This window comes from Fragaria vesca, linkage group LG1, assembly GCF_000184155.1.
Source record: "Fragaria vesca subsp. vesca linkage group LG1, FraVesHawaii_1.0, whole genome shotgun sequence".
Lineage (NCBI taxonomy): Eukaryota > Viridiplantae > Streptophyta > Magnoliopsida > Rosales > Rosaceae > Fragaria > Fragaria vesca.
This window is the reverse complement of record NC_020491.1, coordinates 3,318,203-3,455,657: the sequence shown is the minus strand read 5'-3', so window position 1 is coordinate 3,455,657 and position 137,455 is coordinate 3,318,203. Positions and strand designations below refer to the sequence as shown.

The 137,455-nt window shown below is 38.4% G+C and overlaps 22 protein-coding genes, 1 non-coding gene and 1 pseudogene across 25 annotated transcripts; 11 read left to right on the top strand and 13 right to left on the bottom strand.

The window, feature by feature from the left end:
• Positions 1-924: 924 nt before the first annotated feature.
• Positions 925-3,218, bottom strand: LOC101302497 ((-)-germacrene D synthase-like). Its single transcript, XM_004288770.1, has 7 exons — positions 3,090-3,218; positions 2,704-2,980; positions 2,237-2,612; positions 1,897-2,115; positions 1,655-1,793; positions 1,308-1,556; positions 925-1,218 (listed from the first exon to the last, which is right to left on the bottom strand). Exons 1-7 carry the CDS (start codon positions 3,216-3,218, stop codon positions 925-927), a joined length of 1,683 nt encoding a protein of 560 aa, XP_004288818.1.
• Positions 3,219-5,084: 1,866 nt separating this feature from the next.
• On the bottom strand, positions 5,085-8,141 carry LOC101312665 (serine-threonine kinase receptor-associated protein-like). Its single transcript, XM_004287327.1, has 7 exons — positions 7,651-8,141; positions 6,991-7,126; positions 6,816-6,897; positions 6,189-6,364; positions 5,934-6,071; positions 5,718-5,857; positions 5,085-5,585 (listed from the first exon to the last, which is right to left on the bottom strand). Exons 1-7 carry the CDS (start codon positions 7,766-7,768, stop codon positions 5,302-5,304), a joined length of 1,074 nt encoding a protein of 357 aa, XP_004287375.1. The 5' UTR covers positions 7,769-8,141; the 3' UTR covers positions 5,085-5,301.
• Positions 8,142-9,255: 1,114 nt separating this feature from the next.
• On the top strand, positions 9,256-12,794 carry LOC101312376 (26S protease regulatory subunit 8 homolog A-like). Its single transcript, XM_004287326.1, has 8 exons — positions 9,256-9,561; positions 10,003-10,100; positions 10,200-10,424; positions 11,104-11,166; positions 11,258-11,421; positions 11,869-12,025; positions 12,116-12,325; positions 12,427-12,794. Exons 1-8 carry the CDS (start codon positions 9,360-9,362, stop codon positions 12,565-12,567), a joined length of 1,260 nt encoding a protein of 419 aa, XP_004287374.1. The 5' UTR covers positions 9,256-9,359; the 3' UTR covers positions 12,568-12,794.
• Positions 12,795-13,319: 525 nt separating this feature from the next.
• On the top strand, positions 13,320-14,308 carry LOC101312083 (EG45-like domain containing protein-like). Its single transcript, XM_004287325.1, has 3 exons — positions 13,320-13,523; positions 13,609-13,909; positions 14,006-14,308. Exons 1-3 carry the CDS (start codon positions 13,397-13,399, stop codon positions 14,010-14,012), a joined length of 435 nt encoding a protein of 144 aa, XP_004287373.1. The 5' UTR covers positions 13,320-13,396; the 3' UTR covers positions 14,013-14,308.
• Positions 14,309-15,979: 1,671 nt separating this feature from the next.
• LOC101311791 (E3 ubiquitin-protein ligase MARCH1-like) lies at positions 15,980-19,149 on the top strand. The gene is made up of 7 exons (XM_004287324.1): positions 15,980-16,086; positions 16,228-16,448; positions 16,761-16,846; positions 16,962-17,108; positions 17,226-17,349; positions 17,976-18,262; positions 18,386-19,149. The coding sequence occupies exons 2-7, from the start codon at positions 16,238-16,240 to the stop codon at positions 18,476-18,478; spliced, it is 948 nt and encodes a 315-aa protein (XP_004287372.1). The 5' UTR covers positions 15,980-16,086; positions 16,228-16,237; the 3' UTR covers positions 18,479-19,149.
• Positions 18,898-25,017, bottom strand: LOC101311506 (potassium channel AKT1-like). The gene is made up of 11 exons (XM_004287323.1): positions 24,586-25,017; positions 23,240-23,605; positions 23,099-23,156; positions 22,686-23,003; positions 22,355-22,600; positions 22,142-22,240; positions 21,994-22,026; positions 21,708-21,893; positions 21,423-21,620; positions 21,246-21,321; positions 18,898-20,099 (listed from the first exon to the last, which is right to left on the bottom strand). The coding sequence occupies exons 1-11, from the start codon at positions 24,753-24,755 to the stop codon at positions 19,168-19,170; spliced, it is 2,682 nt and encodes an 893-aa protein (XP_004287371.1). The 5' UTR covers positions 24,756-25,017; the 3' UTR covers positions 18,898-19,167.
• Positions 25,018-36,845: 11,828 nt separating this feature from the next.
• LOC101311024 lies at positions 36,846-38,700 on the bottom strand. Of its 2 annotated transcripts, XM_004287322.1 has the most exons (4): positions 38,539-38,700; positions 38,362-38,447; positions 38,178-38,268; positions 36,846-37,140 (listed from the first exon to the last, which is right to left on the bottom strand). In XM_004287322.1, exons 1-4 carry the CDS (start codon positions 38,574-38,576, stop codon positions 37,122-37,124), a joined length of 234 nt encoding a protein of 77 aa, XP_004287370.1. In that variant the 5' UTR covers positions 38,577-38,700; the 3' UTR covers positions 36,846-37,121. The 2 variants fall into 2 exon arrangements, with proteins under 2 accessions (XP_004287370.1, XP_004287369.1); XM_004287321.1 differs by having other exon boundaries at positions 36,957-38,268; positions 38,539-38,578.
• Positions 38,701-39,802: 1,102 nt separating this feature from the next.
• On the top strand, positions 39,803-42,015 carry LOC101310732 (GTP-binding nuclear protein Ran-3-like). The gene is made up of 8 exons (XM_004287320.1): positions 39,803-39,938; positions 40,069-40,138; positions 40,361-40,417; positions 40,524-40,641; positions 40,974-41,063; positions 41,164-41,343; positions 41,427-41,504; positions 41,683-42,015. Exons 1-8 carry the CDS (start codon positions 39,936-39,938, stop codon positions 41,753-41,755), a joined length of 669 nt encoding a protein of 222 aa, XP_004287368.1. The 5' UTR covers positions 39,803-39,935; the 3' UTR covers positions 41,756-42,015.
• Positions 42,016-54,094: 12,079 nt separating this feature from the next.
• LOC101310444 (cytochrome P450 734A1-like) lies at positions 54,095-57,084 on the top strand. Its single transcript, XM_004287319.1, has 5 exons — positions 54,095-54,376; positions 55,322-55,545; positions 55,636-55,880; positions 55,971-56,361; positions 56,540-57,084. Exons 1-5 carry the CDS (start codon positions 54,100-54,102, stop codon positions 56,993-56,995), a joined length of 1,593 nt encoding a protein of 530 aa, XP_004287367.1. The 5' UTR covers positions 54,095-54,099; the 3' UTR covers positions 56,996-57,084.
• A 6,561-nt stretch (positions 57,085-63,645) lies between these two features.
• LOC101310150 lies at positions 63,646-66,207 on the bottom strand. Its single transcript, XM_004287318.1, has 3 exons — positions 66,080-66,207; positions 64,875-65,320; positions 63,646-64,603 (listed from the first exon to the last, which is right to left on the bottom strand). The coding sequence occupies exons 2-3, from the start codon at positions 65,271-65,273 to the stop codon at positions 63,842-63,844; spliced, it is 1,161 nt and encodes a 386-aa protein (XP_004287366.1). The 5' UTR covers positions 65,274-65,320; positions 66,080-66,207; the 3' UTR covers positions 63,646-63,841.
• Positions 66,208-69,709: 3,502 nt separating this feature from the next.
• LOC101309863 (protein arginine N-methyltransferase PRMT10-like) lies at positions 69,710-73,132 on the bottom strand. Its single transcript, XM_004287317.1, has 7 exons — positions 72,857-73,132; positions 72,431-72,623; positions 72,236-72,341; positions 71,315-71,504; positions 70,774-70,959; positions 70,600-70,683; positions 69,710-70,183 (listed from the first exon to the last, which is right to left on the bottom strand). Exons 1-7 carry the CDS (start codon positions 73,061-73,063, stop codon positions 70,007-70,009), a joined length of 1,143 nt encoding a protein of 380 aa, XP_004287365.1. The 5' UTR covers positions 73,064-73,132; the 3' UTR covers positions 69,710-70,006.
• Positions 73,133-76,857: 3,725 nt separating this feature from the next.
• LOC101309575 (probable receptor-like protein kinase At5g20050-like) lies at positions 76,858-78,498 on the top strand. Its single transcript, XM_004287316.1, has one exon. The coding sequence runs from the start codon at positions 76,925-76,927 to the stop codon at positions 78,305-78,307; it is 1,383 nt and encodes a 460-aa protein (XP_004287364.1). The 5' UTR covers positions 76,858-76,924; the 3' UTR covers positions 78,308-78,498.
• A 621-nt stretch (positions 78,499-79,119) lies between these two features.
• Positions 79,120-82,789, top strand: LOC101309283 (acyl-protein thioesterase 2-like). The gene is made up of 10 exons (XM_004287315.1): positions 79,120-79,218; positions 80,303-80,408; positions 80,674-80,788; positions 80,981-81,017; positions 81,087-81,156; positions 81,349-81,453; positions 81,676-81,826; positions 81,911-81,993; positions 82,137-82,230; positions 82,313-82,789. Exons 2-10 carry the CDS (start codon positions 80,378-80,380, stop codon positions 82,398-82,400), a joined length of 774 nt encoding a protein of 257 aa, XP_004287363.1. The 5' UTR covers positions 79,120-79,218; positions 80,303-80,377; the 3' UTR covers positions 82,401-82,789.
• A 270-nt stretch (positions 82,790-83,059) lies between these two features.
• Positions 83,060-85,464, bottom strand: LOC101308791 (deSI-like protein At4g17486-like). 2 transcript variants are annotated; one of them, XM_004287313.1, is made up of 4 exons: positions 85,163-85,464; positions 84,136-84,423; positions 83,687-83,767; positions 83,060-83,532 (listed from the first exon to the last, which is right to left on the bottom strand). In XM_004287313.1, the coding sequence occupies exons 1-4, from the start codon at positions 85,314-85,316 to the stop codon at positions 83,378-83,380; spliced, it is 678 nt and encodes a 225-aa protein (XP_004287361.1). In that variant the 5' UTR covers positions 85,317-85,464; the 3' UTR covers positions 83,060-83,377. The 2 variants fall into 2 exon arrangements, with proteins under 2 accessions (XP_004287361.1, XP_004287362.1); XM_004287314.1 differs by lacking the exon at positions 83,687-83,767.
• A 196-nt stretch (positions 85,465-85,660) lies between these two features.
• On the bottom strand, positions 85,661-88,300 carry LOC101308494. The gene is made up of 2 exons (XM_004287312.1): positions 88,092-88,300; positions 85,661-87,160 (listed from the first exon to the last, which is right to left on the bottom strand). Exon 2 carries the CDS (start codon positions 87,103-87,105, stop codon positions 86,056-86,058), a length of 1,050 nt encoding a protein of 349 aa, XP_004287360.1. The 5' UTR covers positions 87,106-87,160; positions 88,092-88,300; the 3' UTR covers positions 85,661-86,055.
• A 4,187-nt stretch (positions 88,301-92,487) lies between these two features.
• On the bottom strand, positions 92,488-96,937 carry LOC101302206. Its single transcript, XM_004288769.1, has 8 exons — positions 94,904-96,937; positions 94,671-94,769; positions 94,420-94,569; positions 94,045-94,208; positions 93,166-93,313; positions 92,925-93,053; positions 92,732-92,819; positions 92,488-92,654 (listed from the first exon to the last, which is right to left on the bottom strand). The coding sequence occupies exons 1-8, from the start codon at positions 96,935-96,937 to the stop codon at positions 92,488-92,490; spliced, it is 2,979 nt and encodes a 992-aa protein (XP_004288817.1).
• A 1,565-nt stretch (positions 96,938-98,502) lies between these two features.
• On the bottom strand, positions 98,503-99,261 carry LOC101301910. Its single transcript, XM_004288768.1, has one exon. It carries the CDS (start codon positions 99,259-99,261, stop codon positions 98,503-98,505), a length of 759 nt encoding a protein of 252 aa, XP_004288816.1.
• Positions 99,262-101,660: 2,399 nt separating this feature from the next.
• On the bottom strand, positions 101,661-102,719 carry LOC101308207. The gene is made up of 3 exons (XM_004287311.1): positions 102,565-102,719; positions 102,319-102,467; positions 101,661-102,173 (listed from the first exon to the last, which is right to left on the bottom strand). Exons 1-3 carry the CDS (start codon positions 102,688-102,690, stop codon positions 102,131-102,133), a joined length of 318 nt encoding a protein of 105 aa, XP_004287359.1. The 5' UTR covers positions 102,691-102,719; the 3' UTR covers positions 101,661-102,130.
• A 1,025-nt stretch (positions 102,720-103,744) lies between these two features.
• Positions 103,745-106,812, top strand: LOC101301618 (receptor-like serine/threonine-protein kinase SD1-8-like). The gene is made up of 6 exons (XM_004288767.1): positions 103,745-104,711; positions 104,812-105,029; positions 105,214-105,421; positions 105,507-105,744; positions 105,860-106,010; positions 106,105-106,812. The coding sequence occupies exons 1-6, from the start codon at positions 103,745-103,747 to the stop codon at positions 106,402-106,404; spliced, it is 2,082 nt and encodes a 693-aa protein (XP_004288815.1). The 3' UTR covers positions 106,405-106,812.
• A 3,876-nt stretch (positions 106,813-110,688) lies between these two features.
• On the top strand, positions 110,689-112,479 carry LOC101307917 (protein kinase PINOID 2-like). Its single transcript, XM_004287310.1, has 2 exons — positions 110,689-111,284; positions 111,537-112,479. Exons 1-2 carry the CDS (start codon positions 110,689-110,691, stop codon positions 112,477-112,479), a joined length of 1,539 nt encoding a protein of 512 aa, XP_004287358.1.
• A 3,049-nt stretch (positions 112,480-115,528) lies between these two features.
• LOC101307618 (early nodulin-93-like) lies at positions 115,529-116,825 on the top strand. Its single transcript, XM_004287309.1, has 4 exons — positions 115,529-115,720; positions 116,202-116,263; positions 116,378-116,453; positions 116,559-116,825. Exons 1-4 carry the CDS (start codon positions 115,636-115,638, stop codon positions 116,651-116,653), a joined length of 318 nt encoding a protein of 105 aa, XP_004287357.1. The 5' UTR covers positions 115,529-115,635; the 3' UTR covers positions 116,654-116,825.
• Positions 116,826-130,600: 13,775 nt separating this feature from the next.
• LOC101307330 lies at positions 130,601-132,241 on the bottom strand. The gene is made up of 2 exons (XM_004287308.1): positions 131,852-132,241; positions 130,601-131,458 (listed from the first exon to the last, which is right to left on the bottom strand). The coding sequence occupies exons 1-2, from the start codon at positions 132,201-132,203 to the stop codon at positions 130,881-130,883; spliced, it is 930 nt and encodes a 309-aa protein (XP_004287356.1). The 5' UTR covers positions 132,204-132,241; the 3' UTR covers positions 130,601-130,880.
• Positions 132,242-132,906: 665 nt separating this feature from the next.
• Positions 132,907-134,047, bottom strand: LOC101301333 (annotated as a pseudogene).
• A 1,827-nt stretch (positions 134,048-135,874) lies between these two features.
• On the top strand, positions 135,875-137,118 carry LOC101307041. Its single transcript, XR_183670.1, has 2 exons — positions 135,875-136,181; positions 136,727-137,118. It is a non-coding gene; the product is annotated as an uncharacterized LOC101307041 (transcript).
• The last annotated feature ends 337 nt before the right edge of the window (positions 137,119-137,455 follow it).

Genomic DNA, 137,455 nt, shown 5'->3' with positions numbered 1-137,455 from the left:
CAAATAGCAAGACAAGTGATCAAATTCTTTTTTAAGAGACTAACATGGCCTTGATTTAAATGGTTTTGATGAGATTTGAGTTGTTTATTTCATTGACATGTGGTACAGTCTCTCCAGTCATTTTGAGAATCTTAATTTTAGATTCTAACAAGTCTGTTTTTCCTACGGATATCAGTAGATGAAATTTGTATAGGAAAGGTAAACAAAAGTAAACACAATTTCGAATGAACTCTTTATGAACCAGTGACCGAAGTAATCGAATTATTGAATCACAGCAGGGCGCGGCTGGATCTATTGTCTAGTTTATTTACTAAGATCCATATCCATATCTATTCTCACTTGTTAAGTTCTTATTCAAAACCAATTACTACATATCCTAGTATGCTTTGGTGGTCCATAAGCTCTTATGCTTACACGGAATCTCTTATTCTATTTTTCCATTTCCAAATGAACTTAATCAAGACCAACTCAGAAAAAGTACATGCTGACAACAATAAGTCCACACATGAAAAATAACTTGAGTTTTGCAGGTGGACAACGGAGGATTTCAGCGTGGACAAGCTCGAGTTCGTATTGTTCTGTCAAAGTCAAAGGTTCGTATTCAAAGAAAATGTGTTGAGATATGAATCCCACATCGGGAATATGGGACCTTGCCTGTGAATTTATAAGGGTTTAGGCCACTCCACCCATGGCCAATTGGTTTTGGATGTGAACCCCAGACTACTTTATCAAAATGACTTTGAATTTCTTTTCCGTTATTAGATGAACTATCAAAGTTGCAACTGAAAAAATAAGACCCACATATTAGATCCCAACGTACAAAGGTTGGGATTACAAGGATTGCTTTTGACATTACACTCCTGCAACTCCAATACTAAGTTCAAACATCTTGTAAGAACTAAAACAAAGGTTCCCAGTTTTCACTTATACAGTCACAGGATCTACCAGTAGAGATGCTACAAAATCTTTGAGTATGGTTCCAGCATGAGTGTAGCCATCTTCAGACTTGTACAGTACATCTATCACGCGTGTGAGATTCAGAACTCGCATCAAGAGAGGCATGTTGACAGAGGTAGGGTGGAGGCACTCTTCATTTATGTCCTTCCATGCATCACTCACTTGTTTTCGAAATTCGATTATGGTTTCTTCTTCTGTCGCACCGTATTGTATCATGTAGCATTCCACGGCCGAAGCAACATGTCCTCTCTTTTGCTCAAACTGTATAGCCATGCCAAGAACATTAAGGTCAGAATTAGCTAAGGAAGTGTTTTAAGATATATAATTTCTACTGCAGCAAATTCAAGTACCTTGTGGGATACAATGTCATCCATGAGTCTGCAAACTACTGCTGAAGCCTTTACCATCTTAGGGTCACTGAAGATCCACTCGAAAGAGTCTTTAGTAACAATATCTCCCATTCCAACAAAGGATGTGGTTGCTAGCATTGAGTAGGCTGAAGTGACGAGGGCTACTTCCATGTATTCGTCCATTGTTGGTGTGTAGTTGTTGTGGAACCATTTGGCTTCAGCATGGTATGCCCTAACTTGTCTCTTCATCTATGACATATATGCAGCAAATCAACTGTTACTTAACCTTCAACGACCTTTGGAATCACAATACTAAACGCAAAATTGAGGCTTAATTAACTAATTACCGCTTCTTTTGCATAATCGATACGGTATGATTTTCCCTCGCTTGCAAGCCCCTGTTCTGCTTCAGCATAAACATCTAAGAGTGCCTCGTAACAGAATTTCATATACTCCGGCAGTACATCCATGGCTGAGATGTCCCATCTGCAAATAAGAAGACGAACGGCGATGGTAAGTGGTGAAGCTTAAGTCCGGAATAAATTGAGAATATAATATAAGGGAAGAAAAATATATATCAATTTCAAACCTCTCAATTGCTCTAGTAAAGAGATCTAGTTCTTCAAGAGTGCCATACACATCGTAAATGTCATCAATAATGGATGTCATGGCAATAACTTTGGTAAGGGTTCTCCTAGCAAAGTAATACTTGGGTTCAAAGTAGACACCCAAAATCCAGAAGTAGCACTCAATCACTCTGTCTCTTGCAAAAGGAAGCTTGCTAGCAAAGTCCAACTTCTTCCACCACCTGATGAATCACATAATTAGTGATGATCACACATATTTATCTAATTAATTGGAGAAAAAATGTAACGTTAATTTTCATGTCTGGTGCCTATCTAATGTGTGTGGTAACAGATAGTATCAACCTTGCAATATCACTTAGTTCTTTCTGATGCACTTGTTGGAGCAGGTTGAAATCCAGCTTTGCAAATCTCAGCAAAACATGGTTACGTGATCCATGCAGTTCCTGGTGAAGAGACATGTAGTGCCTCGCTTCTAGCCTCGGTAAGCCCTTCCGAAGTGGCTGATTCAAGGCATGCCTTACTTGTTTCGAAAGCGGGGGGCTCAAACGATTTGCTGCCGACTGTAGATGTGTGGTTGTGAAGGCTAGTGCTTCTTCTAGAAAATCCTCTCCTCGCACCCTAAGATGTGTGGCTTCGTACAAGCTTTGGAGTCCTGCTACATCGTGGTGAAGCGATTCGTCGAATTTCCCATCACAATCTTTGAACTTGTTGAACATATCTGCTTAATTATTCATATGCCAATGCATCAAAATTAGCCTTATTTAAAACAAAATAAAATGAATGAATAGGATTGTCGAGATCTCAATTACCACAAGAAACATTATAACCATGCTGCCTTAGCAAGCGAAAACGAAGAGCACAAGTGTGCAAGTCATCATCATCATAGGTGCCATTAAGGTTTTCGTGAATTTGCTGCATAGTTTGGTCAATCTCGTATTCGAAGTGGTAAGACACGCCTAAGCGTTGAATGTCATCAATCAACTCCAGTTTTCCCAAACCAGTTTCAACCGGCGGAGCCATCAGCATCCTCTTCACTTCTTCCTTCAGTTGTTGGATTACTTGTTGCTTACCTTGCATGTTAGTTTCCTACATACAAGCCAGTTAAAGAAACAAATTAATACATACATCGATAAGGCTCAGACATGCAGATAACAAAATGTAACAGATGTATGCTAAATGTCGAGGATGTACAAACCATAGTGTTGTTATAAGACAGAAACCGATCTCCCCAAATACTGGGATGGTATTTAGCCGAACGTCGAGTATCGGCATTATTCAGGGTTTGAGGGGATTGGGAAGCTAAAATGACGGAGGTGAGAGACATAGTTCAATGTGGCTAAATTATATGAGAGGTTTGATTAAGTGGCTGGGTAGTAGTATGAGTTGAAATGCTTCCGTTTCTTTGGTATTTATAGTAAAATGTCTACAAGAGCTCAATAAGCCAGACCAAGAAAGGTACAAGTACTAGCGACCGCCACATGCATATATGTGTCATGAAAATCGAGTCGTCAAATAGTTCAATGAATCCATCGACTATTTGATATTCATCTCCTACAGTAAATCGATATGACATGAATCTTGTTTTATGTGCGAGCGTGAGAAACATTTTAATTTCTCAAAACGATGTAAACAAGTCAAGTCTCCTGAATTGGTGAGGAAATGGGCGAAAGATGCAAATTAAACGTGTTCAGTAGTGACTGATAATCTGACCCAATTGGAAACACGATGTATTCCACAGTGGCTTTGCTGTTATCAGGTAGCTATATCAATTATTGTAGTGCAGTACTAGCTATGGCTAACAACCTTAAAATGCATTTGCATGTATATGGCATGAAAATTGAGAATGAAGCCGATCCATCCATCTTCTAGTACGAGTCTCATGTCAGTGTTGTTATTGACCTGAACCACCACATGACAATGTTGATCGTAAAATTGTTACTTGTGAATGTTTGGTTTACAAAGAGAGCCATATACATTCTAATGAATTTAAACTGAGCTCCAATGATTAATATAGTATTAGTTTAGAATAAGTGCACCTCAGCAAATGGCCTAAATGACTTGAAGCGGAAAGGCAGTTTAAGAACCTTTTGCCCAGAAAATTGGTTGCAGCGACCTCACAATCTCCATAGTATAGCTTTCAAAAACAGCTAATTATCTCTTCAAAATACAAATATATAAAAATTAAAACAGCTACACATTCATAGAGTTAGAGTCATCGAAGTCATGGTTGTAGAAAATTAAGCTTTATATGAAATGATGAACTTGACAGCACAAGCTAACATTAGCTCCCTTCGATTAAAATTTTTGGTTTCGCCTTATGATGGTATCCAAAGTAGAAGGCAGGGTATGAAAGAGGGAAGTGGTCATGCCGAAACAGTTCCACACAAGTCACAAGTCACAACATGTAGGTGACAATATCCCAATGCGAAGCTCATTTTGTGGGTATATATACGTGATTGTAGTGTGTGATATCACAAAGCTAGTGGCTATGGACATAAATTTCTTCTTCCATGTTTCCCAGTTTGGTGGGATGTAAACGATTTTATTTTTAAGATAATTGGTAATTGAGGTATTAGAAGATACTAAAAAACCACTTGTGACATTGTAATAGTTCAAGGCCGTCACTAACTAATTATTAGGGGTCAGTAACCGAGTTACGATGACCGAAATCCGGCGACTGGGAAATATATGAGTTATTGGGGATCAGTAATCAAGTTACTGGGGTTAGTAACCAAGTTACCGGTGACCGGAGAAATTCCGATGACAGGAGTCTGGTGGCCAGTTGCCAAAGTCTGAGGTTCCGGTGAAGTCTTTTCTCTCAATGCATGTTTAAGCGGTGGAAGTAATATAGTCTCAAAATAATATAATTTGTTAAAATAGTCTAATAGACTTTAATAAAAATTTGACTATTTAAGCATAAAAAGGTTTCAAATAGGCTCATAAAACATATTGTCGTTGGAATAGTACTAAATTGACATTTGCCCAACTTTGACAATGAATGATTAAAATTAGTACTAAATTGACATTTGCCCAACTTTAAATTATGAACACATAGGATTGTCACAAATGAGACTACAATCCTAATTTCAAGCATGGCATTCTGCTCTTCCTTTGTCAGCTAGTTAGGAATTAAGGATTGATTTTTAGGCTATGTTGATATGTTATGATCCATATTCTTAGAAGGAAATATAAACCAGAAGAAGCTGAAAAGTTCCATTTATAAGGTAGTCTGAACAAGCAGTAACAAGAACATAGTCTATATATCTCGACAATGCAGAAGTGAAAGTTGTACAAAAAATTTGTTTCCATCTGTCTATGTAACCCAAGTAGTACTTTAACCAGGAATAGATCTGAACTTGTGCCGGGCAACGGCTAATACACTCTCTGGACAGACACTCTGAACAAAGTCACACATTCACCGATGCTGTGGCTGCTGACGGTGCCTCTTCCTTCTCTTTGGACTTGCCCTCGTCGGAGATTTGGAAGCCCTCAATCTTTCGAGAGACCTCTTCCACGGGTGGCTTCACCTTTCCGATAGCTCCATTTGCTGCCTGCGCCTCACTTTCTTCATTAGTCAAAGGGCCTGTCTGCCATATTCGGATGGTGCCGTCTTCGGACCCAGAGGCGTAGGACTCTCCTCCTGGAGAAAATCGAACGCAGTGCACTGGACCGTGGTGACCCTTGTTGCAGGCTGCATCAAGATACAATAGCTTGAGTAAAGATTCAGCATTGGAAATACAGCATAAAATCCAAGGACATTAACACACAACATCCACCCCAAAGAAGATTCAATAAGAAAAGTATTTTGTTATAGTTTACTTACCGATCTCATCACCAGTATGGAAATCGAAAACATGAACCCACATGTCTTCTCCACCAGCAATGAACTTATTCCCAAACTTGGGTTCCAGGGACACTGATTCTACTGTGCAAGGCATGTTGTAGCTCTTCACCAACCCAAAGCTGAAAGCAAGTAAAAGGCATAAGCTAACTGAGCAGAAACTCTGAAAAATACTGAACATTCTAACTCATAACTTACTAATTTGCATCCCAGAACTTGACTGTAGACCCATCAGCAGTGGTGATGTATCGACCATCTTGACTGACTTCAGAGCTTGTTACAGATGACTTGGTATCAAGTGTTTGAACTATTTTCCCAGTTCTTACATCCCACAATCTGCACATTCACCAATCAGTCAATCACTACCCGTCACTTTATAGTACGAAATATGTGCAACTTAATATAGAACAATTGAGTCCTCATAACATCAATTATTTTCATATAAATGTATACCTGACACCGCCCATATCAGTGCAAGAACTTAATATGGTCTGATCACTGTGGAGCCATGCAGCAGTTCTAACTGAACCAGGGGATTTGTCCACTTCTCTTGGAGGGGCATCTGGTCTGTTCAAGTCGTATATACGGATAACTTTCTCTACTCCTCCAGTTAACAAAAGGTGTGTATCCTATTACCAAATCAAGAGAATAGAATTATGATACAAGAAAATAAGAAAAGGCATGGCATATAGGAGAACTCCAGCATAAAATCTCATATACTGTTGAAATTAAAACCTGCACCAACTATGATGGATTCAAAATATTATCATGAACTTTAGTGGCTGATGTGTAACAAACAACTAAGCCCCAAAGAAATATTCAAAGTCTACCACTATATTAGAATCCCTCTTAATATAGCACATAAACCACTAGGAAATCATTTTCAAATTAGAGGTAGGCAGATAGCTACTCCAAATGAATTTAACACAGTCGATTACACATAATATTCAACATTATCACATTTAGCATGACATTTCAAGCAGATAACACTACAGAAAATGGAAAGAGCACAGTTTGTATGATTACTCTGTAAGTTTATTTCACTTCTACAGAGCTGTTAGGTCAAGAACAGGAGCTTACCTCTGAAAACGCACATGCTCGAACAATGTGCTTATGTTCAAAAGAGTGTAGAACATCTCCTGTTAACGCATCCCAAACTTTACTGCATGCAAAAATAACATACTTAAGAAACAGAATTAAGGTTTTCATTTTCAACTCGCAGAGAAATCTGGGAAATCAAAAGATAAATCCATACGCAGAGAAATCTGCGGAAGCGGTGGCAGCCCTTAGGGCATTAGTATCCAAACAGCAGCTCCAGACTGCACCCTTATGTCCTTCGAAGGTTCCAATCCAATCTCCAGTCTCACCATTTCTCAGCATGGGACTAGAATCTAACAACACAAGCATCAAAAACTTCTATATCAGTTCGCTATCTAAATAACTTACACAGATTAAAGAAGATTTCCAATCGCAACCCATTAAAGAGCAACAACACAACAATGATCTTAACACCTCATATACTCAATACACCTTATTCGTCAATATCCCAAAATCACTACTGTTGAGTACACTGATAGTGCAATAAATGTTCAACTTCTAGTAGCTCTAAGGTTTCTAAACGTGACATGAAACCACTGATCCAAAACATTTCCTTTCAGCTGGACTATATATCCTAAGAACATATCCCATTGCAAGTTTACTTAATCTACCATAACTTACTATCACAAAGACTAGTCAAAACATCCCTCCATTACGATTTCAAACCAATCTACATAAGTTATCACGAAACAAAACCCCAATCATACACATATACATATACGCAGCATTGTACAGAGTAAAATAGAACCACCCAAAGCATGTAATTCAATCCAAACACACGAAAAAAGATCGAATCTTTCGATATCGGAACACATACCCTTGCTGGCACTGATGAGGAAGAAGCCATCGGGAGTGACCGGACTGTAAAACAGATCCACCACCGGCCGGGAATGGCCGTGGCAAACCAGAGGCACAGCCACCTTCTTCTTCTCCATATCTAATCGAAAGCCCAAAAACAAAAACTAAAAAAAGATGCTTTCTTTTTCGTGATCTGTACTTATGAGATTGAAACCCTAACCCTAATTGTGTTAGATTGCCCTAAAAATCAAAGCTTTTGTTCTTCTCAATTTGGGGATTTTTTTATGCGGAGATAGAAAAATTTGGCGGTATTTGGAAACAGGTGGGAAGACGAAATATCAATAAGGAGTTTGAAACACAAATCCACACCTCCTAACCCTCAAAACAACAATGGTGGAATCAAAATCTAATAGTGAGGAGAAATTACAGAGAGAGAGGAGAAAACCTAATTTGGAAATCTAAAAGAAAAATGTTAAAAAGAGGAACAGACTCACACAGAGGGCTAGGCGCAAAGACCATGTTTGGCAATGCTCTCAATTATATAGGCTCCACTCTTGGGCCTTCCTTCTATTGAACAATGGGCTTTCTTAGGTAGTCCAATGCAGCCCAAACTCCTTCAGTTCAGGTCTCTTAAATTGTCTACTTGTTCATACTATTATTGTGAAGCATGTAAAAAGAATGAAACTTATGCCGACAGTCGAAATGATTCAAAGAGAAGTGATACATGTTATTCTATAATGAAATGAGCAACGATTCTTTAATGAAATCTGTAAGAGTGTTGTTCACCAATCGACACACTAGAAAATGTGTATGATTCACATATTAAAGCTATATGCAATTTAAAAGCTGTGAACATTGAGAATAATAATGAAACTTAGTCGAAATCTAAGATGAGACACATGAAACTATCACCTTAAACCTCGTCAACTAGTAATCTCCCTCGTCTCTTGAGTGTCACTAATTTGAAATAGAAAAATACTTGTGGACTAGTATGTACGTGTACATCCGGATTCTCTGTTATTTACATACTTTCGACAATGTAAATCATAATTTTAACAGTTCGAAAGTTGGATTAACCAATAAAGATTATCTCTGTGAAAAATTAATGTAAACAAAATTCGTTTGCTCACCCGATTGTATTAAACAAATGAATACTTATGGTGAAAGTTAACAGCCTCATGATTAGCCGTCAATTTATTTGATTCATTCGGCTAAGCAAACGATTTTTTTTACACTGATATTTTACAGAGATGATATTTATTAGTTAATCAAATTTTTGAACACTTAAGATTATGATTTACATTACCAAAAGTGTGTAAATAACAGAGAGTCCGGACACGCACGTATATACTAGTCCGGACACAAGTATTTTCCTTTGAAATATTATCATTTTTATTGTCCCCCCAATAACTAATCTCACAACAAGGATTCCATGTTTGCAACTTCCTTAAGAAAATAGCAATTCAATTTAAACAAAAGAACAGAAATCCTAAAATTTGCAGTAATTCCTAATATGTGCCCATTATCCTCTAATCCATCTCCTACCCTTACAAAGCTAACTTAACCAAAAAGAAACCCTCCCCCATAAATAAAACACACCTCCCCTCACCTTTGTTTTCCAACTCAAAACGACACACACGACATCTCTCTTCTCTCAAACTCCTCACACCCCCAAATCGCCAATCTCACAAATTCCGATTCCAAAGTTTAGGGCTTTGCTTGATCACGATGGCTGCAGTCGCCGCCGAGACCAAGCCCATCGATGCCGTGCCGGAGGAGACCTGCTCGTCCAAGCTCGCCGCCTCCAAACTCGGCGATGGGCTCCGGCCGTACTACCTCCAACACATTCACGAGCTCCAGCTCCAGGTCCGCCAGAAGACCCACAATCTCAATCGACTCGAGGCTCAGCGTAACGAGCTCAATTCCAGAGGTGAGGCTCTAATTCCAATTGGGAATTCAATTTTTCGAATCCCTAACCCTAGTAACTGGTTATTGGTTATAGGAATTTCAATTGGACTGGTTAGGGTTTGTTCCGATTGGTACTGGGTTCTCAATTTAGGGTAATTTTAGGTTTAGTTTGGTTTGGGTTTAGGGCTAGCTGATATAGTTTGATGGGGTTCTTAGCAATTGTTGATTGAATGTGAAAAGGTGCTGGCTTCTGCTTTCTGTTGGGATAAAATTAGGGCAAATATTTGATTTCGGGGTAAAGTGTAAATCTTGGTGAACAAGATGAGTAAACAAGTGCACTAGAATTATTCTAGAAGATGTTGTACCTTTTGGGATCTTTGGTTATATAGATTTTGCTTAATTTGGTATGTTAGTGTGTTACTTAACTGAGTTATTGGATTGATTGTTTATGTGTTTTGAACAGTGAGAATGCTCAGGGAAGAACTGCAGCTTCTTCAGGAGCCTGGGTCCTATGTCGGTGAGGTTGTCAACGTCATGGGAAAGAACAAGGTTTTGGTTAAGGTAAGTGGCTGTGTGTTTTAACAAACAGTGAAATAGTTAACATTCTGTCTGCAAGTCGATAACAACATCTGACAAATTTTTGACCTGCTTTGTTTTCAGGTTCATCCGGAAGGGAAATATGTGGTTGATATCGATAAGAACATTGATATTACAAAGATCACACCATCTACACGTGTGGCTCTCCGCAATGACAGCTATGTTCTTCATTTAGTACTGCCAAGCAAAGTTGATCCTCTTGTCAATCTGATGAAAGTGGAGAAGGTTCCAGATTCTACATATGATATGATTGGTGGTCTGGATCAGCAGATTAAAGAAATCAAAGAGGTTTTCTTCTGCACATTCTTACTCTTGAATTTAGATTCTTTGCACGATACTTGTGTCTATTTTAGTTTGCGTTTTTGTTGTATTACTTTTGTACTGTTATGCCACCTGGCTTTCATTTCCGGTTATCTACCTGTATAGGTCTCATGGTATAAGCTAAACTCATATATCTAATTACTTGTCATGTCTTCATTCTTACAAAAATTGTCTGGATGAATATAAAAGATCAGATTAAACATAACTTGCAGGCATACCCTTTTCAGTTTTGCCTTTATCTTTCTTATTCTTCTCCCCCCTCTTTTCATTTAATCCACAATCCCATATGCATCAATATCTTGACAGCATCTCTCTTCCAGAGTTCAACTTTGACTTATTTTCTTTTCTTTGAACTGCATTTTGGTTTATATGTTATTAGAAGGATTAAGTTGTTTTCATATTCCAACTGTTACTTATCTTCTTATAGATGTTACATTACTTAGATAACTAAGAGCTCTTCTAGTAGGTGATAAGATTGTATCCTTCTTGAGGAAGAAGATTCACTGGTCAACGTCAGTCCGTGTTTCAAATTTGGCTTGAATTTAGATTCTCTGCTAGCTGTATTTGTCGAGTGTGGCTTGTCTCTATGTGATAATACTCAGGACATTCTTCAACTTGTCTAAATGATATATGTTCATTTTTGCAGGTCATTGAACTTCCAATTAAACATCCTGAATTGTTCGAAAGTCTTGGAATAGCTCAGCCAAAGGTATAATTACGTTTTCAATTTATTGGTTTTTTTTTATTATTTGCTTACCCGTAGTCACTAATCCTATGGCACTCTTTGTTTGATTCAACAGGGAGTCCTGCTTTATGGTCCCCCCGGCACTGGAAAAACCTTGTTGGCTAGGGCTGTGGCTCATCATACCGACTGTACTTTCATCAGGGTCTCTGGTTCAGAGTTGGTTCAGAAATACATTGGGGAAGGTTCCCGAATGGTTAGAGAACTTTTCGTCATGGCCAGGTTTGTGTTGATCTATTGTTAATCATCCTACTCTTCCATATGTTTGCATTGTTGGCATGTGAATAATGCTGCTTGGTTTCTGAATTCTGTTTGCTTTTTAAATGAACTACAGTAGATCCTAGAGTTTTATAATGGGGCTCTAATTTGTTGAATAAGCTTTCTATTGCAATTTGTATTGTATAGTACTCCTAGTATGATCAATCTATGCTGATCTGGATAGAATTAGGGATGTTTCTCTACGTCTATGTCCGTTGCTGCCCCACAAAGAAGAATCAAGAATGGCCATTTACTCAGACCCATTCTAAAATAAATATAACAACCTTTCTTTAAGATGATTTGTGGATAGGATCTTTAATCAATTAATAATTTGCTGCTCTTCAGCCCTTAACATTCTTCACATTATATCATCTACCGTTTTCTCACTTTTTTACTTCTACATTCATACAGGGAACATGCTCCATCTATCATCTTTATGGATGAAATCGATAGTATTGGATCTGCTCGTATGGAATCTGGCAGTGGCAATGGTGACAGTGAGGTGCAGCGGACTATGCTTGAGCTTCTTAATCAACTGGATGGATTTGAGGCCTCAAACAAAATCAAGGTACACGATGCATCATGTGGCTTTCGAAAATTATGACATTCACCTTTCTAAATTTTATCCTTCATTCTAACCACCACCATTATATCTCAGGTTTTGATGGCTACAAATCGTATTGATATTTTGGATCAAGCCCTGCTGAGGCCAGGACGCATAGACAGGAAAATTGAATTTCCCAACCCTAACGAAGAGTCTCGTTGGGACATCCTGAAAATCCATTCAAGAAGAATGAATTTAATGCGTGGAATAGACCTGAAGAAGATTGCCGAGAAAATGAATGGCGCATCTGGTGCTGAGTTGAAGGTAATGTTGTGTTTTCTTCTTACTGGGGGAGTCATTAGGAAGTTGGTATTTTGTCTGGACATATAAGATCTAACCATGTTATCTTGTTTTCCTTCTCGCAGGCTGTATGTACTGAAGCAGGAATGTTTGCACTGAGGGAGAGGAGAGTGCATGTAACCCAAGAAGACTTTGAGATGGCAGTTGCCAAGGTTATGAAGAAGGAGACTGAGAAGAACATGTCCCTGCGCAAGCTGTGGAAGTGAGATGTTCTTACGCGGACGCTTATTACTGCTTTACTCTGCGTTTTTTAACTGTTGTAAACGCACCAAAGCTCCTTTGTTTGTTTGGGATCCTTTTGGTACAAATTTCAGTGTTTAGACTTGTGTATGTCTACACCATATTAAGCTTCAAATTCACTTTCCTCCTCTGGTGAACTTCTGGATACCGCAATCATTGGAAAATGTCAAATGTGATCTGGTTAGTTGGATCATGAATGGAGAAGGCATTGAATTATGAACTGCAAAAGTCATATTTATTCGGTGGAGGATCATTGAATTTTGCAGTTTATATTGTAATTATATAACTGTGACCCTCATAGGAAGCAAAGCATGACGTAGCTATACTCCAATCCCCTCACCGAATTAGATCATCTTATCTAGATCTTCAGACCTTTCCTGCTTAAGTAATGGTTATCAATTCATTGATTAGATCATCTGATCTAGATTTTCAGACCTTTCTTGCTTAGGTAACGGATACCAACTCGTTTATGTAACAATTAGTCTATTGTGAGTCGAACATTACAATAGTCTACTCGTTTATGTAACAATTAGTCTATTATGAGTCGAATATTACAGTAGTCTACGACACACCAGAAACAAAAAGTAAACGTGTTAGATGAGTTCTAGATAGAGTTCATACCATGTGGCTTACGTTTAACTGCCGAACCCGCGTTATGAGTTGGCCTAGCCGTCAATTCTAGATAAAAATGATACCCAATTTTCGTTGACTTGGAATAATATAGAATACAAAAATCTCCTTGCATCCCAGAGCTTATCTTCCAAATCTCAAACACCCTTTTCTGCAGAGAAAAAGATGATCACAACTCATCCACAATATCTGCCTTACCTTTCATTACTCCTCGTGCTCTTATTTCCACAGCTTTTCCAAACATCAAACGCCGACGTTGGCACTGCTGCTCAGTATGCTCCCCCATATTTACGTAAGTTACATCTTTACCCATCTTCATGTGAACCATTTATGTTCTTATGGACATTACCCTTATCACAAATATTGTTCCCTTTTAGCCACCGACTGTTATGGAAGCGACTCGTCACAGTTTCCGTCAAGTAACTTGTTTGCGGCGGCCGGAGATGGAATATGGGACAACGGAGCGTCATGTGGGAGGCAGTACTTGGTGAGATGCATTAGCGCAGCTCAAACGGGGACGTGTGTTCCGGACAAGACCATTCAGATCAGGATTGTGGAGTATGCTGCCAGCGTTACTTCACAGCCTTCTGCGGCCGGCACCACCATGGTGTTGTCGCAGACGGCTTTCGCTGCTATTGCCAACTCATCGGCTACTTCCGTCAACATTGAGTTCCAACAGTAAGCTAATTTAATTGATTGATCACCTCACCTTCATTGAGTTTCACCTAATATGATCAAATATTCGATTTTTTCATATATATGTATTGTATGCAGGGTGTGATTTATTGGGTTTGGACTGTGTATCATATATTCATCAACAGAAGACAGCTAGCTGGAGCCGATCCATGGCGCGCGGTGAAAATGTGTTAGTTTTTTTTCTTGTCAATGTAATATGTAATTACACATTCTAGAAATGCTTTTGGAATTGGCACTTGTACGTTTATTAATCTACAGATAGAGAATTTTTATCTTCAACGAAGAAGCAGATTATGTCATTTTCATATTTTCGTGTATACAAATAGATGCGTGCACTCTAGTTGTATGATATATACTTTTCATAGGCCTTCACGAACTGAAGTTACCTGGATACTGCCTCAGCCTCCTTGGAAGCTTCTGGTCAACTTATGTTTGGTAATCATATATAGAATTCAAACTCATGAAACGTTGATGTTCAAACTCTTTAATATTAACAAATAATTCAAATTCGATATTAATTTGCGTAATATATCATAATCGAGTTGGTTGAGAGATTATTATTCTTTAGTATGATGATCAGCACATGGTTGAGATTATATATTCATCTTGGAAAATATATAGGAAGGTTATAGAGCTCGAGCTTTTTCATGAGCTTATTTCCAGGATTTGAAATGAGGCACGAATTAATATCCAATAATGTCTGTGTCAATGTCGACGTCCATGCTGTTGCAGTAGAGAAATCAATCATGTCTGGAATTGAACTGGGAACGTAGAAATTATAGGCATGCATGGGTCCGTTGAAAGTGAGTAGTAGGAAGCAGTCATAAAGGCCAAAGACTCAGGCCATGACTTTAGACTTTAGAGGCATTCCATATAGCAAAGGGACCAGAGTCACCCCAGACTAGTATATATGGTCCGCCGTATTCAACACGTCCTTGCCCTGCTTCAATTTGTGCTTGTGAATACTGGAACCATCTGAGGATTTCTGTAATGCTAGAGGGCAGCTGCAGATGTGTAATTGAAATAGAACTAGGAGAAGGGCATGCATGAGTAGATGGCAGAGACATATGCCAGGAATCATTTCATCAAATGCTAAATTCTCAATCTGTAATGAATAAAAAAGCAGATACAAAACACTGTTTTAGCGTTATTTTGAATCATATTGAGCTCAATATATATGCTACCCTATATTGGAAAACATGTCAAAACTTGAAAACCACACCCTCCTGGCCTCCTGGGCCGTGAACACTGAACACTACTTCTGTCAGTTCTGTGGCAAGGAGTGCATCCCCAAATTCGTTTATTATAGTACCAAGCACTGCGGTTTGCTTTTCTCGCTCTTTGGATCCACAGAAAGCGTCCAATGAAGTAAGGCTTCGATATGAGAGTGCACCAACTCTTTGAAACAAGCTTACATTGACAAGCAGCTTCAGCGCTCGGCAGTCGACAAAGGATTTCAACTAACAATTCTTTTGGGATATCACCACCTTTCATTGAATCCAACGAACCTTTTCTGTATATTATTATCGTTTAATTAAGCTTGCAATCAACTCAAGAAATCTCCCTCGACAAGCTTCTCTTCTCAAAAATTTCAAAAAGAATATATATAAATAGGATATAGAATATAGAAAAGGACATAGAATCATAAGTAAATCATAAAGAATAAATTGTAGGATATAGATTCAGATAAGATTTACGATACAAATTCAGGTAGACTAATTATGACTCGAGTAAGAAACTAAATTAAGAATGTAATTCATGAATGTGACCGATCTAAATTAAGAATGCTCAAGATCACGATTAGAGAAATCATTAATTAGTGACGTGTTATAAACGACGTGGCATACTGAGCTGGTTTGGCCATAGCTATGAGAAACTTCGTTTTATGGATTGGAGGCCATTCTGAGCTTAAGACGTCGTTTTCCTGACTCGAGTAGGAGTTTTGGCGGGATACCAGGAGACCGAGTTGGGTCGAGAGGCCCAACATCCTCCAACAATAAGGCCCATCCTACTTGCCCAATATAGTAAAATATGCCAATGATTAACAAAGGCGCGGACGGCACGTCGTATAGGAAGTATCGCTCTTTTCTCAATCTTCGTCTTCCTCAATTCTCCTGTCTCCGATTTTCTCCATTCATCGTTTCTCTGCACAACTCCAGGTACTACTTTTTTTAATTTCTGAAATTAAAACAAAAATCAAGTTTAATTGATCATTCAATTTTCAAATTCAATTTTGTTCTGTGAGAAATTTCTGTATAATTTGAAGGTTTTTGATCGGTGATTTTGGGGGTTTATTTTAGGGTTTGATCAATGAATCGGGAAGTGCAGCTGGAACCAGTAGTAGTAGGGGAACGGGAACCGAATGATCCTAGTGACTTGGACCCTCTGCTACAGAGCAGCCACGACGACGACGACGAGTCGTCGGCTCCGGCGAGCTCCAGTGAGATTAGAAATGAAGACATTGAGAATGGCTCCTCTGTTGCTTGTTGTCGCATTTGCCTCGAAAGCGATTCCGATGCAGGTTGAATTTTTCGGGTTTTAAAGATGTGGCATTTTGGTCTGATCATGCTGTTATTGTGTTTGTTTTGTTGGTGAAACATTACATCGTGTTGTATCCGAAGATATAAGGGCAGAAATGAGTGTGATTCTGGTTATGTTTTATATGTTTGTTGGATATAAGATTCTTTGTAGGTATTAAGTTTAGCTGAATTCAGGGTTGAATAGAAGTTTCATGTATACTGTGGTTAATGGTTATGTGTATCTCTAGCACTCGTTGCTTCGTAGGCAGATGCAAAGGTTTTATTGCTTACTTTCGACCTTTGTAATTTTACAGGTGATGAGTTGATATCGCCGTGCTTGTGCAAAGGCACCCAGCAGTTTGTGCACATATCCTGTCTTGATCACTGGCGCTCGGTTAAGGTAAATAACCTTTCTCTTTAGAGTATGTCATTTTGTGACTCTTTTGTCACTGGCAATTCAATGTTGTAATTGCCTGAACTTAATTCCCCCGGAACTTCGCCTTTTCTCTTTCTAGGAAGGATTTGCTTTCTCGCACTGCACCACTTGCAAAGCCCAATTTCATCTTCGAGTTGAATCGTATGAGGACAACACTTGGCGTAAAATGAAATTCAGAATTTTTGTGGCAAGGGATGTTATACTTGTATTTGTGGCTGTACAAACAGTAAGTGATAGTCTTTTGCATTATGTTACATGAAATGGTTTATACTGGATTGTATCAATCTATTACTTCCATATACTGTCAAGATTCTTACGATAAGCATTCTTCTTTACTTTCCAGGTAATTGCCGCAATTGGTGGCTTTGCATATCTGATGGACAAAGATGGTGGCTTCAGGAATTCGTTCAGTGATGGTTGGGATCGTATCTTGTCAAAGCACCCTATACCATTTTACTATTGCATAGGTAAACTCTTACACCTAAAAACTGTTGTTTAAAAATAATGTGGTGTAGTTTTCCTTGCTTCATTGAAATGTGTCAATAATGTGGAGCTCACAAGTCTCTAGTATCTAATTAACCAATCAGGGTTGAGTTGTTTATGTTCTAAATGCTTATTTATCAGAAATAATCATATTAAAGGAAATTGTTATACTTCATATTCTGCATCATAAGTGGCAGACTGGTAGATCTTGAGGGGAAGTAGGGGTTTCTGACAAGAAACAATCATGATATTAGTTTCTTTCCATACGCATACAACAACCCCTGTGTTTGAAGTAATATTTTGGATATTGCTGAGTACTATTAACAATAACTGTGTTCTCAAGACCTTAATGTCCATGATTCTTTGTGCTACTGCCACCTAATGCTTATGGCAAACCCTCTCATGCACAAGCACTTCTCTTCCTTTTGCATTTCATCCTTATTAATACTCGAATCTGTGGAAGCTAATTGTCAGCTGTATTACTCATCAGCAGTGTCAAGGTTCTGTTTCTAGTAGTTTTGTATGAGAAGGGTTATGATTTTGCATTTGTTCTTAATCTCTTGCAGCTATTGACTTGTACTGAATTGCTGCTTTATGCACTTGTTACCAGGTGTCATTGCCTTTTTTGTGCTGCTTGGATTTTTTGGGCTTATAGTACACTGTTCATCTTTCAATAGCAATGACCCACGGATGGCTGGCTGCCAGAACTGTTGTTATGGATGGGGAATATTGGATTGTTTCCCTGCGTCTATGGAGGCATGCTTTGCCCTGGTTATTGTTTTTGTTGTCATCTTTGCTATTCTTGGCATAGCTTATGGTTTCCTGGCTGCTACTATGGCTATTCAGAGAATCTGGCAGAGACATTACCATATCCTGACCAAAAAGGAACTCACAAAGGTTAGTTGCACACAGTGATTAGTTTTCCATGAACTTAGAAGTATATTCTTATAATCTGAAAACTATTTTGGATAATGTATCATTCAGAAAACGAAGAGTTCTTATAATTTCAACGTTTTGCAGGAGTACGTAGTGGAGGATCTTCATGGTTGTTATACCCCACCAAAGTTGGATCCTGAACATGAAGAGCGTCTGAAAATGCTCAAGTTACTGTAGTGATAGACGAGGAGTTTCAAATTGCCTTTCGAGTGTTTAATGTATCAGAATTTGACATCCCTGATGTATACTTATGCTTGGTAAGAGTAACATTATAAAGGAACATCTCTCCAAAAAAAAAAAACATTATAAAGGAGCATACAAGGGAAAGGATAGTCTCACTTGTATTCATTAAAATGTCATCCTGCTCTAGGAAACTGACCAACAGTGGTCATAAATGACGTTTTTGGGAGAGAAGTGTCCTATAGTAACCGCAAGGCTGTAAATTGTGTTGGTCTCGTCAAAATCTGGAAAATGATATTCAAGCCTCAAACTAGTTGTACAATTTTGAGGCGTAGCTCGTTCTACTGCTTTAATTTTTACATAGTTGTACATTATAGTGTATCATCTGAAATGTAATTTCGTAGCAGGAACAAAGTTGGAGATATTTACACTTTACACAACTTCAGTTGAGCAGTGTTGCCAAGCCCGTGGCAATGGTACATTTGGGCTGACCATGACACCTCTAAAACAACCGTCGTGGAATATGTTGTCGGTAAAGAGTTCAGATTAGTACAACGACTTTACTGGGGTGATTGTCGCCAAGAAGTTTTCTCTTGGGACAAAACTACGTACATTTGCTGTAAGAATGGTTTTTGCACATCCAAGCGTAGGAAGAGAGATTCAAATATGGACTTCCTATGCATGTACTACACATCTTTTTTAGTTGGAGTATCTTCTCCATTACATTCTTGAGGTTCTGATTCATCTTGGCCACTGACAAAAATAAGATGATCACCGTCTCTAATCACCTCTATATCGTCGATTTCAGCTCCTCCATCTTTGCACAGAACTTTAGCCGGAGTGAGACCAAATTTCTTGGCACCAACCTCCAGTAACTCCTCAAAACTGTCAGGAAGTAATACAAGTTTCCCTGAAACTTCACCCTTTTCAGGGCAACTAATTGTCACTCTAGCAGGGTTAGGATTATTCCCAGTACCCTTAGGAGTGGTTTCGGTGGTTTTCCTGACAGAGAAGAACAAATCCTTCTCCCCTGTGTGTGCAGCTGACATCATCCCGAAAAGTGAGTTATGAAAGTTGTTAGTCCTACGCCTTGGGCGGCTTCGACCCAATGATCCCCCATCTGGTACTATAAATGAGCCTTCCTGGGAGGCAGGATGGATGTTTGGCTCACTTGTAAATCTCCCAAGGAAGCGAATTCCAGTCTTTTGCTCAGTAGGAATGCTTATAACAGATTGATCTTTGGTCTCTTTTCTCGATTGAAAAAGGCTTTTTATCTCTTCATGTCCTTGCTGGTCAGCTAGAGTTCTTGCAGTCCAGCCATGGAGGTCTGGCTTGTCGATATCAGCCCCCTTTTCCACAAGGAATTTCACAATTTCAATGTTGTCTTCGGACACTGCGACATGGAGAGCCGTGGTTCCATTGCCTCTAGGAGTTGTGACATCACCTCCATGTCGAACTATTTCTTTGAGCAAGTCCAACCTGTTTTCCTCAGTAGCAATGCAAGCGAAATGACCAACATCCCCAGCATTCAAAGTTGCACCATTGTCTACGAGCAATTTCGCAATCGTTTCATGATCCTTCTGTATCGCCTCCCACAGTGGTACATTTCCCTCCGAGTCTGTAAATCATAGAACACAGTTAAGTTCTTTGTTCAATCTCCAGCAAGTGGAAACATTACATGTTCATCAGTTCATGTTAGCATTGCAATCGATTTCATGTGGTCAACATAGATAAGCAACTCTTTCAACAACAGAAGGCATTATGCATCGACTTATTTCACCCTAAACAATACGAATTAACAACTTATAAGTCGGCAGTGTAGGAAAATCATGTCACAAAGCTTAGTTCTTACACAAAGATCTATTTGCACAACCACGAGATTGAATCACAATCAAGAAGTAACATGAAAGCTTTCCCTATGAAGATGTATCTTTCATCCTTGCAATCTTGCTTGCATGTTGTGATAAAATATAGAGGACGGGGGATTCCATCTTAAGATAATACTAAATAAACTGGGATGAGATAACCATGCCAGATCCCCAGGAGACTCAAACAGGCTTTATATTACTAACCAAGCAAGAAGTGAGGCACAGATGCATGCCTCCCGCGCACTCATGTGTATTAAAAGGCATGAAGAAGCTGTTTTTGGATCATGTTATCAAGTCAACTGGTTTTTCTAACATATATGATGATGACGACTATGATCTAGTATACTATAATAAAATTAACATAATGAAGCAAATAATTGAGTGATATAGTTGGTAGTCTGATTAGGAAAGTCAACACTCAACAGACATGATATGCTAACTTACTCTTAAGGGAAAGAAAAACTAGAGTCATGTATGAGAAGGGAACAAAATCAGGTAATCAAGTTAGGCCAATTCCCAATGGTCAACACTTGGGACTTGGATCCCACACACAATAAGAAAATGCACTAAAAGAAATGTATGAATAATCACAGCTGCAAGCCTGCAACATGACTAAGAAAAACTGAATCTGTTCTGGAATTTCATACCAATGAAATAGTTTTAAATTATGTATCTTATTGGACTCTTAAAAAAAAAAACCATGCAACTGATGCAAGCAACATCCCAAGTCCACAAACTGGACTAGTTCACTACAAGGCAAAGTTCTCTAAATTGATAACATCTCTTGTGTTTAATATATGAATTTATTAAACCAAATGCATATAATATGATCAACCTTCTTACTGATGAAGTCAATAATGATGGTTTAACTTAACTATAATAGCCCTTGGTCTTACCTCTACTGTTAGGAAGTGCTCCATAGTCCAATAGTAGAAGCACACAGTTCTCACTTCCTTGGGATGCAGCTATATGCTGGTTTTACACAGTAAATGTGAAAGCTAATGTTAGAAAATCATATTCAGAATATTGCGTAGTAAGAAAAAGTAAAATCAGTAGCAGAAGATTTCACATACCAGAGCTGTTCTTCCATTGTTGTCGGATTCATTCGGATCCAAACCCCGTCTCAACAACTGATGCAACAGCAAGTCATCTCCTCTCATTGCTGCAAAGCATAGACTGAGAGGTAGATCCAATCTACCACGAGCTAGCATGTTCTCAGTCTCCAACAAAACTCCCTCCATATATGGATCCTTGGACGTCTCTTTCAAACGCTGCCCCATTGAGAAAGTGTAGCATGTCAAAATCCTTTCAAAATATAAACCAAGGAAATTTTAAGAGGTTATATCATGTTAACAAACCTCGAGGAGGTTATTCATTATTATAGTTCCATCTCCAACATTAGCTTGCACTATGCTTAAAAATTTGGTTCTGTTGAGCCGGAGTAGCTGACTCAATCTTTTGGTCCTTACTGTAAAGAGCTGTGGCCTATAACAAAGTACCCCAATTTCACCAATGAGATCACCAGTTTTTGCCTCACCAATGACCTGCAATTAGTTAAAATAGAAAGTCAGACTCCTCACCATCAAGGAAGCCAAATCTATTAAAAGGTAGAAACATGTTCATCATGATCAGATTGGAGTTTACCTGTTCAGCTCCATTCTTGAGTACCACTAAATCCTGTTAAGAAATTCAAACAATAAGTACATTATTCAGAAAGTAAACTATAATAGAATGAGCAGGAAAGCGAATAATGCCTGTGAAATTGAAAGGAAAACAAAAGATCAATTATTACCGCAGCACCAGTTACAAGTATGTAGAAATCTGTAGGTGCTTCATTCTGCAATATTATGTCTTCTTTGGGAGGAAAGTACTCGGCTTTCATCTCTGAGACCTTTGGATTGAGAAGGGAAAAAAGAAGAATCAGCTGAACATCTAACAGAACATATTAAAAAGTTCACTGTAAGACGGGCATTCAATGGAAATTTGTAGAACGGTTTGAACTTACCAACTGAAAAAGCAAGTCATTTGAAACCCCACGAAACAAGTACACCTTATCGACAAGAGAGTAAAACAGATAATGTGAGATACTTGAGCGGATGGCTTTAGGAAGTGAATCAAGAGTCTCTTGTTGCTGGAGTCCCTCTGCATCTGTCCTGAACTTCAGACACAAATGAGCAAGCATTTGATCCTGCAGGCGAACAGGCAGTTGGTTCCTCTGTGCAAAACTGGAGGCAGCTTGTATGGTATCCCTCTGTGAAAAAATGATGAACTGTGAGTTCACATTTTGTTTATTTTCTTCTACCAAATCTAAAAAGAAAGCAATTGAGTTTACTAACAAATTTTCGTGTTCGACTAGTCCCATGGACAACCAAGTTGGTCATATTTCCAATCAAGTATGATGTCAATCCAAGGTTGAAAAGCATGTAGAATATGTCAAAGATCATCTCCCTTGTATTGACAGGATGCAAATCTCCATAGCCAACTGTTGTGAGTGTAGTGATAGACCAATAAACTGAAGTCACGTATCGAATCCATATACTTTGATGAAGAAAGTCTTCCATTGATTTTCCAATCCAGGTGTTACTGGGGTCGCGGTAACGCGCTGCAAGAAGGTAATAGAAGCATCCAGCACTGTGAACCGCAAAAAGGGTGACCTACAGAAAGATCATCCGAATCCCATTAAGATGGCACTGCATAAGAATTGCAATTTCTTCAGTATAACAACCCCAAAACCATCAGAATTACTTACACAAATAAGCTTTGCACAACGAACCCAAAAGTAGTTATAGTTCCTATCTTTCTCCAATCTGTTAAAACAGAATCATGCACAATTAGTACACAGGAAATATGCACTTTCCAATCCGCAGATACATTTAAGAAAACCCTGTACCTGGAAAATAGAGCACTAACTCTTCTAAGACGCCAAAGCCGGAGCATGTTGAAAAAGCCATAAGACCTGAAAGGTTTAGGGGAGATCTTCCTAGCAAGTTCAGAAGGAATTGTGGAAATGACATCAAAGATCAACCAAGTACTTGCGTACTTCCAAGCAATCTGCTTTTGATCGTCAACAAGTAGATATGTAGCCTTATCCAGGTAAGCCACAAAGAATGTAAGAACAATATCTATAGCAAAGAAGCCATTGACAATGTTGTCAATAATGGCGAGGGGTCCTTGTGGTTTCTTAAGAAAGCCAAATTCGAAGGGGGAGACCCAAGCAGTGTAGATGACCAGAACAACAAGAAATGTCTCCCAAATCCTGCAAGAAACAATTCAATCTGAGCCGATTTTAGCAATAAGAGACTTCCATTTTACTCACAGAACATAGGTACAGGTGTTAACTAATGCAGAATTCAAATCATCATGTCATGGTTCGCTGACAAGCCGAAACGAAACTTGACTTCGTTTCCTTTTGCATCTAATTCAGAATTTGCCAAGAAATCAACAAATGAAACCGAGCTGATTGCTTTCCATTCAAGTCAAAAAGAGTGATTTGAGGCCTCCACCTCTGACTTGAAAAACCCTTTTCTTTTATTTCGAAGCCAAACAAGAAATCAGAATGTCATATAAGTGCCAAATTCGATATGTCAGTTTCAGTTTGGAATAGCAGTCACAGACCTGGAATCTCATATGAAAAGCAAACCCTGAATCCAAAGAAATGCAAGAATGAAACTTTTGACCCCTAGAATTTTACAGTGAAATGCTTTTTATTAAGCACCACGTACGTTTATCACAGAGCATTAACACGTACACCTTTAAAGAAAAATAAATTAAAATCTGCAAAAGGCAAAAGCAGAAACAAATGAATCCTTTTGAATTTTGATCACTGAAAAAGGCAACCCTCAAGATTCAACGTCGTCTTTCCTCGCCGGAAAACGATAACAATGGAAGAAGAATCAACAAGAACGCAGAGTAACAAAGAGACTGTAACTCCAACAAAACGAAAAGAAGAAGACAAATATGACCACAGAAAAACGAAACACCAGTTGTAACGCTTTCAGTATAACCACGAAAGCATGCAAAACGGTCACCGAGTTTTCAATGCCGTTCTTCTCCGAAAACACAAACCCAGAAGAAGAGGAAACCATTAAAAATTAATCCCAGTAAACTAGTGTAGTCAAACCAATTATGCAGCCAACCTTGAAATATATTACTACATAGAAAAATACTTAATAACAAACCAAATATAAATGGATTCCTTTCTCGACGTAAGTGTTCGGATTGAAAACAAAGGCGTACCTGTAACGCCGGTCGTACGGCGAGACTATAAACCGGCCGAGCTTGACTCTCCGGTTACTAGACCTAGCGCCGAGAGAGGGCAGTATTCCGGTGGAGAGGCTGTAGTGGCTGCCGTCTCTAGACAAGTCCAGCTGTTCTTGGCCGCACATTGAAACACCACTGAACGCCATTGCAAACTTGGTTTTTGTCTCTTGGGATTGTTGTTTCTAGCTAGCCTTTGAGTTTAGAGAAACAAGAGAGGGCTAGCTGTGCCTCCACTGGGGTTTAAAGCCCCCAGAGATCGCTATAAATACGTATCAAAAAAAAGAGATCGCTATAAATAAGGTGCTTGGTCTCTCCTAGAGAGTCCTTGAAATATTTTAATTTTGCTATATATATAATAATACGGGGGATCTTATAGTTTGGTTCGGGCTCGGCTATACGTCTGAGCTCGGTGCCAACATAGACATGGCTTTTTACGGTTGGTTTCGATATCGGACCCGGGTGTCTAATACTCTAATATATAGAGGTCTTTTGCTGGTGTTTTTACTGTTTTGACCCTATGATTTAGAGTTTTGTGAACTTTTGTCTGCATCGCCGAATGCCCTTGGCCGTCCAATAAACAATTGAGAGTTGAAAGTCGGGGTGGCAAAGGAGGTAATTGTGTGAGTGTAGGATGGAGGTGACGTAAGGTTTGCATGATTAATGAGGCTTTCTATGGGCTAAGGTTGTTGTAACGGAGGACGGGGGTGACATAACCATTTTAGGGCCAAAAGGAAGTTTCGTGTCGTAAGACTAGTAGACTACTTAAGAGTTTTTGGTGAGTCGTAATCTGTTGGTTAGCTAGCTTAACAGATATTATGAGTTCAAATATCACTTAATATATATAAGAGGGGTGAATTGAGGGATTTAATAAAAGAAAAAACATGTGTAGATGCATTTGTAGCTTTGTTATCGACAATTGTTTTGCATGTTCGATAGAAAATGCGACAATGTTTAATGCAAATTTTAAATGAATTGTAACTTTATTTTCTACGCTCATATGTACGTAGAGTTTATAATTTCTATCGAATTTGCACGAAATGATGAAAGTGCTGTGAAACCATATGATAAATGTAAGATACAAAAGTTTATCACTACATTCACCTTTTACGTTTTTGATTGAAAAAAAAAAATACACCAACTATGGTTTTGTGACTTTGTCAATAACTACTAGTGAAAAGGCCTATGGACGCAGAACAAATGGGCAAGATTACAAAGTTTGCTCTTGGGGTTTGGCTGTTATACACATTTGTATGACATACATCAAGCTGTGAGTTGTCCGATCATTTAGCAATTTAAAATTCAAGACGATCATACGGCTCACGGCTTGATATATGTTATACACACATGTATAGTAGAAAAGTTGTCGGTGAGCCGTGGCTTGGTTGGTTAAGATGTTAAATTGACAACTTTGAGGTCATGGGTTCAAATCTCACTGATATATGTAAGGTGTGTGAGTTATTAATAAAAAGTTTTAAAAAAAATAGTATAGTAGAAAAGTACTTCCTCTTGTATTTTTTTTTCCATTATTTTTCTAAACTCTTGTTTAGGAAAGAGATCCATGTCTGCTCTACATTGAAGTCTGAAATCCATTGCTTTCAGTCTTTCACTACATAGAAAGGGAACCAAACATGCATACCCGCTGCGATTAAAAAATTTACCAAGATGAAATGTTAGAATATATAAGAGAAAACAAAAAAAATGCAAGAACAAACCAACGCACCTGCATGTAGAGACATGTCTACAAAGGCCAAGCAACTGCTAGAGAGAGCGATGGGTTAAACGTCTCAATGCTATAGTCACATATTGGAAATTTCAAGAAACTAGCTATATACGGGAAGACAATTGTGTATATATAACTTTATTTATGTCAAATTATCAATTACTTGAATGAGTTGAATCCATGAGGTGAAACAGTTAAGTTTAAAACTAGGAGAAAGAACAGTCGTGACTCGTGACTATACATTTGGGAAAACATGCCTGCGACTCCATTTACGACTGCTCTAAGAACAATATAGAGAAGTATAATTTCGTTGATGAGTAGGATAATTAACTTGGGATATATGCAATATAACAGAGTGCTGTCCTCGTCCAAGCAAAGTACAATATGATGAACTTATGCATCTATATATAATTCAGATTTTTTTTTTATAATATATATAATTGTGAATAGATGAGTCAAAATCGACTGTCAAAAGTATCTCAGAAAATAATGCAAAGAATTATTTTTTAATAGAAAAAAAAATATTCATTCTGTGTTTTGCTAGGGTTTCCAAAGCTATCGATGTAATTGAACGGAAATGACAAGAATGATCGAGTTGGAGAAATAGTACTGCTCGCCCATCCGAGCAATAGTACTTCGGTATTATCTATCAGACTTGGTTTAGTCATTTGGTTCAATACACTGGAATGAATTGGTGTTTTGTGTATGTGATTATCCTAGATTCTAAAAACAGTGAAGTTAGATATGTCTCTACCAAAAACCTCTGGAATCTTCAAACTTCTTGTACTTGCATGAAAATAACTTCGGATTATTTATCTATCAAAGAATGCAGATCATCATTTTAATGTGGTGCAAAGGTTCAAATTCAACAATTATATATTATATAAGAACTTATCCATCCATAATAAGATCTAGCTTATTATAAGAATCGAACGACTCAAGTAGAGATTTATATAACTAATTAATAAACCAAATTGTCGTGGACAATTATGCTAGATTTAGTTTAATAATCTCCATTATCAGCCAAAATACTCGTCATCTCATGTGGAGGCCATGGAAGTTTGTCGTCTGCGTGCATCGATCACTTTCAGATTTTCAATCGATTTGATTAAAATTGATTAATTTCGTCAACTTTGATACAGATATATGTAATCGACTTTTTAACATATCTCAAGTTGTAATTATGCATTTCTCCATATTGTTTAGCAATGCCAGTATGTATATTCATCGATGACATATTGGCATACCAATGTTGAGATATTAATCTCACATCGGGAATATAGGACCTTATATGTGGGTTTATAAGGGTTTGGGTCTCTTTATCCATTGTCAATTGGTTTTGGATATGAATCTCAGACTACTTTATCAAAGCAGGTTACCCATTCCATGTGTGAAGCCTAATGGTCACACACACTCCACGTCACCCAAATGGTGTCCATGTGTTAGGCTTGAAATTTCACCACATGTGAGGGGGCGTGTTGAGATATCAATCCAAATATGTGGGTTTATAAGGGTTTGGGTCACTCCACCCATTACCAATTTGTTTTGGATGTGAACTCCAGACTATTTTACCATAATATTAGAGTGGGTTACTCATGTCCACGTGTGAATGTGTAACGGCCAGAGGAATTTTTTAGTGCTCCCGAATGACCATGTGGCAGTCTAACGTGGTCCTCAATTCCATTTAAATTTTGACATGTAAATTTTCATGATGAAAAACAATTTTCGTGATTTTGTCAAAGACCATTTTGAGTTTCTTGTTAATATTTTAAATTCTAACCCCTAAACCCTAAATCCTAAACCCTATACCCTTAACCATAACCCCTAACCCCTAACCCCTAAACCCTAGGCCGAACTCATAAAAAACCCAAGACGATCATTTCACAAAATATAGAAAACCTTAGTTTATATTTTAGTTGTAATAAATCCACGTGTCAAATTTAAATTTTGACATGTAAATTTTCATGATGAAAAACAATTTTCGTGATTTTTTCAAAGACCATTTTGGGTTTCTTGTTGATATTTTAAACCCTAAATCCTAAACCCTATACCCTAAACCCTAACCCCTAAACCCTAGGCCGAACTCATAAAAAACCCAAGACGATCATTTCACAAAATATAGAAAACCTTAGTTTATATTTTAGTTGTAATAAATCCACGTGTCAAAAATTAATTGGCAATGGAGGACCACGTTAGATTGTCACGTGGTCCTTCGGGAGCATTGAAAAATTTCTCGGAACGGACACACCAACTCCACGTCACCCCAAATGTTGTCCACGTGTTAGACTTGAAAATTCACCACACATGCAGAGGCGTGTTGAGACTACTTTTTCAAGCAGGCCATCAAATGCTTAATAAAATTAAATCAAAGTCGTCCAGATGTGCTAACTAAATAAAATTATCCACATACAGACTATATTTTCACTTGTTTGTTCTTAAAATTATAGAAGTGGTTGAGTTTCCTGTTCTGGTAAGAAGGATATCTATCTATATTGAGTAAGAATCAACGTAGAAAGTGTAGCAGGCAGATCCAGATTGTTGTTCTTAATTCTTAGATCTCTGCCGCCATATCGATTTCTCTAGCTAAAATAAGGGTCGTGATCGGTGACGAAGAAGAACATGACCATTTATGGAACATGCATGGGTGCATCGTATGCCTCCACTTCTCTCCAGGTAAGTCCAACGCACGCATGCACGCACGAAATAGAATTAGAATGGTTGACTAGCTAGTTGTTGATGATGAACCCTTGCTAGCTAGTTGTTGGTTATTTGGTTAGGCGATCGATCTGTAGTGATGGAGCACTACAAGTTGAAGCAGACAATTGATTAATTTCTTCTTTTGTTAATATTGTTTTCAATTAATTAAAACGAGAAAAGCAAAATACTTATATATTTGACTCGGCTAATTTTGTTATGGAAATGATTCTTTGTGTTCTGTAATTCTGTTACAAAAATAGAAATTATTCTTACTATATCCTTAGTTCTTGATTCCTATTTACTTACTCATCCAATGAGGATATCAGCAGAAAATTAAAGTAGAAAAGTTTTCTCTACCATAATACGAACATACATATAATTTGTCAATTCGTAATTGGATTATCAAAATGACGAGAAATTATTATAAAACATAAAAAGATGAAAAACAGGAAATAACATGCCCAAATCGATGTGGTACGTAGAAGACTCAATATTTACCGGTACTCAAAGCATGTGTTACATGATTAGTATTAGGGTACACAGGTTTCACGTACTAATCATTTTCCCTATGATGTTAGCTTTGCTAGATCCAAGTCTCCAGCAGTCCAGCTCCAACATCTTCATCAACCAACCATAAAAGCAATATTATTTGAGTACTCGTTGATTCAACTTTTCTCTTTAAATCTTTTATTTTGCACTTTGATACTTTTGAAGGCACATATAAGTAAAGTTTAAAGTATAAACCTAGCGTTGCAAAACTAATACAACATTCTCTAACACCGTTGCCTGTGCGACACGTCTGGTACCTTGTGATTTCCTGTCGATCATCACAGTGTGCGAAAGAAACAAATCTTTTTGTTTTTTGTTTTTTAAATCTTTTCAAGTGATCGAAGGAAGTCATTGACATAGCTATGACTCTGATAAGAAAGTAAACAAGAAACTCATTGATTAACGATGAACGAAGTGAAAAGCACTACCGCCAGCCATTGGGATTGGACATCGGAATTGAACATACACCATTGAAAATCAAGAGGTGGTAGATGGGTGTGGTAGGTCGAAATTTAATTGTGAAAATCATGAATATAATGGTGCTTCCATGAAGTTGTTGATGATTACCAAAAAGATTAACGGGGTTCCCATTTTTGACCAGCACAGAAATAAATTAAAGTGATCGATTGTCATGTTTTGTCTCAATTGTGATCAAGAAAAGGCAAATCGACTCCTGCCCTACCATTTCTTAGGGAAGTATATTGAATCGGTGAGATACTATATATGTTCCAAAGATTCAATACATGTATTATACGTATAATTAAGTACGTGGTTTTATGCAAATCAATCGTCTCCAATTAATGGAATACGTGCTTTACTTGTTCAAGTATTAACAACAAAAGATTTAGGTTTGATTCTCCTAACTTATTTCTGAACTTCTAGATTAGGGTTAAAGAAACTAGCTAAATGTTGAACTTAATCGATAGCTTAGAAGCATTTTTCTGAACTTCTAGCTAGCTTTAGGTGTTCGAAATTGTTCCAAAATGTTATATTACATCATCCATGACAGCATATCGATTTCATGGTAGAAGATAGTTGTATCTGTTAGATCAATGTGGACAAAGCAGGCAGAAAAGGAAAGGGAAGCAAAATTTAACAAGGGTACGTTTTTAGATTCTCTTTTGGAATTGATAGATAAAGCCAGAAGCTAGGGCAAAATTTAAGTTTGATAATTGAGTCGAAAGAACACAAAGAGGTATCTACCCTGGTCCCAGTTTGATCGATCTCATGGGTCCGCGGTTCGCTTTGAACAAGTTTCAAAGGGTTTTGGTTGTCTTTCCGTGAAGGAGTCTAAACCCAGTACCGCAGTTTTGCTTTGCATCTCTGTACGCACACGGGTTTTAACTGGACCAGTCTTTTCTGGACAACCACTGTTTAATTATTTGAAGGTTCGCATATATGCATTATTTCCATGCTAGGGTTTCAAACTTGATTGGTATCTCTTGAGGAAAAATGGACTGCAATATAGACCGTTCTTATTTTAACGTGTGTGCGGGCAGTAGTACGTCCTGTAATTACATCTGTCAATCTGTCATTGAAGAAATTATGATCAGGGTAGATGATTTCTTTCTTGAAGCCTATTCTTTCTTCCCCAATAGAAAAGGTTGTGTTTTATATTAAAAAGCATTATGATTAATTAGTCAATCGTCTTATTTTTGTGTATGTTAAAGTAGAGAGTTAGAAATGTTTGTGTATGTATATGTATTATATACGCAGGGGAGGCATGCAGGTTCTGCAGCAGGATCTGCTGCAGGGATATGACCGTAAGGGCACTGTGCACTATGCATGCATGAGTACTAAAATTCAAAGAGAGCGAGCGCGCAGTGCTAGGTTAATTGTCTATAGCTAGGTAGGAACAACCGATCATGCATATAGTTATGTCTAGCTAGCTAGCTAGATTCGAATGAATTTCAATTATGAGAAGCGGCCGACCATGTTTATTGCATTGCGTAGATTCATGCCTTGTAAATTTTAAAGTCAGTTAGGTACTAGAGGGCGGTAGAGGCCCCTTCCCCCATCATAAGTTAGGCTTTATAAGTTTAAAAACTATGATGGCACAGAAAAGCTAGCTCTTCATGAACATGAATCATAATTGGTCTGCTTTGTTTCCCCGAGTCTGGAGGTTAATTAGGTTACACAAACCAATCCCGGCTGCTAAAGATACGGTCGCCGGCGATGACTACAGCTTCTCTATAACCCCTTTTGTGTTTACTGTTGGGTAAATTAGATTAGTGTTAAAGTCTGACTTGTAAGCTAAATTACAACATAAGCTTGGTCAGTGACGGAGAATTGGGTCGGTGGTTGAGTTGCTGAAAGTGAAAGGGGATAGGCCTAGACATTTGGAAGAAGCAAAACCCAGTCAGCTCATGGAGCCCTGTAGAGGTCCTAGAAATGGCGACTAACAACTAGAGGAAAAGGAGTGACATGCCGATTTGGGACCTAACTTTGGACCCTTTGCAAAGCTCCAATAGAGGGCATCAATGATTAAATGTCTCCCACCACCTTAATAATTCATATTCATATTCATAAAGATCTGAGAAGCATTATTGGAGATGGGGGAGATTCTGGGTTACTATATTAGCCAAGCCCTTCTGTTAGGTTTATAGGAAAAGACTTTTCTACTATGCTATATATAGCATACATTAAGATTAAGCCGTGAGTTGTCCAATCGTCTTGAATTTTAAATTGTTAAACGATCGGACGACTCACGATTTGATGTATGCCATATAAATATATATAGCAACCGAACCCTATATGAAATGGACCCGAAAAATTAACAAAAGCTTTGCTGCAGAAGATTAATGTCTTTAATTCCAACTTGAGGAGGGAGTCGTATCAGTTGTCACTGTAGGAATTCTTCAACGTCTTAAATTTCTCTGCATGTGGGATTGTGGTCTCGAAATTTTGGAGAGCGGACCACACAAGTTGCATGCAGTGAGATAAGTTTAGGTTAGCTTCTTCAATTAACCAACATGCATGTAACCACTGCAACTCATGATCATCACCGTCACACTGATGCTTCAGTTAGTTGTGCTGTGCATGACTTTCGACTGCTTGGCTGATAGCTTGGGTTCGTATATAGCAATTCTTCTATTCATGCATGTGGTACATTCGTTTTGGATTTGGATGACATGAGACATATATATACATGTCTAGCCAACCTTGATATTTTGTGATGAACTACTGGAAACTATGATGGAGCAACAACTGCTTGATAGACACAAAGTTGGTCGAAAGAGAAGATTTAGTGACTTGCGGAGTTCATCAAAAACCTGAACAGGGATACAATTAGTTAACACTTTCTGTCAAGATTTCGAAGTTGTACGTGATTCCAAAACAAGCAAGTGATGCCTTTAGCATTGATGTTCAAGCTTTAACTTAACTGTCACATTATTGCACTAATTCTCTGTACGAGTTACGCACAATTTGCCTCAGGGTTTCTATTCTCACCATGAACAACTTCGATCTTCTTCTCGCAACTGGATTAGCTTTCCTTTTTCATCGAGGTACGTACAACTTCATTCAGCTTGATATAACAGAACGATGGGAAAGCTCTTCCCTAATACATACTGACTTACCATTCATCATTCCGAAGTCTGGATTAAGAGATGCAAAGATAAATGGCCAATAACATACAAGGATCACTTAAAGAAACAAGGTGAGTAGTAGTCCGGATATATAGAGCTATATAGTATCAAATAAGGCCTACAATATATATATCTGATCTATATCGTATGATCCATGAAGGGCCCAAATAGTCCTCTAGGGCCGAATTTCTACACATTTCTAGTGATATTGGTGGCCTAGGAAATTAATGGAAGGACACCTGTTTTTGGGCCTCATTCTATTCTATGCAGGCCTAGCTATTTGGGTCGCCCCTTGCATCTTGTGGCCTTCTAATGAAATCCCCATCCAGACAAGTCAAGTCTCGGCGGACATCCCACATTGCACTAGAGTTGAAAACAAAGCAACGTTGTTCTCAGCTTCCAAGTTGAGCGGCTGAGGGACTTGTGGCAATGACTCATTTAGCATCGGTCAAAATTGAAAAGTTCGATCCCTAGCTACCACCTCGACAGTGATCGAGAAGTAACTTTGTATTATCTGCCGGATTCATTTTGAGGTTTTACAGCTCCAAAACGAACACGAAGAGAGATATTTGAATTTTGAACCAGAGAACAAAAAAACGTGCGCGCATGTCGTATTCACCAACAGAAAATCCAAGGGCCAAGGATGTTCTGAATCTTCAGACTTTTGAATAGACTGATCTGAACGTGTACATACCGTCCGACTTTCTGCAGTTTTAGGACGGAGACAAACGGACGAATGAAGGACAGGGACGACATAGAGCATCTGGGGAATCTTCGCTCTTATGTATCGACGATGCTACTGTTTTGTACCAATTTTGAATCATACTTTGGCCTCTTTCCTCCAAACTTGGAAAGGTCAGTCGGGGGAAAACGTCAAGAGAACGAGACCAAGGTTTCGGGGAAGCTCCAATTTTTCGGTTTTCATGATCGTCCACGACAACTTATTCAATATGGCATCTGCATCTGCATGGGATATTTTCATCTCTTGCTGTCTTAGCTGGGTTGAGAAATGTATTTACCGGCGGTTGTTATGCCGCTTGAGAATAGTTTGACGACGTACTCCATCATATTCAATGATAGCATGGTACATGCGTCGGAGAAAATTTGTAGATTATACTTCAACTTGTAAAACTAATTTCATATTGTTCAAGTAGCTAGTGATTCAATGGCATATACTCGGATATACTAAGCCCTGCATGAATTACATATATACTCGAGTCCATGGAAGACTGGTTCATATAATAATCGAGAGGATTGATGATACTATGCACACGCTATTTTATTTATCACACATCATCTATTTTTCTGTTACCATAATTTAATTTAATTTAATTTATAAACTACCCATTTGAAGAATAAGACTGACCCTAGAACGAAAAATTCTTGTATACATAACGGTACAAGTACACGGTTTATTCATAGCTGTTTATATCCACATAGGTAAGGGCATCTCCAACAATGGTTGTCATACTCAAACCCATACCCATATTTTGAGTTACCCAAACCCATTACTATTCAAACTCATATTTCATCTCCAACCATTATATCAAAACCCATACTCATACCCAAATTTTTTTCATTCAAATTATTTAATTTTCGGCCTATTTTTTCTGGACCTGATGATTTGAATGATCATTCAATCTGGGCCGAGCGTTTTTGGACCTTTGGAGGGTCAGAAGCGAGCTCACGTGGTTCAACCGCAGGTGTGCATCTCCCGCTCACGCGTGATTGGCGCGTCTCGCGCTCCCGCGCGCTCCTCGCCTGCCCGTTTTTCTGTCTTTAGCGCGCGTTCTCCACAGACCAAGCTCACCGCGTGTAGCTCCTGCCGCTACCCAGTCTTTCACGTGCACCTGCTGCCTTTTGTTGCCATCTGGGTCCCGCGTCTACAGTTTTGGGTTTCCTCCTTGCAACTCGACCCATTTTGGGTCGTCTGTGTAGTAGGAACCCATAATTGAGTATGAGTTTTAATTGTTGGAGATGAATTTTTATGGGTTTTAAGTATGAATTTAGGTATGGCAACCATTTTTAGAGATGCCCTAAGTGAAACTACACACCGTGTACATAATATTGAAGACTCCGTGATCACAGAGGCCAACAGTAAAAGAAAAAAGTAAAAAAAGTGAAAAGGAGGCTATTACGGTCCATTCACTATCCCGTAGGCATCTAAGACCAAATCTAAACGGAGACCGGATTAGCCGGTAGGAATGTTCATTCAAAACTCAAAAAGCCAAAGTGGGCCCCTGCTCACACGTGCCCGGAGTTATTTATTGTACGAACACGAACACTGTCGGTCCTTATCCACTTTTCCCACACTTCCCCTTTAAATTCGCAACCTGCAAACTGGCACATTACTCCAACCCCAACGCAAACGTTCATTTGAAGAAGCTCTCTCTCTCTCTCTCTCATCTCTTTCTCTCTCTAAAAATGGCCACCAATCTCATCCACTTCCGTCCATCCCTCACCGCCCCGTGCGCCGCCGCCAACCGCAAGCCCGACCCGGCCCGCACCTCCAAGTGGTGGAGCCCCCTCTTCGGCTGGTCCGCTGAACCGGACTACATTGACTCCACCAACTCCAAATCCACCGAGCCGGCCGAGGCCGGACCGGAGTCCAAGCCGCCGCCGCAGCGATCCCGGTTCGCGCCGGGCTGCTTCACGGAGGAGAAGGCCAAGCAGCTCCGGCTCAAGACCATCGAGACGGAGACGTTTCACGACGCCATGTACCACTCCTCCATCGCCAACAGACTCGCCTCCGATTTCAAGAACCGGTCCGATCTCTGAGCCGGCCGCGTCAATAACGCCTGGATAATTAGGATCGGATCGAAGGGAGCCCCAGATCATCTATTTTTTCATTTTTTTTTATTAAAGTAGATTTAAAGGGGTTGAACTTGTGTAAGATGGTGATGGCATTAATTTTATGTTATGCTTTCATTTTCCCTTTGTTTATTGAGTTAATTGCGTGATTAAGCTGATTAAGTATGTAATTATTGATTTGTATACACTATATATCTCTATGCTTTGCATCAATATTGGATCTGACGATGAATGATGTGACCTAATTAGTTATATTAATCTCTAATCCAGTGAGCGACCTATGCAAGCTTTAGGAGTTTGGGGTTTTAGTCGAATTTCCAGAGCTAGGGTTTATCAGAGGTTAGGATTTGATGTGGGGATCGATGGAAGGACAAGTGGCAAGTGGGATACAGAATATTTGGATCTTGGTTGAGATACTGAATCGTAGAAAGAATCCGATATCGGAATATGCCTACGTGATTCACAACTATTTTGTGGAATGCATATAGCTCATGAAATGTCCATGACTCGAATCGTAGAAAGAATCCGATATCGGAATATGCCTATGTGCATCACAACTATTTTGTGGAATGCATGTAGCTCATGAAATGTCCATGACTTGATGATGGCGACATCTTGTGACAACCAACCCTAGCCAGATATTTGGCATTGGAAGGACTTAGAATCAGAGGCAAAATCTCACTTGAAGCAAGAGTGTTCCAACAGATTTTCGGTAGAACAAACTCTTGCTAGACATCCGCATCAATTAGACTGCTATCAGTTATAAAAGGGGTTAACTGTCCAAATAGTAATAGTATGCTAAGGTTTGGCAAGGCAGACTGCAAGTCCTCTACAGTATATCAACATACATAACTAAGATCACCAAAGAGATTAACAAAACAATTTCGATCGTGTTCTTATTGTAATCAGTAAAACAGTGTTGAAAACTTGTTGAGAGCTAGTGAAAAGGAAAAGAAATGGACTAGTAAATACTTAATAATAACTGGATATAATCTAGGAATCATCCAGAGACAATATCAAAATTGTATTAGTATACTCTGGGAGCCATTGAAGCATTGAGCTGCAAAGAATCCGCAAAACAATTCAAAGTTGTTGAAGAGATGTACGCTACCTCATATCTCAACTATGTGTGCAAATTTTACTTGCTCTCAATTAAAAAGATCCGTCCTGCAAAAAGTCTGTTAAGGATCAACAACAGAATACAAAGAAAAAAAAAGACGAGACATAGAGTTGCAAAAAGTTAATAACAGTGGAAGATTCTTGAGAAGAAATTTACATGAACATAACTCTGATACCGTATTACTTTGAATGAAAACTTTTGCTTAAACATGGTTAAATCAAAGGATTAATTCAGAATAACTACTGAATGCTAATTCTCCCTAGGAACCACAAGAGGATGCAGTGAAGAACTCTAACTTGCAAGCAGAAAAGAAAAAATGAGGTACTCTACTATCTATGAAATCTCATATCCAGTACCATATTACCAATATAAATTTGAGCTTGTGATTCAAACAAATTATCTAAAACAAATTCCCCTAAGTCCTAACATCTTATTCCTCCAATGAAACATCAACAGACGAAACCCGATAAATAATGAACAACTGAGACAAAATAAAGAAAGCGGATGAAAACATCACCCAACTATACAAAGAGTTGTATTTATCTTCCCTGTCTGCTCTCAGCCACCATAAACTGCCTGTGCATGTCTACATACACTCTTAAAGATCAATCCTCCCTTTCCCTATGAAGTATGAACTACTACCGGAACTTCCAACGCTCATTAGTAAGACAGAAACCAGATGAGCACATATACACAACGAGCGTCAACTACAGAAAGAAACATGCTTTATCACGCTCTTTTCCACTCAGACATCGTCAACTCTCTGTGCTAACATTTACGCACACTCTTAAACATCTGAAACAAAGCAGTTGTACCTCTCCCTGAGTTCAGTTACACTTCTTATTCTACAGCCTCTCATTGCAAATGCATCCCCTAACAATCCAAATTCGCTAAGTCAAAATACTAAAATAAATAAACATTTAGTATGTACTAATCATTTCCAACTTCTAACATCCTCAACCATTCAAATGCAAAGATCAATACTTGGCGCATTCTTAATCAAGCATAGCAATTTCTTAGCAGAATGTCACCAAGTATAACATTATAACAATCACAATAATTCGATATCTCAACAAAAGGATACACCAAATAAGTGCCATGAGCAAATGCCCCAGCCAACACAGCAATAAACAGACGGTCCCTTAGAACCGGTTGTTTCCGCAGCGTGATCCGAACTGACCAAGAAAACACAAAAACCAAGATGTCAAACACGAACAACATCACAGACTGAACCACAAAAAAAGCCGAGCAGAATTGGCGAAACTTACTGAGGGGAAGCACGGGGGCGTAGATGAGAGGAATCAGGAACTTAATTTGATCGGACTTATTTCTCTTCCTTATTGCCTCAGGCTGCCTTCCAAATACATTCATGCATGCAACAAATCGATTATTGAGATGAAAACAGAACATAGAGATAATTTATGGGTGGGTTTTGAAGGGCTTACTGATTAGAAGGGTCGGAAGAGGAGGGCCAGGTGGCCATGACTTGAGATCTGTGGCAATTGGTTCAGGTTCTTCGCCTTAAAAACCAGAATCGGGTCGTCTGTGGTCTCTCTATTTCCGGGTTTATGCGCCCATTGTTTTTCTCTTCTCTCATAATCAAGTGTAGATACGCCTCTGGGATACGTCCGGATACGTGGTACGATTTTGTAATATACCCGGATACGCGGGGACAAAGAGGACTTTTGACTTTAAGAAACTCCTAAATATATATTTAAAAAAAAAAAAAATAATGGGATTGAACCCAAAGTATTTTTGACACGATTGATTGTTGAATTCCAGAGTTTTATTGATGAGTTTACGCTTGTAAACTCTTCATCGTTTCTAGGGTTTAACGCTTGATAACCTCCTGTATTTTTTGATGCGTTAGTTCTTTCTGTAGCAAGTCTTCGGAATCACCAAAACAAATTCATTCTGATGGTTTCATCTTATTATGTAATCACGATTTTGAGAGGGTTTTGAAATACCGTGTATCAGACTATCATAGCAATCTGAACTGGCTATAGCAAGAGAAAAAATTTATAAATTTATATTAATATTGTTAAGGAGTAATCGAAACTCCTTAACATAAACATTATTATATTTATACATATTAGTTAAAAACAATTTACACTTGCTAGATACATGTGTGTGTGGAATGAGTTAATCTATAAAAGAGACAATCTCAACAACATACAAAAAAGAAACAATAACTTTCATGTATTTGCCAGTAACTTGGTAGCTTCGTGAAGTGCTTGAAAACCTGAAGAGGTATGGACACCACAGACCCAAACGTGGTTCTGCCATTGGCCATAATCGAGTATCAAGTGTCAAGAGGGCAGCGCATCAGCTACAATCGAAAATCAAGAGTAGCTACAGTACTCTCATTTTCTATCAGTTTTTCAAAACTCGAAATCTAAATCTTCACTATACACGCATTGATAGTAAAAATCCAAAACATAATACCTCTTATCCGGTTTGATTCATCAAATCTAATCGACATAGAATTTATACTCAATCTTTTTCCTATTTTCTCAAATTTAGAAAAATATCTTTGCACTTATAGAACACAAATAAATCAAAACCGTAAACAAAAGCTTTGTTATTAGAGATCCAAACTTTCAAAATTCAAAAAGGGGAGAAAATATCTCTCTACACCCCCTTTTACACTCACCCCACACCTCAACGGTGGTTTCTAGAACCCAGCGTTAAAACTACGCAAATCATATGGGCGAGATAGTCGCGTCGATTTAAAGCCACGCGCTCCCAGCCTTATATAAGTAGTCCCCTCCGCCTCCCTCTACCTACCTCTAAACCCCAAATCGCCGTCTCTATTTCTCACTTCGCCGCCGCTTCACCGATCATGGTACCTCTCTCTCACTCTCTCTCTCTCTCTTCTCGATCATGCCTTAGGGTTTTAGCTCTGGATCGTCTTTGTTTGTGCTTTTGTTTTTGGGAATTAGGGTTTAGTGTTGATTTCGATTTTGATGTTGTAGGCTTTGCCAAACCAACAGACTGTGGATTATCCGAGCTTCAAGCTCGTCATCGTCGGCGACGGAGGCACCGGTAAATTTTTGATCTTCTAATTTTGTTACCGCTCTCGTTTTTCTGTAAATTTTAGATCTTTTGGAGTTTCGTTCCGATAGGATTGAAGTAGGTTTGATCGATTTGATCTAATTTGTTACTGCTCACGTTTTTCTGTAAATTTTGGCTTGATTTTATCAGTGTTTATTTTTACTGTAAGCGGATGAGTTTTGGATTAGGCTGATTGGTGTGAGCATTGCGCAGGAAAAACTACTTTCGTGAAGAGGCATCTTACCGGAGAGTTTGAGAAGAAATATGAACGTAAGAGTCGCGTTCTGAATTTTGAAATTGGTCAATTTGTCAATTTGTCTCCGTTGCTTGGATTTTGGGTTTTATGTTGATGGTTTTTTGTTTATTTTGGAAACAGCAACTATTGGTGTGGAGGTTCATCCTCTAGACTTCTTCACAAACTGTGGGAAGATCCGGTTTTACTGCTGGGATACTGCTGGGCAAGAGAAATTCGGTGGCCTTCGAGATGGTTACTAGTAAGTGGTCTCTACCAATATGTTGATTGTTGATATCTGATTTAGAAGCATGCAATTGACTTTGAGTATGGTTGTTGTCTAGAATCTTTTTATGATTTGGGTGGGAGAATGTAATGTATTCATATGAAAACAAGAAAGTAAATCATTAGGGAAGATGTGTTCACGTTGCTTTCTCATCTTCTTTGAACAGAACATAGGTTCATTACCAGTGCTTGTCTCTGTGGTATCTGGCTATGCGTCTTTAGTTGTCATGATTTGGTTTTATCGATTGTTTGTAATAACTAATAAGGGTTGTCTTTCTAAATTTTTTTATTTATTTTTTTATTTTGCAGCATCCATGGGCAATGTGCAATCATTATGTTCGACGTCACTGCAAGGTTGACATACAAGAATGTTCCTACATGGCATCGTGATCTTTGCCGGTGAGTTGAATGAATCTAGAGATTGAAATCTGTTCTTGTTTTTGTTGTCTTGTTTACCCACCTGCTGACAAATTGTTACATTTGTCTCTTAAAATATCAGGGTTTGTGAGAACATTCCCATTGTCCTCTGCGGGAACAAGGTTGATGTGAAGAACAGGCAGGTTAAAGCTAAGCAGGTGACCTTCCATAGGAAGAAGAACTTGCAGTACTATGAGATATCTGCAAAGAGCAACTACAATTTCGAGAAACCTTTCCTCTACCTGGCCAGGAAGCTTGCAGGGTAATTAACTATAGACTCATTTTGTTTTAATGATGTACAAGCTTGGACACTCATAATTAATATTATTATTGCCTTCATTTCAGTGATGCCAATCTTCATTTCGTCGAGTCTCCAGCTCTTGCTCCCCCAGAAGTCCAGATTGACATGGCTACTCAACTACAGTAAGGCCCTATTCATTCATGAACTTGCTATGTGATTTTCTCCTACGTTTAGATGTTTTGAGGCTAAGTTAGTTATATGATCATTACCAAAAAAAGTTAAGTTATATATGGACAGTAGAATGAAAATTTGGCATAGAAGTAAATCATCTCACTTTGGTGTTTGTTGATATTATTTCAGGCATGAGGCTGAGCTTAATGCAGCAGCTGCCCAACCTCTTCCCGATGATGATGATGATGCATTTGACAACTAGAGTCCTTGTTAGGAAGTCTTTGCTTCATTCAATCTCCATTGTTTCTTTTCGCGATCCTTTTGGAAATTTCTGCCATATAAGCAGGATTTGGATTTACTTCTCTTATGTATTGAATACAGTGCATCGTTTTAGTTAAGATGTTACTTCGGCTAATGTTATTTATCGTTTGTGAAATTTTGTTACTGGTTTTATCTTTTGAGTGCTCTCTATGTCCTGTTCAAATTTGCTGCATCCCAAATGAGCAGTTCTAAGATTGCTTGGTTGCACAGCTTCAATCTCTTTGCCTCATTTGCTGTCTGGGTTTGCGCTTGGCTTTCTTCAATTTAGTTGTCGGCGTGAATCCGTCATAGATAAGAGGCTTTTATGAGCAATACGCACTGGGCCTTTAATGGATTTTGAATATTGCAGTAGTTGCGCTGTGCTAATGGGCTTGTGGGATTGGGGTCTTCCCGAGCAAGGAATAACCAACTTAGATATAGAAGTATAGAACAGTGTTGCTGGAGGTGAGCTGAACCCCAGTGCAACATCATAACTGGTTACAATGTCGACGGTGACTATGGTAATCCGAAGATTGTTCTGCTCCATTGTAGAAATAGAACAGTGTTTCTAGAGGTGAGGGTTAACCCGCTGCGACGTCACAGCAATTTCGATATTGACCATGATGAATGAAGATTGCATCTGCTCCATTGTGGAAATAAAACAGTATTGGCGGAGGTGAGCCTTAACTCGCGGCAATATGGCAGATGATTAGTGTCGGTGCGGAGTATGATAAGACGGAGACTGTGTCTGCGAAGGTTGATTGCTTAATGACCCGACTGAGATGAGGAACATGATTGTCTGAGCTTAGTTGATGATTGATGTTGATTTTCCTAGTACACTGTTTTGAACTTTTGATGTCGCAATAACAAGTGCATTTGCTATGGTGGTAGTAGTACTTTCAGGTCTGTCCTCATGTCACAAGTTAGTTAGGACTTAGGACTCGAAAGAGGTTTTGTGTTTTGGTTTGTTTGTGTAGCAGTGCTGCAGTGATGTGTTTTTGTGTTTGTGCTATTTGTAAACCAGGAACAAGAAAACATCAGTTAACTGTCTCAGACAGTACATAATCATGAGAACCATAACATGTGAAGTCCACATGGCCAAACGCCAAAGAGATACATACATGTTCTCTGGTTTTCTTGAGAAATTCTTCTGGTAAAGGGTAGAAATATCAATGTAAAATTTAAACTCTTCACATTGCATTAAACATTGTACTTACGGTGTCACAATAATTTACTGAAGACTCACTTCATTTTCACCTTTTTAGTTGAAATTGAGACTTCTATCAATACTTTGTTAGTGAACTGCCTTGTCACCAAACCTAATGATCCGATCCTCTTGGTTTTGGGGAGCACCGAGCACAAAGGCACAAAAGGCACAGAGGCAAGGACCCAAAGAAAAAGCCACTTGGCGCAAGCAAGCATAGTGAATAGTACGCGTGCTTGTGCTTCATTGAAACGACAATAGTGGCTTCCCGGTCTCACCCTAGTGTGTTTTCCCAATTGCAGGAGGACTAGTCCTTTTCCATGTCTCTTCCAAGCAACTACTCGAAACAGAACTGACCCTCTTATATGGGGATTCCACTGGGTAATACTGGGACATCTACATCATTCCAACCGGGACTCGCTATAGAACAGTGGAAGGGGGGCATGCATGTGAATTGTGAAAGCTGTTAGTCTTAGCCTAACTTTGCCACCATGTCTCTCTTGTCCATCATGACCTCGACACTGTCCAAAACTTCAGGGGGGCTCTATATCCCTATCTATTATCAAGTTCCACAAGGTCCTCAAAGATATTGAAGCTCAGTAGATAACACATATATTCCTAAACGACTAAGTAAAGAAGCGGGGGTGGCCCTTTGGAGTTGGTAAATCGTCGATTTTGAAATGAAGGTGGCTTTCGTTGTCGGTAGGTGGTCGGATTGTTTGGCTTCATAAGATATGTGATATCAATGTGTCTGGCTTTAGGCAATGTGGGCTATCAGAAGCAGCACTAGTAGCACAAGCAGGTCCACAAGGAATGTGATATCGGTTCCAAAGCTAAGTAGAAGCTGCCGCTGCTGCAAACTGCATAAAGCCCTCTTCCTCTCATGAGTCATATCTTTTCGAAAAGTCTGTTTCCATTGCTATTATCCATGAATGGGCTCTCCTAGCAATCACTTCTCTGTCTTGCTTTCTCTTGGTGAAATGGCTCCATCCGGACTTTCTTTTTCTGTTTTATATATTGCTTGCTATATTGTATATAATCTATCATTGCCCTCTTCAATTTTTATTTATGTCTAGTACCCCGCAAAAAAAAAACTCACCCCATTTGTACATTTTTTTGACAGAGTTGATAAACTTTAGTAATCGGCATTGGAAAAGTGAAATACTGTGTACGTATATGCATTTACCTACCTGTCTATGTTAGTCCTGGCTAGGTGATATGTTTGAGTGCAATAGTGAATGAGGATTGCGACTCATCGTCACTTGGCCCATCATATGAGTAGATATGAAATTCAAATAGATGAAGGGAGGGAGGGAGCATAAGTATTTAACTGCCAAAGCTAGCTAGGCCTCATCTGCTTCAATACTCATGTATATATGCTTCCATGGTAGGGCAAGGAGGGGCATGAATGATGATGATCACAGATCACACTTGGAGGGAGAGGAAGGAATTCATATCATTCATTTGTAGCATTAGTCAGGCTAAGGCCAAGGGTGGCCTGCACTCGAAGTAACCACACAGTATATAACAGTACTTCATTTTCATGTAAACTTGGATCAGAGCAGGACATGTTCTGCAATGCCAGCTTGTGCTTACGCGTAACGGGACTGGCATGAATAGGAGAGGGTACCAAGCAACTGTCACTGTCTATATGTATATGCATATATATAATTCTAGCTCCTCCTTCCTCGTCTTCATCTTCGTCTTCGTCTTCATCTTCATCCTCATCCTCCTCCTCCTACTGTTCTGTTATAATATAGCCAGACCTGAATCAATGCCAACACTGATGATCACAGTGGCTTATTTCACCTCCCCTACCCCTCTGTCTTTGCTTAAATTAATTGGGACTGATCAATAATGATCCGATGGCATTCTGGATTTCCAATTTTCCACATATATATGCTTTAACATTTCTTTCAATTTCAAGTCACTCTTAGACACTTAGAAAGGCCAATGACTTTTGGTCTTCATTAAATATTGTTTGCTTAGATAGCTGTTGAGATTAAGTTACCCTTTTTCTAAGATGAGGAGGCCATTTTCCGAAAGGCCAATTTGGGATTGCATGCCATTATTATTTCACATTTGTGTTCACAATTTTGGACACCATTCCCAAATTTGAATTGTAAGCTGAACATTATGTAACTAGGCTATTATTGTAACATTTTCCTTAATATTTTACGGGTATGTGAGGGAGCCTTGAAGCTAACTTAAATATAATATCTAGCTAGATGTGTTCATGAATATTACCTTTGAAGAATTTCAAAAGCGTGGTGATGATATTTCCATATCTTTGGAATGACTTGCCCTTGCTGTGGTAATTATGAGTAGCAATGGTCTCTATTCTTGTGAGAATCCTGCAAAAGCTGGTGATGGATAAACTTATATTTGTGATTCCCCTTTTACTTATTACTTTCACTTCTGGTTTTCTTCATAACAAATTCTACGGATGATTTTCACTTGATCGATCATCACAAGAAGGATTAACTAGTAAAGTGATCCAATTATATGAATTGAAAGGAATAGTCTAAGCTAATATTCTAGGGTTTGTGTCACATGATTGACAGTAAACATTCCTCCAACATATTCCTAATCTGTACTCGGTGAAAACTAACATTTCTTTGTGCCATGCAACAACATGTGCCTCGATCTCACTCCCTCTCTTTTGAATATCCAAACCAAGAAAAGTAGAATTATATTGTCTAGAGAGGAGATAATTAACTAAGCAGTGAACTAATCAAAGGGTGGCAATCAAGGGTTTGTGAGGCTTACAAATTAGAAGACATGGTTGTTGGGAAGAGACATCGACGGACAAAGATGGTTTTATAGAGACAAAACATATATATGACATTTTTCTTGATGGAACTGTGGCGCTTTGTGCTTCCAATTGTTACTTGTTGTTGTTATGCATGGAAATCAATAAACTTATATACAAGCTAGTTCATCTCATTGGCGATGAGAATCGATCGAAGGAAATTAAAAGAGAGAAAAGTCTCTCGGGAAGGTAGAAAGAAATTAAAAGGTATTGAGATGGACATCACAGATAGCAGCAGCAACAGTACTCTAGGGTTTGTAAGTGATCGATAAAGTGGGGAAAAAACTGACCCTTGAATCACGAGGGTTCGATAAGAGTATGTGTAGTACGGACCTGAGACCTCTCTACTTGCCTGTGATTCTGTGATTCTTTACTGCCAGAGGTTGTTATCTCTTCGATCGATCATACTCGAAGTTGAAGACAAAACCTCACCTGCCATTGCCCAGTTTGCTTTGTTATATGCAGTGATGCATGAGATCGATTCGATCGATGTGGTTTTCCAACACTGCCCTTGTCGGCTTCGTTAGGCTTAGGGTTTCCATTACTACGTTCTTTTCCTGGTGAAAAACCATGTCTTAGGCTCTTAGCTCTTCATTATCTGTATTAAGCCCTAGCTAGTTAGGTGTGATATTGTTGTTTCTAACACTCTTATCAGACAAACTTCAAATCAATGACTATCTGATTTGAACCAAGACAAACAAAATCCAAACATTGCATGTTGTTTGGGTAGAGTAGCTAAAGACCTAGAGTGGTAGATCGATGCGTCTTTGTCCATCCTTTTCGAATAATTCATCAACAGTATTAACCCTAAGATGGATCAAATTTAGATTTATTAATGATTAATTACTCTTTATTTGCTTCATAAGACGATGCATGCATCTTTATATATTTGTCACAAATATCGATAATTAGATCACAACAAAACCAAATCAATATCTCGTTGTACCAGACGCACGAAACTAAAAACCCATAAAGTATTAATGATTAGTTAGTTACTCTTTGTTTGCTTCATAGGACGATGCATGCATCTTTATGTATTTGCCACAAATGTCGATAATTAGATCACAACAAAACCATATTAATATCTCGTTGTACCAGACGCACAAAACTAAAAACCCATAAAGTATTAATGATTAATTACTCTTTGTTTGCTTCATAGGACGATGCATGCATCTTTATGTATTTGCCACAAATGTCGATAATTAGATCACAACAAAATCAGATTAATATCTCGTTCTACCATACGCACGAAACTAAAAACCCATAAAGACTGTACGTTGGTCTCAAACTTGTGAGGTATGGAAGTCGAACTCTAGATCTGAGAGTTTCATTCTACGCTGCTCGACTAAATTCACCACACCATGTAGTTATCTAACTTTTAGTTAATCTCTCCTTTTCCTGATGTTCATTTTCGGTGACATAATAAGGAAATTCGGGACCTGATTAGCAAAAAGAAGTGTCATGAAGGGTGATATGGTAATTTTGAGCGATGCTGAAGCTGCCAAAAGCTTGAGTTGATGTAACGAAATGGCTTCCGTATGCGGACAAAGTTTAAGAGGAAGTCAATGATTGGCCGACACGTGGCGGGAAAAGTATTTGACATGGATGGTGATGCAGCTGGCGCCTTGGAGGCTCTCTCTCAGTCCAGACCCGTCACACCGTTGATTGCGTGGACGAAAACACGTTATTCATAGATCATGTGACGCAATATATCTTTTTGAAATTAGAATTTGTCAAAAAAATTATAAAGCTCCCATTTCAAGCTTCTAATCATGGCAACTGGGGTTTTATGCAAATTTACTCTAGGACTTTGTTTTTTTTTTGAACGGGTTTGAAACTCAGCCTAGCTGGAAGGCTCATCTCTATGCCCAGTTTCATTTATTATAATAATATTAAATTTTTACGACAGAGAGGACATAGTACCTAAACCCACGAAAAGATAGCAAAAATATCAAGGGAAAAGAAACAAATAAGAGAACATGGGGTAATAGTTTTAGTTCTTAATAAGTCAATTCGTTACACATTGGAAGATTTTATAATTTGTTGTCATTATGAATGCGTGGCAATATGCATGAACTTGACATATGGTTTAGTAGTCGCTTTAATAGATGTCAGGGTTAGCATTGCATTAATTCTTTGACAATGGAATATGAGCAAAACTACATTCAAATTCTGATATAGAAAGTACGAAATATGATTTTATGTGTTTAATTATAAACTTCGATTTGTACACATATTCCTGTTTTCTTTCGGTTATTCTTAACCTCATTATTACAACAAAAGAAAGTCAGAAAAACTAAAAAAATATTGATTTACATCATTTTCCCAACAAGTCAATTCAAAGAGCGGAAATTCTCTAACCAACTCATATAAAGTGATGAGAACTCAACATAATTAATTTTGCTCTTTTACAAAACTATAAGGACGGAAAGCAAGAAAAGGATTGATGAATTACATCATTTTCCCTACAAATCAACTTAAAGAGAACAAAATATCCTAACAAACTCATTCAAAGTGATCTAATGAACTCACCATAAATCACGAATAGTGCTATTTTGCAAAAGAGTTTGCAAAAAGCATGCGTATGCGCATGCCTCTTTAATTTGATCGTGATCAAAAACAAGTCCACTTTGATTGATTAGACCATCTTTCTATCTAAACTAACCCGAAGTGCGCGTTATCAAATCAAATATTGTGATTACCCTTTGGCATAATTACTTGGATGAAAAACTCGAAAGATCACCAAGTCTTTCTCATTCAAATCGGATTCGGATTTGGCATGAGTACCTATGGATACTCCAATTAAGCTTCTCATAATTGAGGTCAAAACCTCAAATTGTTTTAAGTTAATAACCAACTTATTCAAGATGTAATGTCCATATGTGGAATGACATGTGTATTATTAGCAGCATATCATTATCCTTGTTTGTAGGATGAATATAGGGGAGCGGTGACTTATGATTATAAGATAAAAGATTATAAGATATGGTGGGGGTGGGATTTGTAATCTAATCATATGTGCAAGATCCCATCTTTTGCTCTTTGTAACTTGTCTTTACCAACTAAATCTTTTTTATCACCTTCTTCTAAAGGCTCTTCTTATCTATCTTGTAGCTAGGAGAAAGGAGGGGGAAAAAATAAAACAATTAGTGATTGCATAGCTTCAATTATTGTCAATTATTTACATGGCATGCACTTGCTCCAAAGTTTACCAATAAATCTAGTTCAATCATTTATATGCAGTGATATACTGCATGAGATAGAATTTAGAGAGAACGGAATGTCCAAACTTATAATTCAATTATGGAATTGTCTATTTGTTTTTTCTTTCAAGAATTATTATTAGTAAGTTTGGAGCTATTTGAGCCCTTTTTTTTACGTTTAATCACATTTTCTTCATGATATGTGTAAAATTAAAAGAATGTTTTTCAATTATAATAATTCAAATCCTAATACCATTTGGTTTAGCGACATAGTCTCCTCTTAGTAAGTGGGATGTTGTGAGTTCGACTTACAAAGTTATAATATTTGAAATGAACAATTAAAAATAAGTCGCCAATATCATTTTTGCTCCTCAATTAGAAAACATGCATGTTCTGAGTTTTCATTTCAAGTATATGTGAAGAAAATAGTTACTGAACACTTGTAATAAGTTTTCATTCCGGTTTCAGTTGTTGTAGAGGTTCCGGTTTTAATTTCATTTTCTTCTAGAAAAATGCTGGTAATTTGCATTAAGGAACCACAAACTCGATAGAACTCAGAACAGAAAAAGAAAAGCCACGAACTAGTAGATAAACTTTGTTCTCACATTGTGAAATATGCATATACATCCATCTTTCATGAAGTGACAGCACAAAGCTATAAACATAATGGGACACAACCATATTGATTGATCTCTGCTTCTTCTGGTTTTTCTGCTGGGTACCATTCAGATTTCAGATCCTTATATAGGTTGGAAAATAAGAAAAGAAAAATGCATTTAATAAACAAGTTTTGCAAGCAAAGGTACCTCACCAGTTAGCTGCAGCCTTTCCTTGTTGGATTATTACTTTGTTCATTTTCGAAAACTCCAGGCCTCGTTTAAGTGATTGCTTATTCTGCTTTGTCCTTTTGGGATTTTGATTGTGCAGTGTGAAAATTATGGTTGCAAGTATACCTATAGCTTCTGATCGATTCTGTATTTGCCCTACTACTTTTTAAAGTTTGATTTGTATGATTGTATCACCTCTCTGCATATCTAACTAAAGTTAGACAGTGAACATGCCTTCAAGGACAAGTTCAGATCTTTCTTGAAAGCTTCAATTCGATGCTCTTGCTTAAGAATTTCGATTCTCTCACACAGGCTGACACACACTTACTCTTCTATATAAGCCTTTTGATTAAACTTGATGTACAATGATTGACGGCTCTTATTAACTCCCTAGTCGATTCTTAGCTCCAATTAATACTGCTTGTTTAGTTGTGTTATATTGTTAACTAAACGTACTCTCCAAACATACAAAAACGTTCTTTAACATTCACTTTCATATTTAATTTAGCTTTACAAACGGAAATATCGTTCATTTCTTCATTTATATACATGACAAGTCTGAACTCTTAACTGATCATTTTAAAAATAAAAATAAAACTCTTAATTGATTATCATGATCGACTTGTACAAAACAACACAAGTATCGTGTGTGCTCTTGCCCCTTCTATAGTGTATACAATGTTTATAGACATTCATATCGATCACTTAACGCATATGTGTCCATTTTAGCGTATTCTTCAGGAGATCGTCATTATACGTATATTATAATACCACAAACACATGTATTGCGCTTGCCCTTGTCTCCTCACCTCATATGATCTTTTAAGACATTCGCACTAGTTCATATATAACTACATAACTCAACATTACATTCAAGAAATTTTTATAGTCTCCTCACCTCATATAATCTTTTAAGGCACTCACACTAGTTCATATACAACTACATAACTCGACATCACATTCAAGAAATTTTTATAGATCGCCAATTCAATACTTAATACAGCATTTTCAAACTGCATAAGTTATCGTAAACTATGTGTCATTTTGTCTTTATTCAGTATATGTATTGCATATATATGGGTAGACACAACGTTCCTACACAATGAATTAACTTTGTATTTTTTTGTGGTGATGGTCAGATTGATTAGAGGTTAATGTGAACGGTTACTTTGTCGAATTTTGGGGCATGAAGAATTGAAGATGATGAACTTGGTGGCCAGCATGCAGGTATATACTCGAACTCGATCATCCATGGATGTCGAAGTGTTACAGTTGAGTTTGCGTTTTAAATCCGTAGGGACCCTTTGAAGGGCACATGGGCCAACATGTCTTGGGTTTATTAGGACAGGATTAGGAGAGGATGCCTTTGCGTGGGTACCCCATTGTTTGGGTCAACTAGAGCATATTTCCCCACCCAAACCACACAAAAGAAACCCTAAAATAGACAGCCTTGTTTCCATGTGCTCAAATTTAAGAGCAACATTCCAAAACCAAAACCTTCTTTGTGTTGTGCTCCCTTTCTCCTCTCATCTCTCTCTTTCTCTCTCTCCTTCTCCTTGAGTTCCTAACACTCCCAAATCATCTTCCTGGGAACAAGGAAGAAGTTAGGAAAGGAACTGTACCACTTCAATTTCTATGAACATTAATCCCTACATATATCCTTCCCCCTTCAAGGAACCACCATGGTTAATTATTTACAAGTAGCTATCTACCCTTGCTTGATCCATCATTCCATCAATATATATTTGAGTCATGTTGATTTATCTATATCGATCGGTCATATTCTAGTGATTAGCACACATGTATTTGCGGTGGTTTGTGTTATTCTTTATGATTTAACTTTGTTATCGATAATATTTAGGGATGTCCAGACTTTCATGTTTGTTAATTGTAACGTATGAGGACCACTCATATTTTTAAGTTTGTAAGTTGTAACGTATGAAAATATACATATATATTATACATTATATTAATGGTGACTAAAAGTTTTCTATTTATAATACGATAATTTCCCGTGCGCGTCAGGTTGGAAGCTATAAATATAGGTGTTGAATCGGTTACCATTAATTATTCTAATGTCGAAAGATGAATTATAAATTGACTTAGTTATCAATATTAGTTAAGATACCTCAAATTATAATGTTTGTAACGTATGTATATGTGCGTTCATATTCAGTTATTATCGTCTAAAAGTCTTCTCTTTATAATACTACAACTGCATGTTTGTTACAAGTCTTCTCTTTATAATACTACGACTGCATGTTTGTTAGAAAGGATTGTCTAACCCATGCTTAAATTCTATAGGAGTCCAGCACTCCTTAAGTTGAGCTTATTCTAGAGTAAGCTTAACCCATGTTTGGTGGAAGCAATCAAAATAGCACCACCAACTCTAACCTGCAACCACGTAAAAGAACCCATAAATCTCTAGCCTTTAGTTGCAAAACAGAACCCAGAAACACACAAATTTGACATCACAAAAATCTCAAACCTAAAAATTCAGTGTTCAGAAACCCAGAAATTTAATAACCCAAAAAAATTCGAACTCAGATTCGAATCGTAAAAATCATCCCTTAATACCTGAACTGGATTTCAGTAACACAAAATCATTCATACCTTAGCTACTATGTGGTGAGGTGATCGAAAGCCCTTTTTTCATGGAACCCAAAGGGATTTGAGAGTTGCCGACTTCGAATTTCAAAACATAGAGCTAAAATTCGCCTGTGAAATTTTCGTATTCCTTGTCTCTGTTCTCGAAGACTCCTTATGATTTCATGCATCAGAATCGGCTCGTCGGAGGAGATCTATTAACTGTAGGGAGGCGAGAGAAAGAATTGACACAAGCGAAAAGAACAGCGATGGGGCTAGCTTCCACAAACCCATCAATTTTGAGGCCGCTATGGAAGACGGTGTGCGGGGATCTCAGGGACTCCATAACCTCGTTAAAGTGAATCCTTGTTGTCGCCGAACACGGGTTTGGACTCTTTATAATACCCAGTCTTGTCCGCTCCCCTTTAATTCGGAGTAACAAACCTGCTGCAAGTTCTTTAATTAGTGTAATATGAGAAGCTAAGTTATAAACTATAGACATTGGTGTCGAATTGCTCCATCACTCATTATTTCAATTTCAATGTCAAAAGATGAATTATGGGTTTAAGGAACATGGGTTATTAGCATTGTATATAAATTATGGAGTTGACTCAATATTTATTTATTTATTTATTCTAAATTATGTCCATAATACAAACATGTGGTGTTTATTGAGATAATTAATAAAAGCAATAATGTAAGTGAACATCCAACATTTCTTTCCATGTCTCCATAAGGTTTATTGATTTGGGCAAATTAAGACTTGGTAATGACACGTACGTTATGCACATATATAGTTAGATATATAGTTTCATTATCAAACTAGAATGTTATACATCAATATAGTGTAATGGGTTGAATACAATGTTACTATGTATAGTGAATTGCCAAATGCAATAAGGTAAACCATGTTAATTACTTTCCATTATGAAGCTTTTCCATTAATAAGTTATAATTAACTTTCTAGAGTTCCAACTTCCAAATAACAACCTAGGGAGGTTTAAAATTGAAACTAATGCTCCCTCTAATAGTTGTTAGAAGAAATGCACACAAGTATTCCATTTAACTTGGGGTAGCAAGAGTCATCCTAGTTATGGGTAAAGCTTATATTTTAACTAGTCCATATATTAGATTTTGATTAGCTTATGTCAATATAAAATGATAATCGAAATTCTCATAAAGCTGGGAACATTCTTACATTAGAATGTTCATCACCATGCCCACTACATTATTCAACAAAAAAAATTTGGTTTTTCGAAAAAGAAAAGGCTATGATATTTTCAATAAAATCAGAAAATAAATAATTTTGAAAATGTAGTTGTGGGATATAATAATACTAAGAAGAAAAGAAAAGGGTAACATTGTCATCAAAGAATTAACAGAAATGTCATTAACAAAATCCTCCTCTCCCTTCTCAATCGTTGACCCTTTAGAATTCCAATGGCGGCCCCTACGCCGTTGGCCTTGCTTTGCTTCTCTCCTTCTCTCTCTCCCTCCTAAAAATTAAAAACCCACCTCCTCTTCTCTCTCTCTCTTACTCTCTTCCTAGTATTAAAACCAAGACACACTTCAAGTAACAGACGCAAGACTCAGGAGAGCTAGGAAGAGATAGAGAGAGAGAGAGAGAGAGAGAGAGAGAGAGAGAGAGAGAGAGAGAGGGTAGTGATCATCAACATGGAGCTATTGTCCTGGCTCAAGTTTGTGTCTTTGTGTTTCATTCTTGGAGTGTTTGGTCTGAGGATTCTGGTGCTGCTTTGGTGGAGGCCCAGAAGAATTGAGGAACATTTTGCAAGGCAAGGGATCAGAGGACCTCCTTATCAGTTCTTCATTGGAAATGTCAAAGAGCTTGTGGGGATGATGATCAAGGCCTCTGCTCATACCATGCCTTCTTCCTGTCACAATATTCTCCCCAGAGTCCTCCCTTTTTACCATCACTGGAAAAAAATATATGGTAATTATCCTCCCTCCCTCTCTCTCTCTCTGATCACATGGTTTTCATTGTTTTATAACCTGAACAAAGCAGAAGAAGAAACCAAGTTTTCACAACTGGGTTTTCGATTTCTTGGTTTGGGTATTGCATTCATGTGTCTGTTAAGCCTTCTTCTTCTTCTCTCTTTGGTTTCTGTGTTTGAGAAAAAGAAGAACTGCAGAAAGATAGAGTCTTGAAGTTGAATGATTAAAGTGGTAGTGATGGGTATGGTAGCTAGCTTGTAGCTGCTATGCATGATTGTTCCTTTAGCTTGGTTTGAGATGGTGATCAGAATTTGAGGCTTTTTAGAAAAGGCTCATTTTTAGTTTTGGGTACTTCTTCTTCAGCCTTTTTCAGGCTGCTTTTTCTGAGCTTTTTGGATGGTTGATGTTGAAGTTCAGATTTTGTTCTTTTCCACAGCTAGCTATCTGTTTTTCTTCCCTCTTCTCTCTCCTTCTCTCTNNCTCTNTNCNTCNCNCTCTCTCTCTCTCTCTCTCTCTCTCTCTCTCTCTCTCTCTCTCTCTCTCTCCTTCGTTGTTAGTACTACTACTACTNTTCTTCTAANAAGAAGTGTACGTACTACTTATTAACTAATTAAGTTTAGTTTGTTGTTTGTTACTTTAATTTTTGTTTTGGTGGAGTAGTAGTCTTCTTATTTCTTTNTTGTTTNTATTGTCGTCCTCTTTCGTTTGTTTCATTTGGGGCCTGGACGTCCCTAATGTAAGCTTGTATGTATGTTATTCTGTTTGGTTATTGTCTTATATGTNNTNTNTNNAGTTGTCTTCTTCCTTCTTCTACTTTCTTTGTTTTTGTCTCTCTCTCTCTCTCTCTCTCTCTCTTCCCCCATTGTAGGGTCTACACTATCCATTCCATGCTTATAACTAACTAATTGTACAATTAGCTAATCATAAATCTTGTTTAAAACAGGTGCATCATTTCTTGTGTGGTTCGGACCAACAGTTCGTCTCACCGTCTCCGACCCCGATCTCATCCGAGAAGTGTTCACTTCTAAGTCGGAATGCTATGAGAAAAATGAGGCTCACCCTCTTGTGAAGCAACTCGAAGGCGACGGCCTCTTGAGCCTCAAAGGTGAGAAGTGGGCTCACCACAGAAAGATCATCACCCCTACATTTCATATGGAGAATCTCAAGGTATGTAACTCTCATGAAGTTCATCTCTTTATTAATTGTGACATGTAATAATTCCAATCTCATTAATTTTGATGATCAATGATTTTTCAGTTACTCATACCTGTCATGGCAACGAGTATGGTGGACATGATGGACAAATGGTCAGCAATGTCGTCCGACTCTGGTGAGGTTGAGATTGAAGTTTCCGAATCGTTCCAAACCCTAACCGAAGACATTATTACCCGAACTGCATTTGGTACCAGCTACGAAGACGGCAAAGCCATTTTCCGGCTACAAGCTGAGCAAGTGCTCTTCGTTGCCGAGGCCTTTCAAAAAGTCTTCATCCCCGGTCATAGGTAAGTTACCTTACACGAAAATAAAAATAAAAATTACCGTCTGTCATGTTATGTCGTTAAACGTTACTAACAATTTAATTCGTTTTTTAGATTTCTACCCACTAGACGGAACATAAACTCGTGGAAATTGGACAAAGAAATCCGGAAAAAGCTCATGGAGCTGATCGATTTGAGGAGGGAGAATTCGATGAAGAACGTGAACGGAAAATGTTCCAAGGATTTACTAGGGCTTATGATTCAGGCCTCGGATTCTGCTTCATCCTCATCGTCCGACATTGACCCCATTACTGTGAACGACATTGTGGAAGAGTGCAAGGCCTTCTTCTTTGCTGGCAGCCAAACCACATCCAATTTGCTGACGTGGACGACGGTTCTCTTGGCAATGCACCCACAGTGGCAGCTGCAGGCACGTGCCGAGGTGCTCAGGGTGTGTGGATCACGTGACATACCCACCAAAGACGATGTCGTAAAGCTCAAGACGGTAAGCAAACATTAGGACAAAAATCATGTCTTGTCTCTTTACCCCCATGTTTGTTTCCTCATAACAAAAAACAAACTGCCACCTTTTTTGCTTCATCATCTTACCTGTGTCTTAAGCACGTAAGGGTATTTTAGGCATTCCACAATTGTTAAGTGACATTGGAAATTATTGTCTGCAGCTCAATATGATCCTCAATGAGTCCCTGAGGTTGTACCCGCCCACGGTTGCGACGATCCGACGGTCGAGGACGGATGTGGAGCTCGGGGGATACAAGATCCCCCGTGGGACCGAGCTTTTGATCCCAATTTTGGCCGTTCATCATGATCAAGCCTTATGGGGAAATGACGTGAATGAGTTCAACCCGGCCAGGTTCGCGGACGGGGTGGCTCGGGCCGCCAAGCATCCGGTGGCGTTCATTCCTTTCGGGCTCGGCAACCGCACGTGCATTGGGCAAAATCTAGCGCTCTTGCAGGCGAAACTAGCCCTGGCCATCATGCTTCAACGGTTCTCGTTTAAGATGTCTCCCACTTATCAACACGCACCAACGGTCCTGATGATGCTTTACCCTCAATATGGTGCACCCGTCATCTTTCAACGTCTCCCCCAAGATCAAGGAAAAGATCAAGCGTCTTGATCTGGCTCTACTCCTATGCATACCAATCCTTTGTGTGTGAGTGCGGGTATAGGATCCCAAAGTAATTGACTGAAATACCCATTTGGTCGATTTACTCAATTTGGTTTTTTTATTTTCTTCAGTCTTTTTTTTTCTTTTTATGCTGGGTTTTCATACAACTATAGGAGCTAAAGAGGCATATATCTTAAGAGTAATATGTTGAATTCCCTTTAACCTAGCGTTACTGACCCCCTCATGAACATGACCATGGTTTTTTACCAAAGGAAAGGTATTAACCTTGGCATGTAAGCTTTCTTTTCTCAGTCTAGGAATTAGTAAATTGCTAACAAGTAGAGGTAGCTAGCTTCTTCTTCTATCCTTTCTCTCGTTTGTATGTAATGTATATTCTGTTCTGTTGCTACAAAGTTTTGTACCATCAGTTTCTATCAATGAATCTTTAATTTAATTGGTTGCATCAATGGTTTCTAATTTTGCTAATAAATTCCGAACCAAAACGATTAAAATAGAAAGGCCGAGATTCAAAACATGAATCGACTAGTTTATTATATCATTTCTTACGCATGATCAATTCTGATTTTTGAAGATGGAAGTGTTTAGTTGATTAGAAACCAAGTTGTTGGAACCCAAGAAAGAAAATGTTGCAATGTTGGTGACATAAACTAGTGCGTACATCAACATTTGCTTATTTTATGGCTCACACTCTAGCTCACTCTATAGCAGCTGTCTATATATCTACAATATACGCTCTTATACATGGCTGCAAGTTAAAGATTCAAAACCCAATGTATAAAACTCTAATGTATATAGGTTTCTAATACCATTTAGGGCAACAACTATATATAATGATCTTGATGCATACAATTTAAACCATTGTTCTCTCACATTGCAACAAGTTTTGGTAATTTTCAACACATAATAACTAGGGGTGCTCAAAATCCTTCGCTACCCTAGGTTATATATTTTAAGAATGAATGTATTCTTGGTTAGATTAGATTATGGTATTGTTAGTAGAAGCAATAGTATACTAAAGCAAGGAGGAGTGACACATGCTGTACCCAAGGCATGAAATGTTGTGTTAACTAAGAATTTAAGCAAAGGTGAATGTGAATCCAGCATGCAAACACACTTTTTTGATACATTCTTCTTTTCTGGGTTTTAGGGCTTTTTGAGTTTTGAGATTGTTAGTTTAATTTGTAAGATTTGTTTGTGTTGAGAAATGTAATGGTAACAACCTTTCTTTCTTTTTGTATTGCTTTTTGGGATCTCCTCATGCTCTTGGAAGGTAGCTAAGTTTTTGGGGTTTTTGATGGTCCCCAAAGTAGCATGTGGGTTTGGAGCTTTGGAGCTACAAATCAAATCTCCCCTATTCTATTTCAATTTCTATTTTGGTGTATTTTAGCTTTTGTTAAAGCCTTAAAGGAATCAAGAGCATGCCAAGAAGCATGTGATCTCATTACTCATCCCTAATTTCCTTATCTACATGGTTCATAACCTTCAATTCGACATCTACTTAGCTCATAAATGAAACAACTTATTTAACGACTTAAATACAAAAGATCAGTGATCATTTTCATAATATAAATGCAACAAGAATGAGATAATAGATAGTTATATACAACAAGTGATAAGATAACAAATATAAAATCAACATATTAGTCTTTCTCGCACTCGCTTTCCATAAGGGGCATGGTGTAGAATATGTATGAGGGCATTAATGGTGATTATAACCTGATTATTCTTCCTTATCACGAAGCATGATTAATTATCTAGAACAAAGTGCTAGCTAGCTAGCTCTACAAGGACCATAACCATTATCATGTATTGCGCATTCCTTAATCTTGGGTGAAGTGTTCTTTGCTTTGCTTTACTTTCTATCTGAAAATCTGAATAGAAGAGAGTGAGAGATGGGGCATGAGGAAGAGCTAGAATTGCCTTTACGATACTCCAATCACATAAAACTATGAATATAATGTTTTCACGTACCCATGATTCTCCTCCCCCATTGTTTAATCTGCAACACTTCCCCTCATATATAGTAATCCATGTCCTAATCTTGGCCCTTATATTTCTAATTTACAAAGCATGCTTCTAACATTAACATCTAGGCAATGTCTCCCTCATCGAGATAGATGACAAACCCAGCCTCTCCAATGGATCCATCTCAAAAGGTCAAGCTAGCTAGCAGCTCCATGGTTTTGAAAATATATACAAGACAACAATGCAGAAAAACTTGGAGTAAAGTTGAGGTTATTTTGAACCTCGTTTTCTTTTTGTGCAAGTAGCTAGCCGTTTGAACCCTAAGAACTGCAAGCAGATTATATATATCTGTCAGGAGCAAGAAAAATTGACCTGTCTCAGGAATTGAAATGGGTTTTTTGTCCCCTGCCCTCTTCACCCAGATTAAGAAATATGAGTTTTATAGATCCCTAGAAAATGGTTTAAGATGGAGCTAGGGTTGTGGCAGAGTCATATATATATTCTATTTTTTCCCTAATATAATGAATCAAAACTAGCTAGCTAGCTGAGTTTATATTAATGTAAATCCCCCCACCAATGTCTCCCAAATTTGCAGCCATGCCAAAGCAATTGAGCTGGCTCATGTAATGTCTGCCCTTGATTAATGCAACGCTGTCGGTCTGTCATAGACCAACGGCCTCCTATGCCCTTCTGTAATTCTCTTCTGCATTATATGATTGGCCATTGCTAGCTCTTTCTTTATGTTCTACATATCATCCATATCTCACTGTTTTGCCCTATCTTTACCTACCATTTGATTACTGAGATTGCTCAGAAGTCTCTGTTAGTTGTATTGGAAATATGACAGATATGTAACAAATCCATTTTTAATAGAGCATGATGAACCATGAATTTCCCCTCCTGCTGATGCATCAAATTTTTCAGTGCGACAGTGAAATCATGTGACAATGTTGATGTGTAATCCGCGATCAATAATTAACACACTTGACATGTTTAACGATTACATGGTTGTTTTATGATCACTCTCTAGGGTCATCATATTACAAGACTAGGAAAGAATCGATCCCAAACAAACGAAAAGTCGAAAACTAGTTGATTGAACTCTCACCCCAATCGTTTAGAATACAGCAAACACATGTTTACTAGAGAATGGCACGAAGTAAGATCACAACACCAGAAAATGGGAAATGAAAACAATAAATGGTGTAGTACAGCTTAGGTATAGGGGAAGGGGAGCTCATAAATATATATAGAAATGACAACAACTTGATAGTTTTTTCGAATGCCATGTTATGTGTCGATATTGGGGATATTAGTACAGATGAGGACCAAAATGTATCTGTCAAACCAAAATTGTGAAAGAAGCTAGCTCATAGTAATAGCTCTGCATCTGTATCATCATATAGTGATAGTAGCCACACCTAAAACATTGTTGAGGAGAGGAGGTGGGAGTGGTACTGGTACTACTCCTATAGGTTAAGGTCCCTGAGGACCATCAAGGAGGATTAGCCCAAACAAGACCTGGACATCTCTGTCTATATCTTTCTCTCTCTTTCTTTGAGTGTCTGAGTGTTTAGAGGAGGAGCACAATCACATGGGAATCCCAATCATGGAGGAGAAGAGAGTGAGACAATAGCAGGGAGGATCTGGTGGGAGCCAAATAAATGCAGCACCACCCCCACACATTTTTTTGCTGATCCAAAAGAGCCTTTCTTGCTAGAAATTTAAGAAAGGATGACACCTTGGAACCCTGTTGCTCATTCCAGTGACAACAACACCTGTGTGATTGCCTCTTTGCTTCTCTTGAAGATTCTGATGGAGAAGATGAGCCAAAACTATATTCAGGACGCGTCTGTGAACTTGAAGAGTGCCATGTGGTTATCTGTATAGTCAAACACGTTTTAGTAATTAAGATAGTGGTTATACCAAGCATATATAACTTGTGAATCATGCTACAAGATATGTACCTGTAATTGTTAGAAATAGAGATTGACTTAGTCCAAAAAAAAAAAGAAAAAAGGAAAACAAATGCCCTGGTGCAGCTTCTAAGAAAAACTAAAATAAAAAGTGACAGAAAAGATACTAAGAATCCCTAGGCAGATATGCATAAGATGGATTTCTGGACAAGTTTTCTTCCAGGTCATACCAGTACCATGAAGATGAGACTCATTATGAATCTAAGAAAGTGGGTTTTCAATCCAATATTGCATAGATGAAAGCCCAAGAATCTTATATTCCGCACTGTACCAGAAATATATATAAAGCCCAAAAGATGGTAATTTCACTTGCAAGCATTCTTCTTGCTGGTTTAAATTGTCAGACAAGGTTCCAGACTTCCAGCTTTCAATTGAAGTTTAAAGCTCCATCTGTCAAAATGCATACCAACTTAAGACGCTTACAGTTGGTTTCAATAGCAATTAAGCTGTAGTATCAGAGAGGAGAAAGAATATCTGTCTGAAATTCCACTGGATTATTCTGTTGCATTCTCTGAAATCTTCTCTAGTACGAAAAACAAGAAAATCCGGCTTCAGAATTCTACTGGATTATCCAAAGAATGTCAAGGAGGAATGCATATGTGAACAAACAAAATATTAGCTGAATTATTTGAGTTGCCAAAGCAATAAGATTTTGCTGATGCAGTTCAATGAACTATGCTCATGATCCTGAAATAGTTGCATCAGATTGAACAAACTAGTGAGTAACGAGTAGAGCTGATACCAGTTCCGCAATCCTCCAATCTTGCCAAAGTAAACAAAAGCCTTGTTACAGACTTACAGGTGGGTGACTAACATCATTCACAGCTTTATGCTTGGTTTCATGAGGATTGACCAAAAAGAACAATTCTGCAGCAGAAACCGTAAAATCTGAAACTCAGGGCTGTGTAACTCAAGATTTGAAGCCACAACAGACAGAAGGGATATGTATACAGCTTGGGATGGAGGAATGGAAAGACTTTCTGAGATCATTCAAGCCAAAAGGAATATGCACAAGAAGTAAAATTTTCATTTGTCCATCAGTCCATGTAGCTCAGGCTCAATAACAATATTATCTTGAGGTTTATTCCCATACCAATTTACCATCCGCAACACTTTTATTCAATACTCTGCTCAGTGGTTCAAATGAATAACTATATAAATATACAATCTCCAAAGCTTATTGCAGCAGATGAGAGGGACCAAAGGAGCAAGCAATGCAACATAACCAGGCAGATAAGTTTAAAAGGAAACGTATAATGAATGGGCAGTAGGAAATTCAGTGGTCTATACAGTCCGGACATGAAATCTTCTTACTACTGAAACTTGGATAGTTCGCAATTTGGCTAGTGATTATTTTGACAGCAAATTACATATTCTTGCTGATCACTGTAAGATGCAACCTGTATGCTATCAAGTGAGTTACCATGCAATGAAAGTAACACATTTTCCAACTCTGCAGTTATGGTCAATTGATTATACATCTCCCAACAAGAATGTTTAGAGCTAACAATCTGAACCATGTCCAAGTTGCTCATGTAAGCATCATAGAGGCATGTGTGCAGATGTGCATGCATAAAAATGTGTAGATTATATTTATTGCATCTTTTGCAGAAGTTAAATGTAAAAGTCTGAGTTCCAAATTTCAGAGTCACCAACGAGTATGTTGCATCGTAGGTAGGCCTATGAGCAAGTAGAGATGATTGAGTCTTTCCTTTATCTCAAAATCTGATTGAAGTACTGACTCTAAGTCTTAAGTTGAAAATAACGAAAAAATCAAGTTTTTCATACTATACATTTGTGAAGTCTATCAGCAGAAGAACTTAATCCAAGGTAAGGTTTCTTGCTACTGCTCTTCATTTTAGACATGGTTTCGTATTGACTGAATCAAGATATTGCCCTTGTATGCAGTTACAGTATCCAGGCTATATAAGAAAGGCACCAAAAATAAAAGGGAAGGGTGAACCATAAAATGAAAAGCAATATGAAACGCAAACTGTGTTCACAAGATGAATTTCTAACAGAATGAGATTAAAACAGAAACCAGCAAGTCAAATCTATATACATGAATGAGCTGAAGCAGAGGTTTGAAATAAAACCTTTCAGGCATCCACATCTCAGGTCATCCCGTGTCAGCCAGAAGATTTTTGTCTTACAACCTTCAGCAAAACAGACATCTAAGGCTCACAGGTTGCCTGAAATGGAAGAATGCAGAACCAAGTGCAATACAGCATCATAAGCCATCCTGTAACTGAGAGAAAGCTGGCAATCCCCAACATCAACTTTGGAGACTTGAAAGTAAGGGGACAAACCTCCTACTTTGGCCCTGGAAAACGCAGGGGAAGCATAAATAATTGTCCACAAATGAAATGGCATACTTCCAAGTGATGGGAGACAATCAAGTCATGTACTCATATGAACTATGGAACATATATATCATGACAAGAACATCTAAGAGAACGCTGCAAGCTTTACAAATAAAACAGAGGACCAAAAATAAAATAAACATAGGCAAATCAAACTCACAAGTTGATTATTTGCAGGAAATCAGCCATAGTATCTTAAGAAGTTACATATATATAGGCAACTTCCTATAGTAAACATATAATTAATCTCATAATCATGATATTGCTATTAGTACAACCCGAAAGGACAAACAGAAGAGAATGATTGATACTCAAAGATGTCTTTGATAAGATGCGTACTTAAAAAGGTTTGTACTACATAGAGTTTAAACTTTGATCTGAACCACTATGTGTTTTAACTAAATACAAAAGGATATGAAAACAACTCGTCTTGTTTCTTACAGTGCAGCCAGGTCATTATGAAAATCATTCATCAGATTCTACACCTAGAAGGAAGAAAAGAATCACAAGACATAATTCTAGTTTTCCTGTCATCTAATATGAATGTTGTTATCTGCAGAAATTAAGTTTCTAAGCTCCATTAAATGTTCATCATTCGATATATGAAGCGAAAGACGAAGATTTGTCACCAATTCTTCTTGTTCCCAGCTTAAAGGTCCTGATGCATGCAATGCCTCTATCGTGCAACGGTAGGCTTGCAGCTCTAACCTATGGATCTCAGCTGCCAATTCTTTCTTTGTGGGAAGGACAGAGTTTCCTTCCTCATATCCCAAGTGACAAACAGATTCAGCATCACAAAACTGGTCTTTGAAATCTCCAGTAGAACCAGAAGAAACATGATGAGGTGACTTATAGGGATCATTGCTACCGATGCTACAACTACCTACTGAGCACGTAACAGTATCAACATCATCTGACTTCAAGTTAACAGAAAACAAACACCCAGCATTACCACTCGGTTTCCTCTTTACTAAATCAACCTCAGACAATACAGTTGTTCTGTTGTTCAGAGAAGCACATATTTCTTTTCCACCCAGCATCCGACTTGGCAAAGCAACATCTACATGTTCAGCTAACCTAGATAAGTTGCTAGCAATGACTCTTTGACACCTGCCTTCTCTCTCAACTGCTCGAAACTTCTCAGTAGCTCCACCATATGATTCATCTTGCAAGTGTGATGATCCTCTCTTCAGATTCTGAGAGGATGCAGTGTGGGACTTCTTGAAACTGACTTTCTGAGCTTTTAGACTCAAGATTGCACCTTGCTTTCCATTATCATATTGACTTGAACCCTGAGTGCCAGAAAGTGAAGAAGACATTAGCACATGAAAGCAACCTAGACAACAACTTGTGAAAAGTGTATTCCATAGCCATTATAACAGATTAAAAAGTAAAGTAAAAATTCAAAGTGAAACGCCTAAATATTAGATTCAAATAAAGAATAGATATTGGATGAAACATTGATATCACAAGAACATCTTCAACACTACTAAGTATTTTGCTCACAAAGCTGCACTATGTAACATGAAGAAACTGTGAAGCAAACAGTTCAGAAGATATTACCTTTCCAACCACAACCCATTTGTCATCTTGCCAGAACTGTCTAACTCGAACTTCCAGTTTCCCAACCTTATATTCCCGGCAGGATCCAACTATCCTGACCAAAAAGTACTTGTTTCCTAAAACCTCAGAAATGGTTGCCATTTTCCATGAGAAATTGTCAAAAACCTCCACAATATCACCAGGAACCCAACTCTCTGTAACTTCCACTGGAGGAGGGCAAGGCCTGATTGCTGTTCTGTGTACCCTCTCCACAACAGTCTCATCATTAGCAACCTCTACTCCATATCTAACAGTATACTTGTGGCCGTCACGGCAGATGATCTTGGCACACCACCAAGATCCTGAAGGCACCTCCTTTTTCCTCAGGACTTCCACATTGCTCCCTTTTTTGAATCTCATGATGCTAATTATACAACCGCCACAATTCTCGATCACAAATCCTGCTCCTGAACAAGAGAACAAACTTAATACACAAGGCAAAAGTCACAAAACAAGAGTCTCAGTTTTGAAATGAGATGATAACACTCTTAAAATCTCACAAGGAACAGTACAGAGGATCCAAGGTGATCAAATGATTAATCTAACAATAAAAAGGAACATCCACATTTTGGGGAACATTACAAACAAATTAACACTCACATCTATGTCTTATCTGGGAATCATTTAAAGTTCCAATTTTTATCCACCAAACACTACATAAAATCTAAAACCTTGAAGAATTCCATTACTTTTAAAATCAGAAATAATTTGAAAAGGATCAGAAATCTAAATCAAGCTGCCAAAACATATGCTCTGCTTGGCTGCTGACAAAATGCAAGAAGATAAAAAGCATCATACTTACAATTCCTAAGTTTCTCATTGATTATGACCTCAAAAAACTCAAATTAGCACTCAACTGAGCTCAAGACAACTCCATGGTTTAGTTTCATCCACCAAATTTCATCTACCAAACAAGCCAAATAAACAAAAACCCAATCTTTTTCTTCTTGTTTCCACCGTTTTCTCAGCAAATAAGGAGTTGGTTCATAGAAAACAGATTGACCCAATAAGAAAAATCAAAGCTTTTCTGCAAATTTGTAATCTTCATGAAGAAGAAGAAATGAACTGAATAATTAAGATGGAAGGAATCAAAGCACGGATATTGATCATGTGTTGTAAATGCAGAGAGAGATACAAAGAAACGTAAAACAAAGAGTTAAACTGACCTTAATGTCAATTCAGAGAGAGATTGGCTATCAGAAATGAAGTTTGAAGTCCGTGATGATGATTCTTCTTCTTCTTCTTGTGTTTGTTTTAGTTTTTTTGGTTTTTTGATAATAATTATTAATTGTGTGAGTATTTAAAAGGTCCAAATATTTAGCTTAATATGCAACGAATATGGCATGATTTCCAATCTTCCTTGCCAAGTTGCCTCTACCCAAGAATAGCTTGGTGAGGTGGGCCTTAACTGTAACATCTTATGGTAAATCATGGGTGCAACCGCCACAACCCCTCTTTCTTCTCTGTTTCGTTTGCTACACAAAAAAGAGATTTATTGTTTTAGTACTTTGGATTATGTAGCTTGTGCTTTTTCATTTGATAATGCAAGTTAAAAAGGGAACTATGCGTGAATCATAGAGCGTACTATCCTCTCACCTCTTATTAAAGATAATACAAAATCAAAGTAAATAAGATAAACCGTTTTGAGCACGAGTTATCAATTTTCACAAAAACTTTTTTGTTTCAAGTTATATTTGTATATATCTTGCATATTCAAGAGCTAATTGGTATTCGGATGTCTTGTGATCTCTTGTGCAATTGCATTGTCTTGTATAGCAAGTTAAGATGTGGAACACTAATGACTTATCGAGTAATCCGGTAAAAGTTTGAAGCTTGGGGTTGGTTTGTAGAAATCTCATGGCTTTCACCAAAAACCAGAAACAAGACAGTAAATTCGTTTGGAATGTTTTTCATAGAAAAGGTTCATGCTCGGGGAGCCAGAAGAATCGGTTACCCTACTAAAAAAGATGATAAGGTAGTGAGGCAGTGTAATAAGTTGGTCATGCATTTCTTCTTTCAAATGAAAGCTATTCAAAGTTTCAAATGAGTGAACGATATTGTTTTGGGTAGTTTTTCTTAAAAAAGAAGAACAAGATTCCAAGCACAAGTCTCACAACAAATATTTGAGTATCCTCCTAACCTCAACCTACTTAAAAAAATAATTAAAAAATAAATAAAAAACCTAAACCATGTCTACACATTTTTGGCCATCCCTCCAAGGTCAAAAAACTGCATGAGTTGCAGTTGGTCCTTATTCATCAAATTCATCTCAAATTTTTGTTCTTTAAAATTGGGAATTACATAACATAGGTTCCTAATATATTGGAATTCTTTGTCAAGTGTGGAAAATCTATCTTTGTACACGTGAGTTTTTGTATTCTGAAGACCAGTTAATTAGCAAGACCTTCTAATAATCTCCCATATGGTCAAGTTGTCATACTTTGAATTCGACTAATTACTACTAGTGATTTTGATTTTGACTCATGAACTCTGAACATGTCAACACGCACATTGCAATAAGAAATGAGATAGAGATTAGAAAGAGATAATTAAACTAACGAGATCGATGATAGCCGAATTATCTTCAGCAAACTAAGTAGCTAGTTGTCATTTAAATTCATCATAGATAACAAATTGTAGTCCTTTTCCCGATCCCTATCGCCAGAACCACATCTTGTTGGGCAATTTATGTAAGATATTAGGATAGCCACCATGAAAAAGGTCACACCCCTTCTTATACATATCTTAACAAAGTTCTGGATTATCTTAGTATTTCACAATGAGATATGATTCTGGTGTAAAGTGTCTTATGTATGATCACTTTATCATATTCTTTTGGATGACATGATGAAACTAGTTAGGTACATACGTATGTGATATGCATATATAAGATGTTATCTTCGTAGTCACGTTAATTTGTAAAACAATCTTATGATGTTAGTTGGCTGCCTTCATTTTGATTCATATATATATATATAAGAGGCAGCAATAGCATAGCTAACCACGAAGAATTATTAGAAACCCTAAAGTACGTTAGCATGCAACAACTCCAACCCGATCTGTCTTTATCTATCTTGCCCTCCAATTAATCAATCGTTCATCATTATGTCGATTAAGGTAATCGAATATTAAACGTAGAAGATGTGTATACTCTTGGATTAGTACTATACGTACGTTTCCTCTGAAATACATGTATAATATATATGTATACGTAAATGTATAACATCCCTTGCTGGATCATTGGCTTCTTGCTTTGATACAAGTACGTTGAAATGTCTTCGTGATATACATATTGATGTGTTTGCTTGGAAGCAAAAGACAGCAGCATCACGATTTTGAAAGCTGTTATTGGAACAATATTGCTTACTAAATATGTCATCTTTGTATTGCTGTCATGCTTGTCTTTGTTTACTTAGAGATGATAAAGAGAGGACCGCCCGAACTTTATTCTGTTTTGCATAGCCAGCAAGCATTTCTTGCTATTGCCTCGCAAAGTATAAAGGTCGAAGAAGAAACCAATAACGAATTAGTTAAACAAGACTGGCATGGTGCACGCATGCATTTGTTGCTTGTGGAGGTGTGGAATCATATATTGAAATGTGAAACTGGTTGATGGATTATACGATATAGTTTGGCATGCTTACTCCATATGTTAGGCCTCGACCGAACCCAAAAAAAGAAGAAGAAAAAATAGAGAAGAGGGCTCACTGACTTGCTGGATTAACTTGCCAATTGCATGACATATTGCCTATTGAGACACAATGTTTTCTTGAAATTCTCATAAAGCAAAAACTGGAAAACATAGCAACTTAGCAGATCAATACATCTCAGAGAGAAAGGAAAAGAAAGCAAGAGAATATAGGAAAATTGCTAAGTTTACGTACGTATAAATATTTGCATCTATATATGCTTATAACTTAGCTGGATGAGAGAAGATCCAAAGTGTAAAACCACAGAGGAACAAAAGAAGGGGAATTAGGTGAATGACATTCTCTCCTGAAGGATTGTGATGATGCAGACAATTTTCCTTTTTGGTGACGTGATCTGAATTTGTATCAGGCAAGTCATCAAGGAAGGCAACTGCCGTGTTATTCAGAAGCGGAGAGCCTAGAGACGAGGATGCAGGCGAAAAGTTCACCAGAAACTCCTCGGAGGCTCGCGTAGTGCTTGATGATCGATGCATTCTTGCCTTCTTGGTGCTTAGTGGCTTACAGGGTACAGAGAGGTATGCTGGGGAGAACTAAAGGCAAGAGGCCGTGTTCTATCAGATCTTATAGTAGGGGAAAAGGTAAACTGATACTATATGTACAATGGAGCTTTGCCAACATTGTTAGGAAGCCTGGAAATCAAGGATTACAGCTTTGCTTGCAGAGCCAAAAATGCATTTGAGTGCCTTGAATTTGGCCTATGGTTGAAAATAAAATACCAAATTCTAAGGTTCCCATGGTCTTACAAAGATGTCAACCCAGTTTTGAAGCAGCTTCCAGTGTGATCAAAGGTATGCACGTCATTATCACCATGTGCATTTGATGCCAAGAAGTCATATATTTACAAGATTGAGCTATATTTTAGTAGAAGAATCAAGTTTCGAAGAGCAGATAATACTACGAGGCTGTCATGTGTAATATGCTCGTCTGCCAGAATTTGTGTCAAAAGCCATTGATCTAAGGTTGAAATTCAAAATGACCATAGTCACCAATCACTACTTAGAAGCCAGAAGTAGAATTTAGTTGAGCACCAATGAGACAGATTTGATCACCGTGAAAAAAGAACTTGCTCAGCAGTTGCATAATTTGACCAACAGTCAACTGAAGCTGACAGGTAATGTTGAATGATCATTTTAGCAAGCAATTCTCAATATGTTTAAAGATACATTTTGGAAGAGGACATTGTAAAGACAAGTCTTTAGGAAGCTGACATAACTTATCTAATAAATAACAAAATTTAAAACACACGAAGATCCGAGTTTATCAGAATCGCTGCAAACCTGGAAAATTCCCACAAAACTTTTACAGATAGCTTGCAAGTCTGATTCCTTCGGACAATCCAGACTTCCTGCATATGCTGGTGGGAATGAACCTGCTTGCCTCTAGTCACTCTATGAAATATCTATTTCTGAAAGGTGGGAGTAGCTGTCCAGAGTACTGTTTAATCTCGCTGCTAAACTCAACCTCCATCAAACGATGATTTTCCTTGTTGCGCTTCATTGAGAAAGAACCATTCAGATTGTCCCCTTCAGTCACACGGATTGGAGGGTTCAAGAGGAAAACCTGTTCAACAAAACAAGGGCTAAGCACACAAGTACTAAAGAGTATAGCAGAATATATTCATGCACATGCTCCAAGTAATTTTTCATGCTTTTGCTCAACATTTGGTTGCTGAAACTGTTGTATGTTTTGACCAAAGAAAAGAAACAAATAAAGTCTGCTATGTATAAAATGAAGGGAACATATATCATCACACACAACATTGCACTTATACGAACAAGTTATGAAGTGTGAAGTACTTATTTTTTGTCCACTGGCCTATCAACTTTCAGTCCCAAATATAAGCAATTGACTGCAGTGATAAAGAGTTGGCCATAATGTTGAGATTTCTTTTGATTTCTGCAAAAAATATTTCCCGACTGCAGTGATTTCTTGACAAGAAATTAAACTATCGAGAAAAGGTTTTGAGAATAACAAACCTGTTGGCCCCAGTGCGTTCCATTATCTACACTAGGAGCAGTGGTCAACTCAACTTCATTCTGGGCCGGAACCTCCTTGCGTCCCTGGTACACCAGAACATGTTATAGTAAGCATACAAATGTTCAGCAACCCTGGCATTCAAGAAGATAAAGGTGTAGTGAAGATTAACTTACTCGAAAATGAACATCAAACCATCCTGCAAACCCACATAGCCTTGTGTTGGGAAGAGTCACTGTAGATGAAAAGTTTGATCTTACTTCAAGGATGTCACTTACAGAGGCAGTTAAACAATCAATCTCTCTTAGTATTGCAGCTGTCCCTATAACTTGGTTGGGATGAAGGTTGTTCCACAATGACGTCTACAAAAATTCAACAGAGTCAATTTAAGATGCTAACACTACGAACAAGCATGCTTTACATCCATATGTAAGTAAATGGAATGATGAACATTAATCGTTTTCCCTTGCTCTATAATGAATAAGTAATGTGCAGAATAATCATGACTGAACAGGGTTTCAGGTATTTTTTTTTTCCTTTAGTTAAAGACCAATGTGCATCTTTGAATCAAACATTTTAAGGGGCAGAATTTGGAAGGTCAAAGATATGAAGTTTTGCGACAATTTTTTTGTCCTTTAGTAATTTAAAATAAAAGTTGCATAATAGTGCACATCATAAGATAAAATTTTATCCACAAACTTATCAACACTCAATCACCTGAAGATAGTATTTCTTTTGCTCTTCAGAGAATGGTTTCGTTAGAGCACCCATATCAACACCATAATAAGATTGTGTTTCATCTGTGAACCGATACCACTCTTCCATCGATGACTCGTAATCATTTTGTTTTTGATCACCTAAGCCAGACCTAATAGGTGCCACCCACATCCGAGCATGACTAGGATACCTGAAAAACCAGAATTCAATTCCAAATTACATCGTAGAATCATCAGGAAAGTGTACAAATATTGCTCAATCAATTTATTAAATCAGAGGCAACAAGCTTGAGATAAATTTCCCATCATAGTTCAATTCCACTTCCAGATTACAGGACAGGTGAAAACAGAGATGAGGAATTTGGTCAAAACAGGAAACTCTATTGTTTAAAAGGACAAGCAAAAGATGCGAGCTTTACTGTAAATTATATCATATGACCTGTGGTGTTGCTTATTGGCCGCAGTTAACAACTGCTAAGCAGATGTGAGTGATCCTTTTTAGTAGAAAGATTTGAGTGTGTAATTCCGGACAAACAGAATCCCTTCGCAATACCACATATTAGCTAAACCCAAGAAACAACTACAGAAGTGTCCTTCCAGAACACTGTTTTGCTTGGGGGTGAAATTGGCACCCCCCTTCTCACTATTTTTCATGTGGTTTCAGCACACATGTGCAAGAAAATAGGACAAAAGGGGGAGTGGTTTGCAAGAAACTATGGGTGTTCTTACAAAGTTACTACAGTTGACAATGAGAGAAGTGTGGGCTATCTAACATCGCAGATAAAACACTCTCCCTTGCAAAAGAACCAACCATACACTGTACATTCATACAATTGAAGTTTCAATCTAAAAAACCAGAGGGAAATTGGCATTTGACAAAACCAACCAAAACTTTCAACATGAAAAGCAAGGGAACACTTACATGACTCCAGTTGGCTTCAACCATTGGTCACGGGCACATATCACAGAGTCAAACATCGACTCACGCAGTAGGAAATACCCCATCCACTCCGAAATTATCACATCAACTGCACACCAGTACATAATTCACATTAAAATGACACCAACAAAAATATAAACTCCAAAACTTAACTCAGAAAACCTCATATGTGCAAACCTTTCTCTGGAAGTTGAACATCCTCCATAGAGCCCTGAATCACCTCAACCACATCTTGCACATTATTCGCTTTCACAAGCTCGCGCGCATGTTCAGCCATGTTGGTGGCTTCCACCGCATACACCTTCCTCGCACCAGCTTGCGCAGACCAAATTGCGAGAATGCCACTCCCGGTTCCCACATCCAACACAACCTTCACCACATTTTAACCACATTAACCCCAAAAACTTCACACTCCCAACAAAACAATCATCCACCAAAACAAAAAACTTTAACTTTCACAGTAAAGTTCATTCCTTTCAAACTTGTTAACATGAAATTCAACCCCAAAGTCCATGCTTTCAACAAACCCAACAAGTTACTATCAAGTCAATGCTTACTGGGTAAAAAGATTGAAGCTTTAAGCAGTAAAGTTGAGAGCTTTACCTTGCCATTGAAGTGGTGCTTGTTCTTGAAGACGGCGTGGTAGTAAGCGTCCATGCGGACACGATCGGAGAGCATCTCCTTCTGGTGGTAGAGGAAGGCGTAGGTGCAGAAGTAATTGGCAAAGTCGACGCCTTTATCCACCGAAGCGCGGCCATTGCTGGTGGCGCCGGTGTGGTCTGAAACGACGCCGTTTGTGTAGCTCCCCATGTAAGAGAGTTGGGTCTAGTGTGGTTAAGAGGGGTCAATGCTGTGAAAGACAGAACACGAAAATGAGAGAGAGGAGGGTTTTGGGGGTTTAGGGCAACGTAGTAGATGATCTTATGTAGTCGGGTCCATGGTGTGTCCTGCCTCTCTTACTCTGTATTTAAACCATGTGGGTCCAACAATCTTTGCTAAAGCATGGTTATTTAAACCATGTCGACGCTTTTGTCCACCGAAGCGCGGCCAGGGATTAACTTCTTCTATGTTCTAACAAAACAAAACCAAAAACTTCTTCTATGTTCTAACTCAGGACTACGGGCTAGTTTAGTATTATTGTGACTTAAAAGAAAAATTTAATCTGCTGTATTGCGAAAATAATTAGTTGTGAATTAAAACGGTTTTGTGTTTGGTAAATATTAGTTCTAAAACTACTGTAAAGTCAAAATATATTAATTTCTAGTGTTTTATGACAGTTGCTTCTAAAAGTAACATTCAGATTGCTTCTAAAAGTTGCTACCAGTGACCAGTAATTTAAAAAAAAAACTGTTTTTCTTTGATTTACCAAACACTATAAGATCTAAAAGTTCGGATAGAAGCTGATTTTTTTAAAAACGAAACTATACCAAACGGGACCTTACGATACGGCGCCTAAGGCCTAGGCAAGCCCGCAGACTGCTGGGCCTTTGAGCACAATTATAAAAAAAAAGACCCAACTGCGCCAACCAGACGAAAGCAGAAACAAAGGCCCAATAGGCAAGCCCGCAAACTGCCCCCGAAGCCCAACCCAGCAACAATTGACCTAATTAGAATCCAGTTCGGAATAAAGTCCGAACAGCATTTGGTTTAGGACTTCAGGCACCAGCATTTGGTAACTATAAATAGATAAAAGTCCGAAGACAGAACCAACATCATCTCCATATCTCATCTCCCAAACCCACAAAGGAAAACGAATCTATGTCCCCTATCGTCAGACCCAGAATTCTGGTTCGTCATTGCTGCGCTCTACAGAGGCACAAGAGGCACAGGAGTGATGGATGCATCATGATGAAGAAGAAGAAGAAGCAGAAGCAGAAGAAGAAGAAAATCAGATTATGGGAGATGGTGAAGCAGACAACGGAGAAGTTGGAGTTGGAGGAACAAGAGGCTAATAAGACCCTCTACTTATGTTTCCATGAAGAACACAAGGATGAAAGCTTCAGTTTTGTTGTTCGCACCATCACTTTATCCGATCTCTTCGATCGTGAAAAAGAAGAAGAAGAAGAAGTGCAATTAGGGCAAGTGGCTTATAAGAACGTTCCGGATTTGATCGGTTGCGGTGTTTTCCGCTCCCAAATCGTTATCGCCGGCGGCTTGGACCCCAGCTTGGCTACCGGCTATGCGTGGGTACGTTCTGAACTTTGGAATAGGAATGTTTATAGCTTTGGGGTTGATGACAATAGAATCAGGAAGATGGATGCGAGTTTACAGAAAGGGAAATATGAGCCTATGATGATGGAGTTAGATGGGAAACTGTACGCTCTATCCTATAGATTGGTGGCTGATCCTCCCTCGTTTGAGGTGTTTGACCCTGAAATAGGCAAATGGGAAGGTTTGCCGCAACCTCCATTTTTCCAACCTCTCTCTCCATATTACACACATGCTGACTTCTCTTATGTAACTTCCGGCACCAAGATGTTTGTGTCCCAAGAACGATGTCCGGTGTTCTGCTTTGACGTGGCTCACCCGGACAGAGAATGGAGACTAGTCCCTACTATGTGCAGCGGCGGCCCTTTTCCCTTTTCTGGCCCAGCTTTAGTCCTGGACCTGCCGGAGCAAAATGACATCAACAACAAGAAGCTCATTTTCGGTTATAAGTTTGAGTTTATGTTATTTGCTTGGAGGATAATCAAGAATCCCTGACACAAATTGGAAATGTGAAGCTGCCAATGTCAATGTTGCCTTACGAATTTAGTGCCCCAGGACTGTGTGATCTTGTCCACATTGGAGGTCAGAAGGGCTACCTTGTTCTCACCCGCTATAACCCTCCTTCCGATGTAACACCTAAATGTAAGCCGGGGACTCATAAGACGCTGGGGATGGCCATACCATTTCAATATGAAGTTGATATCACCAAGGTGGACAGGGACAAGAAGAATTGTTTTACTATCCAATGCATTACTCCTCGCATCTTCCATACCAACCCATCCACTTTTCCTCAACCTTCAACTGTTGGTTGCTTTCTTCTGTAACAAGGTTGCTGCATTGCTCATAGCACACTATTTTATTGCACATGTTACAATTCAAATAACTTTTAACATAAAAAAAAAACAATTTAAATAATTTTCATTATGTTACCAAACATCAAAATCAAACAGTTATAGAGAAATTCCCCCCTCTCTTTTTCTTCTTGAGTCTAGAAGAGTATTGGTTTGTTTGGCTATTGTGAAGTGAATGGGTTGTACGCCCCGCAATTCATCATCCATTTTCTAACTCTAATTGATTCATCAACACAAGTAGATCATGAGATAGTTTCTGATTTGTTCAGATATATGTCATGTGGTATATATATCAATGTATGTGAGGATTGTGAGCAATGAATCAACAATACTTAGGAACTTGATATTTGTAAGAAACATTGATTATTATTTTTGGGTAATCAAACATTGATTTGATGATGCAGCTATTGATGAATCATGATATGTATACGTGTATACTTGATGAGAAATCAGATCACCTTCATTTTCCTAGTATTGATGGTGTTTTTTGTCATGGTATCAGCTTTTTCTCCCGGCTTCGCTTTCCCATTCTCACTCTTGACTATTGTATTCTTCCCCCTCATCCAACGAATGGAATTTAGCCGTTACAAGATGCTATAACATATTAGTACCTGCAAGTTCATCTAATTTGTTTGTAACACCAAGCCTTAACCCCACTTGATTTTCTATTATGGACAGACTGACCCTAAGGTTTTATCATTTTGATACGAATCTAAACCTTTGGAATGTTGCACATTGTTGTGTTTCTGATAGTGATAATATGATACTAATCCTCTTACTAATCACGCGTTAATTCGGGTCAGGGTTGCAATGACTGTTCTCTCCCCTTATCATAAACTAATTTAGTGCTGTTGGTTTCTTCGATTCACCTCTATGATCCGTGAACCTCAAAACTATTATTCATATGCAGATTAATTCCAGGACTCGGTCCTGCAGTCTTGTTACTATGGAAACTAGTCCTGTTAGTATTATATGATTCAGTCAGTGTTGAAATGAATATTTCAATGAAACTCTGTCTGTCTTGAGAGCACCATTAAGGTCAAATTAAGCAATGATTGTGGTACTTTATTACCAAGTGTTGTCTTAGATCACTTGCTGGTTTAATTTCATTAGTTTAAAGAAATTGAATGAGTCAAGAATTTAAATTATGATCACTAATATGCATGTCTACATAGTCAATGACCAGGTCAGATGTGAATATGGCTATTTGATTTCACAGAAGGGTTTCTTATTTTCTGCAAAATATTTCCAAACGATTGGCATTAGATATAAAAATGAAAGTCAGACAAGTAATTAGGTAAATTTCTTGTTGGTTTCTTTGGCTCCATTTTGATTCATTAGTAGAAAACACACTGACCCACATAATTCAATCTTTTTCAACTCTTGGCTGATCTGTAGATGGAAACACTTCTACCCTTTGATTAAATAATACAAAGCATGTTTGACCCTAGCCATTTTTATTTTTTTCAAAAAGTAGACCATATTGAAGGATGCTATTAAATTTTGAAGAAGAGAAACATGTTGAAGGAGAGAAGAAGTTTCAGTACTCTCTCTCTCTCTCTCTCTCTCTGTCAATCTCTCTTAACCTGAAACCAGAATATGCAACTTTGATATGATGGAGGACAAGAAAGCCAACATAATAGCTGCTTCATCAGTGATCATCCTCATCATCTTCATCATCGTTGCTCGCGTGTCTCTCAAGCTTTCTAGTACTTTCTATCTCATTTGTGGTGCAGGAGTTGCTGTGATCATTGCTGTGTTTGTATGGCTCCTAATCCGACATCACTACAATTACAGGCGAAAACAGATGGAATCTCAGTACAAAACCGAAGGCCGTGAGCTGAGGATAGAGTACAGCTTTCTAAGAAAAGTAGCTGGAGTTCCTACAAAGTTTAGGTACAATGAGCTAGAGGAAGCTACAGACAACTTCAGGGCATTGCTTGGCCAAGGGGCTTCTGCTAAAGTGTTCAAAGGGATTCTCAGTGATGGCACTCCTGTTGCAGTGAAAAGGCTTGATGTGGAGGAGCGCGGCGATAGGGAATTCAAGTCAGAAGTGTCTGCAATAGCTAGTCTACAACATGTGAATCTTGTGAGGCTTGTTGGATATTGCTGTGTTAATCCTGCAGGACCTCGGTTCCTTGTGTATGACTTCATCTCAAATGGGTCATTGGATGGTTGGATTTTTAATAAAAAGGTAAGGCCTAATTACCGAGGAGGGTGCTTGTCTTGGGATTTAAGGTGCAGAGTTGCTATTGATGTTGCCAAGGCACTTTCTTATCTGCATCATGATTGCAGGAAAAGGGTTTTGCACCTTGATGTTAAGCCGGAAAATATTCTCTTGGATGAGAATTTCCGAGCAATTGTGGCGGATTTTGGTTTATCAAAACTAATGGGAAGAGATGAGAGTAATGTCATGACAACAATAAGGGGCACTAGAGGGTACTTAGCTCCTGAATGGCTTTTGGAGCATGGAATTTCAGAGAAATCGGATACTTATAGCTATGGAATGGTGCTTCTTGAGATGATTGGAGGCAGAAGAAATGTGAGCTTTATCGAAAAGGGTACTCATAACAGGTCTCGTAAGAAATGGCAATACTTCCCCAAAACTGTGAATGAGAAAATGAGAGAAGGTAAGCTCATGGAGATTGTTGATCAGAGACTATTAGATGGTGGAGGCATTGATGAAAGGGAATTGAAAAGGCTTGTTCATGTAGCCATTTGGTGCATACAAGAGCGGGCTAGTCTTAGGCCTTCAATGTCTCATGTGGTTGAAATGCTTGAAACGGGTTTAGATGTGGAGCAGCCTCCAGATACCCAAATGACCATTGTAGATTTCTTGACACTTGATGAAGAAGAATCACAGTCACAAATCAATGGTCATCACAGGCCAGACATTGTTGCCGCCTTGGCAGCTCAGCAAGTAGATAGCAATAATGAAAACTTATCCTCAGCACACTCATATGCAACTGCAATGTCTGATATAACACCAAGATAGTTCAACTCCATTATGGCCTTCTTGCTCAAAGATCTGTTCTTTTAGGCACATACCAATTTTTTTCCTCCTTTGGTAAATTTCTGCAGCTTGTAACATATATCAGATTTTTTCCTGTATGCCCAGAAATTGATGTTCTATCTCTGAATTAAATGTATGATCATAGAATATGATTAGTCTTAGGCTTTGCTTCTAAAAACTGTTTCTGCAAAACCTTAATTGCCCATTCCTCACCCCATTGAATCTTTCACAACTACTTTTTGTGCATCCTAGCAATCACTCAAAGACAGACTTTGATCAAGTGGATCAGACTTTCATCAAGTTGATCATTAATTCATTTTGGACATTTGAAAGAGATCTCCATTTCAAAAGTACAAGTTTTACCATTTCCCAACTTCTAGATTTTTCAGGTACCTACTAGGTAGAATCACAACAAGAACAGTTACCCTGTCACTGTTGAGTGTTTTACCAACTAACTATTTCTAGAAATCATCATCCACCAAGCAAAAAATATAGTAATGTCTAGAAATTGGAGGAGATTACAAGGGTACTTCAGTCAAATTATATGATAAGGTCAAGAACTTGGGGACCACCCTTAATATAGAGAACCTATGTCCCTCAACTTCTCATCTCCAGTCTATGTGCACTGATACATGACACGTGGCATATATCTATAGTGTCATCAAGGATCAGTGGAGTAGAATCCATCAAAGATCATGATCCAACGGTTAAAGTTTCTCTTCAATTTTTTTTTTGGACGAATGGTTTCTCTTCATTTGAATACTATAAGAACAAGAAACGACATCAAATAAAACGAAAAACAAAAATTTGGGGGAAGCAGAGAGAAAACAGAGTGAGAGAGAACGAAGAGAAGAGAGCAGGGTTGAAAGATCAGCCCACCAAAGCTAACTGAGGTCTGTAACAATGGTGCAAAACCCTAAAACCCAGATTTTCAGTTGTTGTCTCTGCTCAATTTCATTTTGGTTTATCATATTATCAGTTGTACCCATGTTTCAAAGATACTATCTGTATGATTCTACACTTTCATATTGGTTTGCTCTGTGTTAAATTTTGAAGCTTTAGTTTATGAGTATTGGGTGCTCAAGTGTTACCATTTTTGGTTTATAGCTTCAATTATGAAGCTTTATGTTTCAGATGGTATCAAGGTAGAACCTTTATGATTTTGGTTTCTCTATTTTGACATTTCTAGTTCTGGTTTCTGGGTTAAGGAGGTGTTGTGAACAATGTTAAACACTTCAATCGTAGCTGGGATCTCAAATTGGTAGTTCAATGTAAGACATGGGCCTCATTTTAGGTGATCAAATGATTGACATGAGTCATTGAAGCACCATTTGGCACATATGACATTTGGAAAACTAAATTCCCAGCTTTGGAAACAGTTACATGATGTTGTTTGTATTAGCACTTTGGTATTAGATTATGGTTATTTTAGTTCAGTGGAGAGGAAGATGCCAAAGATTAGGCTTAAACTCTTTAAGGTATTCTAGGAATATGGCCTCACTGTTTTTCCAAATCCTTGTGTTATAAGTTAGGACTGTTTGTTTGAGCTATCCACAAGTTAAGTTCCTTTTGTCTTTGTGCTGTTAATGTCAAGATTTTTCTAAGCTGTAGGGTTAGTTCCAACATGTTAACTGTAATTTACATGTTTGAACCTTGTGGTTTTGAAGTTAAAAAGCTAAAGCAACTGTAGATGTTAGAAAAAAAAAATCAGATTCTGATTGGTTTTTCAGTGACTAACAAACGAACTTTTACTAATGTGGTTGCTATTCTGTGTAAGTCCTAATAATGAATAGATATATCATAACCAGAAGTGTTAACATGTATTTATGTGGCCACCTACATAGCCTTCCCGTGGTTCCTAGATCATCTAGGCTGTTAGGCTTATAGGTGTGGTTAAGGTGATACATTAGAATACTGATTTAGCTATAAACGGGAATTAGCTGATACTCTGAAATTGCTGGTGTTTTGTCATTGCAGGTTCTGTGCTCCTTCATCTTTACATTTTCTGTAGTAGGAGTGTGGTTGGTGCTATTTTCCCAGAGGGTGCCTAATATGAGCTTTACGTCTCCATCTGTCGGTTCTGGTTAGTCTGTTTCTCATTCTTAATGTTAATTTGGTTAACTGGTTTGGTGAAGTGGTCTCAATAATGGGTTTCCCACTGAAAATGAGCATAACTTTCATTGCCTTGTTAAGAATAGTGTAGCTTGCCTTTCTAGTTATCAATCTGTATAGGTGTTCTATGTTGGTATTTAGCAGGTTTGGTGAATTATTTGATTAGAAATGACATTCTATTGGTTCTCTTTATTATCCATCCTTTTCTTATTTACTAGATTGTAACTTGTTTTCAGGTGGTAGAACTGTTAGAAGGGCATTTGAGTTTGGAAGAACCTATGTAGTCCGACCTAAAGGCAAACACCAGGCCACTGTAGTTTGGCTACATGGCCTTGGTGACAATGGCTCAAGGTGGTTCTTGTCCCCACTGCTTTTGTAACCTATTTCGAAGAAAGTTGACATTATTCAATTCATGCAGTTTTTTATTTCATTGACTTTCTCTGATTGTATTTTTTTATTTCATACTAGATTTATTAATTTTTCGTTCATATAACTTTAATGCTTGGATTTTTGTTTTAAGCTCAACTCTTTTTTGTTTTGCAGCTGGTCCCAGCTCTTGGAGTCCCTCCCTCTTCCAAATGTAAGAAGGAATACATCTACACTATTGGTAGTTGAATGTTCTCATGCTAACTAAAATATTGTGATGCAGATTAAATGGATATGTCCAACCGCTCCTACTCAACCAATTTCAGTTTTTGGTGGTTTTCCTTCCACTGCTTGTAAGATTCATATTTCCTTATACTCGTATGTAGCCTTATGTATTAATCTTGGAATGGCATCTTGTTTGAAGACAAATCATTGTAACATTACCACCACTCATTAGTGACGCAAAAAGAAAAATTTTCAGTTGAAATTAAGTGAATCTTCATTACTTCACAAGTACCCTGAATCGCTTGTCTGATATGAAACAGGGTTTGATGTTGGAGAACTTTCAGAAGATGCTCCAGATGATATAGAGGGCTTGGATGCTTCAGCAGCACATGTAGCTAATTTGCTGTCAACAGAACCAGATAACAGTAGGTGTCCTCTTGCTGGATTTCATTTATAGTCTGTTTGAGCTTTTATGTTGTGAACATCTAGAGAAGCCTTGGACATTTCAGATCCTTGAGATCTTTCGGTTGTCTTATAAAGATAACTTTAGATGAATATTCCCCACCTTATGCTTTTGAACTATTTGGTATAGCTTTACATTCAGTGAATCACAATATTATATTAAATCAAGTTTCTTTCTGGTGCAGTTAAGCTTGGGGTTGGAGGTTTTAGTATGGGTGCAGCTACAGCTCTATACTCAGCCACATGCTTTGCTATAAAGAAATACGGGGATGGTACTCCATACCCGTCCAATCTGAGTGCAGTTGTTGGACTCAGTGGATGGCTTCCATGTTCCAAGTTTGGCTTCTCACACTACTACTCATCTCAGTTTAACCCCTCTATCTTCTTTTGCAGTCAGTTACAAGTCCTCTTCCTTTTCAGGACCTTGAGTAAGAAGTTTGAAGAAGCAAGTGAAGCTGCAAGGCGTGCTGCCTCCTTTCCACTTTTGTTATGCCATGGAAAAGGTGTTTTGCATCTCTCATGTATATATATATCATGAGTCTTATTTGTTTCACCAATACCAGTTTAGTTGTTTGTCCACGTTCACAGTGCTCTTCCAATATGCACACCACAACATTTGATTGATATCAAGTATGATGTGCTGCAGGTGATGATGTGGTACCGTATAAGTTCGGTGAGAAATCTTCACAAGCTCTGAGTTCAACTGGATTTCAGGAAGTAACGTTCAAATCATACAATGGGTATGTGGTCTGAGATTTTGTTGAAAAGCTGTTAACTTTGGTTCTATCAAGGAGCTATAGATTGTTCTGTTCTAAATTGCAGGCTTGGTCATTACACAATTCCTGAAGAGATGGATGAGGTTTGTACTTGGCTAAGTTCAAAGTTGGGGCTTGAAGGAACTTCTTCATAGTTTGCTTCCATGAAAAATCTCAAACAACATCAAGAGGCCAAAACTGAAGGGAAGATGTAAGAAACATGAATTATTTGTGGTTTGGTAGCAGAGTTATGACCTATATGTCCTTTAAGGCTTGTTATTGTTTGGCTGTGGATAAAATCCATATTCGTATGTAATAAGATATTCATTATTTGGATCATAAGACATATCGTTTGAACATAGCCGGTAAGTGCTTTCTTTTCCTTGCTGAAATTTCAAATGACAGAAAGAGTATGCGGGTAGCAGGATATTAGTTCTTGGTAAACCAAATCTAAACTGAAGATTTAGTATTTTCAATTTTGGTTCCATTTTGAGTGGAGTTGAGACTCCATATGTATCAGAGCTTCATAGTCGTTAAGTTTCTCACTTTGTCTATGGCTGATTCAGCTGAAACTCAACTACCATGCGATCTGTGTAAGGGATTCACTGATTCTCATTCTTTGGTCTATTGCTTTCCTGTTTCACCCTTCACTTCTTTCTTCTGGGTTCAGTGCATTTTATTAAGGGCGCCTGGGGCCAACGGGGAGGCAATCACTTTATTTGTAGAAGTAAGAAAATGAAAAGCAAGCAAAAATAAAGTTGCAGAAAACGAAATTCAGATTGAAAACAGAGGGAGATATTTCACTAGCCAAAACAACTCCCCTTCAAGCTTCAAAGCTTTCACATCCACAAATCATGAAGTACAACAAACTACCTTCTAGTTCAGATTCCATAGTTCCAAAAAGTAGTTGAAAACTTAAAATGGTACAAAAAAGAATTCAAAAATAAAGCAAATCGGATGAACGCTTGTGCATACAAACAATCAATACAATTCAGGCAGCTTTGATTCTGCAAACACGAGATTCCTCATAAGCCATCCAGGTTAGGAAGACATGGAGAAGAATGACGGGCCTAACAACCCTATGCAGGATTGATACTTTCCTCTTTTCCGATAAAAATTGTGGTTTTATATTTCACGTATGGGCTTCTTTAACAAAAGTCACGTCCCCGCATCCAGACATTGGTGATACTGCAGCCAAGGGTGACAGCAGACGTCTTTCTTGATCGTCATCAACCTCTGTTGACACGCGAGGCGTAGTGATTGTCAAAGATTCAGTACCATCTTCTTCTGAACACAACCAGATAAAATAAATAAATAAATAAAAAAGCAACACAAAATGTTAGGGACTAGAGACACTCCAAATGTTAATGTTGAAGCAACTACAGACACTCCAATCTTATCAAATAAAGTTAGGACACTGATATTGAGTTGAAAATACCACCTGACTCATGGTGGTATTCAGGAGTCTGTTTAACAGTAGTCACTTGAAGGCTTTCTGGAAGAAGACAGCTGCACAAAGAACCTAAAATTCCAACCAAAACATGGACATAACAGAAACTTCAGTATTGATTCAAGCAAGGGAAGCACACGTGTGAGTGCTAGTGTCTATGAAAATGACCAATCCCCAAAATATGAAATGAAATAAAGGCAAATCAAACCATTGAAATCAAAACTCTCATGCATGATATCATTTGCACATTTAAATATCATTCAGTACACCAAAAATGGGTGAATTTCTTTCCAGCAAAGATGTATTACTAAATGCTTTGGATTTAAGACCATTGTTCTGAACAACTAGAACATTGCAGTAATCAAACATATTCTCCAAATAACACATCCAACGCATGAATAAATCGAGTACCAGAAGTCCATAGTATAAATTCTCTTTACCTAGTCGAGCAAGCCGATTCACCCATCCAGGAATTCGTCTTTCTGTCAACCTACATGCTATGTCATCTGTAAAATGGTTGCAATTCTTGGAAATGAGGTGATAGGTATCCCCATGATACTCCGCAGCGACATTCTCAATAAATGTCCGAAATTCAGTGGGAGACATGTTTATACGACCAAGTGAAATAGAGCATCGGTAAATGAAACCCGGGCAGGCCTTTGGTTCCACTTCAAAAACTCCACTAACTGGGAAGTCATGAGCTCCAAAACCATACTCTTTACCATGAACTGTTCACAAGGAAAAAGACATTATGGTTAAAGAGTATCTATCACAGAGAATGAAAGGCTACTGATCAGTCAATTTAATTTTTAAACAGAGGATTCTAGCTTCTCTTTGATTTGTAAGACCTGCTCCCATAATAACATATTTCCAGACAACACACTAACTTATGTGTTTGCACCTTTTAGAAATCCAAACACGAAAAACTGATTCATCTATCACTAAATCAAAACCTATATCTTCTTGTACAATCCCACACTCACCCACAAACGCATATCCATTACATTAAACCCAACAATTCTTTCATCAAACATACCCTAAACATAAAAGTGCGACAAAGTTTCCCCACTCAACACTATCCCTAACCACAATGACCTCAAATTTAACTTCCTGCTGAAACAAAAGATAGCAATAGTAGGCTACTACAGATTTAAGCTAGCAAACAATGCAAATTCCGAAATCACAACACAACAAAAGCATGTTTCTTCAAGCACAGCATACATTTCATTATAAACCAGATCAATATTACAAAAGATCAAGAGTCCCAAATCCAAGAAAACACGTTGGATCATTCCAAGTACCAATCTTGAAAACCTACATACCCCAAAACAAATTCACATTCATCACAACTACGAAAACCCAGAAAACCCAATAACCAGAAACCAACACAGAACCAAACCCAGATCACCAAAACAATGAAGAACCAAGAAACATTAAAAAAGATGAGATTTTGAGCCAAGAACAGACCTTCAATACCGGAGTGGAATATTCCAAGACCGAACCAAACTGAGTAATTGTTCATAGGGGTGAGGTCGTAGACGTTCAAGACCACCGGAGTGTCGTACCTCCTGTCGTTCCGATCAATCCCACCGCCCGAACTAGAGGTGCTCTCGGCCCCCATTTTCCTCCACAAATCTATTCGAAATTGCAAAACAGCCCCAGATTCCTAATTTGTTGTCATTACCGGTCCATCGAGGGCCTTTGAGTTCAGAGACAGGAACAGAACAGAGATAGATCGGTCTCTGGGAAAAGAGGAAAAGGTTGAAAAGGTTTGGGACTTTTGAGGAATTTAATTTTAATGATTAATTGAGAGACAGAATGGAGAAAACATGACCAACATTAATTAAACTCTTGGCTGTCATTTAAAGCTTTTGCTCACGTGCTTCTATTTTCTTTTGTTTTTTTTTTACCCTGTAGATGATTAAAGGTAAATGGATAAATGGACCTGGTAATAACAGCTTGTTTAAACAGTAATCAAACTATGAATTAAGTGTTTACTTTTATCATTATAAAGAGAGAAAAAGAACAGACTTTGCAAAGCAAATATATAATTTAAGTTTGATTTTCAGAAAATTACATTTCTTTCACTCTCTGGATAATATTCTCATCAGCAACACTGATCCACACTTCTAGCAAGGAAGGAGCAGATTCCAGGCCAGAAACAGACCATCTTCCATATGATTTCCTTTCAAGTAATCCACCTGAGTCCAAGAGCATCGGCACTTAACCACGCACATTGCTTTAATCAGAATTTCAATCATCAGCAAGCAACTGACAGCTGCTGATTACAGAACTTTAGCAAACTTACTTTCCAAACCATAAATGAAAAACAATTTCGCCGCCTCTACATTCATCTGCAATCAGGGCTGGTTGTTGTCCGGTGTTGTCCGTCGCCTTTGCCGGAGACGTGCGCTCTGCCTCCTAGTAGGGGCCGAGCCACCATCTGAGGAGTCATTGTCCGCTTCCCTTGAAGAAGAAGCAGCTTCACTCTCATAGCTTTCTCCCCAAAGTCTGGTAGCTCTCCTTCTCATACTAATTTGTGCTCTAGTTCTAGTGGTAGGAGACCAACTGCTGCTCCGCGAGCTGGACCCAGATGTAGGTCGATAAATTCTAACTAGAAAGAATACAGTTAGCCATCCTCCTCCATCATGTTCAACTGCCAAGCTACTGTCATCACCCCTATCCTCTCCAGTTGAAGATTGGAGTGTGCTGAGCAGATCACCAATGTCCCTCTGCCGCTCCAAACTCCTCCAGGCACGTTGTCGCTCTGGGTCTGCCTCTGATGGGCGTGTTTGCGGGTGCTCCAGCCTTGCATGCTTCCTGAGATCTGTATAGGTTCCACTAAAACTACAAGTCTCACAAGAACAGTTTCTCAATTTTGCATTCATGAAGCAACGAGCAGGCTCCACAATTATCCAATCTTTTACCTCCCCACGGCAGAGTGGGCACACAAGCTTGGGCTGTTCCTGGTGTTCACAAGATATGGGAATCATGGGTGGGGGCTCTTCCTCGGTTATATCAGTCTGCACATCAGTAATTATTGATTCAGAAGTTTCAAATGGAGGCAACAGATTATCTGAAAGCAGAGTTTCTTCTTGTGGCAGTATCTCTGGTGGATCCTCTTCTGAGAATGACTTGCAGAACTGATCTAGACAGTTTGAATGGCGGTAGCTTGTGTCACACATGTAAGGGCGGCATCCCCTCTCAAAAGATGAACATATGAGGAGAACTGCATTGTGTGGATGTTCCAAACAAACTGGGCACCTAGCTTCTTCCCACTCTTTCACATTTTCTTCAGTTTCTGAAGGAATTTTGAGTGAGGGACGCTTTGTATGACTGGAGCTGCATGGATAAGGAGATGCTCTGTACCTCTCACGAGACACAGAACGGTCCCTTCTTTCCTTAGGCATTTTGAGCTATCAGAGATAATGCACCCTCTTGCCAGACGATAGTGGCAGGTTGAAACTAAAAAAGACCAAATCATAACATCAGCAATACAGATAACAATCTGCTTAACACAGATTACAGACACCACTTGAAGTGCATACTGAGCATGAGCAACAAGAATATCCATTACACGTAAACAAGGAGAGTCAAAACAATAACAAAATAGGGGATAAAATGTATCCAAGGCCCTAGAAATAAACAAAAAACCACACATATTTGACAATTAGTAGTTTAACAATAAAGAAGTTCCACAATGCATAAAAGGATAAAGACTGAAAACGTTTATTTCACAATGAATTGGTTGATATTCCAAAGAGCATTCACATCCAAGCCTTTGCATACTTTCTATGAAGCAACAAATCAAACCAAGCCTCAAGAGCACTTCTACATTCAAGAACCAACACAAAGGAAAACCTCAAATATAAAGTACAGTGATTCAATGCATCTCTTCCATTTGACACCCAGAAAACCAAACCACCTGTAATGCAGTTCCCAGCTCTTCCTTTTTCGATCGAGGAAATCACACAATTTCACAACAAAAAGGACTGAAACTAGACAAATTTTCATCAAACCTCACAAGTTCATTACACACAGGACCTCAATTCGATACTCAACAATTAGTCACAGCTCAAACACAAATGGTAAGAAAAACTACCCAATAATCCTCAACAAGTCAATAAACAAACAAACCCTTATCACCCAAACCACAAACAATGAAGCAAAATCAAACCTTTATTCTCATTTTCCACAATCCACCACCACACAAACCAAACCCAAATTCACCAAAAACCAAAACTAACAGAAAACCCAAAACGCTGAAACCCCCAATTTCATCCCAAAACCCAAAACTTGAAACAAAACCCACAAAAACCAATCCCAGAAGTACTCGAATCGAGACAATACCCAGATCCAGGAACAATCGGAGGTCAGAATCAGGTGAGAGAATTACCGGATTAGAAAAGTTTCAAACTTTCGGAGGAACCCTAAGCTTGAATCATCATCGGATTGAATTAGGGATTTTGACTCGGCGACGACTCTAGAAAAAAGCGCTTTAGAAACAAGCAGCCGCTGGGGATTACTGGTTTCAGCTGGAGAAGGCAGCTGGTTTTTCTCTTTCTTTGTTCTAGGGTAACTGATTGAGAGCTAAGCAGCTACCCCAAAGAGAAAAACAAAAGAAAAAATTAGTGGAAGGATGGAGGGCTATATATATAATATAATATAATCATTAATATTCATGCCATGTCTGACTCGAACATCGTGGTCGGTCTTAGGGTGCCGACGTGGACCACTCATCTTCCATCTCTTTTGTATTTATTTATTTACTTTTTGTTTTTGAAATTTGAATAATTATGGGAAATTTTGAGATTTTGTAAAGGATGTGATTACATTGGGATAAGATAATTGATTACCAAATCTAAATGTAAATTTAAATTTTGAATCAATGATATTACTAGAAAAATGGATTTGATAAATGATTTTTTTGACTGGTGTTGCTACAACCAGGAGAAATAGGAACTATGTTGTTCCTTAGTTGTTTGTTTTACTTGCTCTTTTTTTTTTTGGGTTTAGAGCATCTTCAACAAAAGAGATAAATCCTTAACAGTAGCCCAACAGTTACTTTTGAAAACCCGCTGAGCTCTCTTAAGAATGAGCCAAATCCACTGAGCTAGTTGTCAAATTTGCCACAAAGTGGGAGAAGAGTCATTTAATAAAAAATTGTTTCTTCCATTTGCTTGAAACCCTTCTCTCTCGTCGCTCTCCCTTCCCATATTGAAACCCAGAATAAGAACATCATCTGCATCTTTTTTTTGGTCGTCTTCCTTCTTCCTACTTTAGTTGTTCTTCATCAGCATGGAATTTTTAGTTATTCAAGTCATCCTCTGATGCAGTGAATAGAGTTGGATCTTGCTAATTCATCGCCAAATGAAAAATTTATTACCGGATATTGAATCTTAAAATTGGAGGTTCGATTGTGTGGTGATTTTACTGGGGTGGGTGGGTTTTTTTCGATAGCCTGGGGTGGGTGGGTGGGTTTTTGTAGGAAGAAGAAGAAGAAGATCAGTGGGTAGAACTGTAGAAGAAAGGCTTAAACAACCACAAAAGGGGAGAATCAGAAGATAGAGGAAGAAGATAAAGTGAGATTTTTTACAATACAAAATATTATGGGAAAAAAAAAACATAAATCTCTATCTTAAATTTGACTTGTTCATTGAAGTAAAAGTGGTCAAAATTCAAAATGGACACATGAGTGTTTAAAATTATCAAATTTTGAATTTAACACAAGTATTTTGACTCCTTTATTAGAGTTGCTCTTAATGCCTTTTTTGAAGAGAACATATTTAGTGCATGACGTGTATCTTCATATACATACATGGATGGTCAGGATTAGAGGTGGTAAACGGGGTACTAAGCACCGGCACGGCACGTTTAAAAGCGGCCCGGCACGGCCCAAGCCCGTTAACGGTTTGGGCCGGCCCAAACACGTTATTCTAATGGGTCGGGCTGGGCCTAGAAAAATGAGTCCATGGCCTGGCCCGGCCCGAGCACGATAATTTGAGGCCCACGGCCCGGCCCGTTATAAAATATAATTTTTTCCATTTTTAATATTAAAATAACATATTTATAAATAATAAACTTAGTTTTGAATATGAACGATATACTTATATACTAATAATTATTTATTTAAGTATGAATTAAATTCCCTTAAACTCATAAGAAGTTTTTGCCTAAAAATTTATTAATTGTGAACAATAAGCATTTAAAATTTATTAATTGTGAACAATAAGCATTTATCACTTATTTCTTTAGTTTGTTAACAAAGAAAAAAATGATCGATAGATTGTGTGAATTAGTTTTGGTTTCTAATCGTATCATGTATAATTAAAAGTTGAGATTATGAGAGTAGAAGCAATGGTATAGGACATTCACCTCGACCATTTCGGCACAAAACGGGCCCGACACGGCCTGTTCATGGGCCCGGGGCGAGCACGGCCCACCACGTTATGGGCTTGGGCCGTGGGTCGGGCTGGGCCTTACATTTAAGTAAATGGATCTGCCTAAGCCCGAGCCCGTTAAGAAGTGGCCCGTCGTGGGCCGGCCCAAGCATGGCCCGAAACCTGACCCGGCCTGTTTGCCACCTCTAGTCAGGATTAAAGAAAATAATATAAAAACATGGTAGTCAAACATATGAATTGTTATAAATGGTTAAGATTGTGTAGTGTAAATACATGTCGTGCATACAAGAATTTTCATTTTTTAAAAATAAAATTATAAAACAACAGGGCCGAGATTTCGTTTGAGCCCAACTCTTTTGCATCAAAAACTAGTGGTACCAATCCAAATCCAATAATAATTAAGACCTCTCATCCAATTGCTAATATGAGGAACAACACTATATAAACGCCTCAAACTCAAATCTCAAGCCATCATCGTACTTGGAGAGCAAACAGAGAAACCACCATGTCGTTAAACCCAGAAAGCTCAAGCGGGTTGAAGCTGAAGGACGAATATGCTGATAAGTCTCTATTCATCTGTAGCTTTGAATCTTACGAAAAGTCAATCCCTACTGCGAGGTATTGACCTCAGGATTTTTCTTATGTTGTTCGTTCCATCAATCTTCCCCTTCTGCTGTCGTCGCCGGATAAATTCGAATTAAGACAAGTGGCGAATCTGGTCGACAATGATCTCCCATATGAAGGGGGTTGCGGTGTTTTGGGCAAGATTGTTTTCGTCAGCGGTTTGAAACCCAATCCCAATCCGGAAGGTTTGGGACCGTTCGGCCCTGATCCCAGCACACATGCTTATGCCTTGATGAGGTATTTGACCCCAACAGGGTACTTGGTCACGTCTGCCAAAATATCCTAATCCTGGCTCCCATCACTCTTATGCCATAGCCGGAACCAAGTTGTTTATGTCTACCCTAGTGCCAGAGACCGAAGAATACTACTACCGTTAATTACTACCTTAAACAGGACCCTTCTATTCGCTGCTTTGACCTTGCGGCGCCTGACGCAGAATGGAGGAGAGTCCCCAGTATGTGCCAAGGCGGCCCTTTCCCGTTTACAGGCCAAGCTCTAGTGGTGGACTTGCCGCGGCCAGAACACAGTAACAAAAAGTTGCTCTTTTCATATAAAGATGTAAATGATTGGGTGTTGCCAAATATCTACTAGTTCATCTTATGTCCTAGGATGAAAACCAGGAAGATATCATTGAAATAATGGAGATGAAACTGCCGGCTGCTGCACTCCCTGAACAACCAGGTGACTGTCATTTATTCCATCTAGGGGGAAACAATGTCTGCCTTGTCACCACCGGTATGAGAGAACCTCAAAAAAAGTATGAAGCAGATCACCGTGGGATGATTTTTACTGTACAAGGTGCTGCCATAGCATTTCAATTCGAATTCGATATCTCCAAGGTGGACAAGGACAGGAAGAATTGTCTCACTGTCCAATTCCAGCCTCCTCGCATTTTCGAATATCATCTACGTCCGGACTCTACCTTTCCGCCCCACACACTTGGTTGCTTTGTGCTCTAATCAATTTAACTTAATCGTTTGTGTTATGCTTATCTTCTGCACTCTTCTATTCTGTGTGCCACTTTAATTTGTAATGCTACCTCTTATCCAGACTTGATGATTTTTCATCCATCACTTGCATTCATTTTGTTGCGATGTTTCCTATGCCATAAGGGAATAATGTAATTTGCATTGTGCTTTCTTCTGTACTGGCGGTTCGAAAAATCATAGCAGGATTGACGTATAAGAACTGATTGGTGGCAAACGTTAATAAGCCAGCCTTTCTTTAGGGCCACAATCACAAAGAACAAGGAAAGCTAAGAGAGAGGACCATCACATTACAGCAAGGAAATCTTGTGATAATTCCATGTCCATCAAGTCTAGGCCATTTCTCAAATGCCTCTTTGAGACAATCAAATTTTCCTACCAGAACTCAGATTAGGACTATTTACAGTTATTGTGCAACAGTGCATGACCGTTGCAAATCCTCAAAGAAACTATCAGCTCATCACTGCAGGCAGCAATCTTGTTCTACCTTAGGACGAATCCAACTACTGAAGCTCGTTCTTTAACGTACTTCAGCATCCTACACGTAACGCTACCCATTACCCTCTCGCAAACCGGTGAGTGCAAAAATTTCACCCAGCTTGACGATCTCTAATGCTCTAAGCACATGACAGTGGACGGCAAAAATTATCCATGTCTCAGCATGTGCACTTCCTGCTGTTCAGCTTGCTCCTGAAATATGTACACTAAGTGATCTACTGATCTATAGTCGCTAGTACCAGAGACAGTGGCAGTTATGTGGCTCTGCTCAGCTCAAGTGGTGTCACTTAATGTTCATAGCAGCAGCCATTGCACGTAACTCCTTTGAGATTTCTGAGAATGGTGGCCTAGATTCCGGATCAGATGACCAGCATCTCTCCATTAGTGATCTCCATGTTGGATCACACCAGCTTGGTATTTCAGGACGGAGATTGCCCTTGATTATACCACCTGAAAACAGAATAAGGTGTTTTTGAAGTTTCAAACAAAAGTGATCACCTAGTTTTCAAAAGGAAATGGGATGTTACCTATTATTTCCTCTGAGCGCAAGTTTGCATATGGCTCCTCACCAGTCAATAGTTCCCACATAACTATTCCAAACGAATACACATCAACCTAGATACAAAGACATGAGAAGTCAATAAAAACCAGTATACTAATTGATAGAAGACAAAACCTAAATCAACACTCACTGATCTTTTAACTATGAACAATGTTTACCTTCTCTGTCACCAGATTATTCTTGCTGTTGCTGTTCAAAAGTTCTGGAGCCATCCATGGTACAGTGCCTCGTACTCCACCAGAGACGAGTGTCCTCTGCTTGATTTTTGATAATCCCAGATCACCAATCTAAACAAATTCAAGTGAAATCTCAACACTAGGGGAAAAATTACATGGAGGCAAAGACAACAATAGGAATATTATGATATAGAAACAAGAAGCCTTCTTCTCAGTTGGATACCTTGCATACTGGTCTCTGAGGATCCCTCATATTCACCAGAAAGTTATGTGATTTCAAATCAAAATGGACAATGCTCTTCTCGTGAAGATATTCCATTCCAAAGGCTGCATCCATTGCTAATATCATCCGCTTCCTACGATCAATAGTCCTGTAAAGCAATTAGAATGAAACATGATCAGATAACTAGCCTGCATCCCTTTGCAGTCAGAATTTCCAAGAACATAGGATAAAAAAAAGGGAAGAGTGATAACTACACTTATAAATTTTAGTTATATTACAGAGCAACTAATAACTGTTTCCACACTTGAAAGGACAACACAACGTTCAAGCTCTCACCAAATCAAGAACTATGAACCCACAGAACCAAAATTGTAGGAAGACTCTGGTGCACCCAGTGAGATGATTAAATTTTCATCAGACTGCAGTGGAAATCCAATGAATTCAAAATCATTTGTTATCATTTTCAATTTAAATGGTATAGATTATGTCCATGTTGATATTAAAGATTGCTCATTCTTCAACTTTCATGAGGCTAAGGCCAAGCTATACAGAAAACAGAATTAACATATGCATAGACTATAGTAGAAATCCAATGGATTTAATTATATTTTGCTATCACTTTGCATTTTAAATGGTATAGATTATCTCCGGGTTGATATTAAAGATCATCTATCCTGTCTTTTAAATCCTCAGGTTTTGCTTATCATTACATGTGCTCAGCTATAACGAATACATAATTCAAGTATACTATACATGTAATAATTAGCAAGCTCTATCGTTAAGGCTCTGAAACTAATCAATTGAAATTATGCAATACCAGAAAGAATAAGGAGGTAATAGCATATCAGTTTATGAAAGACAAGATATCATTCATCTTACCGGTCTTTCCTCCGCAAAACTTGTCTTAAGGAGCCATTCACCATGTATTCTGTCACCGTTGCCAAATCTGTCACTGGTCCATCTGTCACTACACCATAGAATGCCACAATGTTTGGATGGTGAAGTTGACCTAATATGTGAGCTTCCTTCCAAAAGTCAGCAAGCTACAAGAAGTGAATAGTAAGCGTAGGTACACAACAAACAGGTATACATGCATTTCCAACTATAGTAGTGAGACCTTGAATATTTCCTCGAAAGAGTTTACCCAGAACAAGAGTTTAATTCCTAGTAATACAAATAACTATGTAATTTGCTAACAATTAACAAACATAAATTTGAACAATTGAATTGTGGGAGGAAAAATATAAGTGTTACCAATCTATCCTCCAATACCCCATCTGTAAAGCAACATGGCTTGATCCTTTTTATGGCAACATTAGATCCCTTCCATTTCCCATGGTAAACGGTTCCATATGTGCCTGAACCAAGCTCTTTTATGAACTCAAGGTCAGAGTTTCTGATAGACTGAAAAGGTTGAACACACGACATTCAATCATATATATTGATATTCTGTTGAGCCTCCACAGGCTTATCAAAGCAGAAAATGCATAGGTTCAAGTGGTTACCTGCAGCTCTCGAGTGGCTAGATGAGTATAAAATGCAGCCAGATCATTGGAGGTTCCACCAATTACCTTAGAGCAACTAAGACTATTTCCATGGTTGGCCTAACAATACAGAACCAAATGTCAAAAGCTTACTCCCTATAGACTAAAGCTAGTAAAACCTACAAAACAGATTGCTTTCATTCTGTTTGTTATTTCTTATAGTTGAATGAGATAAGATGTTTTCAAGTAATTACCTCTTCAGTAGAGCTTAAACTAGATGGAGATTCCTGTCGATCCTCCTCAACATGCTCACTGCCTTTCTCTATCTTAGCTAAATTCTGGAATGAAGGATTAGATTTGACTTCATTTGATTCCTTGACTTGAGGACTCGTGATAAACTGTCCTACATCCATGATATCCATCGGTTTTGATTGAGGTTTTAGCAAGGCGTCAGAAGTCACCACACAGCTAGCATGAGAAGAGAGCTGAGGACCTTCCACTTCTTTGGACAGTGAAAGATCACGCAAAGATCTATTCACTGAACATGTTACTCCATTCCATAAATCTTGTATGTTATTACTGCCATTTTGGGAATTGCCTAAAGAATTGTTGACTGTTTCCTCACCAGGCAACTTATTATCAATGGTGCCTGAGGTGTTAGGAGCGTTCACCATGACTTTTAGGCATGTCTCATTGTCAACATCTCTATGAATAGGCTCACATTTGCTGGTCACTCCATGAACATTTTCATATGAAGTCTGATATTGACCTTCACACTTCCCAAAACCAGACACAGTTATGAGATTTTCCTGAGTGTCCATATTCCTCACAGATGGATACAAATTCTCAGTAGAATCACAGTTCACTACTGATTGACCACCCACTCTAGTAAACTCACCATAATAACCTAAGCAATTTTCCTCAAGATTCATTTTCAGATGCTGTAAAAGTCCAGGACCGTTCTGTTTACTTCCCTTCTGGGCACTATGTTGGACACCACTCAAGGACCTGTCTTTGATTGAGCTAGCTTTCCTCATCCTCACCCTATCAGCATAATGCGGCAATGAATAGGGATGATACAGTCTCACAGCCTTACCCTCCTTTGAAATACTCATATGCGGCCTGATCACAAGGCAGCATTTCCTTGTCGAAACCCTCCCATCCAATCTAACAATTCTATGGTTCCCCTTCTCAGCTATGTTGCTCCTCCTATGATTCCTAACACAAAAAGGAATACACTGCTGATGTCTAGCTTCTTCCCTACTAAACCTATGGTTCCTGATGCTGCTACTCAACCCGTCACACACCCTATCGCCAGCATACAAGGGAATCATAGTTTCACCACAACAATGACAACTCAAACCATTCTTCACTAAACTACCATTACCAATCCCAGCCACCCCATTCTGCCCCATATCCTTCTTAACATGAAAACCATTACTCCCCGGCTTCGTCACACCGGAGCAATTCACCGGCTTCAAACCCTGCATTGCCAACACTGACTGATCAGCCACTCCAACCCCATTACACAAAACCTTCCCCAAAGCTTGATCACCCCTCAAATTCCCATCTCTGGGGTTCAATGGACTAGACCTACCCACGGAAAACTGAGCCACATTGTCACAATGAGACTCTAAATCTCTAAGCAAGGGTTCATATGCTTCACATTGCTTGGTCTCACCAAGCTCCACCTCACTCTCACTAGCACGGCCCAAACCCGAATCCGGACCCGATTGCTTGGCCACCTGCTTCAACACAATTCTCCTCAGAGAATCTTGTTTCTTAACCGCCGCCGCCTTCACATCATCCGACCGGGTCCGGGTCTCTGACCCGACCCGGTAACACGACCCGGCTCCGTTAGCGCTACAAACGAAGAGCTTGAGCCTGACGGACATACCACCGCAGCTCTCGAGCTTGTCGAAGGAGTCGACCATGCGGCGGACGTCGTCGTCGGAGTCGAGGCGGACGAGCGGCGCTGCGGCGGCGGGGCCGGATACGGAGTAGGGGAGCTGGTACCTGATGACGAAGGAGGCAATGCCGGGGGAGAGACCGGAGATCTTGGAGAGGAGCTTGGAGAAGCTGACGGGGCGGTCGACGGTGACGATCTTGGCGTCGCCGCCGGAGTAGTGGAGGAGGCCGGAGGGAGGCCGGAGGTGGAAGGCGCCGTTGAAGCGGCAGACGAGCTTGAGGTGGGTGCGGTGGTGGTGGTTGGCGGGCCTAGTGGGCTGGGCGGCGTGGTGGTGGTTGGTGGTGGGGTTTTTACGGCGAGAGAGAGGTGGCTCTTTCATGGAGATCATGAGGGAGTGGTTGTTGAAGAAGACGGAGCAGAGTTTGTTACACTTTGTATGGGAGTGTGTCGAGGGTGATATTACAATTTTGGGTTTGAGGCGAGTTGTGACTTTTTTTATTTTTTATTTTATCTGTGGGATTCTTGTGATGTTATGCCTTTTTGGACCGGTGAGTAGTATAATCTCAATTCTTGAAGATTTTTTCATTTTTTATTTTTTAAGAATTTGAGCTACATGAAAGTAGGGATATGGGATACCGCATTGGTACGGAGTTAAATAAGCTAGTAACGTATCTAAGCACTAAAAATTATAGTCATTTACAGTATTCAAGACTTGAACATACATATTTATTTTTAAAATTGCTCTATAGAAGCACCACTGAGATGTTAAGAAGATCACACCTTCAATCTCTATTCTTTTCTCTCTTTCATATCAGACTCTTCTTAACAAGACATAAAACAGACTGAATAATTTAGTCGTATGATGAAGTGTTAGAGGTATTAGAGAAGCAGTAACTGGTCGGGATTCTATTATACGCTAAAGTTCGCTTAACATCGTACTATGGTAAATCAACTCCTAATCATATTATTTTTGAAATGCGAGACCTCACAAGAGTAACACTCATTTTAATGAATACTTCTTTTAGATTATTCGATAGTTGTTCTATTATCTAGAAAAATTATTATTTATATTTGAAATTTTATAGATAAAATTACATACGGATGGGATTGAATCGCTGACCCTCTCCTAAAAATCGATGTTTCAAGCTAATAATCAGATAAGACAGCCCGAAAATAGAGGCACTTGCAGTCGGATAAACCATGGGGCAGTTATATAGGTTAGCAACGCATGCAAGGGCATAAACGTAAAAGAGCAATGAAAGCTTCCGTCTTCTTCGTAGCATGACTGCGTTTGGCCACTTGGCGCGGTGGCTGTTGTCTATCCATACAACGGCATCAACCTCCCTTTTTGTCTTTTAGTCCAATTCGGATTTAGAGAACCTTGTGCTCTAAGCAACACGTGGCACATTATTAGAATAGCAGCTTCACATTTTGGAGCTCTATAGTTGACGAGCCTAAACAAACCACTATCAATCTTAACATAGTGTTTTTTTTTTCTCTTCTAATTTTGTTACCGTCATATATCTCTGAGGGCTACCCAAATCCTTATTTGAATGATCTAATGGCTCTCAAAAATGTAGATCACGTGTGAGAGATTGCTGACAAGTGTTTAGATCAATGTGTAAATCAACACACTAGCCCAAAGTGAATATAGGTATAGGACACATTGCAACATAATGAAAGAACCTGACTTCGGTAACAAGCCATTGTCATCTTTTTTTTTTATGAAAAGCCAATAGATTAAATGGAGGTGCCTCTAACGCACCCGCGGTTTACATAGTCAAAAGACAGCGCTAGGCTAGCTTCCGGAGGAACACACTCCTCCCAAAAGCGAACATCTCCTACTTTGTGGGCCAACATGTGCGTACAGCATTAGCTACAAAATTGGCCTCTCTAAAAATATGCTTGAAACTAATAAAATCAAACGAAGTTTCCTCAAAACATCTAAATTTCTTGAACTAGCTTGAGGATCCTCCAAGGTGAAGCAGCAATGCCATTCACTGCATCGATGACAAGTTTCGAATCTCCTTCAACCTCCACTCTGGACAAGCCTCTCTCCTTGGCACAAATGAGGCTGTTTCGGAGTGAAAGAGCTTCTGCAACTGAGATTGTGGTAATTCCAAAATTGGAAGAAGCTGCAACAAGTGGATTACCATTAGGGGTTCGGATTACGAATCCTCCTGCTGTAGAGTTCCTCCAGACTGAGCCATCAAAGTTGATTTTAACCCTATCAAAAGGGGGTGGTGACCACCTAATCATTTCAGAGTCTGTTCCGGGAGTATCCAAATTCCTAGTTGAACTAGAATCAGTCTGAATATTACTCATAGCAAGTAGGTGAGCTGCAGCAGCAGCTACTGTGGCATTGGATCTAGGGGTTTTGCCCCTAAATACTGCATCATTCCTGTCCTTCCATATCTGCCAACAAGTCACAATAAATTTCCCAAAAAGATTAGAGTCATAGTGATTATCTATAAACCATTTACGCGCCACCTTAATAAGGCCTTCCTTCCAGTCAATAGGAGGGGTCATGGCAGCTGCATTCCACACAGAAGTTGCAAAATTACAGTAACCAAATAAATGGTCCATTGTTTCATTATCCTCATTACAAAGCACACAAGAATTATCCTGGATCAACCCAAAGCGGGATAGCCTATCCCTCGTTTTAAGCCTGCCTCTGAGAAGAAGCCAACCAAAGAATTTCATTTTTGGCTGAATATTTAAAGACCAAAGCTTCCTAATGAGCTCCATTTGATCATGTTTTTGGCCATCCTGTCATCTTAAGGTGACCACTGCTAATAAACATGAGACACGTATCAATTTTAAAAGACTTTGTTGCAATTTAAGGACATAACAAGGGGATTTTAGGCATTTGACATGTTTGTTTATGATTATTATTGACACTTATCCATCTTTTATTGGTATTTGTCACCCATAAGTGATCATAGCTGGTCACCCAAGTTATTTCCACAATGAAAATGCAAGCGAAAGATGAGAAATCATCAAGTCTGGATAAAAGGTAGGATTATAAATTAAAGTAGCACACAGAATAGAATAGTGCATGCAGAAGATGAGCATGACACAATCGATCAAGTTAAAGTGATTAGAGCACAAAGCAACCAAGTGTGCGTAACAAAGAGTCTGGACCTGCATGATGATATTCGAAATTGACAGTAGGCTGGAAACTGACACTGAAACCCTTCATCTTGTCCTTGTCCACCTTATCGAAATCGAATTGAAATGGTACGGCGGCACCGAGTGCTCTACACTTATTGTCAGGCATACTTGCTATATACTCATTGACAAGATCTCTCTCTGACATACGGGCAGGATCTATCTCTCTCAAAGGGGTGGTGACAAAGCAGACATTGTTTCCCCCTAGATGGCAGAAATGACAGTCATCCCGTTGGGTAGGGAGCACACCAGCCGGCAGATTAATCTTGTGTATTTCGGTGATATCTTCCTGGTTTTCATCCAAGGACAAAAGATGAACTACTATACTGCTACGGCACATGAGGAAGTTATGTTCGGCCGAAAAGAGCAACTTTTTGTTACTGTGTTCTGGCTGTGGCAAGTCCACCACTAGAGCTTGGCCTTTAAAGGGCAGAGGGCCGCCTTGGCACATGCTGGGGACTCTCCTCCATGCTGGGTCACGGGCCGCAAGGTCAAAACACCAAATGGAGCGGTCCTGATCAGCGTAGTAATCGTCTTGGCTAGACATAAACAATTTGGTTCCGGCTATTGCACATGAGAAGGCGAAGCAACAATAAGGGAAGCGCGGCAGAACTGACCAAGTACCCTGTACGGGGTCATACACCTCAAATGAAACAAAATCTTCAACCGCCAGTACATAGAGTTTGCCGGCAAACTCAGCCACGAAAGGACTTTCCTTGCCTCCGTTCATAGCCTCGGGCATCTTGACTATCCCTTGTTTGGGGTCATGGACATCAAAGGCATAAGCATCTGTGCTGAAATGAGGGCCGAATGGTGGTCCGCTACGAAACGGATTCATGTTGGGTTTCAAGCCGCTGCAGAAGACAATCTTGGACCCCAAAACACCGCAACCCACTTCACCTGGGAGATCTTTGTCGGCCAGATCCACCACTTTTCTTAATTGTTTCACCGACGACGACAACGGCGGTGCCAGCAAATCGGAAAGATTGATGGAACGAACAACATAAGAACTAACCCAAGGCTGATACATCGCAGTAGGGATGTGTTTGGGCGTTTTGTAAGCTTCAAAGCTACAAACGAATAGAGACTTATCAGCATATTCGTCGTCCATCAGCTTCAACCCGCCACCGCGTAGAGGCAGGGTTTGCTCTCCTTCTTCTTCACCGTAGCTTTCCATGGTGTTTATCTGTTTGCTCTCAAGTATGATGCAGCTTTGAGTCTGAGGCTTAGGTTTTTGGCGTCTGTATAAACATGTTCTTCTTCATACCCTAATTCTTATTGGATTTGGATTGGAGTCCAGTAGTTTTGGATGCAAACAATATCTTATTGTCCAAACAGTTTTAGAAAAGTTTTTTTTTTTCTTTTTTTTAGTTAGTCATTCAAGGATCTATAGACTTATATTAGGTTTAGGAGTTTAAGTTATGTTGTATCAACAGTCCCTATTCTCTATAAATCGGAGTCGAGGGGGTTTTCTAAGGCTAAGACAGAGAGCGCGGAAAAGCGAAAGCAAAAGCGTGATAGAGAGATCTAGGATGAGTTGGGGATTAGCATAGAAATTTCAATATATACTTGTAATCAAGTTGTTATTCTCTATAGTGCTAGTGAATCTCTCGAGAGAGACCACAAAATGGACGTATGTTAAGGTTTTTGGCTGAACCGCTATAAAATTGTTGTGTGTTGTGATTCTATTTTCAAGTTCATCTTTGTCGTAAAATCTGAGTAAATATCCAGGGGCTAACCACAATATATACTATTTCCAAGACTAGTGAGAGTGAATATTTACAAGCTTGACTTTACATCAAAGCTTATTAACTTTCTTAACATAAATCAAAACTGAACTATTCAAATTTAGAAATGCAGGAAGATCTGAAAATCACCCTTTGGAGAGTTTATGCAAAAAGTTTCGACCTCGAAACGATTGAGAAGCTACTTACACCTGTATTTGTCATCTTCACCGGTCTCGAGCTAATGGTGATGCTTTGAGTGACAGAAATCTATGTTTGAAGTTGGGCTGTGCCTATCTTCCCCGGCCTTTGGGCCTCCTTGTTTCTACATATATCTGCCTCTGATCTTAGAATCACTACCAATCCTTTCAACTACAATCACATGTTTCACTTTCTTTTTCCATGAGGAATTCATATAAGGTGTTAATCCAAACATCACCAATCAACTTGTAACACAGAGAGCCACTTCAATCTTTTCCGTGACTGATCAGGAAATCCACTTGGTGGTTTGGCAAGTTTGCTCAAAGTGAAGATCTCCTTCATTCTCAAAAGACATGATAAGCTTAAAGAAACAAAAGGAGGAAGAGTTCACAGATGATAAAGTAGTTATACATGAAAATGATCATGATCCATTACAACAGAGCTAAAGAACTAACACTATATTCTGCTTTTACAACTCAATTGTATCCCTTCCCCAAACAGTTAAGGCATCGCTGTACCCTGCAATTCATGAGAAAAAAATCACAATCATTTATAGAACTGGTAAAGTTTGCCTCCTCCCTAAAATGTCAATCTTTTTTGGTAAAGTTTGCTTCAACATATAACCAAATTTGACCCAAAATCTAATATGAAAGAAGTAACTGACCTATTTCCATCACAGGTTGGGCAGAGACAAGGGTTTATGGCTACTGGGTCATACAGAGGCGACCATTGAATGGTGGCGTTCCCTTGGCATAGCTTGCATATGTAAAACCCTTTCCCTTTACAAACCCCACAAGGCAGAGCAGTCTTTTTCTAAACCCACCAAACAAAACAATCAAATTTCAGAGAGCAATTAACAATACGAGCTTTGAAGTTGAGAGACTTGGGGTTTTGGTTTTGGTTTTCATACCCTTTTGGACTCGACGGCCACACGTATGGCTCCCATCGTGGCGGTGGAAGCGAGATTGAGGGTCAGAAATCCGGCAAAGATTACGGCGGCGGCTTTTCCCACCGTCTGCAGTGGTTTCGGAATCATTTGAGTTTTGGTTGGTGGAGGTTCTGTCTTTGTGAAGCTAAGGTGGACCTGCTCGCCAGAACTGAACAAGTAGCTGAAGGATACTGAGGCCTGTTGTTTTGCACGGACTGGTCCAGTTCATTACAGATGGCCCGGTCCGACCCGACCCGGCTCATGTACATAGTGTTACTTGTGTCGCCATGTGGCGTTCTATAGTATTCCGGAGTTAGGTCATTACAGATCATGTGAGTGGTTCTTATAGGGAACTAACATTTACACTCCTAATTTTATAATTCACATTCCTATTTTTCTTTTTTGGTAATTTAAATCTTGTTTTTAATGACATATGTTTTGTCTTTTTGTGAAAACTTTACCTAAAAATGAAAAATGAGAGTGTAGATCGTAAAATAAGGAGTGTTAATTTCATCTTCCTTCTTATAATGTTTTATAGTTATTCAAAGTTTATTAACATTTACAGCCGGACGTTGTTAGATTAGTTCATTGTGCATAAAACTATAACAATGTTTAATCTAACAACGTTTAACCCTTAACTTCTAACTACTCTAAGATAGCGGAAATGGTGATTGATGTTTACTTTTGTCCATAAGACTGAACAACGTTTGTTGCAGGGTGACTGATGTTTACTTTTGTCCATAAGATCATAAACAAGTAAAACAACGTAAGATTCTATGTTACAGACTGTAGTCAATTTGCTTGACTATAAAAGTTTATCTCCAATGTGGGGGGCTATGACCTAATTATTTTAATCCAAAAGGGAGTTGACCATTACAGTTGTGAGAAAATGAAACCTGATAGTAACAATGCTAGAGAGCAAAGATCCATGCACATAACCTTAGCTAAACACCAGAGGAACACTTCTTTGGATTTTTTTAAGATTCTTAATCTGTTTTCATTCACTTTGGACTGTGGTTGATTGTTAGAACAAAGTTCGTCTTTTACTGCATTTCACTCCATAAAAGCCATACTCCAAAGAATTGCACGCTCATAATTTACTTACCTTTGCATTTTGAAATTAGTGTTTTAGTATAGTTTCAGCTTCTATATTTTGTCGAGCATGAAAATATTGAGAGCTGCTTCTGTTTTCCTTTGTATATTCTTATGCTTCTTTGTTTGCTCGTCTTATGCATCAGACACCCTTATGCATGGTCAGCGTATGCAGAAGGATGAAACCTTGATTTCTGATGGTGGAGTGTTTGAGCTAGGCTTTTTCTACCCCTCGGATTCTGAAGGATACTTGGGAATCTGGTTGAAGAATGACATAAAGAAAAGGCCAGTTTGGGTGGCAAACAGAGATGACCGTCTTATGGATCCCAATGCAAGTCTCTACTTCAATCCTTATGGATTGGTGATCAGTGATAATAGAAATTCACCGTATGTTTTCGCTTATGGAGCAACTGCAACAGATAACAGCACAAGCGCAAGGATTCTTGACTCGGGAAACTTAATCCTGATGCAAGGAGGAAAGACTTTGTGGCAGAGCTTTGATAACCTGGTAGATACATTTCTTCCTGGAATGAAATTGGGGGTGGTTAACATAACCAATGCTCAGTTGAAGTTTATGTTTCTTATATCATGGAGAAGCGTACATGACCCTACAAGTGGTTATCTTGGTGTAAGTTTGGACAGCCCAACTCAAGTCACTGTCTGGCGCGCAAATGGTAAAGAGAAACAGATTGGCTACTGGGATGGCCATAATTTCAGATTTGTTTTCAAAACCAAGTTAGATAATTACAATGTCAGCTATGTATTGAACAGCGAGGAGCGTTATCTTACTTACAGCAACAAAGATAGTAATGTATATTCATGGTTTGCATTGGCTTCGGATGGTAAGATCCAGGAGTTCATAATGGTAGGACAGAAGATTTCGGTTGTGAGTCATTCGGTATGTGGTGACTGCTGGTTGGTGTCATCAAGAGAAAAGAAGCTGTTGCTGGTTGTCAAAGTTGTGGCTCCCTTGACTACCTTCATTTTGATCTTGATCTTGTTCCTGTATGTTCTATGGAGAAAGCGCTACTCTTTAGGTACGTTAACCAAACCGTATATTGAACTGAAATATAGTAACTTTGCGAAAATATAATTTTGAGAGTACTATTGCACTGACTTGTCTCCTATAAACAACAGGAATTTGCAGATTCTCTATTGGCAGGACACACAGTATGAAGCTATTATTGTCACAGTTGAGTTCAGATGATAGTGGTAGCAGTTCACCTGTTTTAGAAAGTGGAAAGACGAAGGATCATGTTTTGCCAATGCTTAGCTTTTCCTGCATTGTGGCGTCCACAAATAATTTCTCAGCTGCTAACAAGCTTGGAGAAGGAGGTTATGGGCCTGTTTATAAGGTGTTTGTTACCTTAATACCTTGTACTGCTGAGTTATTAAGTCATATTCATATCAACATTTTGTTGTTTCTTCCGCTTGGATCAACGGTTTACATATCGTCTCACGTATGTGATAAAGTTATGTATGCAACTCAGATTTGATCTAAAGTTTCAGTGAAGTGATTGTATCTTCTTTTTGTACCAGGGTAACTTACTGCAATATGACATTGCGGTAAAAAGGCTTTCCAAAAGATCTGGACAAGGAGTGGTGGAGTTCAAGAATGAGGTGCAGTTAATCTCTCAGCTGCAGCACAGAAATCTTGTTAAGATTTTGGGCTGTTGCACTCAACGTGAAGAAAAAATATTAATATACGAGTATATGTCCAACAGAAGTTTGGATTCCTTCATTTTTGGTTTGTATTCTAACTGTGCTCATTTCCTCCTTTCAATTTAGTTATCAGTACTTTTCTCATTTTTGTGACATTGCTACTGATGCAGATCCAATTAAGCGAAGACAACTGAAGTGGAGACACCGCATACACATAATTGAAGGGATTGCTCAAGGGCTGCTTTATCTTCACAAGTACTCTCGACTAAGAATTATTCATCGAGACCTCAAAACAAGCAACATCTTATTGGATGCTTATATGAACCCCAAGATATCAGACTTTGGCTTGGCTAGAATTTTATCTGGGAATGAATGTGGAGCTGAAACAAAGCGGATTGTTGGAACATTGTAAGTAACTCCATATATTCTAAAACTAAATTAACAAAATATGATGAGTAGACTAATGCTGACATAAAATTATTTGATGAATCTCATATATGTTTTATCTTTTTATTGGAAGCAGTGGTTATATGTCTCCCGAGTATGTACTACAAGGCCTTTTGTCAACAAAATCGGATGTATTCAGCTTTGGAGTCATTGTGTTGGAGATTATGAGTGGCATGAAGAATGCAACCTTTTATGAGTCAGATTGTTCTTTGAACTTGCTAGGACATGTAAGTAACAAGGCATATCTGGCTCTCATTGTAGAATTTTTATGCTCTTGTTCCCTATTTTATTCTACAGTTAAAAATCTGAAACTGTTTGTAGGCCTGGAATTTGTGGATATCTGGACGATGTGAGGAGTTGTTAGATCCAACATTAGCTGATACAAGTTCAAGGGATGGCTGTGTACTCTGCATTCAGGTAGGTCTTTTATGCGTTCAAGATTGTGCAGAAGATAGACCAAACATGTCAGAAGTTGTTACAATGTTGAGCAATGAAGGAGCTAGTTTACCAATGCCAAAGCAGCCTATGTATTCTAACTTGATGTCTGAGGTAGATAAAGCATTAAGAAGCGGAGTCCCTTCCGAGAATCTCTTGACATATTCATCAGTAGTAGCAAGATAGCAGCCAGACTACTTGTATACTTAACTCGTCTTGTTGAGAAAGCATCAAAATATAAGATGAGCTACTTTGTATAAGCTACTTTTATGTCTTGGATAAGCATCAAAATATACACTGCTATACATTTCCAGTTTATAGGTATTGATTTTCATCTAAGGACATAATATACACTATTGTACCTCCATCCTAGTCTTACAGCCCATGCCAACTGGAGCTTCTTGGGCTGCAGATGGTTACTGTTGAGTTGGTGGAGTCTGATTCCACCATAGCTCTAACTACGGCAAGAGCAAGTTGTGGTGTTTCCTAATTCAATCAGGAATAGAAATCTTTTGGTAAACCACATTGTATGTGAGGCCTATTAAAACTCTATTAGAACTTACTACAGGGGTTATTTACAGATAACATGATGTTATTACTGTTACAGTTGAGTTTTGACAGTTCAAATGTTAGAAAACTTCGAAAAAAGAAAAAATGGATTTTGAGTTGCGAAAGCTTTTAAAGGTATATACAAACCAACACATAGCTGGAAGACAAAATGACTGTTAGCTTGCACCCCATGACTAGGAGCTGCCCATTTTGATATGTCTCACACAATAACTATATCCAAAGACATAACAAGATCAAATGCAGTTCAGAGTATCCATATCCTTCCTGAAAATCTATTCTCTTACACTGAAACTGATGCATATCAACAAATATATAAAAATTTTGTCAAGAAACCACTGGATTCATACATATTTTAGATTCATAGTTGTGTATATACACATTGTGATGTGGGGTTGTCAGATTGGCCATGTTTTGCTCAGGGTTATGAATGATCTATTACATTATTGGAGGAGTGGAAGTCCTGTTTAGACAGGGATATATGATATTGCTGGTTTCCATCTCCTCATTTTGTTCATGTATCTTCATGAACACCCTTTTTTATGTCAATCCCTTAATCAACTGCTGTATCTAGTTTTGTAGTTTATGTTTAAGTAATTTGGACCCGATTGAAGTTTTGATATTTCCATTTTCTTACATAGCCTTTGCTGGATACATGATTACAGAAATGAATGAAAATTTATCTTTTTCCTCTTTCATTATGATCATTTGCAATGATGACTAATATTTTGGCACCATCCAAGATCCTATAATTCAAACTTACTTTCATGCAATACAGAACATAACCAAATCAGTAAACAGGAAAATTAAATGTCTACCAACCTGTTTCCTAAGAGATTTTTGGTTCAATCAAAGAAACTGAAATAAAAAAACAAAACCAAAGTTGTTGGATATCTTTGAGAGTGAGGGGAGAAGAATGTATGGGGCAAGTGATGGAGCTTTGAGTCTTCCTATATATATGCCATCCTGCAACCCTGCAATTCTTGCCAAGTCTGTTGCCTGAAACTGAAACCAAAAACTGAAAGAGATAAGATCCTGCTGAGAAAAGTGAAGAATTGAAAGATAGAGTTAAAGAAAGGGATGACAATTGGTTTTAGGATATGAAAATGTGCAGAGGGAAAAATTCAATGTGTTTCTGAAAAGTCTAAAGTCCAATCAAATAGGCAGGAATGACAAGATTTGGTGTCACTTGATCAATCAAACCCATATTGCTTTTCTCTCATTTCTTTGATAGAAGTTTTGTGATCAATAGTAATATGAAATGATCTGTGCTCATTAAGGTCCCACAAGATCAGCACCATGGTCTATGGAATGGGGTAGTGAGCAACAAGTCCAGAATCACAGTGATTGGGTGATCTTTGTTGTCTGATCTAAAGCTGAAAAGTGGGAATATGATGCCTTTATATGGTGGGGGGAATTTGATGAAATCCAAGATTGTGCATAGTTAATTGGAATATAAACTAAATACAAGAATTAGTGCTCTTTCAATAATCATTTACACGATAAATCAATTTAAAGTAACAAATAAACATAATATTGTGAAATTGACTTGTTATGTCGTAATAGTCGCCAGGTCGATTGAGATAGAAGTAAAAGACCAAACGCAGCGTGGGAGGGGGGAGGGAGGAATGAATACGATTAGTCTTGCATGAGGATTGTAAACAAGTGATTGTTTGGTCATGAGAAAGGGATATTCGTCTCTTTTAAGATGCATGTACTCATAATTCAGTACATTCCGATAACAACTTAACGATAGAGAAAACCCGAAAATGAGGTAATTAATATAAGTTTTTGCAATACTTTGGACCCAATACAGGTCCCCTACGGTCTCTACATGGGTTCACATGCTTGGCAAGAATATCATAAAAGAAGAAGATATAAAGGGAAGCACCAAAGAGTGAGGTGGATATGAATTTGGGGCACGGGTTTTCGGTGCACCCACCCACCCACCTCCGGCCCACCAGGCCTTTTTTGAGCTTTGTCTTTTTCCCTTGGGATTCATGTGGGCCACGTTTTGTCCCCTAAATTCACCGAAACCACTTCTCACTTTTTAAAGTAACTACCGTTCATTCTTTACAGTGGCAATTTTGACTGGCCGATGAACCGAGACCGAGATAAAAAGAAAAAGAGGTTGACCGGTTGGCACGACATGTCGTTTAAGTTAAGCGTGGGTTTAGGTTTGGATCTTTAGCACTTTTTACGACGGTGATTTCTTGAGAAACGGAGTGTGTAGGAGCTTTTAACAGGAAAGAACCTACCCTTTTTGACTGCGTCTATGGAAATTCTCATGTATTCAGGGAAAATATCGAAACTGAGTGGCAGTCTCGTTGTAGGAAAAACTTTTAATGAGAACCAAATAAGGACTTTTAAATAAACGGTAAGAGAATCATATATGATCATTGACCAGCTTGATTATCAGTACATGAATAAGTGATATATGTGTAAGATTTGGTTGTCGACTGAAGTAGTACGTTTGTTCATGTTTCAAATCTTAAAATTCATTAAATACATATATTGGTAAATTAAAGAAAACTCTCGTATAACATATGGACGGATATGTGATTGATTTGAAAATTTGATATCATTAGACTTGGATGGTTGATACTTAGATACGTATATGAATCACTTCATGTACTGATGCATGTACGTTGATCTGATAATCGATGGTTTGTAAATCATATTTGGGTAGCTTACTCTATCTAGTAAAGAACTATATGCACTACGTGTACATCTCCACGATTCACAAACAAGTACTAGTGCGATTCTAAGACAGAAATATCATATGTATTGTTCCATGGAAGACTTTTATACATAAGAAGTTGACAAGGTGCTAAACTACACCATTGAAAAATCAAAAATCTGGGCAAGATAAGATAGAAAACTGGGTTACAAGTTACAATGCTCAGTGTTGGATCTTTTATATGATGAAAGATCAATGCGTCACCATTTTCATCTTGGAAGCCACTTTCGAAAACAAAGCATAGTGGTTGTGTCAGCTGAGATGAGCATGCCTAGAATATCCATCAACCCTAAAAGCTCTTTATTTTGGTTGCGGTATCTTTTGCTTGGTTGAGTTCAGCTGTAATAATCTGGAACAAAAATCCTGTATGGACTGCACCACTTACTGTGCACCTAAAAGTGTTTCGTTTCTGTGTGCGGATTAAAATAATTTTAGCACCAAAATAGCAAATCCTCTTAATCATTTCTACTTCTTTTGGAAGAGCCTCACATGATTCATCCATAAAGATAAAACGATGGCGTTTTCGGTAGAAGTTTGTAGTAGTAGAGGCATAGTATATACTATATAGTATACGAGCAAATTTACCTTCAGTTACCTCTCTTTTAGTTACTATAATTTGTTATGTGTTATAATTTTGCTTAACTATCCTCTGATCCCTAAAAACAAGGTTTGAAAAGGCGCTCCTAAGGCGGAGAGAAGGCTTGGAGCGCCTAGTAGCGCCTAGAAACCACCTAGCTAGATGGGTTGGCAGCCTTATTTTAGAACACTACATATAATTAGCTAAAGTTAGAAAACTCGCTAGATGCTAATATGACGGATGGTTGGCTTGTAACGCCTAGGCGGCTGCTAGCATGGGAAGGAGTGCTAGCCGCTGCTGGCATGGGCGGCGCCTTGTTTAGAACACTATCTAAAAGTAGTACGTGCATTCTGGTTAGATACCAAAACAAAATTTAAATTTACTATCTCTATTAGTAAAAGAAAAGACTGTAAGAGTTTGTAACTTTCTTTGACCAAACAAAGTAGCTAGCTAGCTTATTGGGTGCCAAATCCCACAAGCTGCTCTCTTATAAAAACCCTTCTCATAAAGCAAAGCAACAGAACTTCACAAAACACATACAATTATACATGCTTTCTCCTCCGCATTTTCTCAAAACACTTCTACAATGGCAGCCATAACAAGCACTGAATCATCCGACTATGACAGTAGCTCTTCCTCCATAACCATACCCGACTCTAGCCGTAGCTGGATGAGCAACCTCAGCTTCAGCAGCCGGCGCCGGAGCTCCGTCTCCGTCTGTTCCTCCGCCACTTCTGAGGCCTCCCAAACTCACAAGCCTCACAAGGCCAACCAAGCTGCATGGGAAGCCATGAGGCGGCTCCGGAGCTCCAAAGGCCGAGTGGGACTCGACCATTTCCGCCTCCTGCGCCGCCTCGGCAGCGGCGACATAGGCAATGTGTACCTTTGCCAGATAAGGAACCCCGCCGCAGCCGTGGCAGGGCTGCAGCCTAAGCAGCCGCAGTGCTTCTATGCCATGAAAGTGGTGGACAGAGAAGCGCTTGCTATAAGGAACAAACTGCATAGAGCTGAAATGGAGAAGGAGATTTTGGACATGCTTGACCACCCATTTTTGCCAACTCTCTATGCCGACTTTGATGCTTCTCACTACTCTTGCTTGGTTATGGAGTTTTGCCCAGGCGGCGACTTGTATGCTGCCCGTCAGCGCCTGCCCGGAAAGCGCTTCAGCCTCTCATCTGCTAGGTAACTAATCTTGTCTCTTTACTACACTGTGTTTATGTCTAAAACTACCTCGTTTTAAATTTTCAGATATAGATTAAAGCTATGTTATTTTAAGCATTCATTTAGCTCGAAATACATCTAAACTTTTATCCAAAAAAAAGAAAGAAATACATCTAAACTAGTAGTGCATTACTAATAATTAGTAAAACTTTTGCTTGTTCCAATTAAATTTATGATTTTATGCTAATATTGTGCTCATTTTGAAAACGACAGGTTTTATGCTGCTGAGACACTGCTAGCTCTCGAGTATCTACATATGATGGGCATTGTTTACAGAGATTTGAAGCCTGAAAATGTGCTGGTTAGAGAGGACGGTCACATAATGCTTTCGGATTTTGATCTGTCTCTCAAATGCGACGTCGTTCCGAAGTTGATGAGGCGTAAACTGGACTTGGAATCCAACACTGAAAAGATCGTAAAGAGCTCATCTATGCCATCTTGTGCAGCTCCCATGCAGCCTGTCCTCTCTTGCATTTTCTCAGCCTCTAAGAAAAAGAGAGCCACAGTCACAACAATTACAGAACATGTTGGTGATACTGATGATCATGATGATGCTCAAGGTGTTAATCAACTAGTACTTGACCCGGAATTGGTAGCAGAGCCTATCAATGCTCGTTCTAAGTCATTTGTTGGGACACACGAGTACTTAGCACCAGAGGTGATCTCAGGACAAGGCCATGGGAGTGCAGTGGATTGGTGGACATTTGGGGTGTTCTTGTATGAAATGTTATATGGGAGAACACCTTTCAAGGGTGAAAACAATGAGAAAACCCTCATCAACATTCTGAAGCAGCCATTGAGCTTTCCAAAGCTAGTGCTTAATGATAATAGGGTTACTAACAGTAGCAGCAGCAAAGAGTTTGAGGCAGAAATGGCCAAAGTGCAAGACCTTGTAAGCAAGCTTTTGGTGAAGAATCCCAAGAAGAGAATAGGAAGCTTGAAGGGTTCAGTTGAGATCAAAAGGCATGAGTTCTTTAAGGGGGTGAATTGGGCTTTGATTAGATCAGTTAGGCCTCCTCAAGTTCCTGCTAGCCATGATCATTTGCATAAGATTAGGACTAGTAGTAATAGTAGAGGTCATAATTTACCTAAGTTGAGCAAGAAAGAGAGGGATGAACCATATCAGATCCCTCATCATCATATTGACTATTTCTAATTGCTTGGATATATTCATGTATTGTGAATGTAAATACCTAGGTAAAACAGAAAGTATGCAAAATTACTTATCATCATGCTAGCTTGACATCAAAGAGTTGAGAATTTATTTCCTATATGTTTTCCCACTAATTATATATTAATGAGAAGAGCTTTATGTTTTCTTTTGGACCAATTGTGATAGATTCTTTGTCTATGTATTGTATGATATAGAATAGTAAAGAGAGATGGATGATACCCATAATTGTCCCGATGTGATTTTCATGAGAACTCCATGAAGTCATGTGAGTACAATAATTACTCTTGTCAATTGTCATGATGGAAAACAAACCTATAATAAAAAGAAATTGAAATGATCTTTTCTATAAAAATTGAAATGGTATGCTTTATGCATATGGGCAACTTTGATGGCCACTCCTCACATTCACATGCTCTTTCTTCACCAAGAAAAGAACTAAAGAAACCATCATGCATGCTTCATTTGCTCCTTTTTGTTCTTCTAATTATGTTTTTGTTCATTCATGAAAAAAGAGAGAGGTCATTTTCTCCTTTCAACCTTTATTCATAGTTGAGAGATTCCAAGATGGAGTAACCCATTCCATCAAATTCAAATGAACCTTTTGTTTTGTAGTGAGATCCAAAAGATCCTTTGCTATATATATGCATATGAATCAAAGTTTCCATGATGGGGGTGGTGATATTATTTGTATATATATGCAGGCACTGACCCAACTCAAGCATGCGTAGTAGAAACTAAGGCATTTGATCATTACAGTTCTTGTGTATCAGTTTAATCATAATCTGCAACGTCGTCGAGTACTGGTACAGTCTTTTATATATAAGGATTTTTACATGTCTACGATCACAGTAAGATGTCAGTACTCAGTTTACTCATGGCTTTCGATAGCTAGGGGTGGAGGAAGTCAATGATATATTTGCATGAAAGGTCAACAGAGGTTTCAAGAGCTTCCTGTATTTGATGAAAACTCCAACTGATAGATCCAGTTTTTGCAGAAGCACGCGTGAGGCTTCTTCTTCACCACTCTCCACTCATAACGTACGAAAGAGATATACATACATACGTACGAAGGTACGTATATATGTTGATCTAATACGTGTCGAAGTACGTACGTACTATCAATATATCATGCATGAGTAATGTTCACATGGTCAGTCACTGACCAACAGATTCATGATCAGTTACCAGTAGATTAACATCCAAAGATTGAAAATAAAACAACTCTACTAAAAAATAATTCTTCTAATCATTGGATTTAAATCTAATGTTGACTGACCACGAATCTTTTAATCAGTCATTGACTATGTGAATATAACTGATCATGCATGTGCATCTATCTGAAACCAAAGCGATTAACAATTCCATAAACATATAGTCGCTTAGCATTTTAGCTTTTCGATGACATGAACAAAAATGATGTTATTTTTCAGTTACAATATTAATCCAAGAATATTTGCTATCACACATGATTAGTCCGATCGTTTTACCTTCAATTGGAAGGTATTATGATGTGGGACTAAAATGAAGGATTATTAAAGTGGCGGGGCTAAAAATTTTAACTGATACCAACCAACAACAGAGTGTTATACTGTAATCAGTATCATACATTTTAGGCAATTATGATCGTAATTATTAATAACAATTATCATGTTTTGTTATTAGTTCGGATGTAGAGCATCATCAGATCAAATCAGTTGTCATCTCGATCAAGTGTGTTAAAAAGCATATGATGAACAGAGGATCCTAATACTAATTTGATATAGATTTTGATACATAATAGTCCTTTGTTCCACTAACACTACTGTAAGTTAGTTTTTGTTAACGTCTAGTGCTACATGGATTATGCTCTTAGAACTTCCATCATGTTTCGGAGATCAAATTTTCACTTATTACAATGTCACAACCTCAGTGAGACACAATGGGCATTAGTTACAGTAGACCAATATACCCAGATTTGTTTTTGGGTCCATACAAATTGGGTTCTCTATGGGCAATCGTTTAGAGCAAAGGCCTTTTGGGGTCATTGGCTGAGTTAATTGAACAAGTTCGAGAGAGAAAAAAAAAAAAAGAAAAAAAAGAGAGAGAGAGTTGGTAGAATAAGATTACCGCTCAGTCTTATTTCAACGAGGTAAAGTCAGATATTCTCCACCAAAAAAAAGTAACCTACACAAACCACTACCCAGCAGTGGCTACTTGCCTTTTGCCAAGAGTCTCGGACATTGTATAACCATGAAACCATTAGCTACCCCATATACAGTAGCCACTGCTCACCCACTCAAAGGCAAAACCATGAACTCCTCCTACACGTAGAAACTATCTACCAAGAATTACATTAACATAAATATGGAACTGATATATTTGTGTACCAATGCCAAAAATCCTTAGATACTGTTCTGAAAATAAACACATTATTATTTGAGTTGAGTTGAGTGCCACTGACCACTGTGGATCAGCTGCAACAGATGCAGATCGATCTATGAAACGTGTTATAATCTCAGCAACACCTTAAGCACACGTGCCCCGATCTCAGTAGCAGTTCGAGGCTAGGTGCCTGAAACCAGAGCTTGCTTAAAGCGCCACCCATGGTTTTGGGGCAGCTTTGTCCTATACCAGTTGCAGTTTCCTCTCTTTCTTGAAACCGAAACCGACTTGCACAAAAGATGGAGTTCTACTTGATAAAATACTATGCTAATTTGAAAAAATGAGTCATATATTACTTGTATATTAAAGAATCTCATGTCAGTTCTGTAAACACCAATGGATAATAGGAGCAGGATCTCTCATCTCTATGCTCTTCACCTGATCTTTGAGCATTTGTTTTTACTGTTGTGACCTGTATGCATCCAAACTTTCCCTGACAAAACCATGGGCATTTGGGGAATCTAAAGCAACAGAACAAAACCGACCATTCTTTGAAAACAAGTGACTCAGACACCAGAATTCATTGAAAAACCATCTACTCTCTCCCAACACCTGGATCTCTCTCTCAGTTCAAATCCCTTATATATATCCACCCATGCATCACTTTACCATTCATCCAAAGCTTTCAGAAAACCCAGCCAGCTTCTCAAAGTTCATACCAGCTCTTCTATCTTCTAGCATTCCATTTATACATCTACTTCTACTAGTACTCTTACAATGGCAAAGAATGTGTCTCAATCTCCCATGGAGAAACACAGCCTGACTTCATTTGACCAGCAGTTGGCTAAGCGCTGTTCTCATGGTATGTTCTTGTTTTCCTGCTGGCTGCAGCCTCACCTTTTTGACCAACTTGATTCTTACATGATGCATTTACATGTATATATATGGTCATATATAATTCATATTGGTACGAGGGTTTGAGAGCCATGTGTTAATTCATGATGTTTTACATATCTGTTGCCTTGAGCCTGTAAAAAGTTAGTTAAATAGTTGCAAAAACTGATATCAGATATGCTTATTATGAGCTTAAGATTTTGTATTTGATCATGGTTCACTTTTTGCCCAAGAGCACATAAAGGGCCTTGTTCTTGATCAAAATCATCAAATGGATAAAGTATAGGACCACCCTTTCAATAGCTAATACTTTACTATACTCATAGTTTTTGTATCCAAATAATTTTATTTATTTTCTGAAGAAAAGTAAAACTATGATGAGAAGAACACTAGCTAGCTGGCCTAAAATTTCTTCTGGAAGTTTAATCTCTACTCTTTTAATGTATCAGAGGGTGTAAAAGCTGGAGTTAAGGCAGCTGTTGTTGCTACCATTGCCAGTGCAATTCCAACTGTAAGTTTTCTTTGGCTCAATTTACTTTATGTATACTAGTATCTGAATCTATATGTATGAAAGGGGGAGCTACGACACCTAAAACTAATTATGAAGATTATGCTCTATATGCAGTTTGCTAGTGTGAGAATGCTGCCTTGGGCAAAAGCCAATCTGAATCCCACTGCTCAGGCTCTCATAATCTCAACAGGTTGATCATCAATCCTTCTGTCAAGATCTTCATAAAAAGTTTCTTTATGTATCATCATGAGTAGTAATTATGTATTGATGGAATTTTTGTTGATTGCTATGGCAGCGGCTGGAATGGCATATTTCATAGTGGCTGACAAGACTATTTTGGCAACCGCAAGGAGGAACTCCTTCCACCAAGGCCCTAACTATGAAGCATGAATTCGTAGCACTAATTTGAGTTCAAATTACTGTTCTTGTTGCTGCTGCTGTTCTTATGTGAATCCATCCTCTTGATAATAAATAAGTAGAGATGGTATTTCATTGTAGTAGCAGAAGAAAATCTATGTACTCAGTTATCAACCTATTATATAATGCACTTTTCTTCCATTTCAACTGGTTCAATTTCTATCCAAGCTTAATAATAGAGACCCTTATCTGCATAAATGATCAAAAATGGCATTGCAATTAAACATCTGCATTGTATCACCCCTTCAAGGCATCTTTCACCAATTGTCATTACATGAACAAGAACCATCTCTAATCTCTTGCAATAATATCCTATTGAAGATCTTGGATATCAGTTTTGTAGCTGAATAACAGTTTCCACATACTCGAAGATTCTTTTGTGCTGTTCAAACCAAAAGCAATGGCCAATTTCTCACTATGATGACTCAAAAACCCCTTCCTTCCATATGCCTTGCTTTTCTCTTAGTCCGGTGTAGTTAATTATTTTGATTTAGTGCTACATGGATTTTATATACTCTTAGAGCATGTCCCTTGCTAACATCACAGTTCTAATATCTTGTACAACTTTGAAAGTGATGAGCTACGTCTATTGTTTACCTTCGGAAGTTGTGTTTATGTGGTCGCGGTGAAGCTAGGTATGTCAACAACATTGAGTGCCTAGCTCTGCGGCCACATTGGCTTTTTCATGAGTAGAAGTGCAGAACCCGGCATTTGTGACAAGAGTTAGGATCAACAGTAGTGTTTGACATTTATCAACTTCAAAAAATTGACCCGCCATTTGGTTTGTCCATCAATTGAAACTTATGAAGCAGGTTTAACTTCTCGTAGAGCGAGTACAAATCATAGATAGGTAGTGACCATAATGCTCTCTTCGTCCCCTGTCGTCTACTCTCATATAGAGATCATCCAACCTCACTTGTCTATATAGATTATAAAGCAAAGGGTAGATCACTTGTCACACTAGAGGGCTTAGGGTAGATATCTACTCTCTTATAGAGATCATCCAACCTCACTTCTCTGTTATTTACTCTGTCTTCCTCGATCTTAAAGGGATTTCATTATCTCTGGTACGTTATTACATATGTTTAATGGAGTTAATTGTAAAGACATTTTTTGACCATAACTTACATGCAAATATTAAATTGGGCCTTAGATGGAGCCGGAAATTCTAACTCCACTACTAGGAAGATAATTCAAAACAGGATTATATATTTAAAAGTCGTCTCCTTATTTATATCAAATTGAGGATTAGATGGAGCCGGGAACTATATCAAAACAGGATTATATGTTTCTTTAAAAGTCGTGTCCTTATTTTTCTCAATAAATGAAGCCTTGATCAATATTCAGTTTTCTGTTAGATAAATATATTAGGTAAGAAAAACATTTATTGTTTATCTAATAAATGACTTTTTTGTAAAAACAACAACAGAAAAGGAATAACCTAGTAAGTCAAACTCAAAATCGTATTTCCACATATAATATGCGGAAATAATTTACAAAAACATAGAGACTTATCATCATTTTCATCCTCCCAAAAAAGTTATTGTTGATGAAGTATAAATTGTAGAGAATGAGATAGCAAGAGAATCATCATCTTATTCGGCACTTACATGAGAAAAACAAGAAACTGAATCTTAGCACCAAGTTCATGTAACAAAAAACCTAACCATGTAGTTTCAGCACTTGCATGAGCTAGAGAGCGATACTCTGACTCGGCACTTAAACGAGAAATTGCTGGTTGCCTTTTGGAGCACCAAGATATCAAGTTGGAGCCAAGGTAGATAAGGTAGCCGGAGGTTGAACGATGTGAATCTGTACAACCAGATCAATCATCATCAGAATAAGCAGATAGATGAACAGGTTGACGCTAAGGGGAAAAGAAGTGTCCATGAGCTAGAGTATGGCTAAACTATGATTATCATTACTTTCTGTTTACAAGATATACAACATAAATAGCACTAGTATGGCTAATGATACTGCTATTACAAATCAGTACTCAGTAGTAAAGAGGGAATAAACTACATTTATAGCAGTAACAAAACTGATATACAATTACAACAAATCATAGCAGCCTAATCATAGCATCCTAAGCTTGATTTAAGGAAGAGATTGATTTGTTCTAACATGATTAGATTTACTGATTTAGTTGGTTGAGTTATGTTTTACATCTATATATATTGTATTGCATTGACATGTCTATTAATCTTTATTTAGATTCTTTTTTGTATTATATATTCGAGGGGTAAGAATCAATCGTCCCCCTTGTGTCTTATGAATATCAATTTATACATTTCTCTCGTACCGTCAAGTTTTTTTTATAGTGGAAAGTTAAGTCCCGCCCGATTTCAATTTATGAATCCGTTTGAATGTTGAGGAAGAGTCATTGTAGAGCCTCATCGCCAACATTTCGTCGTAACACTTGGCGCACTTTTCGCAATTCTCGGAGATTATTATAGAGAAATTTGAGGAGAAGGTTAAATTTATGATCAAAGAGCGTCGAGTTAGTTTTTTTTATTATTTTTTATTTTTTAAAGGTTGGACACTGTAACTCGCCAAGGCCAATTAGGCCCAGGCCCGCCTAGCACCCTAACCTAACTCAGGAAAGCATAAATACTCGCATGTCAACCTCACAGGTCACGCTCTCCCCCCCCAATTCAAATATTGTAGCTGTTTGATTTATGCAAAACCAAAACCCTTTTCGCTTCAAAGCCGCAATTCCCAAACCCTAATCCCCATTTTTCCAATTCCCAAACCCTAATCCCCATTTTTCCCAAGCAGTTGTTCGTCGACTCCCATCAAATCTTTTCCAAAAAACCCCCCAATTCTTTTCAAGCTGGCCCCTTTCTGATGTCGTCCAAGGTTGAGAAGATGAATTTGGGAGGTTACAGGCGGTTTGGCGTTACACTGAAGGAGCGAGCCAGAAAAGGTGACGTTTGGGTTGTCGAAAGGTTGCCGATTTGGTACATAGATCCACTAGCAGCGCCAACAGTGTTACATTCTCGCTCCCTCAATCCCGAGTTTCGCAATTGGTTTGTGTGAGTAGTTAACAAAAGTTAAAATCTTGATTCTGTTGTTCTAGTGAATTTAATGATTTTGATTGATAATTGAACATTAAAATCTTGATTTTTCTGTGATATGATTCTTGATGAGTTTGATTGTTCAATTGAAAATTGTTTATGATTCGGTTAGTATAGGTTTTCTGATTTGGTGGTGTTAGCTAGGCTGTGCAGAATAGCCCATTAGAATTTAAAGGATAGGCTATTAGATTTGATTTGAAAGAAGATGCTGTGCAGCATCATCTATTACATGATATAGATTTCTGCAACTTGTGAAGTTTGAATCTTTTTGTATTTATGCAGCATCCCAGATAAAGATTGTGAATGTTGTTGTGATTTGCATCTGGTACTTGTACTATTTGGATTTCATGGCCTGTTATTAATTGTTTGTTTATGTTTTGGTGAATGGAAAAGTACTGGAGGACTTTGCATCTTCTATAGAATTGACCCAGTTTTTTTCTTTCTTAAATCTTTTTGTGTAAATTTCTGGTGAATTTGGCTAGTGTTAATGGTGGTGTTGATATTTGAATTTGGTTAGCTCAGGATGATGAGTACTGGTGTTGCTGAAACTTGAATGTTATTATTTTTTTTTTTTTCTGAATTAGAGCTGTGTTGACTTGAACTCTGTTGTTTAGTCACTGTGTATTTACTTGAACTCTGTTGTTTGTTTGCCTACAGTGATATTGGTGTCCAACTCTTAAGCAGAGTGCAGAGTGGCTTAGGGGTAGCGCCTGCATCTCTCACTGCTGCATAAATCGAGATCGTTGATAAATTTGCAAGAATTCCGCCACCCTCCAATACCCGAAATGAAAACATATGCGACGTCAAATATGTTGTGGAGCTGTTTTATGATCTTATAGAGGAGGTATGCAGTCCGAATGGCCTGAAAAATGACAAGGAGAACATCAAGGGGGATTATGAAAGTGTCTTACTAGGTCTCAGGTATATACTTGACAATCAGAGCCAACCGGTTCAGGAAAAGGCTGCAAGACTATTTGAAACTCTGTTGTGCTTCCCGTTCTTCCGCTGTGCCTTTGCCATATTGTCATTTTTAAAGAATGCAGTGGAGTATCTGCGTAATCACTATTCTGAGGAGCAAACAAAAACAAAAACAGAGGCCTTGGATTGGAGATCTGAGCATAGAAAGTTGAATAAGTACAAAAACTATACGGGGATGATACAAACTGCAATATCTGAGAACCCGATACTGAAGCTGGTGTATGATTTTGGGCAAGATGATGGTGAGGCTGCTGGACAGAGGCCTCGTTATGAGAACTCAGCTGTTGGAGTCCTTCTGTTAATGGCGAACTTTGTCAAACATGCCAACGACCATAGAAAGAATTTGGGCTTGAAATCCTGGTCGCCTGAAGAGCGTCTTGCGTTGCTTGAACACCATTTTCCTGGGGAAATAAATGAGTGTGTTGGTTTCTTTTGGGCTGGTTTGATAGGTACTGATTGGGACCAGCACCTGAGACCACAGCAAGGCCCCTAGGCTTGAGAAGCATTTCCTTTTACCAAGAACAATCATGGATTGATAGCTCATTGTACATTTCAGCAACAACTTCCAGCTCCTCCACTCTTCCCAGCACCACATTCGTTTCCGTTGGACATATTGAAAGTGTTAATGGTGTCCAATCCTTGTCTTGCAGGGATGGATTGGGTTAGAAGAAAAAGGTCAACATGGATGTTAATTTTGAGAAACTGGTCCTTGTGAGCTAATTCCTTCTACCCTTTAGCCATGTAAATTCTAGTGAGTTTTCTGTAGAGATCTTAAATACAACTGAAACTTCAAACAGCAAATCTGAGTCTCTGTCTCTCAGCCTGAGCTGATATTTTCATATGCCCTTTTCCCAATTCTACCAGGGTACATTCTAAAATTTACTTTCTTAACATCATTTTGGTACTAGCATTGTCATTAGAATTTGAATAGCTATGTCATAATCAAGAGTGAATAGTGTCACTTTGAGCTACAAACAAATAGAAACTTCATAGTTCATAGGCATTTTAAGGCTTTTATGGAATAATTACTTTGCAGCAGTTGTTTACATTTTCTAGAGGGGATATAAATCATATAATGAGGAAAGGAGTTCCCTGCTCGTCCAAATAGTTTAGTTAGACAAACAAGAATTGCTAACTACAAAGAAGATATAGCTAGCAATAGATGGTTTCTGTAGCACTCTGAAGTAAAGTGCCAAATTTTTCTCTCTTTCTAAGAAGACTCGTGGAAACCATGAAAATTTCAAAATGTAGAAGGTAGAAAGTTTCCTGAGGACTCGCTTCAAAGAGGGCCTTTTTTTTTTCTTTTTCTTTTTTTTTTTGTACATTTTCCAATGAAGAGAGAGACAGAGGACAATGGGAAGAGCCAAGGGGTAAGAGAAGATGAAAATGACGTTAAATGGGGAAAAAAGATTGACCCCAACGTTCAATTTTGCTTCTGCAAAACCGTAAAAGAAATCGTATTTAAGATTATGCACTTGTGTCTGTTCGTAACATGAAAAAGCTGGTAACAAAATGACCTCAAGCATTTAAATTGGTAATCTCTATAGTCTATACCACATACAGTAGCTGTAAAATGATCGACTCAATAGCTTCACTAAGCTGCTGGATATATTAAACCTTTCTGCAGAAATGGATAACCAACAAAGTCTTAAAATTGAATGCATTAAGTCCTTGTTGATCATTATTAATATTTGATTTCTTCAATTAGTTATTAAAAGAATATGCATAAATAATTACCATATTGTGTCCTCCTAATAAATCATTATAAGTTCTAACAAAAGTAAAGACAATATGCTATAAAACCGAGATTGGTAGCAACTAGCAAGGTTAGTTAAAAGACGTTATTGTGGAGAAAGCTATGCTGAAACCCCCACAATTACAATGATCGCGAAATGCTAAACCAAGACAACCTATTTGTCTTTACTCTCTCCCTCTCTTAACGTTTTTGAGAAGCTGAGTTCCTCAAGAAAAACTAATTCTTGTTGCATAACTACATTGACAAGACAACTTAAAGATTAATATGAACCTTTCAGTTTCTGTTATCAGTACTAAACGACAAAGTTTAATCAAATTCTTGGCAAAATTGAAAAGTTTCTATAAGAAATGAGAACAGCTAGAGAAAAACAAAACAGTGGTAGAAACCAGAGATGAACACTCTTAACACAAATTAGTGAAAACTAGTATAATAATGGAAGCAGAAAACTTACCATACTACATTTTGACGTGATGAGTACGTGATCAGTAGTGTCTTTTCCTTGAATAACAAGAAATGATACTTGAACCGCCAAGCATGCCCAGAAACAAAATAGGCTGCCATTCTCTAACTACCTAGACAAAAGCCAAGCCGTAACACAAAAGGCCAAACCTAATTCTTTGTTCTCAGTACCCTCTCTTTGAAAAGTATAGAGAAAAACGGTTGTTATTTTATTCTTCTTTCCAGTTTTGGCAAGAACCCCAAACCAAACAAAGTTGACTTGTCTCGACTTTTATCACGAATACGTAGGAGACTCTTTCTTGATTTCTCTATACGATCTTTATCATACAGTAATCCCCAACTGTATATAAACCCTTGAACTCTTGAAGAGCACAATAAAGTTTCAACACAAGTCAAACACCTACACTGCTGCCCATTTCTTCAGACAAACACAAATACATGCAGCATATTGACTCTAAAGAAGATAACAGAATAGAATGGCTACTATGAGGATTTCTGGTATGACATTTCAGTCATTCAGTGTGTTTGAAGGAAGTCTATCTATGCAGGACACTGAAATTGAGCGAAGGCCATACCATAAGAACTGCAATTGTGCGCTGCACAAGTCCAAGAGGGTGGTGCTTGCTCCAATGCTTGTCCTCAACAAAAAAACATTTCCTCCCTATCGTTTAAAAAACAGTGTCATGGACTGACAATTCCATATGCAACAGCTTCAAATTAAGCTCTTTTCTCGCTAACACTCCCACGTACGTACGTCCACCGGAAACAGTGATACTTTGAACGAGGTTCATTGCTTGTCACACAGGCAAGAGATAGAGGCTTGATACGGTTAGGGCTGAGTTATATGAAAAAGGTCAGGAACTGAGAAGCAGTTTTGAGTTATTCGTTTCTCTTTATTCGTTTCTCTTAGTCTGGTTCGCCAGTAGTAATATTAGTACTCAAGATCAATTCATTTTGACTACTTCTGGGCTAATTAATTTCTCTAGCTTTGTCCATGTAAACTCTACCGAGTTCCTGTGAACACTGTCACTATTCTTTAATAAAGCTGAACCTGCACAGAAAAGGCTTATTTAATTGCATTACCATTCTCTTATTCATTCTACTTTCCTCTCTTCATATTGTCAATCCATTGTTAACATCGTATCAGCACTAACTATGTTTCCCTCTAGAAGTCATTAGCAATTGAGTGAGGCAGTGAGCAAAGCTTTTATCTATTCAAACCAAAATCTAGCTTCCTTCAAATTTGCCAAGATGAATCGAGATTAATGCGCATTACACAGTGTAAACACGAAATAATCTGCGACAAATAATAGAAAGACACGTGTACAAAATAAAATATTTGTATTGATGAATTTGCGGGTTACAATCTCTGTGGGTATTCTTTAGCAAAAATTTCCTCTGATTCGATCTCCGACGTCAATTTGATCCAATTGATCCAAGGGTGACAAGCACTTGATCTTGAATCGAATGGTCATAGTTTGGACTTCTTGTTGTGTTGACGATTTGTAGAAGAAAGTTGACCAAGGGCCGTAAAGGCTTGATCTTGATCGGATTTGGCCACAAGCGGTGTCACGTGGTGAATGTTCTTCGGCTTTGATGGCAGATGAATTGGCACGTGTGTTCGGTGCTTGTTGATTACCCACGAGCTTATTGAAGAACTTGATAGAAGTTTTGATTTGTTGACGACTTGAAGACGAGGGTTGATCAAGGGCCGTGGAGGCTTGATGTTGATCGAGTTTGATCCATGAGTGGTTTCACTTGGTGGTTTGTTCTTCGTCTTGAAGTTGGTGAAGATGTCGGCTATTTGGTAGCTTGGTGACTCTTCAAGGGTTTTGGGAGACTTCTGAGCTTTCGGGAGTAATTTTTCTCTCTTGTCCGGAAGTCCTCCTCTTGATATGAGATGTGGTATTTATAGTGTCGACGTACCTCCATTTATGGCATGTAATGAAGATACCGAATCAATTGTATTTCTTTAACGGTAATAACTAAATCAATCAGTTTTGATTAATTGATTTAATTATTAATTTTAACATAATCAAATCAATCAGTCTTAATTGATTGATTTAATTACGACTGATAAGGTATAACCGATTTAGATATAATGTATGACTTCTTTTTTCAATAATCAATTTAATTTGATTGATACCTGATTATCAATTGACATTCAATATTTGATTTTAGTCGGGATTGATGATTTTGTTGTCGACCGACCACTCACACGTCGCCATGTTTTATTTCCGGAGTCTCTTTGACTTTGTTGACTCATGGGTCATGTATACATTTTATCGGACCTACGCATTGTTTGAATAATTCAACGATTATTATTTTCGTTAAATTTTGTGTGTCTACACACAGAGGAAAAAACATGAATTCCAAAGGCAGTACAAGTACGTACGTGTAATATGGACAAAATGCAGGCAGCAGTTTAAATTTTCTGTAAAATTTTATATCGTCACAGGGTAGACAAGAAAAGGATAAAAAAGGAGAAAGTTCCATTTTCTTTTCCTAACCTCCAAAATGATTTGGTTTGAATACAGAATGACAACTAACTACGATAAAATGATTTTAAATTTTCTAGATTGATGTAGTTGTAGTACTGCTCTTTCAGACACATTGATACCATCAAGGTAGTAGGTAGGTTCTCCTATGAAATGGTTGATATATATTTTTCCTTTTTTCTTTTCAGTAGACGGCGCCTCACGAGGTAAGATGAAAACAACGTAAAACAAAGTAAAGACAAAAGACTAAAATTGATTTAGATTTCTAATTTGGAAACCATTTATGATCTAAAAAATCGAATCAGAGAAAAATGTAGTGTTAAGATCTTTGGCACTCCAATCATTCGGAAATTCTTGTTATGTCTTCTGAAACTTCAAAAATCACAAACCCTAATGTAGCTAGTGTTAAGATCTTTGGCATTCCAATCATTCAGAAATTCTTATGTCTTCTGAAACTTCAAAAATCATAGACCCTATTCAGCCTGAATCATCAAACTTAGGAAATCTCCGACCGTTGGTCTATAACCTAAACCCAAATCCAAATTATAGACCATCCAAACCTATTATTGTTTAATAATTCTTACATCTCCAACCCATAGAACCCAAACCCAAACCTATTTTCATCACGAATCCTCTTATATTATTATTTAGCCCCTATTATTTAAGGGATGTGAAATTCACATTACCAATTTTACAATCCACACTTCATGTTTCCTTTTTTGGTAACTTAAATTTTGTATTTATTAACTTAAACTTTGTTTTTTTATGAGTGTGTTAACTTAAAAAAAAAAAATGTGGATTATAATTTGAGGAGTGTAAATTTCACTTCTCTTATTTAATCACAACATGAGTTCATATCTTACACATAATTGATAGTGGACAATGAGACCCATGCTCCACTAAGCTCTCTAAAAACAGGATTCCTCCTAACTAGTTGAGTCAAAATAGAACCATTTTTAGGTAAATCCTATTTTAGGTCAAGGTGGATGAAGGTTTGAAGATTACATTTTTTAAAACATAAACCAATTACAGGTCTAAGACCAAGGGTTGAAAATGCCCTTAATAAGGGCTAGTTTGATATTTTTGTTACTTAATTAAGAAAAAAGTTGTTGTTGTACAGCGAAAGAATCAACTCTCAATAAAAATAGTTTTGTGTTTAGTAAATATTTGTTCGACAAGTGCTGTCAAGACTCAAGACCCAAGACCGAATATATTAATTAATGCCAACAACTTCTAAAAGTAACATTAAGGTGTTGTTTCTAAAAGCTATTGTTAGTGACTTGTAATTTTCAAAAAAAAAAAAAAATGTTTTTCTTTAATTTACCAAACGCTATAAAATCTGAAAGTTCATTTGGAAGCTGATTTTTTTTTTTAAGTGAACTCTAGATGAACTTTTAGATTTAACACATGAACAAATGGTAATTCTAGTGAAGGCAGGTCCATCAATTTAATACATTGTTTTCCATCTAAATAGTCTAATTCAAAAGTCTAGCCTTCTGGTTTTAAGTGAAGACATATCAGTTGTATCACTTGTATGAAACACTATGAAAAATCCTATTGTTTCATACTTTCATAAATTGCAGTACAAATGCCAAAGTTCAACTACTTGCTTCCCACAAAATCGATCTAGAGCCAAAACTTTGTTAATTAGTTACTTAGTTAGTTACATAGAACCAACCGGCAAGATGCATTATAAGAGCATCTTTAACAGACTCTCTACTTTAACTCCTTAGCTATTTTGGAGATCGTGTTTAGCTTTTTTTTAGATGTTTTAGAGCATCTTTAGTAATGCTAGCCATTTTTAAGTTAAATTTTAGTCAAATTAGCTAAAATGTTATTTTGGCTAGCCACTTTAGAAATGTTGCTGTATTAATATTCTCTATTTTAGCTAGCATTACATCAACATTATTCTTCAAATAGAAATTAAATAGTTTAAATATATTTATATATCATATAAAATATCTTACAAGGAATGTAATAAATTATAGCTAGCCTCATTTGAGTTATCTCGCTAGCTAAATATAGCTAGCAAGAGCGAGATAGCTAAAAGTTATAATAGCTTAAGTTTGGCTAGTCTGCTGGAGCTCTTAAAACATCCAAAAAAGCTAAACACGCTCTCTAAAATAGCTAAAAGTTAAAATAGAGAGTCTGATAAAGTTGCTCTTAGGAGCTCCAACAGACTAGCCGAACTTGAGCTATTATGACTTTTAGCTGACTCATATTAGGTTAGCTATAATTTAATGCATTAATTGTAAGATATTTTATGTGATATATAAATATATTTAAACTATTTAATTTCTATTTGAAGAATATTGTTGATATAATCTCTGCTACTATAAAACCAAGTCCTCAAAAGCTTCACCAAATTGTGAACTTTCATAATTACCCTTAATGAATCAACTGACACAAATAAAAACCAAAGGTTGTTATAGTAAAAGCAAAATAAAAATTAAACAAATTAAATAAATAAATAATCATAAAAACTACCGATTAGTAGAACGAATAACTGTATAATACAGTAAACTTAATTAACTGCTCACGCTTATCTTTAGTTAATCGTGATTATGATTCCGTACAAATATGTACGGGTAAAAGGCTAGTACTAGCTAAAATAGAGAGTATTGATGCAACCACATTTCTAAAGTGGCTAGCAAAAATAACATTTTAGCTAATTTGACTAAAATTTAATTTAAAAATGGCTAGCATCGCTAAAGATGCTCTAATTAAATGAGCATCCCTTTCCCTTAGGTGAATAACGTCTCAGTGTATCAGTCTATGCAGACTATGCTACACACAAAAATCCGACCAACTCCAAGTACTAATTAAAGGCAAACATGACTAAAACGAAGTAATAATTTTCTTCTCTCTCCCTCTGTGGAAAAGTTTCCCTAGAACAAAACGCTTGTTTTGTTTGGCAATTTAGCAGGAACACTGTACCAACATAACTTGTCTCGAGTTAAACAGGAGTACGTGGGAGAAATAGCACAAAATAGTTTCTTGATTTCTCCTTCGCCATTTATCATATTTTGATCCCCTTCTCTATATAAATGTTTTAGAAAGCACACACAAGTTAATTTCAACACACTCAAACACCCCATAGAACATTAGTACTCTATCGCTCACTCATCATTTCACACAAATTATACCACACTTTTCAAAGAACAGAGAAGAGAATGACTACCTTGGGAGTTTCCGGTTTGATGTTCCAGTGTGTTTGAGTTTGAAGGAAGCCTATCAATGGACACAGAAGTTGAGTGAAGGTCAACCATAAAAACTGCAACTGTGCACTGCACAAGTACAAGGGCGGTCCTTGCTCAAATTCATGTTCTCAGCAAAGGAGTATTTCATTCCCCACGAAAAAGTCATTAAGTCATGGACAGATAGCTCTTTGTGCTTAGCCACAACTTCCAAGTCTTCTAAGCATTCCAAGAATGCCGAAGCCGAACTCGAAGCCCAATCCAAACAAGAAAAAGCAAAAGTCAAGTTTTCTAGATGTGCCTAAACCTCGCTCCTAGTCCTAATCTCATGGGCAAAGAGGTATTTTAATTTCTGCTTTTAGTTTCAAAGACTTTTGTTATGATCTTTGTTTGGGATCATAGAGTTTTGCCTTATTTCCCTTTTGTGATTAACATGCATATAGCCAATTTGCTATATGATTATATGTGATTATAGACTCACTTGTGTATTTTAAGTGAGTGGAATTGTGTAATGAGATATTACCCTACTTGAATCACTCGAGCTTATATAGTATATACCCCCTCTGTACGCAAGACAATGAAAAAAATTCATGATGTATTTGCGATGGAATAAAACACATTTTTCGTTAAAAAAATAAAATAAAATTAAAAGTAACTTATATTGTATGTAGTGAATGTAATCCACAATCCACACTCCACACTCCAACCACTAATATATCCATATTTCTATTTTATTTTTTATTTTTTTAACTTTTTACTTTCATCTCCATCTCAAACGAACTTTTCTAGTTGTAGAGATTGTTTGGAAGAGGTTCCTAAAGAATTTGAACCAAATGTGTATGAAAAGGTTTCCACATCAGTTGCTTCTTTCAGGGGTTATTTTCTCAGAATATTGATTCCTAATTTAGCAGTACCTCTATGTAGTGGCAGGAACCTCTACCATTTGCTATGAAAGGAAATTACATTGCATATATGCTCGTTTCAGTCCAAACAAGACTATTTGAGTCCAGATCATTGCAGATATATTCATATAATAGCAATCTCTTTCCATCCTCCAAGCAGAATTCTCTTTCCATCCTCACACAGAATCCAATTATATTAAGACTTCAACTTCTGAGCAGAATTCCTGATATCCTTGAGAACTCGCCAATGTATATTGCTTGACAGCAACTGCCTGATCATGTGGTAAGACACCTCTGTGTACGGAGCCAAACCCACCTTCAGCCAGGAAGTTTGCTTGTGAAAAACCACATGTACCAAGTTCTATCTCAGCATATCTGAGCCACCTAGGAGAATTGCCAAAGACAGGTGCCTTGTGCTGACATACAGAGCACAACGGAGGAGGTATAGAAGGTAAATTTATATTTCTAGGTAGGAAAATTGCTTTCACGTACACTTCTACTCAAGTCGAATCAAGCCTATAGTTCAGGACTCGATTTAAATCAGAGATAACTTATCTAGCAAGGCTACATATGCTGAAATCAAAAGGTTCGCAATATGAACTCATTAGATAAGCACTCGTCTTTTTATTGTTCGTATCATTGTGAGATTCATTTAAATTCTCACTACCTTCACAGGTACATGAGAACTCTTGCTTTCCAGAATGTAACGATTCAATCCCCATATCTGAGCTTGATATGAACAATGATATCAGTTGCAGTCAGTAGAGACTCATGGTCAAAACCACCCACTACCAGTAGGAGTCACAGGTGGCCCTCTATTACCTGAGTTAAAGCCCAAACCAGAGCTGTGTTTGGAATCTCCTTCAAAGCCTTAACAGCAACCACCACAACTTTCCCATTCACCAATGAATTTTTCTTCTTCTTCATACTCAGCCACCCCAAGACTCAAACATTACATCCAGAACTTCCTCTACACTCCCAAAATTCAAAACACACATCCAAAACAAACAAAACCCATATCCAGAATAACATGCATTACCACTTTCCACAAGAAACGAAACAAGGCTGAATAGCCATTAGAAAAGCATATGTTGAACCAGAAACAGATATACATATTTGATTTGAAGTTTGAACCGCCAGTAGCGCGAGGCATATTACCATTCTTGTAATATGCAATTCCGTTATGGCATAGGACACATTGCAACAACATTAATCTCAGTGGTGGATGATAAATCAAACAAGGCAGAACAACGAAATCTGGATAAATAGATAGTAGGAGTACAACTTACATATAATAGTACAGAAGATGATGAGACAATCAAGTTACAAGTCATTACAGCAGAAAGCAACCAAGTGTCTCAGGCGGTGACACACAGTCTGGAGAGGAATGGTATTCGAAAATGCGAGGAGGCTGGAATTGGATAGTGAAACAATTCTTCCTGTCCGTGTCTACCTTGGAGATATCAAATTCGAATTGAAACAGTACGGCACCACCGGTATAAATCCCAGACTTTGCGCTTTCTCCAACACCAGCGGTGGTGACAAGGAAGACATTGTTTCCCCCTAGATGGAAGAAATGACAGTCATTTGGCCATGGTTGATGAGGGAGCTCAGCCGGCAGATTCATCTGAAAAATTTCACTGATTGTTTCCTGGTTTTCATCCAAGGACATAAGATGAACTACTATACTGCAACAATCGGAGTAGTCAACTCTAGCCGAAAACAGTAACCTTTTGTTACTGTGTTCTGGCTGCGGCAATTCCACCGCTACAGCTTGGCCTGCGATTGGTAAATAGCCGCCCAAGCTGGGGACTCTCCTCCATTCTGGGTCTCGGGCAGCAAAATCAAAGCAGCAAATCGAGCTGTCTAGGGTAGGCTTAACCAATCTGGTAGACATAAACAATTTGGTGCCTGCAATAACATAAGATGCAGTTGAATAAGGGTAGCAGCGGGCAGCATCAGGGTAGCTTGGCAGAACTGACCAAGTACCCTGTTGGGGGTCAAATACCTCAAATGATTTAACACTTTCCCACTTATATGACAGAACGTAGAGTTTGCCGGCAAACTCAACCATCAACGGGCTTTGTTTCCCTCCGTTTAAAGCCCCCGGCATCTTGACTATTCCTTGTTTGGGGTCATGGGCATCGAAGGCATAAGCATCTGTGCTGGGATGAGGGCCGTATGGTGGTCCGAAACGATCCGGATCGAAGTTGGGTTTAAAGCCGCTGGCGATGACAATCTTGGACCCCAAAACACCGCAACCAACTCTACCTGGGAGACCTACTCTACTCGGGAGATCTTTACCTGGGAAATCTTTGTCGTCCATTCTCGCTAGTTCCCGCAATTCTAGTTTCTCCGACGACGACGATGTCAGCAGATCGGGAAGATTGATGGAGCGAACAACATAGGAAGAATCCCAAGGCTGAGGAGGATACCTTGGCGGAGGGGGCCGAAAGTTGGGTCTGTCCCAGTAACATTCCATGCTACAAAGGATTAGAGACTTACCAGCAACTTGGTCCTTCAACCCTCCACCGCACCCAACCACAGGCTTCATCTCCACCTCGCTACCTGTGCCCGTATTGATACGCTTACGGCTTTGATCTCCTTCCCTTGCTTCTTCACCGTGGCTTTCTGGGTTTAAATTTTTTTCGGTCATGGTGGCTCTCTGTTTGCTCTGAAGGACGATGATGATACGGCTACAGCTTTGACGCTTAGGTTTGGCGTTTATATATAAACATGTTGTTCTTCATCAACCTAATAACAGTTGGATTAGAGTCCTAATTATCATCGGATTTGGATTGGACTGCCCAGGGTGGTTCTAGATGCGAATTTGGGCCCAAAAGGAAACTCGGGCCTATCTTTTTTCTTTTCTCTTTTTTTAAAATTTTTTTTATTAAAAAACTCACACCACCCTACATATATGCTAATGAGGTATGAACTCATGACCTTAAAGTTGTTAGTTAGCCTACTTAACCAACCAGACCACGGCTCACCGGACTCGGGACTATCTTTTTTATTTGCTTATAGAATATAGATTTTATTTGCTTATAGAATAGAGTAAGAGAGTAAAATACACTCCTCGAATTGTAATTTACACTGCATATTTTTGTTTTTGTTAACTTACATTTTGTTTTTAGATAGTGACTTAATTTTGTTAGATGATGACTTAAAATAGAAAGATAGACTGTGGAATACAATTTAAAAAGTGTAAATTTCACTTTGTAGAATAAACAAAACAACATGAAAAAAAAATTAGGTTAACAAAAGTCGACTTATTCGCTCTCTGTTAGGGATTTTAGCAGCGGACCTATGGCGTACTCGAACACAACCCCGAAGACTGTCAGGGGCTGCCGGACATGTCAGCGGCAGTGAATCCATTTGCCAAGGTCACGAGCTCCCAATTGAGCACAAGCGGGAAGAATCCCCAAAAACGTGACATCATTAGGCTCTACATTTGAACGCAGCATCAACCTAAACATCTCCAATGCTTCCTTGTACCGACCCTCATGCGTAGAACCACCAATCATCACATTCCACGAAATCACATCCCTCATTTGCATACCATCAAATAAGCTTCTAGCTTCATCCAAAGCACCACACTTTGAGCACATATCAACAAGCGCATTAACAAGCCTAACATTCCCCCCAAGTCCCTGGCCCTCAATCCAACCCGCAACCCATTTCCCCACTTCAATCTCTCCTGACCGAGCGCAAGCAGAAAGCACACTAACCATAGTGCTCTCATTCGGTAGCACATTTGCAATTCGCATCTCCTCAAACAACCCCAATGCTTCACCAAATCTTCCGCTCTGCACATACCCCGAAATCATAGCATTCCAACACACAGCATCTCTTATCAAAATTTCATCAAACAAGCTGCACGCATCGTCCATGTAACCCCTCGAGACATACCCGGTAATCAAAGCAGTAAACGAAACCGCATCTCTCATATCACTCTTATCGAAAACCAACCTCGCATTATCCAACTCACCACTTTTGGCATACATGTTGATCAAAGCAAGTGTGAACAAAAGCATCAGAGTCAAGTCCGAGCTTGATTACATGGCCGTGGACCTGCTTCCCTTCCGAATTAGCCGCCGCGATTTTCGTGCAAGACTTGAAAAGGAAAGGGTATGTGTAGGAATTAGGCTCAGCGCTCGAGAGAATCATCCGTTGATAGAACTAGAGGGATTGTAATGGGTTGGAGGTCGAGGAATAGCCACGGATGATTGTGTTCCACATAATCGGATTGGGATTCTCGACGCAGTTGAAGACGGAGAGGGCATATGAGAGGTCGCCGTGTTGCGAGACGGCGCAGAAGTGGATGAGCTTGGAGAGAGCGAAGTGGGCGTGGGCTTGTTTGAGGGTTTGGATGGATTTGCATTTGGAGAGGAGAGTGAGGAGGTTGTCGGGAGGATCGGAGTTGGGAAGGATGGGGAGTGTCAAGTGTGGAGGGTGGAGTGTTGAGTAATGAAGGCGAAGACAAAGCGAAAACGCCATATCTGAGCTCTGTGGTGCAGAGCTGAGTGAAAATAAATGATGAGGGTGTACAGAGAGAGTGACAAGTAACTGTTATGAAGATTACCCGCCAAAATTGAATTTCCATATATCCCTTGCTAACATCACAGTTCTATTATCTTGTACAACTTAGAAAGTGATCGACCTATGTCTATTATTTACCTTCGGAAGTTGTGTTTATGTGGTCGCAGTGAAACTGTAGAGATTGATGATTAGAACAACAGTAGAACCCGACATTTGTGACAAGAGTTAGGAAGAAATTAATCACTTGTGGCAGGTCAACAGTGTTTGACATGTATCAATTTCAAAAAATTGAACCATGCCATTTGGTTAAGAACCATCTCTAAAATGGTGGAAGCGAATCCTATCTCTTGCAATAATTTCCCTATTGAAAATCTTGGATATCAGTTTTGTAGCTGAATAACAGTTTCCACAAACTCGAAGAATCTTTACTATTCGAATAGTGGTGCCTGCTTTTGTGCTGATCAACTTCTCGCTATGATGACTCAAAACCCCTTCCTTCCATTCCTCATCCATATCATAGAGTACGTCAGATGTATCAGGCACAAAACCAGCCATATCCAAAAGCCTATCCATTTCTTTCGACATCTCATAGATTTCTTCGCTTAAAGGATGCACTTTGTCACCAACAAGAAACTCATGAACAACACTATCCACCTCAAGAGAGGTACTGCCGGGCACATTCTTGATCTCCATATCGTTCGACGGATCTAGGACGATGCATATATAGTGTCCAACTTCAACCCAAGTCCCATTCCAAGTGCTCAATTTCTTTGTGTGTGTTAGAGAGAGAGTGAAAGATAGATAGAGAGCGAGAGAGAGTTATTGTCTTCTATTTTACTAAAACATAGAGAGATAGAGACTTATCATCGTTTTCACTCCCAAAAAGGTTATTGCAGGGTTAGATTTAGTTATTTGAGCTATGTTTTTACATCTATATATTTTGTATTGCATCGACATATTTATTTCGATTCTTTTTATATCATATCTATGCAAGGCCCTTCCATTAGGGAATCATTTTTTTTGACATATATGAGGGACAGGGAACTACACCAACTTTTTATTATATTTTTGGATCTCCACCGTTTATATAGATCTTTATATATAGATCACTTATGTAAATTTTCAGCCAATTTGGTGATCATCAAGGTGTCGAACAAGATTAAATCAATGACTTAACCAAATCTGCCAAACCTGAACCGTTCATGCTGATAATTACAAATTGTAATTTTGAATGCCTAAACGATCACCAAAATTTCTGAAAATTTATAGAAGTGATATACTCATATTGAACTACATATTGAATGGTGGAGATGTGATTTTGTGATCGAAAAATTGGTGTAATCCTCTATCCCTCATATATGGCAAAAAAAAGGATCCCTTAATGGAAGGACCTTATATATCTTTGTATCTTGGTTTTTATAAGCATGTATTCGAGGAGTAAGACACAGGGGGGCTTAAGAATAACTTTATCTTCAATCTATGCGTTTTTCTCGTACCTTCGAGTTTTTTTTAACAGTAGAAAATCAAGTCCCGCCCGATTTCAATTCCTGAATCCGTCCCTATTAGAATGTCGAGGAAGTCTTTGTAGAGCCTCGTCACCAAAATTTCATCGTAACACTTGGTGCACTTTCCGCAATTCTCAAAGAGGGTGGAGCTTGTTTTTATTTATTTATTTTTTTTAAGATGGGACACCCTAACCCGCCAAGGCCCATTAGACCCAGGCCCGTCTAGCCCGCTTAGCACCCTCACTCAGGAGTCAGGACAACATAAAGCCTTTTCAAAATTGTAGCCATTCCATAACGCAAAACAAAACCCTCTTCGCTTGAAATCCCCAATTCTCCAAACCCTAATTTCCCATCCACCCTTTTCCGAAATCCCTAATTTCATTTCAAGCTCGCCCCTTTCCAATGTCGAAGAAGGAGGAGATGCAATTGGGATCTTTCAGACAGTTTGCCGTTTCACTGCACGAGCTCACCCGCCGTCATGATGTATGGGTTGATAAAATGATTCCGATTTGGTATGCTGACCAATATGCACGGCCAATTCGGTTTCGGTCTATCTCCCTCAGACCTCATTTCCGCCACTGGTTAATGTGAGTAGTTTCTTAAATTTTCATTCTTGATTCAGTTTGATATTCTTGGATTGGTGAATTGAAGAAATTTATGATTGGGGTAGAAATGGGTTTTATAATTGGTGATGTTAGTATGATGCATCTTTTGTAGTTGTAAAGTTTGAATCTTTTTCTATTGTGCTTCATCCCATGGATAAAGATTGTGTTTGAAACTTGAGTTATGTGAAGATGTTGGTAGCAGATTTTGAACCTTCTTCTATTTTTGTGCTACATCCCATGGATAAAGATTGTGTTTGAAACTTGAGTTATGTGAAGATGTTGGTAGCAAATTTTGAATCTTTTCTATTACTGTGCAACATCCAATTGATAAAGATTGTGTTTAAACTTGAATTATGTGAAGATGTTGGTGGCAAAGAGGTTGTGAATTTGATATTAGATTTGAAAGAATAGGCATCTAATACATGTTATGCATGTTTGTTACTTGCGAATTGTGTAACTAGTTCTACAGTGCAGCATCATAGCGATAAAGATAGTGTTGAAACTAGAATTTTATTTTTTTTTGGCAGTGATGCTGGTCTAGCATTCTTAAGCAGAGTGTATAGTAAATTAGGAGTACACCTGGACCACACACTTCTGAAGAAATTGAGATGGTAGATGGAGTTTTACGACTTCCGCCACCCTCTGATATCCGAGTTCAGAACATAAGTGAGATCAAGCATGTTGTGCGCCTTTTTGAAGCTCTTATTGAGAAGGTATGCAAGGCCGAGGTCAATGGCCTGGAAGAGGTCATTGAGGATAGAGAGAGTCTCCTTACCTGTCTCAATTATATTCTTAAAAGTGAGAGCAAAAAGGTTCAGGAAAATGCTGTAAGGTTGTTTGAAACTGTGTTGTTTCATCCATTTTTCCGTTGTGCCCATGCCAAGTTGTCCTTGCTTATCAATGCAGTTGACTACCTCCGAAATCATTACTCTGAGGACAAAACAGAAGCTGAGCGACATAGGTGGAAAGATGAGTATAATGTAGAGAATGAGGCGAAAGAATTTGAGAAGATGATGAAAACTGCAATCAATGAGAATCTGATACTGAAGCATGTTTATGAACTTGCGGTCATTAGCATGTTTGCTAAAGTTTGCCATCAGTAAAACTACTCCAGCAGCTGAGTCGTCATATTAAGTCCTCTTTTCACCAAACTCATCTTGCTCGTATTCATGAACATGCTTCAGTATCAGATGCTCAGTGCTTGCAGTCTTTCTCATCTTCTTATAGTCTTTCCCCCCATATTGAGGCCTCTTTTC

Coding starts and splice junctions, on each gene's coding strand:
- LOC101302497 (XM_004288770.1), bottom strand. CDS start 3,218: ATGTCTCTCACCTCCGTCATTTTAGCTTCCCAATCCCCTCAAACCCTG. Junction 2,116..2,236: donor GAACTAAGTGATATTGCAAG/GTTGATACTATC, acceptor GTGATTCATCAG/GTGGTGGAAGAAGTTGGACT. Junction 1,219..1,307: donor ATGACATTGTATCCCACAAG/GTACTTGAATTT, acceptor ATGGCTATACAG/TTTGAGCAAAAGAGAGGACA.
- LOC101308494 (XM_004287312.1), bottom strand. CDS start 87,105: ATGCCTAAGGAAAGAAGGGACCGTTCTGTGTCTCGTGAGAGGTACAGA.
- LOC101311506 (XM_004287323.1), bottom strand. CDS start 24,755: ATGGCGTTCAGTGGTGTTTCAATGTGCGGCCAAGAACAGCTGGACTTG. Junction 21,621..21,707: donor TAATGAATAACCTCCTCGAG/GTTTGTTAACAT, acceptor TCAATGGGGCAG/CGTTTGAAAGAGACGTCCAA. Junction 21,322..21,422: donor ACAATGGAAGAACAGCTCTG/GTATGTGAAATC, acceptor GTGTAAAACCAG/CATATAGCTGCATCCCAAGG.
- LOC101309283 (XM_004287315.1), top strand. CDS start 80,378: ATGAGCTTTACGTCTCCATCTGTCGGTTCTG. Junction 81,018..81,086: donor AGTCCCTCCCTCTTCCAAAT/GTAAGAAGGAAT, acceptor ATTGTGATGCAG/ATTAAATGGATATGTCCAAC. Junction 82,231..82,312: donor ACGTTCAAATCATACAATGG/GTATGTGGTCTG, acceptor TCTAAATTGCAG/GCTTGGTCATTACACAATTC.
- LOC101307330 (XM_004287308.1), bottom strand. CDS start 132,203: ATGACCGAAAAAAATTTAAACCCAGAAAGCCACGGTGAAGAAGCAAGG. Junction 131,459..131,851: donor GGACGACAAAGATTTCCCAG/GTAAAGATCTCC, acceptor ATGTTATTGCAG/GCACCAAATTGTTTATGTCT.
- LOC101307618 (XM_004287309.1), top strand. CDS start 115,636: ATGGCAAAGAATGTGTCTCAATCTCCCATGGAGAAACACAGCCTGACT. Junction 115,721..116,201: donor GGCTAAGCGCTGTTCTCATG/GTATGTTCTTGT, acceptor TTAATGTATCAG/AGGGTGTAAAAGCTGGAGTT. Junction 116,454..116,558: donor GGCTCTCATAATCTCAACAG/GTTGATCATCAA, acceptor TTGCTATGGCAG/CGGCTGGAATGGCATATTTC.
- LOC101308791 (XM_004287313.1), bottom strand. CDS start 85,316: ATGGGGGCCGAGAGCACCTCTAGTTCGGGCGGTGGGATTGATCGGAAC. Junction 84,424..85,162: donor ATTCCACTCCGGTATTGAAG/GTCTGTTCTTGG, acceptor CCTTGTGAACAG/TTCATGGTAAAGAGTATGGT. Junction 83,768..84,135: donor GAATCGGCTTGCTCGACTAG/GTAAAGAGAATT, acceptor TTGGAATTTTAG/GTTCTTTGTGCAGCTGTCTT.
- LOC101309575 (XM_004287316.1), top strand. CDS start 76,925: ATGATGGAGGACAAGAAAGCCAACATAATAGCTGCTTCATCAGTGATC.
- LOC101301618 (XM_004288767.1), top strand. CDS start 103,745: ATGAAAATATTGAGAGCTGCTTCTGTTTTCCTTTGTATATTCTTATGC. Junction 105,030..105,213: donor GTTATGGGCCTGTTTATAAG/GTGTTTGTTACC, acceptor TTTTTGTACCAG/GGTAACTTACTGCAATATGA. Junction 105,745..105,859: donor AAGCGGATTGTTGGAACATT/GTAAGTAACTCC, acceptor TATTGGAAGCAG/TGGTTATATGTCTCCCGAGT.
- LOC101302206 (XM_004288769.1), bottom strand. CDS start 96,937: ATGAAAGAGCCACCTCTCTCTCGCCGTAAAAACCCCACCACCAACCAC. Junction 94,570..94,670: donor TAGCCACTCGAGAGCTGCAG/GTAACCACTTGA, acceptor CAACCTTTTCAG/TCTATCAGAAACTCTGACCT. Junction 93,054..93,165: donor CTCAGAGACCAGTATGCAAG/GTATCCAACTGA, acceptor GAATTTGTTTAG/ATTGGTGATCTGGGATTATC.
- LOC101307917 (XM_004287310.1), top strand. CDS start 110,689: ATGGCAGCCATAACAAGCACTGAATCATCCGACTATGACAGTAGCTCT. Junction 111,285..111,536: donor TTCAGCCTCTCATCTGCTAG/GTAACTAATCTT, acceptor TGAAAACGACAG/GTTTTATGCTGCTGAGACAC.
- LOC101301910 (XM_004288768.1), bottom strand. CDS start 99,261: ATGAAATTCTTTGGTTGGCTTCTTCTCAGAGGCAGGCTTAAAACGAGG.
- LOC101311791 (XM_004287324.1), top strand. CDS start 16,238: ATGAATCGGGAAGTGCAGCTGGAACCAGTAGTAGTAGGGGAACGGGAA. Junction 17,350..17,975: donor ACCATTTTACTATTGCATAG/GTAAACTCTTAC, acceptor ACTTGTTACCAG/GTGTCATTGCCTTTTTTGTG. Junction 18,263..18,385: donor CCAAAAAGGAACTCACAAAG/GTTAGTTGCACA, acceptor AACGTTTTGCAG/GAGTACGTAGTGGAGGATCT.
- LOC101310732 (XM_004287320.1), top strand. Junction 40,139..40,360: donor CGTCGGCGACGGAGGCACCG/GTAAATTTTTGA, acceptor AGCATTGCGCAG/GAAAAACTACTTTCGTGAAG. Junction 41,344..41,426: donor CTGGCCAGGAAGCTTGCAGG/GTAATTAACTAT, acceptor CCTTCATTTCAG/TGATGCCAATCTTCATTTCG.
- LOC101312376 (XM_004287326.1), top strand. CDS start 9,360: ATGGCTGCAGTCGCCGCCGAGACCAAGCCCATCGATGCCGTGCCGGAG. Junction 10,425..11,103: donor AGATTAAAGAAATCAAAGAG/GTTTTCTTCTGC, acceptor TCATTTTTGCAG/GTCATTGAACTTCCAATTAA. Junction 11,422..11,868: donor GAACTTTTCGTCATGGCCAG/GTTTGTGTTGAT, acceptor ACATTCATACAG/GGAACATGCTCCATCTATCA.
- LOC101312665 (XM_004287327.1), bottom strand. CDS start 7,768: ATGGAGAAGAAGAAGGTGGCTGTGCCTCTGGTTTGCCACGGCCATTCC. Junction 6,365..6,815: donor GAGCATGTGCGTTTTCAGAG/GTAAGCTCCTGT, acceptor ATTTGGTAATAG/GATACACACCTTTTGTTAAC. Junction 6,072..6,188: donor ACTGATATGGGCGGTGTCAG/GTATACATTTAT, acceptor GTGAATGTGCAG/ATTGTGGGATGTAAGAACTG.
- LOC101311024 (XM_004287321.1), bottom strand. CDS start 38,576: ATGGCCACCTGGCCCTCCTCTTCCGACCCTTCTAATCA. Junction 38,448..38,538: donor TCTTCCGACCCTTCTAATCA/GTAAGCCCTTCA, acceptor TGTATTTGGAAG/GCAGCCTGAGGCAATAAGGA. Junction 38,269..38,361: donor CGCCCCCGTGCTTCCCCTCA/GTAAGTTTCGCC, acceptor TTTCTTGGTCAG/TTCGGATCACGCTGCGGAAA.
- LOC101310150 (XM_004287318.1), bottom strand. CDS start 65,273: ATGAGATTCAAAAAAGGGAGCAATGTGGAAGTCCTGAGGAAAAAGGAG. Junction 64,604..64,874: donor AATGGGTTGTGGTTGGAAAG/GTAATATCTTCT, acceptor TCTGGCACTCAG/GGTTCAAGTCAATATGATAA.
- LOC101308207 (XM_004287311.1), bottom strand. CDS start 102,690: ATGATTCCGAAACCACTGCAGACGGTGGGAAAAGCCGCCGCCGTAATC. Junction 102,468..102,564: donor TGGCCGTCGAGTCCAAAAGG/GTATGAAAACCA, acceptor TGGTGGGTTTAG/AAAAAGACTGCTCTGCCTTG. Junction 102,174..102,318: donor CCAACCTGTGATGGAAATAG/GTCAGTTACTTC, acceptor CATGAATTGCAG/GGTACAGCGATGCCTTAACT.
- LOC101310444 (XM_004287319.1), top strand. CDS start 54,100: ATGGAGCTATTGTCCTGGCTCAAGTTTGTGTCTTTGTGTTTCATTCTT. Junction 55,881..55,970: donor GTCTTCATCCCCGGTCATAG/GTAAGTTACCTT, acceptor TTCGTTTTTTAG/ATTTCTACCCACTAGACGGA. Junction 56,362..56,539: donor ATGTCGTAAAGCTCAAGACG/GTAAGCAAACAT, acceptor TATTGTCTGCAG/CTCAATATGATCCTCAATGA.
- LOC101309863 (XM_004287317.1), bottom strand. CDS start 73,063: ATGGGGAGCTACACAAACGGCGTCGTTTCAGACCACACCGGCGCCACC. Junction 72,342..72,430: donor TGTTCAACTTCCAGAGAAAG/GTTTGCACATAT, acceptor ACTGGTGTGCAG/TTGATGTGATAATTTCGGAG. Junction 70,684..70,773: donor GGTTTGATGTTCATTTTCGA/GTAAGTTAATCT, acceptor CTGGTGTACCAG/GGACGCAAGGAGGTTCCGGC.
- LOC101312083 (XM_004287325.1), top strand. CDS start 13,397: ATGATCACAACTCATCCACAATATCTGCCTTACCTTTCATTACTCCTC. Junction 13,524..13,608: donor GTATGCTCCCCCATATTTAC/GTAAGTTACATC, acceptor GTTCCCTTTTAG/CCACCGACTGTTATGGAAGC.